The sequence below is a fragment of the Convolutriloba macropyga genome, chromosome 14 (genome assembly GCF_964194025.1).
Source record: "Convolutriloba macropyga chromosome 14, txConMacr16.3, whole genome shotgun sequence".
Taxonomy (NCBI): domain Eukaryota; kingdom Metazoa; phylum Xenacoelomorpha; order Acoela; family Convolutidae; genus Convolutriloba; species Convolutriloba macropyga.
Genome location: NC_134481.1, coordinates 26,618,689 through 26,762,867, shown reverse-complemented (window position 1 = coordinate 26,762,867; position 144,179 = coordinate 26,618,689). Strand labels below are relative to the sequence as shown.

Genomic DNA, 144,179 nt, shown 5'->3' with positions numbered 1-144,179 from the left:
TTAGAGTAACCTCCCTAGGTAACCCTACCTCAGCACACGTCTTACCGATATGCAGGAGTACAAATGAAACTATCTGGTAACACGATCATCAGGTACTTCACGTAACTGATATGAGTCGCGTGTAACACACGGTGAACACGATTAATTTTTGGCTGTAAATTCAACGCATCCCAGGAAGAGGTGCGCGACCCAAGTCAGCTCTGATCAGAGTATTCAGACCACAATCGGTTCTGATCAGGTAGACGTGAGTAGCGCACTGGGGGTGCCAGACCGACTAGAGTCGCACACTGGGGGTGCCAGGCCGACTTGAGTTGCCCAGTGCGGGTTCAAGACCCATTTTATGTATACAGTTTTTTGGTTCTTCAGAACAAATTACCAAAACATAGTCTTTAGCGTAGTCTTTGATGTTCATCAAGTAAAATGTAACCTCAAAAAAAAACAGTCCTCCTTGGTGGTCAACTATATCTTCTTTTTTCGAGGGGCATGCCGTTTTACTTATGGACATCTTGGACTCCGGAAAGGTTTCTGATTATTTCCAGACTCTGGAATTAGCGCTGTTCGCGAATACCCTGACCTTGCCATTTAACTATCTGGACCCTAGGCTAGATAGGTCAGAATATCTAAGACTCTGGGAGGAGCTCTGATTAGACTGTCCAGACATTGGATAGTGTCCTGATCAGACCGTGCAGATTCTAGATGGGGTCCTGATCAGACTGTCGTGTCCATATATAGCGCTGCCAGACTCTGCGGAGCGGTCGCGGTTTACCCCCGTGCACAACAGAACTTGGTCTGATCAGGGCTAGGGTCAAGTAACTCGCAACTTCCCCTGTAAAGTTTTGTAGGAAACAGGCGGTTAATTTTCTAACAAGTCAACGCCTCGGCCCAAGCTCTAAGATTTACTGGCTTTAATTAAACTGGCCCAAGTCTTCTATATAAACCTTGATTCAACCGAGATCATAAGAAAATACTCAAATAGCTGAGCACAAGCAACAATGTTCAAGTTGTTTTAGCTAGTTATTAACGGTCACCCTTGGTGTTCTAGGATAGAGTACTATTTTTCTGGTGTTTTGCATTACAGATACAAAAAGTCTCTTGGAACTAAAATTCAAAACGAACTGAAAAATTTCTTGGTTCGCTTATTGGCTTTTTTCTTAAAAAACTTATTCTTTTGAAGTATAATGGTTAAATCATAATCTTGCCTCCCCCATATTTTAACTGCCCAGTTATTGCTGAGCCAGAACTCGGTTGTCACCCAATGAGTGGAGAGAATCTTCATTTTTTCTTGTTTCATCCTAATTTTGTGGGTTGATGAGGACGACATTTTGAGGACTCGATTGTGTAGGTCCATAGGAACAAACAAAAGGCAAAGACTCAATTGCATGGGAACCATGGTTATTTGTGGGCTCAGACTTGATTGTGATAAAATTTTCTGCAAATCAATTACACTTCATTTCCATGTTTTACTCTGCACATAATTTAAGACTTGATTCAAAAAACGTTATCAGTACTGATTCAGAACCTGATTCAGTTCAGCCTTCATTTTATCTGATTCAGACTCTAAATCAGGCTGTGAATCAAAATCTGATGCAAAATCTGATTCAGACACTGATTTTTTGCTGAAACAGGCTCTGATTAAGACTCTGATTAATATCTGAGTTAGTAAAAATTCATTGCTATGTTTGTGAGCGTAAGCGAAGCTAGGTATTACCATTGCTATTGCTCCCAGGTCCTTAAAAATTATTAATACATGCAACATCTGTAGAAATTGAAGAAATTTGTAGTATAGGTTGTCGGAAATTTTCTCCAGTCAAAATAAAAACTGAAAATTTGAGATTTTACAGTATGCTTTGTGTGCTTTTTTCCTCCTCATTTGTAGCTCCGGGCTGGGGACCAGCAGTGGTGGAGTTACTGAAATAAACTATAGAAAAATTGGTTTGGCATAAAAACCATGCTTTTACAGTTTTCCAAAAGAAAAACAAGACTGAATGAACAACAAAACAAGACAAAACTGGAGAAAACAAACATATTATTGCTCAAAAGTTATGGGTAAAAAACAAAAACCGCGCAAAAAGGCAACTCTTTACAATACCGCTAGCACTTTAATTTTGGAAGCCTTAGAGAACAAATAGCATATTGTTTATATGATGACCACTTTTTTCAAATTAAAATCGTTTGCAGATTCGCAGTTTGCATAATATCAATATGAGGCACTATACCAGATTATATCAGCAAAGATGTTTTTTTGGCTATTTTGTCACTCTATTTCGTTTGGCTATTTCTTTGCTAGCATTTTGTCCCAAAAGATAATAAAAATCCTTAAAAAATTGATAATAAGTTCTTTTTTGTTTCACAATAGGGTTGAGAAAAATTTCGGATTTTCCTTCTGATTTAGAGGCAATTCAGAAAAGCAATCTGAACTTTCCTCTGATTCAAGTAATTTCAGAAAAAAATTGACTCTGAATTTTGCTCTGATTCAGAAAGGTTTCAGAATTGATACAGAAACTATTCTGAAATTATTCTGAATCAGCATTAAAGCAAAACTTCACTGAAATCACTCTGAATCTTTACTGATGTTCTCTGAGTACGGGAAAACATCAACTGTGGGCTAAAAAGACAAAATGTAGATTTAGCACAAACTCTTATTCTGGCTCAAAGGCTCTTTGATATCTGAGTTAGATCAAGTATTTGTTACAAAATCGCTAAATCGGTTGTCGGGTAATTGAGATCGCTACTCTTTGAACCATATTTCAAAAATTAGTTTCTTTGGTTCCAGGTTGACTTAGAAACGTAAGCTAAGTGACGAATTTTGACGAATATCACCACTACATTGTGTTTTGAAGTTTTTTTTAATAAGATACTAAAGATTTAATAGTCTATTTTTGAGGGATCCCAGGCTAAGGTGTGCGCTTGAAATCGTCCTGGTCAAGACCATTTCGAGCGCACACCTGACCTTGGTGCGCTCAAATTTTGAGGGTCTGGGAGGTGGAATTATTTGCACTTGAGTCTGATCATAGGCGGATTCGAGCACACTTCGAGCTTATACAGACTGTCGAGCGCGCTTGAGTCTGATCCTGAACGGCTTCGAGCGCACTTGAGTTTGATCACAAACTTAAGTATTAGCTCAAAATGTACAAAATATAACTAATTCTCTGCGTGGCCTTGGCCTACAGACCTAGTCTTAAAATATGTTTAAAAAGGCTAAAACTTATTTTTTTACTCGCTTAAAACTACTTTGGCACCATGAATTCACAAATATGCAAATAAGCAAAAGTTTCGAAAAATTTGAAATTTGACAAGAAGTCTGAGAAATATGTCAAAATGAAATCGTGCGCAGAGTTTAAATCTCTAATAGCGTTAAAGAAGATTGGTTCATTTAGCAAAAAGCAGAAGTGGTTTTTGCTCAGCCCTAGTCGAGGCAGCATGTTAATCTTGAAGGATCTTGCAAGATTTTTGCAAAATACTGTTAATGTTTGATCTCTCAAGATTAACATCCTCTTGCAAGATTTAATGACTGTGGCTAGTTTGTTAGGCTCTAATGAACGCCATATGAAAGCCTCCAGTGACATCCATCCGACATTTTTTCAAGAAAAATGCTGGTTCTCTGACTCCAAGCACATGGAACCACAACAGTGGTCCATTTACCAGGATCCCGATTTACACATAGTCAGATTAGTTGAATCACAGGCCTAAGGCACGTGAAAAATTTAATCGTAGGATTTTTGTGGTGGTAACATAACGTTTTTCGATGATTTACTAAGTTTATGGCGAAATTCGTAAATGGTCACTTTCTTGGGCTTCCGAATTCGTAAATGGTCACTTTTCTTGGGCTTTCCCAAATCATTCAATAGCAGAGCGGCACTTCTTCTCGGGTTAACCAAAAGCTGGAAAAAAAGGGGTCCATTTTTTTGCCAGAAAACATCTTTTCTCTCGGGCCTAAACAGGAAATTTCATATTGACCTTACCGGTTATAAAGCAGTAACAATACAAATTCTTATAAGAAAACGTTGTTTGACGGGTTTTTGATTAATATAGCAGTTAAAGACTGTGGCTTTTTTGCGCCCTGATGAATGTCATATCAAAAGAGACATCCATCTAAGCTTTTATAATAGGCAGTTCTACTTGGGCATGGAAAAGGCTGGAGTATTAAAATAGGGGTCGAATACTTTTTTGCCATTAAACACTTTATCTTGGGGCTAAACAGGAAAGTTCATATTGACCTTACCGGTGATAAAGCAACAAGAGAACAAAATCTTACAAAAAAACGTTGTTTAATAATTTTTCTGATTGATATAGCAGTTAATGATTTTGGCTAATTTGTTAGGCCCTGACTACAAGCACATGGAACCACTCCAACGGTTCAGTTACCAGTATCGCGATTTACAAATAGTCAGATGAGTTGAATCACAGGCCTAAGGCACATGAAAAAGTTAATCATAGGATTTTTGTGGTGGTAGTATAACGTTTTTCTGTGGTATTTATTGTTTATGACGAAATTCGTCATTGGTCACTTTTCTTGGCTTCCGATCCTTTCCAAAATCATTCTACAGCAGCACGGAACTTCTACTGGGGTTAAAAAAAGCTGTAGTATTAAAATAGGGGTCCAATTTTTTTCGCCATAAAACAATTTTTCTCTCGGGCCGATACAGGAAATTTCACATTGACATTACCGGTTATAAAGCAGTAACAATACAATCTCTTATAAGACAACGTTGTTTGACGGTTTTTTGATTAATATAGAAGTTAAAGATTGTGGCTTTTTTGCGCCCTGATGAATGTCATATCAAAATAGACATCCATCTAAGCTTTTATAATGTTTTATCTGACTTTTTTATCAAGAAAAACGCTGTTTCTCTCAGTACAAGCATATGGAACCACCACAACGGTTCAGTTACCCGGATCTCTATTGATATGTAGTGAGATGAGTTGAATCACAGGCCGAAGGCACGTGAAAAGTTAATCATAGGATTTTTGTGGTTGTAATATTACCTTTTTCGGTGATATATTTTGTTTATGGCGAAATTCGTAAATGGTCACTTTTCTTGGACTTCCGACCTTTTCCAAAATCATTCTATAGCATAACGGCACTTCTACTGGGGCTAACCAAAAGCTGGAATAATAAAAAAGGGGTCCAAAGTTCTGTTGGCAGAAAACAATTTTTTTCACTGGCCTAAACAGGAAATTTCATGTTGACCTTACCGATGATAAAGCAGTAACAATGCAAAATCTTATGAAAAACGTTGTTTGATGGTTTTTCTGATTAATATAGCAGTTAATGACTGTGATTTTTTTGTTAGGTCCTGATAAACGTCATATCAAAGCAGACAACCATCGCAGCTTTTATAATGTTTTATCTGACTTTTTTTTTCAAGAAAAACGATGGTTCTCTGACTCCAAGCTCATCGAAAAACGCCAGGGGTTCATTTACCAGAATCTCTATTTATACAGAGTCAGATGAGTTGAATCACAGACCTATGACACTTGAAAAAATTAATCATAGGATTTTTGTGGTTGTAAAATAACGTTTTTCGGCGAAATTCGTAAATGGGCACTTTTCTTGGGCTTCCGATCCTTTCCATAATCATTCTATAGCAGAACGGGGAACGGCACTTCTACTGGGGCTAACCAAAAGCTGGAAAAATAAAAAAAGGGTCCAAAGTTTTGATGGCAGAAAATAATTTTTTTCACTGGCCTAAATAGGAAATTTCATGTTGACCTTACCGGTGATAAAGCAGTAACAATGCAAAATCTCAGAAAAAACGTTGTTAAAAAACGAGTTAAATCACAGGCCTAAGGCACTTGAAGATGTTAATCATAGGATTTTTGTGTTGGTAATATAACGTTTTTCGGTGATAAGTTTTGCTTATGGCAAAATTGCTAAATCGTCACTTTGCATGGGCTTCCGATCCTTTCCAAAATCATTCTATAGAAGAACGGCGCTTCTACTGGGGTTAAAAAAGTGGAGTAATAAAATAGGGGTCCAAAATTTTTTTGCCATAAATTAATTTTATTCTCGGGCCTAAACAGAAAATTTCATATTGACCTTACCGGTGATAAAGCAATAAGAAAACAAAATCTTATAAGAAGCGTTTTATGATGATTTTTCTGATTAATTTAGCAGTTAATGACTGTGGCAATTTTGTTAGGCCCTGGTAAACATCATATCAAAGCCTCCAGTGACATCCATTCTAGCTTATATATTGTTATATCTGACTTTTTATCAAGAAAAACGCTGTTTCTCTGACTACAAGCACGTGGAACCATCTCAACGGTTCAGTTACACGAATCTCTATTTACGCCTAGTCAGATGAGTTGAATCACAGGCCTAAGGCACTTGAAAAAATTAAGAATAAGATTTTTGGGGTGGTAATATAACGTTTTTCGGTGATATATTAGGTTTATGGCGAAAATCGTAAATGGTCTTTTCTTGGGCTTCCGATCTTTTCAAATTCATTCTATAGATGAACGGCAGTTCTACTTGGGCATGGAAAAGGCTGGAGTATTAAAATAGGGGTCGACTACTTTTTTGCCATTGAACACTTTATCTCGGGGCTAAACAGGAAAGTTCATATTGACCTTACCGGTGATAAAGCAATAAGAGAACAAAATCTTACAAAAAAACGTTGTTTGTTAATTTTTCTGATTGATATAGCAGTTAATGATTGTGGCTAATTTGTTAGGCCCTGACTACAAGCACATGGAACCACCCCAACGGTTCAGTTACCAGTATCGCGATTTACAAATAGTCAGATGAGTTGAATCACAGGCCTAAGGCACATGAAAAAGTTAATCATAGGATTTTTGTGGTGGTAGTATAACGTTTTTCTGTGGTATTTATTGTTTATGACGAAATTCGTCATTGGTCACTTTTCTTGGCTTCCGATCCTTTCCAAAATCATTCTACAGCAGCACGGAACTTCTACTGGGGTTAAAAAAAGCTGTAGTATTAAAATAGGGGTCCAATTTTTCTCGCCATAAAACAATTTTTCTCTCGGGCCGAAACAGGAAATTTCACATTGACCTTAACGGTTATAAAGCAGTAACCATACAAATTCTTATAAAAAAACGTTGTTTGACGGTTTTTTGATTAATATAGCAGTTAAAGACTGTGGCTTTTTTGCGCCCTGATGAATGTCATATCAAAATAGACATCCATCTAAGCTTTTATAATGTTTTATCTGACTTTTTATCAAGAAAAACGCTGTTTCTCTCAGTACAAGCATATGGAACCACCACAACGGTTCAGTTACCAGGATCTCTATTGATATGTAGTCAGATGAGTTGAATCACAGGCCTATGGCACGTGAAAAGTTAATCATAGGATTTTTGTGGTTGTAATATTACCTTTTTCGGTGATATATTTTGTTTATGGCGAAATTCGTAAATGGTCAGTTTTCTTGGACTTCCGATCTTTTCCAAAATCATTCTATAGCAGAACGGCACTTCTACTGGGGCTAACCAAAAGCTGGAATAATAAAAAAGGGGTCCAAAGTTTTGATGGCAGAAAACAATTTTTTTCACTGGCCTAAACAGGAAATTTCATGTTGACCTTACCGGTGATAAAGCAGTAACAATGCAAAATCTTATAAAAAACGTTGTTAAAAAACGAGTTAAATCACAGGCCTAAGGCACTTGAAGATGTTAATCATAGGATTTTTGTGTTGGTATTATAACTTTGCATGGGCTTCCGATCCTTTCCAAAATCGTTCTATAGAAGAACGGCATTTCTACTGGGGTTAGAAAAATGGAGTAATAAAATAGGGGTCCAAATTTTTTTTGCCATAAATCAATTTTATTCTCGGGCCTAAACAGAAAATTTCATATTGACCTTACCGGTGATAAAGCAATAAGAAAACAAAATCTTATAAGAAGCGTTTTATGATGATTTTTCTGATTAATGTAGCAGTTAATGACTGTGGCAATATTGTTAGGCCCTGGTAAACATCATATCAAAGCCTCCAGTGACATCCATTCTAGCTTATATATTGTTATATCTGACTTTTTATCAAGAAAAACGCTGTTTCTCTGACTACAAGCACGTGGAACCATCTCAACGGTTCAGTTACACGAATCTCTATTTACGCCTAGTCAGATGAGTTAAATCAAAGGCCTAAGGCACTTGAAAAAAGTGAAGAATAAGATTTTTGGGGTGGTAATATAACGTTTTTCGGTGATATATTAGGTTTATGGCGAAAATCGTAAATGGTCTTTTCTTGGGCTTCCGATCTTTTCAAATTCATTCTATAGCTGAACGGCAGTTCTACTTGGGCATTGAAAAAGCTGGAGTATTATTATAGGGGTCGAATACTTTTTTGCCATTAAACACTTTATCTCGGGTCTAAACAGGAAAGTTCATATTGACCTTACCGGTGATAAAGCAATAAGAGAACAAAATCTTACAAAAAAACGTTGTTTGATAATTTTTCTGATTGATATAGCAGTTAATGATTGTGGCTAATTTGTTAGGCCCTAATAAGCATGATATCAAAGCCTCGAGTGACATCCATTCAAGATTTTTTATTGTTTTATCTAACTTTTTTTTCAAGAAAATTGCTGCTTCTGTGATTCTCAGCACAGGGAACCATACCAACGGTTCAGCTACCAGGATTTTTAATTATAAGTAAACAGATAAGTTGAGTCACAGGCCTAAGGCACGTGAAAACGTTAAGCGTAGGATTTTTGTGGTGGAGATATAACGCTTTTAGGTCATATAATATGGTTATGGCGAAACTCGTAAATGGTCACTTTTCTTGGGCTTCAGATCCTTTCCAAAACCATTCCATAGCAGAATGGCACTTCTACTGGCGCTAACAAAGAGTTGGATTTAAAAAAACCAGGTCCAGAATGTTCTTGCCGTGAAACAATTTTTCTCTCGGGCCTAAACAAGAAATTTCATATTGACCTTACCCGTGATAGAGCAAAAAGAATTCAAAATCCTATAAAAGAACGTTTTTTGATGATTGTTCTGATTAATATAGCAGTTAATGACGGTGGTTAATTTTTTAGCCCTGATAAACATCATAGCAAAGACTCCAGTGACATCCATTCAAGCCTTTATATTGTTTTATCTGACTTTTCTTCAAGAATAACGTTGTTTCTCTGACTCCAAGCAGATGGAACTAATCCAACGTTTTAGTTACCAGGATCACTATTTATAGGTAAACTGATGAGTTGAATCACAGGCCTACGGCAGATGAAAAAGTTAATCATAGCGGTGGTAATATAACGTTTGTCGGTGATATAGTAAGTTTATGACGAAATTCGTAACTGGGCACTTTTCTTGGGTTTCAGATCTTTTCCAAAGTCATTCTATAGCAGAACGGCACTTCTATTGAGGCTAATAAAAAGGTGGATTAATAAAATAAGGTTTAAATTTTTTTGCCAGAAAACAATTTTTCTCTCGAAGCTAAACAGGAAGTTTCATATTGACCTTACCGGTGACAAAGCAATAAGAATGCAAAATCTTATTAAACAAACGTTTTTTGATGGTTTTTCTGATTGATATAGCAGTTACTGACTGTGGATATTTTGTAAGGCTCTGATAAACATCATATCAAAGCCGCCAGTGACATCCATTCAAGCTTTTATATTAGTTTATCTTACCTTTTTTCAAGAAAAACGCTGGTTCTGTGACTCCAAGAACAGGGAACCAACCCAGCGGTTCAGCTACCAGGATGTTTTTTATAAATAATCAGAGAAGTTCAATCATAGTCCTAAGTCACGTGAAAAATTAAGCGTAGGATTTTTGTGGTGGTAATAATACGTTTTTGGTGATATACTATGTTTATGGCGAAACTCGTAAATGGTCACCTTTCTTGAACTTCCGATCCTTTCCAAAATCATTCAATAGCCGAACGGCACTTCTATTGGGGCTAACAAAAAGGTGGATTTATAAAATAAGGTCCAAAGTTTTTTTGCCATAAAACAATTTTTCGGTCCTAAACAGTAAATTTCATATTGACCTTACAGGTGAAAAAGCATTAAGAAAACAAAGTCTGATAAAAAACGTTGTTTGATGTTTTTGTTCTGATTAATAAAGCAGTTAAAGACTGTGGTTGAATTATTAGGCCCTGATAATTGTCATATCAAAGCCTCCCGTGTCATTCATCAAAGCTTTTATATTGTTTTACTTACACTTTTTTCAAGAAAAACGTTGGTTCTCTGACTCCACGCAGACGGAACAACCACAACGGTTCAGTTACAAAGATCTCTAATTATATATAGTAAGATGAGTTAAATCACAGGCCTACGGCACCCGGAAAAGTTAATCATAGGAATTTTGTGGTGGTAATATAACGTTTTTCGGTGATATACTAATTCTATGGCGAAATTCGTAAATGGTCACTTTTCTTGGGCTTCGATCCATTCCAAAATCATTCTATAGCAGTACGGCACTTCTAATGAGGTTAAAAAAACAGGAGTAAAAAAATAGGCGTCCAAAACTTTATTCCCTTAAAACAATTTCTCTCTCGGTCCTAAAAGAGAAATTTCATATTGACCTTACCGGTGATAATGCAGTAAGAATAAAACATCTTACAAAAAAGTGTTGCTTGATGGTTTTACTGATTGATACAGCAGTTATTGACTGTGGCTATGATGTTATGCCCTGATAAACACCATGTCAAAGCGGCCAGTGACATCCATTCAATTTTTTATATTGTTTTATCTGACGTTTTTTCAAGAAAAACGCTGCTTCTGTGACTCCAAGCACAGAGAACCAACCCAGCGGTTCAGCTACCAGGATCTTTATTTATAAGTAACCAGATAAGTTGAATCACAGGCCTAAGGCAAGTGAAAAAGATAAACGTACGATTTCTGTAGTGGTAATTTTACGCTTTTAGGTGATATACTATGTTTATAGCGAAACTCGTAAATGTTCACTTTTCTTGGGCTTCCGATGTTTTCTAAATCATTCTATATAAGATCGGCACTTCTACTGGGGCAAAGAAAAAGCAGGAGTAATAAAATAGGGTCCAAAACTTTTTTGGACTAAAACAATTTTTCTCTCGGGCCTGAACAGAAAATTTCATAATCTACTTACTGGTGATAAAGCAGTAAGAAAACAAAATCTAATAAAAAACGTTTTCTGATGGTTTTTCTGATTAATATATCAGTTAATCACTGTCGTCTTTTGTTAGGTCCTGATAAATGTCATATCAAAGCTTCCAGTGTCATCCATCTAAGCTTTTACATTGTTTTATCTGACATTTTTTTCAAGAATAACGTTGGTTCTCTGAATCCAAGCAGGTGGAACAACCCCAACAGTTCAGTTACCAGGATGTCTAATTATACGTGGTAAGATGAGTTGAATCACAGGCCTAAGGCACCTGAAAAAGTTAATCATAGGATTTTTGTGGTGGTAATATAACGTTTTTCGGTGATAAACTAAGTTTATGGCGAAATTTGTAAATGGTCGTTTTCTTGGGCTTCCGATGTTTTTCAAATCATTCTATAGCAGATCGGCACTTCTACTGGGGCAAAGAAAAAGCAGGATTATTAAAATAGGGTCCAAAACATTTTTTGGCCTACAACAATTTTTCTCTCGGGCCTGAACAGGAAATTTCATATTCTACTTACTGGTGATAAAGCAGTAAGAAAACAAAATCTGATAAAAAAAGTTGTCTGATGGTTTTTCTGATTAATATATCAGTTAATCACTGTCGTTTTTTGTTAGGCCTTGATAAAAGTCATATCAAAGCTTCCAGTGTCATCCATCTAAGCTTTTATATTGTTTTATCTGACATTTTTTTTTAAGAAGAACGTTGGTTCTCCGACTCCAAGCAGATGGAACAACCCCAACAGTTCAGTTACCAGGATTTCTAATTATACGTAGTAAAATGAGTTGAATCACAGGCCTAAGGCACCTGAAAAAGTTAATCATAGCATTTTTGTGGTGGTAATATAACGTTTTTCGGTGATAAACTAAGTTTATGGCGAAATTTGTAAATGGTCGTTTTCTTGGGCTTCCGATGTTTTCCAAATCATTCTATAGCAGATCGGCACTTCTACTGGGGCAAAGAAAAAGCAGGATTATTAAAATAGGGTCCAAAACATTTTTTGGCCTACAACAATTTTTCTCTCGGGCCTGAACAGGAAATTTCATATTCTACTTACTGGTGATAAAGCAGTAAGAAAACAAAATCTGATAAAAAAGTTGTCTGATGGTTTTTCTGATTAATATATCAGTTAATCACTGTCCTTTTTTGTTAGGCCCTGATAAAAGTCATATCAAAGCTTCCAGTGTCATCCATCTAAGCTTTTATATTGTTTTATCTGACATTTTTTTTAAGAAGAACGTTGGTTCTCCGACTCCAAGCAGATGGAACAACCCCAACAGTTCAGTTACCAGGATTTCTAATTATACGTAGTAAATTGAGTTGAATCACAGGCCTAAGGCACCTGAAAAAGTTAATCATAGCATTTTTGTGGTGGTAATATAACGTTTTTCGGTGATAAACTAAGTTTATGGCGAAATTTGTAAATGGTCCTTTTCTTGGGCTTCCGATGTTTTCCAAATCATTCTATAGCAGATCGGCACTTCTACTCGGGCAAAAAAAGCAGGAGTATTAAATTAGGGTCCAAAACTTTTTTTGGCCTACAACGATTTTTCTCTCGGGCCTGAACAGGAAATTTCATATTCTACTTACTGGTGATAAAGCAGTAAGAAAACAAAATCTGATAAAAAAACGTTGTCTGATGGTTTTTCTGATTAAAATATCAATGAATCACTGTCGTTTTTTGTTAGGCCCTGATAAATGTCATATCAAAGCTTCCAGTGTCATCCATCTAGGGTTTTATATTGTTTTATCTGACATTTTTTTCAAGAAGAACGTTGGTTCTCTGACTCCAAGCAGATGGAACAACCCCAACAGCTCAGTTACCAGGATTTCTAGATATACGTAGTAAGATGAGTTGAATCACAGGCCTAAGGCACCTGAAAAAGTTAATCATAGGATTTTTGTGGTGGTAATATAACTTTTGTCGGTGATAAACTAAGTTTATGGCAAAATTCGTAAATGGCCACTTTTTTGGGCTTAGGCTGCCTTCCAAAATCATTATATAGCAGAAAGGCGCTTCTACTGGTGTTAACCAAAAACTGGAATAAAAAAATAAAGGTTCCATTTTACGGGCCAAAACCGGAAATTTCGTATTGACCTTAGCGGTGATGAAGTAGTAAGAATAAAAAATCTTGAACAAAAGCGTTGTATGGTGGTTTCTCTGCTTGATACAGCAGTTACTGAATGTGGCTGTTTTGTTAGTCCCTGATAAACATCATATCAAAGCCTCCAGTGAGACCCATTCAAGCTTCTTTATTGTTTTCTGACTTTTTTTCAAGAAAAACGCTGCTTCTGTGACTCTAAGCACAGTAAACCACCCCAACATTTCAGTTACCAGGATCTTTATTTATAAGTAGTCAGATAAATTCAATCACAGACCTGAGGCATGTGAAAAAGTCAAGCATAGGATTTTTGTGGTGGTAATATAACGTTTTTCGGGGATATACTATGTTTATTGCGAAATTCATAAATGGTCACTTTTCTGCGGCTACCGATCATTTCCAAAACCATAGTAATAAAATATAGGTCAAAAATTTTTTATCCATAAAACAATCTTCCTCTCGGTCCTAAACAGGAGATTTCAAATTGACTTTATCGGTGTTGAAGCAATAAGAATACTAAATATTATAAAAAAAATGTTGTTTGATGGTTTTTCTGATTAATATAGCAGTTAATGACTGTGGCTATTTTATTAGGCCCTGATAAACACCATGTCAAAGCGGCCAGTGACATCCATTCAATTTTTTATTTTGTTTTATCTGACGTTTTTTCAAGAAAAACGCTGCTTCTGTGACTCCAAGCACAGAGCGGTTCAGCTACCAGGTTCTTTATTTATAAGTAATCAGATAAGTTGAATCACAGGCCTAAGGCAAGTGAAAAAGATAAACGTACGATTTCTGTAGTGGTAATTTTACGCTTTTAGGTGATATACTATGTTTTTAGCAAAACTCGTAAATGTTCACTTTTCTTGGGCTTCCGATGTTTTCTAAATCATTCTATAGCAGATCGGCACTTCTACTGGGGCAAAGAAAAAGCAGGAGTAATAAAAAGCCTCCAGTGTCATCCATCTGAGCTTTTATATTGGTTTATCTGAAATTCTTTTCAAGAAAAACGTTGGTTCTCTGACTCCAAGCAGATGGAACAACCCAACGGCTCAGTTACCAGGATCTCTATTAATACGTAATCAGTTGAGTTGAATCAGAGGCCTAAGGCACGTGAAAAAGTTAAGCATAGAATTTTTGTGGTGGTAATGTAACTTTTTTCGGTGATATACTAAGTTTATGGCGAAATTCGCAGATGGTCAATTTTCATGGGCTTGCGAACCTTTCCAAGACCATTCCACAGCAGAATGGCACTTCTATTGGGGCTAACATAGAGTTGGATTGATAAAACAAGGTCGAATATTTTTTTGCCGTAAAAAAATTTTTCTCTCGGGCCTAAACAGGAAATTTCATATTGATCTTACAGGTGATAAAGCAATAAGAAAAGAAAATTTTTTAAAAAAACTTTCTTTTATAGTTTTTCTGATTCATATAGCAGTTAATGACTGTGGCTATTTTCTTAGACCCTGATAAAAATCATATCAAAGCCTTCAGTGACATCCATTCAAGCGTTTATATTGCTTTATGACTTTTTATCAAGAAAAATGCTGCTTCTGTGGCTCCAAGCACAAGGAAACACCCCAACGGTTCAGCTATCAGGATCTTTAATTATAAGTAATCAAAAAAGTTCAATCATAGGACTGAGGCACGTAAAAAAGTTAAGCATAGAATTTGTTGTGTTAATATAACGTTTTTCGGTGATATACTATTTTTATGGCGATAATCGTAAACCGCCATTTTTTTGGGGCTTCCGATCCTTTCCAAAATCATTCTATAGCAGATCGGCACTTCTACTGGCGTTAAGAAACAGCTGGAGTAATAAAGTAGGCGCCCAAAACTTTTTTGCCATAAAACAATTTTCCTCTCGGTCCTAAACAGAAAATTTCATATTGACCTTACCGGTGATAAAGCAGTTAGAAAAAAAGTCTGATAAAAAAGCGTTGTTTGATGGGTTTTCTGATTGAAATAGCAGTTATTGACTGTGACCATATTGTTAGTCCCTGATAAACATCATATCAAAGCTTCCAGTGACATCCATTCAAATTTTATATTGTTTTATCTGACTTTTAATCAAGAAAAATGCTGCTTCTGTGACTCCAAGCACAGGAAAACACCCCAATGGTTCAGCTATCAGAATCTTTAATTATAAGTGATCAAAAAGGTTGAATCATAGGCCTAAGGCACGTAAATGAATTAAGCGTAGGATTTTTGTTGTGGTAATATAACGTTTTTCGGTGATATACAATTTTTAAGGCGATTTTCGTAAATTAATATTTTTTCTTGGGCTTCCGATTTTTTCCGAAATCATTCTATAGCAGATCGGCCCTTCTACTGGGGCTAACAAAAAATTGGATTAATAAAACAAGGTCCAATATTTTTTTGCCGTAAAACAATTTTTCTGTCGGGCCTAAACAGGAAATTTCATTTTGATCTTACCGGTGAGAAAGCAATAAGAATACAAAATCTTTAAAAAATGACGTTTTTTTTCTTATTTCTGATTGATATAGCAGTCAATTACTGTGGCTATGTTCTTAAGCCCTGATAAACATCATATCAAAGCCTCCAGTGACATCCATTCAAGCTTTTTTATTGTTTATCTGACTTTTATTCAAGAAAAACGCTGCTTCTGTGACTCCAAGCACAGAGAATCACCCCAGCGGTTCAGCTACCAGGATCTTTATTTATAGGTAATCAGAGAAGATGAATCACAGGCCTAAGGCACGTGAAAAAGATAAACGTACGATTTTTGTAGTGGTAATTTTACGTTTTTAGGTGATATACTATGTTTATGGCGAAACTCGTAAATGGTCACTTTTCTTGAGCTTCCGATCCTTTCCAAAATCATTCTATAGCAGAACGGCACCTCTATTGGGGCTAACGAAAACTTGGATTAACAAAATAAGGTCTATATTTTTTGCCATAAAACAATTTTTCTCTCGGGCATAAACAGAAAATTTCATATTGACCTTACCGTTGATAAAGCAATAGGAATATAAAATCTTATAAAAAAAGGTTGTTTGATGGTTTTTCTGATTAATATAGCAGTTAATGACTGTGGTTATTTTGTTAGACCCTGATATATGTCATGTCAAAACCTCGAGTGTCATCCATTTAAGCTTTTGTATTGTTTTATCTAAATTTTTTCAAGAAAAACGTTGGTTCTCTAAATTCAAGCAGATGGAACATCCCCAACGGTTCAGTTACCAGGATCTCTTTTTATGCGTAGTCAGATGAGTTAAATCACAGGCCTACGGGACATGAAAAAGTTTATCATCGGCTTTTTGTGGTGGTAATATAACGTTTTTCGATGATATACTAAGTTTATGGCGAAGTTCGTGAATGGTCACTTTTCTTGGGCTTCCGATCCTTTCCAAAATCATTCTATAGCTGAACGGCACTGTTTCTGGGGTTAAAAAGAGCTGGAGTAAAAAAATAGGGGTCCAAAACTTTTTGCCATAAAACAATTTTTCTCTCGGGCCTAAACAGGAAATTTCATATTGACCTTACCGGTGATAAAGAAATAAGAATGAAAAATCTGAAAAACGTTGTTTGATGGTTTTTTTGATTGAAACAGCAGAATTTTACTGTTGCTATTTTATAAGGCCCTGATAAACATCATATCAAAGCCTCCAGTGACATCCATTTAAGCATTTATATTGTTTTATCTGACTTTTTTTCAAGAAAAACGGTGCTTCTGTGACTCCAAGGACAAGGAACCACCCCCAACGGTTCAGTTACCAGGATCTTTATTTATAAATAATCAGAGAAGATGAATCACAGGCCTAAGGCACGTGAAAAAGTTAAGCATAGGATTTTTGTGGTTGTAATACAACCTTTTTCGGTGATATACTATGTTTATGGCAAAATTCGTAAGTGGTCACTCTTCTTGGGCTTCCGATGCTTTCCAAAACCATGCTATAGCAGAACGGCACCTCTACTGGGTGCAACAAAAAGCTGGACTAATAAAATAGGGGTCCAAAATTTTTATGCTATAAAACAATTTTCTCGGTCCTAAACAGGAAATTTCATATTAACTTTACCGGTGTTAAAGCAATAAGAATAAAAAAAATTATAAAAAAACATTATTTGATGGTTTTCCTGATTAATATAGCAGTTAATGACTGTGGCTATTTTTTTATGCCCTGATAAATGTTATACCAAAGCCTCCAGTGTCATCCATTTAGGCCTTTATAATGTTTTATCTGACCTTTTTTCAAGAAAAACGTTGGTTCTCTGACTGCAAGCAGATGACACAACCCATACAGTTCAGTTACCAGAATCTCTATTTATACGTAATCAGATCAGTTGAATCACAGGCCTACGGCACGTGAAAAAGTTAATCAATTTATTTTTGTGGTGGTAATATAACGCTTTTCGGTAATATACTATGTTTATGGCAAAATTCGTAAGCGGTCACTTTTTTTGGGCTTCCGATCTTTTCCGAAATGAATCTACAGCAGAACGGCGCTTCTACTAAGACTAACAAAAAGCTGGAATAATAAAATTGGGGTCCAAAAATTTTTTGCCGTAAAACAATGTTTCTGTCGGGCCTAAACAGATGATTTCATATTGACCTTAGAGAAGTTGAATCACAGTCCTAAGGCACGTGAAAAATTAAGCGTAGGATTTTTGTGGTGGTAATATTACGTTTTTAGGTGATATACTATGTTTATGGCGAAACTCGTAAATGGTCACCTTTCTTGAACTTCCGATCCTTTCCAAAATCATTCCATAGCGGAACGGCACTTCTATTGGGGCTAACAAAAAGGTGGATTCATGAAATATGGTCCAATTTTTTTTTGCCATAAAACAATTTTCGGTCCTAAACGGTAAATTTCATATTGACCTTACCGGTGATAAAGCAGTAAGAAATCAAAGTCTTATAAAAAACGTTGTTTGATGGTTTTTCTGATTAATATAGCAGTGAATGACTGTGGCTAATTTGTTAGGCTCTGATAAACGTCATATCAAAGCCTCCAGTGACATCCATCTACGCTTATTTATTGTTTTGGCTGATTTTTTTTTTCTAGAAAAGCGCTGATTCTGTGACTCTAAGCACAGTAAACCACCCCAACGTTTCAGTTACCAGGATCTTTATTTATAAGTAGTCAGATAAATTCAACCACAGACCTGAGGCATGTGAAAAAGTCAAGCATAGGATTTTTGTGGTGGTAATATAACGTTTTTCGGTGATATACTATGTTTATAGCGAAATTCATAAATGGTCACTTTTCTGTGGCTACCGATCCTTTCAAAAACCATTCTATTGCAGAACTGCATGCTTCTACTGGGGCTAAAAAAGCTGGAGTAATAAAATATGGGTCAATAAATTTTTATCCATAAAACAATTTTCCTCTTGGTCCTAAACAGGAGATTTCAAATTGACTTTATCGGTGTTGAAGCAATAAGAATACAAAAATCTTATAAAAAAAATGTTGTTTGATGGTTTTTCTGATTAATATAGCAGTTAATGACTGTGGCTATTTTGTTAGGCCCTGATAAATGTCATATTAAAGCCTCCAGTGACATCCATCTAAGCTTTTTATATTGTTTTGTCTGTTTTTTTTCAAGAAAAACGCTGGTTCTGTGACTCCAAGCACATGCAAGCAGCACAACGGCTCAGTTACCAGGTCCTCTATTTATGGTAGTCGGATGAGTTGAATCAAAGGCCTTCGGCACATGAAAAATTTCATCATAGATTTTTTGTGGTGGTAATATAACGTTTTTCGTTGATACACTAATTTTGTGTCAAAATACGTAAATGGTCACTTTTCTTGGGCTTCCGATCTTTTCCAAAACCATTTCATAGCAAAGCGGCACTTCTATTGGGGCTAACAAAAAGCTGCAATAATAAAATAGGAGTCCAAAACTTTTTTGCCATAAAACAAAATTTTTGTCGGGCCTAAACAGGAGATTTCATATTGATCTTACTGGTGATAAAGCAATAAGAATAAAAAATCTTTTTATAAAACGTTATTTTATGGTTTTTCTGATTGATATAGCAGTGTAAGACTGTGATTATTTGGTTATACCCTGATAAACATCATATCAAAGCCTCCAGTGTCATCCATTTAGGATTTCATATCGTTTCACCTGACTTTTTTTCAAGAAAAACGTTGGTTCTCTGACTCCAAGCAGATGGAACAACCCATACGGTTCAGTTGCCAGGATATCTATTTTTATTCAATCAGATTAGTTGAATCACAGGCCTACGGCACGTGAAAAAGTTAATCATAGAGTTTTGGTGGTGGTAATATAACGTTTTTCGGTGATATACTAATTTTGTGTCAAAATTCGTAAGTGGTCACTTTTCTTGGGCTTCCGATCATATCCAAAATGAATCTATAGCAGAACTGCGCTTCTACTAAGGCTAACAAAATGCTGGAATAATAAAATTGGGGTTCAAAATTTTTTCGACGCAAAAACAACATTTTTGTCGGGCCTAAACAAGAGATTTCATATTGACCTTACCGGTGATAAAGCAGTAATAAAACAAAGTCTTACAAAAAACGTTGTAAGATGGTTTTTCTTATTAATATAGCAGTGAATGATTGTGGCTAATTTGTTAAAATCTGATAAACGTCATATTAAAGCCTCCAGTGACATCCATCTAAGCTTTTATATTGTTTTGTCTGATTTTTTTTAAGAAAAACACTGGTTCTGTGACTCCAAGCACATGCAAGCAGCCCAACGACTCAGTTACCAGGTCCTCTTTTTATGGTAGTCGAATGAGTTGAATCAAAGGCCTTCGGCACATGAAAAATTTAATCATAGATTTTTTGTGGTGGTAATATAACGTTTATCGGTGATATACTAATTTTATGTCAAAATACGTAAATGTCACTTTTCTTGGGCTTCCGATCCTTTCCAAAATTATTATATAGCAAAGCGGCACTTCTATTGGGGCTAACAAAAAGCTGCAATAATAAAACAGGAGTCCAAAATTTTGTTGCCATAAAACAATATTTTTGTCGGGCCTAAACAGGAGATTTCATATTGATCTTACTGGTGATAAAGCAATAAGAATACAAAATCATTTTATAAAATGTTGTTTTATGGTTTTTCTGATTGATATAGCAATGAATGACTGTGATTATTTGTTTATACCCTGATGAACATCATATCAAAGCCTCCAGTGACATCCATTCAAGCTTTTATATCGTTTCACCTGACTTTTTTTCAAGAAAAACGTTGGTTCTCTGACTCCAAGCAGATGGAACAACCCATACGGTTCAGTTACCAGGATATCTATTTATATGTAATCAGATTAGTTGAATCACAGGCCTACGGCACGTGAAAAAGTTAATCATAGAATTTTTGTGGTGGTAATATAACGTTTTTCGTTGATATACTAATTTTGTGTTAAAATTTGTGAGTGGTCACTTTTCTTGGGCTTCCGATCATATCCAAAATGAGTCTATAGCAGAACGGCGCTTCTACTAAGGCTAACAAAACGCTGCAATAATAAAATTGGGGTCAAAAATTTTTTCGCCGTAAAACAACATTTTTGTCGGGCCTAAACAGGAGATTTCATATTGATCTTACTGGTGATAAAGCAATAAGAATACAAAATCATTTTATTAAAAGTTGTTTTATGGTTTTTTCTGATTGATATAGCAGTGAATGACTGTGGTTTTTTGTTATACCCTGATGAACATCATATTAAAGCCTCCAGTGACATCCATTCAAGCTTTTATATCGTTTCAACTGACTTTTTTTCAAGAAAAACGCTGGTTCTGTGACTCCAAGCACATGCACACAACCCAAAGGTTCAGTTACCAGGTTCACTATTCATATGTAGTAAGATCACAGGCCTACGGCACATGAAAAAGTTGATCATAGGGTTTTTGTGGTGGTAATATAACGTTTTTCGATGATATACTAAGTTTATGGCGAAGTTCGTGAATGGTCACTTTTCTTGGACTTCCGATTCTTTCTAAAATCGTTTTTTAGCAGAACGACACTTCTACTGGGGCTAACAAAAAGTTGGAATAATAAAATAGGGGTCCAAGAATTATTTGCCTTATAACAATTTTTTTCTCAGGCCTAAACAGGAAACTTCATATTAACCTTACCGGTGATTAAGCAGTAAGAAAACAACATCTTATAAAAAACGTTGTTCGATGTTTTTGTAATCAAAGAAGCAGTTAATGACTGTGGCTATTTTGTTAGGCCGTGATAAACGTCATATCAAAGCCTCCAGTGACATCCATCGAAGCTTATATATTATTTATCTGATTTTTTTTTCCAAAAACGCTGGTTCCCTGACTCCAAGAACATGGATTCATCCCATTGGTTCAGTTATCAGATTATCTTTTTATAGGTAGTCGGATTAGTTGAATTACCGGCCTACGGCACGTGAAAAAGTTAATGATAAGATTTTTGTGGTGGTAATATAATTTTTTTCGGTGATATACTATGTTTATGGAGAATTTCGTAAATGGTCAGTTTTTTTGGGCTTCCCAGTTTTTCCAAAATCATTCTATAGCATAACGGCACTTCTACTGGGGCTAACAAAAAGTTGGAATAAACAAATAGGGGTCCAAGAATTATTTGCCTTAAAATAATTTTTCTCTTGGGCCTAAACAGGAAATTTCATATTTACCTTACCGGTGATAAAGCAGTAAGAAAACAAAGTCTTATAAAAGATTAAACTACATACTTTGATATAATATTGTAATATAATAACCCTGTTTTTTCACAAACAGCAAGTTGAATTTTATTATTGTTGTAAACGTTAAAAAACATGTTAGGTAGTTGATAAGTCGTGGGTAAAATGAAAGCATTCTCAAAAAGTATGCCGCTTTTGGTATCTTCAAAGTCTTCAAGCTGATCTGTTCCGATAAAATTGTTCTGGATCACAACATGTTGAGGAAAAACCAGTTTTTTTGGGCCCAGTTTTGGTGGTTTTTTTTACATAAAAAGGTCAAAATTTGCATTTTGAGAGACAAAACTGAAAAACAGTGAATTCAGCGTTGTAGAGCAAGCTGATGGGGGGGGGGGGGGCAGGGCTTATTTTTTTTGGTCTTGAAACTATTGGGCCAAAATCGGGGAGAAAAAAAACTATTTATAAACTTTACAAAATAAAAATTTTGAAAAACCCTTAAATCTGTGCACAGACAGGGCACTAGTAGTGGGTATAAAGTACCCTGTGCTTCAGACCGAGGGCTTTAACGAAAACCTGATCTACTGTTATGGTTTGACGTTAGCAAGAGTTAAAATGTAAACCAGAACCATAAAGTAGGTAAACGCCATACTGGGTTTTCCCATTCACAACTAGGATCTGTGGAGCTCCTCCCCTGATATAAACAGGGTATTTGATGAGGGTTCTTATTTAAAAAGTGCTCAAGATTGTCCAAAATGAGCATTTTTACAGAAATCAAATTGTGCGCTCTCAAAATGAGCTTTTTTACAAAAACCAAATTTTGAGTGCTGAAATTGAGCATGTTTTTTTAAAAACCAAATTTTAAGTGCTCAAAATGAGCATTTTCAAAAATCAAAATCTGGTCACATAGCACTTTTTTCCCGACTACTATCTGTTGTAATTTTTTGAAAACAGTTCAAATAGTTGCTTGTGTTTTTGTAATCAGATTGTATCACTCAAGACAATTTAGCACTTACTTGCATAAAAATAAGCCTAAAAGATGGTCTCTCTCACATTATCTACAGTATTTGACCATCAAAAGCGTTGTAAAAGTTCGGTTACAAAAAATACTTGTTAGCATTCTTGAAGAAGAAACTTTGAGTTATGAACCAAATTAGATGATTAAGATATGTAAACCAAATTTGTTAATTAGAATAGTTTTTCAGATTCAAATGAAGTACAGAAAAACATAAAGGTTCATTGGAAGAAACTTTTTTTGCATTAGTTTGGACGAGCCTAAATTGCTGTACTACAACCCCACTCTATATGAACGATGCCTTCTAGCGTTTGATTAGCATCAAACTTGAACTGTTGCCTGGAACATTTGGGTACTTGAATGAAAACATTGAGAATGTTTTCCGGTTTTAAAAGCAGTAATTTAACATCAGTTAAAACTGCTATTTTTTTCCTACTCAAGGAGACGAAACTTTAATAGGATTTATAGTTTTTCAGTGAAATCAAATTTTGACGAATTAAAGATTCCCTTGGAGCAACTTTTTTGCTCAAAGTTGACGTTTCCGGAAACCCAACATATAATTTCAGTGCTCTATATTATTTTTTTCTATGCATATTTTTTTTTCTATGCAAACGTACAACGTTGTGACAAAACAAGCATTGTTCCATTTTAAACACTAGCAAACGTAAACATTCCTAAAGCAGACAAAAGTGCTTGTGCATTACAGAAAACAAAAGGAAAGAATTTGTGTACCTGAGGTCGGAATGAAACAGCTTTGATGAATCCTGAAATTACCAAACCAAACGGCCCACAGAACTCAGGTTGCCTTTACCAAACGCTTACAGGAAACATGCTGTAACTTTTGACGAAACGTCTGCGACCCCTCATACGCAATTTCAAGATGTTTGAAGCCGATAACAATCTAATAAATTTGAGTGACCTTAGGCTTATCAAAATCATCAAAGCAAGAACAGGAGAGCGAGAAAGAGACAGACAGATCGAGTGAGAGAGAGGGAGATAGCATTTGTTGAGAAGAAATTGCAAGAAGAGCTCGCAGTGGGAGAAAATTGTAATTGATTAGTGGTCTCTGACTTTAGTGATTTCTGATTAGTGATTCCTTTGTGATAAATCATAGCTGGCAAGATGCAGTGAGTAAAATTGTCGAGTTTAACAAAAATGTTAATTGGGAGAACTAAAGTTTTTTGGCCTACAGTAGACCCACTGTGTGGGAGAATATGTGAAAATCCGTTGGTTTAAAAAGTCAATTGGTTGATTTTTTGATAATGATAGATAGATTGGTCGATTTGGTTTGGATTAAATGTGATTTCGTATGACAAAAAATTCCCCGTGTTTGTTGAATCTCCTTATTTATCTGCTTCTGGTTTTAACTTTACCTATTGCTGGTATTACATTTATTGATTCTAAATTGAATTAAGTTGAGTGCTATTTTGAAACAGCCGAGAGTAATCTTTTTGAAGACAAAACAGTACACATCCAACAACAAAAGGGACCACCAAACAAATCTTTCGGAACTTTGACAGTTTTTTTTGGCGCTAGCAGCATAAAACCATCTAACGAAAAAAAACGAAAATGGTTAGATTTTTATCAACCTCCGTCCCGTGCCAGCCGTCCTGTGTAAACTCATAATTTTGTCTTTGACACCCTCATTCAACCTTTCAAACTCATCTTAACTTTTATTTTAATTTCGTTTTCCACCTAATTCGCTCAATTTGATTAACAGCTCCTGATGTATCGACGCAAAAACAATTAAACATAGCCGAGTCCAGAGCTCGAATTATGAAAGGACATACGCTCGATATATAATGGGTATGAAAAGAATTTGGCTCCACTTTATGATCTCTCAAGATAACCCCCGACTTGGGTAACACAAAAAATGGTGAGCTCGACTTTGTCTCAGCATTGAGCATTGACTTCCAGCAATACAACCAGAGGTTTTCTGTCCATTGCAACACCTTTCACCTTTAGATCGCTTAAAATTTTTGACAGATTTTTCTTGAGAAAAGTCTCTTATATCTCTTTTAGGAAAGTTCTTGCCTTTGTCAATTCACATCTATTATTGCAATCAAGATCTTTCCCTTTCCCTGTAGCTGAAATTGAAACGGTACTGTGTGTTTTAGAGGAGAAGCTCTTAGTTGCTCTTTTCAAAACAAAAGGCACAAGTTGTTTTTGCAATGACTGTTTTCTTTCGAGGGGCGTCACGTGACGACCAATACAGCCAAATATTGAATTTTCTCATTTCGTTTATACAAACATGATAACTTTTGTTTCACATTTAATATTAATATGCCAACAAAAATTTCCTAATTCCTACAGTGTTACGTTGCTTTTCATTTTGTGTTAAATTGAACCTAATTCAAAGTGTCATCCTTTGTTTCTCATATTACACTAACTCGAAATTGTTAAATTTATTTCACGAAACATTTCGCAGACCATTACAACCGCCATATTACGCACCATAATTTCTTAACTATCTCAAACTACAAACAGTTATGCTATTTGCTTTCGCTCCGTATAAATATTCTGAGACCCAGTCTGATAACCATTCTTTATCTAGGGAGAAAATTCTATTCCATTTTCTTGTGGGCTGAATTCTTCTTAGAACTCAATTTCATGAAGAGTTCTTGCAATCATTTTTGCGAGATGATACGAGTGAGAAAGTTGGAAGCCGTTTTCAGTGTTTTTCACAAGAAATATTAAAATTTAATAACATGGGACTGAAAGTCAAAATAAAGAAGTTCAATAAAAATGAGAAAGATTTTTTTCAGTTCACAATTTACTCTGTACTGTGAAATTGAAGTGCAGCAAATCTCAATTAAAAATACCTTTTCAAACTGAGAAGTCATTACTGTCAGGATAGCATTTTTATGTGAACTTATTAACCTTAATGAACTAAGAAAAAAACATGGAAGGTAAACTCATATTGAAATGAAATCAAAGAAAAAAGTTTACTTTTAGATGAAAAACTGAGTTAAAATGATACAGACAACAAATACTTTTGCTAATTGCTGCCAATTTAGTTAGATCAATTAATGGTTTTTTTAAAATTTGAACTGACCAGTTACCTCATTCGTTATTTTTAGAGAATTGTTTTTAACCAAAACGACAGTAGGAATACTAAGAGTCCGGGTCAGTGCTGGTTAAAAATTATTGCCCGAACCATTTTTCTCTGCATCAAAAAGATGTTCTCGAAAAATCATGACTTCAGGCAATTCAGAGCTCTCAAAATAGCAAAAGTCAACTTTGAAATTGTAAAACAAAAGGCAGGAAAACATATTCTTTTCTAAATTTTAAAGCTGTTTTGCAAAACAAACTCTTCGAATTTCATCAGAACCACCATTTGAAAAATTTTAAAAACTTGCAAACGTATAAAAAACTGGTTTCATGAAATGAACATCAAGTCAACCAAACTAATATTGAAGAAAAAGAAGGAAATCCTTTCATATAATTTTTATTTGTGCTCTTTATAATTTCGGAGCAGATGAAGAAAAATAAGGTCTTCTAGCACGAAGAGTAACATAACAATTTGAGTTTTGGAGAGCTAAATGATTGCCTGGTTGAAAAACCTAATACTTATGTTCCTATATTTTTTAAAATATGAGAACAGTATTTTTCTCTGATTTGTATTTTGAAATTGCTCTTCGAACTGATCCTTTCCGGTCTCATGGCGTTTCCATAAATGAAAAAAACTCAATACATTTTTATTGTGAAACTCGTCAAATGAAAAACAGTTTTTTTGAAAGAAGAATAAGAAATTCCTTTCTTTTCCTTTTTCAAATTTTCCTATTTCTTTCACAATACATTGTTCACCAACGCTACTAAATAAGAACCGTTGGGAATTTAAATAATTGGGACAAAACCTAAATTTTGCTGGTACTCAATGTTTGTCAACGCGACTAAATAAGAGTTTCAAAGAACACTTTTCTACGTTCCTATACATGACAGAAACAACTAGAGAAAAATGCAAACATTAGAAAAAATACTTTATTGAGAAATAATTGCCAAAAATTGCGTTTCTAGATATGTTCAAAACCAAAAATGGGTTCATTAAATATAGCTAGCTCTTAATACATTTGCAAGATTTGTTTAGGAAAGCGAATAGGCCGATTATGTTCATGACAGAACAAAAATTACAAAGTTTTTTTAGCGTGAATATCAGATGCCTAAAACAAGATTTTAATTTTTATCTCGGAAAGACCTGTATTTGAGTGTCTGTTTGTGTTTCTGTGTGTGTGCTTGTGTGGGTGTTTATATGTGTGTGCGTATTTGAAAGGTTTTGTGAGAGACATAATTCCTTTAAGGACACAAATAGAGGCAGAAGGCAAACATTTCTAGACATCTTGAAAAATTACTTATCAATTGCTTCAAATTGCGGCTTTGTATATATCTAGCACAGCAATTCTGTTTCTTTAAACCTCGTTAACAACCCTTTAGCAAGCGTTTAAGAAATATTTCTCTCATGTGACTCCGGAAATATCAAAGCAAAAAATATATTTCTAAAAACTTCAAAAAGTTTGGTGCAGCCTTTGTCGTTATTGCCAAATGACGTCCACGCCTAGTTTTCCTGAGGACAAAATCAAGACATCAAAGAACGATGAGATGACGAATTTTGGGCAAATGTGAAAAACCGAAAAAGAAAAATTTTACGTTAGAGAGTGAAAGGGAAAGATAGCGTGAGCGAGATCACTCCTTCAAAAGGTACACCCAAATAAAATCAGTGTGCAATATATGTTAAAAAAAATTTTGAAAAAATGACCTAATATTTGCATAAATTGCCGCCTCAAATGTGTGTTCAGTACCAAAAATGTGTTTTCAAATCTCGCTGATTTTCCCGTGAGATTTTGAAAATATAAATTTCCCATTATGCTCATAAAACATAAAAAAAATTGGAAAACCTTAAAATTTATTTTGCTATGTAGTGTCTATTTTACGATAACCAAAAAAATGCTTCAAAAATCTATCAGCACCAAATTTTCTAGAAAAAGTACCATAAGGTGAGAAATTAGAATAAAAAATAGATACCATAAAGTAAAATTTTAAACAATTGTTTTTTGTGTTGCATTTGTGTTTCTGTTTGTGTCTGCGTTTGTGTTTCTGTGTTTTTGTGCTTGTGTTGTTGTAAGAATAAAGGACTTTTTATCATGTTTGGTAATGTGTGTGTTAGAGAGAAATAGACAGAGAGAGACAGAGAGATAAATAAAGAGGGAGAGAGAGAGAGAGCAAAAGGAGAGTTAGTAATTTATTCCAATAGTAGACACAAATAGATGCAGAGTGCAAAAACTGTCAGAAATCAAGTAAAATTGGACAACTAACTAATTATATTTTTCAAGTTCCGGCTTAAAATGTGAAAGTGTGTACAATACCGAAATTTTGTTCTTAAATCTTGTTGAAAAAGGCTTGCTAGGTTCTGAAAAAAAATTGTACCCTTATGATTAAAAAAAAGTCAAAAAAGATTAAAAAAATTTTTCAAAATATTGCAAAAAATTTCACTTCAGATTTTAGTGTCTATTTTACGATTACCGATGCAATTGCCGCAGAGATTCCACTCCTAGTTTTCCTGAAAAAACACTCAGGACAGAATTGAACAGTTACGATCATTGAGTAAAGGTCAGATACCGAAAAGAAAATTCTTGTTCTTGCGGATTTGATCTGTCTGCTGGTGTGCGCGAGCATTTGTGGGTGCGTAGATAAATATCTTTTTGTTTGTAACTTGCGTGGGTGGTGTATTAGTAGGTGAAATCAAGAGACAACGAGAGGGAGAGAGAGAGAGAGAGAGAAAAGAGCGACAGAAAAAGACTATTGGCTAGTTAGTGGTGAGTTAGTTCCTTTAATAGTTGGACACAAATAGAGGCAGTGTGCAAGGAGTGTCAGAAATCTTCACAAAATTAGCAAAAAAGAACTTTTTGTTTGGTAGTAATTGCAACAAAATAAGTCGAAAAACAAAATTATGTAGTTTCAATTCTGTTTGTTGATGACATATATGCAAGATTTCAAAAAAAAATAAGTGATCGATTACAGTCATGATAAATCAAAATTGAACAAAGTTCCTGGAAACTTAAAAAATTAAATTTCAAACCTTATATGTCAAAATTTTAGTCTGCGATACAATTGCCTCAAACTGTTTACGCGTAGTTATTTAGAACAAAAAGAAGGCCTAAATGAACAGTGACGAACATTTAGCAGTGACCAATCGCCGAAAAAAATTGGAAATTGTTTTTTTTGGTGTGTACTTTGTATTTGTGTGTTGGTGTTTGTTTTTGTAATTTGCAGTGTGTATATGTATAATATTTCCGTGTACGTGCTATTAAGATTATACTACCCTTGTTTTCAACAAAATATTGAAGCGTTTTCCTTTTTGTCTGCGACAAATAAGACGGCATATTTTTTTGTCCAAACAGTACAATGCGTTTTTTTCGAATAGATATAAGATGCGTTCGGATACTCCCAGCGGATTCACTGACACAATTTTAAGTTTGCGCAACCTTGAGAGGTATGTTGGAACTTTATTTGCTACGCGTGAGCCGTCTTGTTTCAATTTATGAAAGTATTTGAAATTTCCATGAACTTGGTTACCAAATTTATACCAAATGATTGTGATGAAAAAGGTTTTAAAAAAGAAAAATCGCTCCAAAATTTTAACTCAATGACTATTAGTTCAGCAAGTAACCACACAGTCAAGTTTGCATTATACACAAAATCAAACTGTGTTGATCTAAGCGCCCATTGATAGAGTCAGTGAGCCGGTGTAGTGAATTAAGTCACTTCTAGTTGGGCAAAAAAAACATTGAGAATGAGAACTATTACAATGATGACAACAGTGAATGGCTCTACTCCTGTTGTGTGAGTGAATAGTGAATCCTGACTGTCCTCACTCATTCTGTTACTATATGCTCCAATGAGAATATATCAATGTTGAAATAATCGCTCCAGGTTCACAAATTGAAGGAACCATTCAAAACTGAAAGATAGCTATTTTGCATCTGGTACCAAAAAACAGTGATTTGACTGTCGCTAACAAAACTGGAATCATGTTTTGACCCAGCTCACGATTGATAAGGTTTTTGACAATTCATTTGTCAAAATTTTCAGTACAATTGCGCTTTCTTGGGGAATCATGCCGTCAACACTAAACACTGAATGAGTGAACTAGATATGTTTTTCATGGCATTCTTCAAAGTTCAAAATATCATCGCCTTTCATCGTCGAAGTTCCCCAAATATCTATTTCTACTGGTTTTTTTTCTTTTAAAGTTTGCTTCTTAGGGTTTATCGACATGGTTATCGAATGAAACTTTTATTGACGCTGCTTATTCCTCTGAACAATTGGCTGGCTATTAGAGCAGGCACATTGAACTTCTTGTAACTTCCTTCACAAATTGGAGATACTTTTTTTTACTTTGGGATTGAAGCGTTGGGCCTTCGAGTTAAAATTTAGTTTTTAGGTGTACGAAAATGTCCTTAACGGGCCGAGGTTTCACCCCTAATCCGCCTTTAATTAGCGTGGATTAGGATGTAATGCGTATTCCACTCCTATTTTTAGGGGAAAAGAGGGTAAGAGTGTAATTTTAAAAAACTACACTGTATTTACACTCTTTTCTCTACTCTTTATACACTCTTAGCAAAGATTGTAATTTAAGGTGGACTGATAAAAAATTACTCATTACAATTACCAATATAACCAAATTGAAACATCTGATCCTAGTGTGAGTTGGCGCAATGGTTAATGCAGACAATGGAAGCAACATATTCGACAGGGGGAAGATGGGGATCAATCCTCATTACCTCCTTCCACCTTTATTTTTTAAAATTACACTCATATAATTACACTCTTCCACCCTTAATTAAGCGGAGAAATATGGGTGTAGTTTTTTTATTTATACACTCTTTACACTGTTTTCCAAGTTATTTTTGGGGAAAGTCCTCGGCCCGGGTTTTTGGAAGCAGTTGCAGTCGCCCCAAATTTCTACTTCCAAAGTTTCTCTCCATCCGTTTTTTCTCAATTCCTGTAACCTGTTCTGCTAATTCTGCTCCTATTTGTCTAATGGTGCTCCGTGGTTTTATGAACGTGTATTTAGTAGGCTTAGCAATCAAATTTGGACAACTCTGAATCGAAGTTCCTATCAAACTGGCTGAGTTTCTAAAAACCGGCTCGATTTCTAGAGTAGTTCCTCAAATTGTTCTTCAGAAAAATTCAGTTTTTTTGGTCTGATTTCTGTAAACCTTACGTCCTTTTCGTCAAGATTGTATTAAATTCTTCAACCTTTACGGCGAATCTTTCAGTGTTTTCATTAAATCATTTTTCAATAAACTTTTTAATTTCTCTTTTGGTTTCAGAAAATGTTTGTATTTCTCATCATTTTTTACTGACAAAGTAGGATTGTATTACTTTGTTTTTAAGTTTTTGAAAATTTCAAACTTATCAAGGTCAGTTTCTTTTATTTCTGCAACAATCTTTATTTCTAGATCTGAGCTGCCTGGTTTTTTGCATCGCATCACACGCAAAAGTTTGAATCACTCGACAGAACCTGTTGTTGCAATGCGTCGCTTACTTTTTGGTTTTTTCTTTCATCCAAACCTTTTAGTAAACTTTTTTCGTTTTTGCTCTTTAGAAAGTGATTTCTCGTCTCAAGCAATATAGTTTGTCAGTTTGTTGTGCTTCTTGTTGTCTTCTTGTTTTCTGTTTTTTCTTTCAGATTAAATTTTTCGTTGTTAATTGAATGGATCTGTTTCGATACAAAGAGTTGCTTTGTTGATTCCTGCAGTTTTTTGATGAGATTCTGTTTTTCTTTGCGTTCACTTTTATTTTCTTCGGATACTTTGGATGGTACAGGCAAGAATTTTTGCATTTTATTGTTCTATATTCTTCGATTTTTTAAAACGATTTCACCTTCGCCTCTGATTCAAATGTAAATGATGTTTTTTCTCAAATGCTGTAACTGTCGCTGAGTGAAAGTTTGCGTTAAGTGACAACTGTTAAAATTTTTGAAAACTGGAAATAAATAAATTAATAAAATAAATAAATAAACTGGATAAAAAAATGGAGATCAAAGTGCTGTGACTTTTGTTTTTAGAAGATTGGTAAGTATATAGCCGTTATTCAATTGTTTAAATCTTCTACCATAGGGAGCTTAGGCTTTTTGTAGAAAAATTATGAGATAACTGATATCGTCACGCTTGAACAGCACACCCTTGCATGGACAACATGCCTGTGCTCAGAGCAGATATTTTCGTCAGAGAATCAGGAAGCCACAATTTTTGTGCTTGAAGAACTAGTTTGCAAAATCTTTACTTTTTTCGAAACAAGTAAAATAGACTATATTCAAAAAATTACTGGCATTTTATACGAAAAAATTATATAGAATTGATGCAAATGTTCCTTGGCATTTCTTTTAGGATTAAATCAAATCAGATTTCAAAAAATCTGTTATAATTTTTGAAAAATCCGAAAACAAAGATTCTTCTTACTTTCCAATCACCTCTCTGTTTTTTTAAGATAATAAAAATATTCAAACACAAATCCAGCTTGATGTAGACAAGGTTTCGTGACAATTGGGAATATACTTGCTATAAATACACTTTTTTGTCCAAATCAATGAGATTTCATATTTTGCTCTAATTGTATTCTTTAGAGGTCTTGGAACCATTGTTACATGCAATTCATTCTAGAGGCATGGGAAGTAAGAACTGTTAATTGAGCATGAGAAATATCAGACAATTAAGACTTGTGATGCATTTTGGTATGGCTTTCCGTAGTTACTTGTTAATTTTATATGACTTGGAGCTTCCGTTCTTGGTTTTTCTCAAGATACCACTGAACTATTCATTTCTTACGGTGATTTTTTCAGTGCTATCATTCAAATCACATTTCATTAATTTTTCATGTTCTCTATCGGTTTCAAAAGACTTGTTGCATTACTCATCCGTTTCGTACTGATGACATTTGATTGTCTCACTTAGAATTTTTTATATAAAAACATGCAAGCATTCATTAGCATTATTCTGAAAGTGAAATGAACAATAAATTCAAACACAAAGATTTTATGCATTTTTCAATCACCTACAATTTGATTTACGATTAAAACAAGGAGGCTCGGTAATATGCTTTCGCACATTAATTTCTAACCCGCTCATCCACACTTTTGGCATAAATATCTACCAAATTAGGAACAGATAGAAAACCCCAAAAATTCACGTATTTTTCAAAAATATGTGTATGATCAAAGATTGCCTCCAACGCAAAAAATCTCAGTGGAGTAAAATATGCCGCTTTAGATTGAAGAGATCAGTCATCACTAAAAAAGCAAGTCAAGACGAACAATGAAGTTAAGCAACAATAACAATAAAAATTAATTAAATCCAAAACTTTATGTCCATTATAAAAAAAATTACTAACAAGCTCAAAAGAGCGTCGGATAAAAGTGACAATAAACAAAATAACTTGTACTTCACTAGAAAAGATATGAGACCACTCTATAGAAAAACTCGGTAACAATTGGACAAAAAAGAACAAAAAAGAAACAGAAAAGATAAAAAAAATTGGCTTATGTTTTTAAGAACAATCAGTTTCAAAGTAGAGAATACCATTCGATGGCAATATGTTAATCCAATATGTTCATGATCGCATACTCCTCTAGAGTAATGAGAATAAGTGACAAGTAGACCAAAAAGAGAAAAATGGTGAAATTAATTAACTTTTGTTTTTTTTTCGAAAACAATTATTTTCAAAGTAAGGAAAATAATTAGCTACAAATTGAAATAAATAAATAGGTTCATTTTTTGTCCAATGGAAGGGCTTGGGACTTGGGACCTGTAATTATTCAAAATATGACTTACGTCTATCAAAAGAACCATAATTAGACAAAAATCAAAAATTAGTTTAATTTTTGTGCCAAAAACAAGCGTCGAAGCCATTAAATTCTTAACAATTTCCTTAAAAAAGTATTTGGTACACTTGCACTTTTAATCAACAAAAAAATGTCATGTGAGACCGGTAATTAATGAGAGTGGGCAATTAATAGACAAAAAAGTACAATTTTTTTAAAACAATTGATTTCAAAGTCATGAAAGCCATCAGCTATCTACTCAAATCAGAATAAAGGCTCATTTGTTTCCTCTTGAACTGCCAATGATACCTGTCATTATCCAGGTATTTTCATACGACTATAAAGACGAAGTAAAATAGACAGTTAAAGACAACTGTAAAAAAATTGATTAAATTCTTCGGGAAAGGCTTGTCGAAGCCGTTAAAACCATAATCTTGCCTTTCAAGACTTTTATATGCTCAATTGTGTCTTATTTTGAACGCCAATTATGTAGTATGTGAATTGTTAATAATGTGAAAATGTGACAGAACGAGAAAAAATGTTAAAAAGGGCCAATACCCAAAAATAAAGAGAAATGTGAAATCAAGAAGTATCAAAGCCAGGAACCATAACTTAACGCGTAAAACCGCAAAAATTATTGACATTTTTTTCAGTAGAAAGAAGAGGAAGCAGAAACTTTCGTTCTTTGCTGACACTAAGCTACAAGTTGACCAAATTAAAAGAAGAACTGTGGCAAAATTCAATAGGCCGTTGTTTATGTAAAAAGAAAACTTTTTCAAAAGTCAAAACGGCCATAATCTTGCGAATTTTGTTTTAAAAAAGACCAACTGATTACAATCCGAATTGTTTTTTCGACTGTAACAGTCCAAGATTGGACCAAAACCAGCCATGCTATTGCTTTGTGTCCATTTAGAACGCCCAATTGTTTCAACTGCTTTATATCTAGATAATTTGTTAGTTAAAAGATCAAAAAATAAATGATGCGTTTTTAATAATCATAGATTAAAGTTAGCAAAACGACACAACTTCGATTCTAGACCACTCTCAATGGATTTGGAATTAAAACTGGCTCTATTTGTAGTTTACAAAGATTGTTTTTGTTGTTTTCGTTGTTTGCACTATCGACAAAATTAATCAAAGTGGACAAAAAAACTAAATTCGGGCAATTTTGGATGAAAAAAGCTGAATTTTTAAAAATTTAGCCAAAATTTTAGCCAGAAAAATTAAATCAAAATAGACAAAAATACTTTTGTTGTTTCTAAAAATAAAATCAGAAGTACTATTGTTATCAGTTTTTGCAACTTTTAGCAAAAATGACGAAAATTTAGTCGAAATTCCGGAAAATGTGGGAAAAAAAAACGGAAATCCGTCTATTTTTTTTAACAAAACTTCAAACCTCAATAACTCCCTGTAAGATACGAACTTCAAAAAAATTGTTTTTGATTCCATATTCTACGCCGGAGGGGCTTTTTAATGATACCACCTACAACTCTGTAGTAGGAGGAATATATCGATGGGTCAAAATTTTCTGAACAAAAAAAACCCATTTGAGTATATAGTTCCCCCCTCAAGAGGGGTCGGAACAATAACCGTTAAAACTCAAAGGCAGCTTTTTGCAAGGGAATGACTTTTCTCTTAACTCTTAAACACTTTGACGTCAGTTGTCCATGCTTTCCAAGTGGTCCATGTTGCCATTAAATATTTTTGGTCTTCTTCTTGCTCTTATATACAAAGTTAGATTTTAAATCTTGAGCAATTTCCGGTTGAGGTCAAAACCATCAGATTTTTTATGGAGGTAACTGTATTATTCTTAAAAACTTCAAGCGCGGCAAACAAAAATTAGTAAATTTTTCCGCCAATTTGTCTCCTCTAAGAAATGTCGGCTTGAATTCAACTCTTTTGTTTGTTTCAGTTTTGCAATTATTTGAGTTCAAAGATGTAGGTGTTGTAAATTTGCACTTTGAAATAATAAAATTGACGCCACCACTTCCTATTCCCAAACAGCCTCAATTAAATGCCTTCTAGTGAGTATAAAGCCATTTCATGTGATTTGTTTAAAACAGATTCACAAAAGCATCGCCAAAGAAACGTTAAGTTTGGTCAAAAAATTCAAGCGTAATAATTGAAAAAAAAATAAATACGATCTACTAACTATTATGGCGTCAAATGGAAATTGTAGTCCTGGTAGTTTTATGGAACCGAAATTTGAAACAGTTGAAAAACTTTTATGACTCCTTAAAAAACCAAATTGCAATGCAAGAATAACTCTGTGGAAAATTAGAAATCAAAGATATCCGAAAACTTTTTTTCGTTGCATAAGAGAAAGCTGCCGTCGTAATATCACACAAAAAATTTTCCATTGGAAACAGCGAAATCAATTTCTCCAATTCTACTGAAAACTTTTTACTCTGAATTAATTTTTGAAGCCTGAGCCGACTGCATCGAATAATAATAATAATAAATTGTTTCCATCAGTCAATAAGTAGCTTTTCACATTTACCTGTACAAATACAATAACATATTTGACTGTGAGAGAGCACTATTGGGCCGATGGCCCGTTCTCAAGTGTCTCGTTCAGTTTATCTGGATGAAAGTGATTAAAAATGAAGAAAGGAAAAAAAGAGGAAGCACTATTTTCAAGGTACCATTAAACCTAGTGAAAAACATTATTCTGGTTATGGAACGCCTTTGAGTTGTGATATTAAAACTCATACAACAGTCTGACTATGTCCTCATTACCCAAAATGTAATTATCTAGAAATTGATGACAGAAATTTTTTGTTTCGGCAGTAGACATGCTTTCAATCTTTTCTATTATTTCATCATGGTAACCTAGAAGCATTCTTAAGACCAGCCTTATCCTAACTATTATTGAAAAACTGTGAAATAGATTTTCACTTTGAGTTGTCTTGTTTTTAATCAACCGCTTGCCTTTTTTAAGGCAATTTTGCATTGAGAAACCCTTTGAAATTGGTGAAATATTACATTGTCCCCTTATGTTTTTTAGTGTTTGCTTAAGTACCTCAGAGGCATGTAACTCTGAGGCTGAATAGATCCTATGTTTTACTCTTTCTTCGTAAGTGCTTTCAAACTTTTTTCGATGAAAAATTAGCCGCACGATACGTTTGACAACTTTGTCTATTTCCCTAGTAGTTGTGATTGTTGTTGACCCGTATATCAGGACTCCGTATTGTACTATTGACTCTATGTATGTTCTAAACGCTTTTATCATGTGTGATTCTCTCAAAACTTTTCTTAGTTTATAAAAGATAGAACAATTCGACAAAAGTTTTGTGACCACATGCTTTTTTAAAGCTTTGAGAAACGTAGATCATTATCTATCGTGATGCCCAGGTATTTGAAACTTTGTTTTTCTTCAATTTTAGTGTTTTTTACGAATGTTCTTGACACATTATTTTTTTGAATTTTCTTTACAAAAAGCATGTTTTTTGTTTTTTCCTTGTTCAGTGTTAGTTTATTTTTTATGAGCCAATCATTGACCTTATCTAGTGCTCTGTCGTGATCATCGTCAATTTTTGATGCTGAACTTCTGCTCTTCACAACAGTGTCATCGGCGTATAAAATAACATTTGATTTTTTCTGGGACAAACTTAAGTCATTCATGTAGATAATAAACAAAAGAAGGCCAAGAATTGATCCTCGTGGCACGCCTAGTTCTATAGGATTCAGTTTGGACTTTTTAATCTCCAATTAAAGTATATTGCATTCGTTTGGACAAATATGATTTTAAAATGTTGTAAATTGGACCACGCAGACCATATCTATAACACTTTTGCAGAAGAATGTTGTGATCGACAGTATCAGAAGCTTTGTTTAAGTCTAGAAAGGTGCATTTGGTTTTTTCACTGTTGTTGTGGAGATTTGATCTTATTTCCTCCATTAAGGTTTCAATGGCCTCAACTGTGCTCTTCCCGTGCCTGAAGCCAAATTGTGAATCTGAGAGAATTTCGAAAACGTTTAGGTAGTTTTGAATTCGATCAAATATAATCCGCTCAACGACTTTCCCTATAATTGGTAGCAACGAGATGGGCCTGAAATTTGATGGGTCATCTTTATTTCCATTTTTGAAGAACGGTAAAACTTTTGCTATTTTCAAACTCTCTGGATATTGTCCAAGTTCTATGCATCTGTTAAACAAGAGTTGTAAAGGAGCTGCTAAACAGTCAGAAACTTTTTTAATGAAAAAATAGTCCAAGTTATAGCACTCAAGGCTAAATTTGTTTTTACAGTTGTTGATAGCGTACATTACGTCATTTTCAGATATCGATTTTAGAAACATACTTTGACTCTGGTTTTCTATCGTAACGGCACTTCTTGTTAAAAATTCTGCATTCAATTTTTTCCCAATGTTTGAGAAGAACTCGTTAAACTCTTCTACTTTATTTTGCGAGCAGAAAACTTTAGAGGACTCTGAATTGCCGGCTAAAGATCTGTGAAGCTCAAAAAAGATTGATTTTTTTTTACTGAATCGGTTTTAAGTAGATTTTGATACAAATTTTATTTTTTAGATCTGATGAGAGATTTAAGGTTTTTACAAGTTTTTTGAAAACTTTCGTGAATTTGTGGAATTCCAGTTGTATCTGCCAGTTTCTTAATACTACGTTTTTTCGTCGCTAAGTTTTTAACCTCATTATCAATCCAATTTTTGATCGTTTTTTGTGTACGATATTTTTCAGGAAGTTGACTGTTTAATGCTTCAGTGAGCAATTCGTGAAATTTTTTGAAGGCTTTGTCAATTGGTAAGAGTTCTAAACTACTTCTGTGGACCTCAAATTGATACCTGAGATCCTTTTCGAGTCTTTCTCTTGTAATTGAATTATCTAGGTTAAGCCAATTGCGGCTTTTTAGAGCTTTAAAATACTTTTCTGGACTGCCATCGAGGTCAAAGGACCCTTCTACCGTGTGATGATCTGTTATACTGGTTGATTTAACTTTTGTTTCTATGAAAAAGTTAGAAAATATTGCGTCAATGAGCGTACCTCTGCCATTTGATACCCTCGTTATTGCTTGATATACTGAGACCGTTTCCGGCTAAAAGGCTTTTTAAGCTTTCGGCTTTTTTGCTGTTTATTAAAAAAATTAACATTAAAATCCCCACAAAGTACGTGTTTTGTTTCTGGGTCAAACATTAGGCTGTCGAGATATCTTTCAACCGTCAATAAATTGGCTTCATTAGTGCAATTTGGTGGCATGTAAATACATGAGAACCAGATTTCTTCTTTTATGGTTTTGATGGCGACTGTTAGTAGTTGAACGAAATTCGTTTCTAATTTTTTAACTATCTGACAATTTATGTTATTTTTCAAGAAGAATGCAACACCACCACCTCATTTTTTACGATTGCTGGATATAATTGTCTGATAACCATTCAAAGAAAAACAGTTATTGTTGTAGCTAGGATTTAACCAAGTCTCAGTAAGGCAAACTACTTCAGGTTTCTGAGACATGCTATTAACGTAAACTTCAAACTCGTCTAGGTTCTTAGACACGGATCGAATGTTTTGAAGAACAAACTGGAACTGTACAGGATTACAGGTTCTTTTAATTTTCATTGTTGACGTAGAGACACTTTTCGTTATCAATTCCCTGCCATTGCAGTCTGGTTTTTTTCTTGTATAAAACTACTAACTATTTTGATATAACAGTGCTTAATTGATTTTTTTTGATTTAATGCTTGCGGAAATCACCAGCAACAAGTCAAAACATTCTGTTTCATTGCTCTCCTGCGCCCTGTCTGCATGGTTGCGTAAATCACAACCGACAGGCCGCCGCCTGCGGAAATCACAGGCAGAGGGCTGAAACAATTTTTAAAGATTTTTAGTTGAATTTGAGGTTATCTTATACATATATAAGCTGACTTTATGAAATTTTAAAAAAATTTAAGAAGTGAGCAAAAAAGGTTTAAAAACATGATCAAAACGTTACGCACCTAGAGCTGGCGATAAGTTTCTACCCTAAATCTTGAGTTGTGCTCATATTATACACATTAAAGAAACCAAACAAAAATAATTGAGTTATGTTTTAGCTTTTTATTACAGTTACTGATTTTGTGAGATGTCGCTTGTTCTATTCCTTTTGAATTTTAAGTCGTTTGCATGCAGGTGAGTTGATAACGTCGTCAGTAGAAGATATTTCGAAACGTTTTTTTTTCGTTTTATAGCATTGATTGAGTCCAAATCTTCTATCTCGTTAATTTTAACGAATTTTGCCTCTTCTCTATCATTTTCAACTAAAACCGAAACTGCACAATTGTGTGTTGCAGTAATCATGTTTCGTTTGTTTGCTTCGTTTTTGATCTGAGCTTCATATTCTGGTAGGGGCTCGTTTAGATAGATGAATTTGTTGTTTATCCTGTTTTTTGTTTTTCTGAGTCGTTTTCTTTTTTCATAGACACTTTGTTTGTCGGCAAAATAAATAAATTTGCAAATTACTGGTGGCAGATGAAAATCGTTTCCGGAATTGGGAATAATTTGACACGCTTTGATACTATCCTCAGTAATTTCGACCCCCAAGAATTTCTCAAAAAATTTTAAAGTTTCGTGCGTTACATTACAAACTTGTCGAGCATCGAAGGGCGGATTAACGATTAGTAACGAGTCCTTGCGCGTGTATCTCTCTTGCGCTCTTAGGTGATCATTAATATTTTTTTGCTTTGCTTTTAGTTCCCTATTTTCTTCGTCCTGTAAGTTATTTTTTGCTTTCAAGAGTTCGATTTCTTTTTTCAATACACTTACTTCTGTGTCTTGAATACTACTCACGACAACCTCTGAAGCTATGGGTTTGGACGTTGATGATGATGTGGCCTCCATCTCCATTGCCGAGTGATAACAATAGAAAAAAATTAATAAAGTAAAAAGCAAATTAAATCAAAGATAACACTCAAATTGGAATCTTGTGCGATAAGACTGCAACAGCAAAGAAAGATTGCTCTTTTCAAGCGAACAATTAGAGTTTTAAAGTTTTCTCACAACGTTTCACTCAAGGTCAACCGACTGCTCTTCGTGAATTCAGCTTCTCTCTCTTCGCAATATTTGCATCATTTTATAGACAAGTCGTAGTCATTAAAGTTTCTTAAAGCAACAATTATTTAATTGGGTGTTAGTCAAAAGTTTTGTTAAAATACGTAAATTTAGTTCTAAAACGAGCCAATTTGCTTGTTGTTTCCCCTCAATTATTGTCATTATACGACCAGGCAAACAAATTCAATTTTTTCACAAATCTTAGATAAATTTAAATGACTCTTAAATCATTAGACATCAGTACAGAACTCTCATTATTTTCAGTTCCTAATAAACAGCTGATATGGCTGCGGTTCAAAATTTATTGTTTTGACAGCACTTTTGTGTCATGGAGAAACTATATACCGAAATGGAATTTTTTGTTCAGTAAGTTTTCGCCGATCGATATTTTCATCGTAGACAGTTGTGAGAAGGTATCACTCGAGAACTCGTCCAGCGTATTATATATACTTTTTTTAAAAGTTTTTTAAAATCTCGTTTTTACCGGGGATTTAGCGAGGTTTAAAATTTGTGAATAGTAGGCCAATTGTTGTTGTTTTTTTCACATTTTCCGTAATTCTAGACCAAATTTTTGATGATTCTGTCAAAATTTGTTAAAATTGTCAACAATAGTGTCATTTAGTTTTCCTCTGAAGACAGAGAAGGGTCATTGAAAGGTTTACCCCCGTTTTATGCCAAACTGTCCTGAATTTTTTGAATTTCAGTATTTCTCATCGAAAACGAAGACAAATATGCCTTTTTAGCAGACTTCTTTGAAGTTTCCCAAATCTAGTGACCTGAAAATTGCTACCACTATTTTTTTGGAAACTCCTTTTCCTAGAAGAGTCTTCTTGAATTAAACATTTTGGCCCATTTTGTTGGATTAATTGCGTGTTTTAGTTGATTGCTCATCTATATCAGGGTTAGTTTTGTTCTCTGCATGGATGCTATCAAAAAATTTTCAGATTTTATTGAATTGGGCGTTCTTTTTAAGTTTTTTTCAAATTTTGGTTTTTTTTTTAATTTTATCTACTGTCACAAACGAATTTAAATCAAGGTTCAGTTAACACAAGTATCATTTACAAGATAACAAGCTCCTATGAAGTTCCAAAAGCAGCTTCCAGGTGTGAGATCATGGTTTTTAAGGCTTTGACAAAGTGCTTTTTAAAAATTGAATTGCATGTTAATAATGTTCGTTTTTTTTGACATCTACAATTGTTTTTTTTCTCGTAGTCTCAATAATTACAGGTTGCATCTGCCCCTTAATGTTTTTCATTTAGTGTATTCAAAAACATAATTTGACCACTTTTGTTTTGCCTGCGCTTTTTATTTTTTTTTCACGTCTCAAGGTCTAGTCTCGTAAATTTAAAAAACCAATTTGCTACTTTAATTGGTACAATTAAGTTCATATCGTGTTTTTTGATATCTAAGGGCTATTATGCCGTTATACATCTTTGCGTTTAGAAAATATTGGTCAAATTTTTATCTATGCTCTTTTTAAGTCACACTTCAGTCGGCCTGTACCACATTCTCAATTAAAAAGACCAGTCTCTTTTCCACTTGAAACCATTTTTAATTTCTATTACAGTTGTATTTTTAACCAATAGCTTCTCGGCTTTGGTTCTACAAGTGTCCAATAAAAACGTTGATCTTTACTTGATTGTCCAATTTTTAGGATCATTTTTGTTTGAAATTGAGGTCCTATTGAAGTCTAAAGAATCCGTAATTTATTGTCCTTGGTGAATATCTTATGCTTTTGATGGCTTCGATATCGTTCAATTGTTTTTATTGTCTTAAAAGTCACTCTAATTTTTTTAGAGTAGAAAGGATCTCAATGGCGCTCTTTGGATGTATAAAGGAACCATTTCACCTTTTTCATATTATAGCTAACGGTTTTATTGATTTTCCCATGAAACACTGTCAAGAAAAAGATTTTTTGAAACTTTATTTTTTGTGAGTTTTCTGTGCTGGCAAAAATTTCATGTGATTTTTCTTTTTCATATAGACTTTTTAAAAAGAAGACCGAATGATGTTTAAACTGGACTTCGTAAGAATTCGAAAATTTTTTGTTTACCATAGTTTCTGAAGGTCTTTTATTTCTCGTAGTTCTAATGGCTTCAATGCTGATTCTTTTTAATTTTGATTTCTGTTCGTAATTGCTGTGTTTGTCATCTTATTACTCTGTCTGAGTAAGGAACCCAATTGGGTTGCTTTAGCATAACAATTTGATCTGTTTATGTTTTATTTAAAAATTCAGACTTTTGAAATTAATTGTTTGAAGAAAATCAGTGAAAATTTGAGCTTTGCCACTTTTTACATACTTTTTGTCTATGGCTAGCTCAACCTGTAAAAAAAACGCCGTATCATCTTTATAGTAAGCCACAATCCAATCTCTATAACTGTTTGGTTTCAAATTAATTGTTTCATGGCTCTGATTTTCGCATTTTCCCTTAAAAAGTTCTATTTGGAAGTGTGCGAACTTCTGATTTTATTCCTTATCACCTTGCTCACCTTGCTCAATGCTCAAAACCAATGTGAAAGTACTATTGGCAAAGCAAGGCTGCCCAATTAAAATTATTCAGTGTTCTCAGTGAATAGATTGTCATTTTTGCTGTGACAACGTTTCTTGCTGAATTATTTGATGTATTTAAGAAGTTGTGCTTGTTTTTTCGTTCTTTTGGAAGGCGTATAACGTAATCTGGATAATCACAGGGCTGAATTGCTTCCTTGAGAGGTATAGATTAATTAAGCTTCGATTGCTCCCTCAATTAAGCATCAAGTTGTAATAATTAACCTTTTTAATGATTTCTGTTGATATCTAATGGTTCAATCACTTAGGAATTAATGGTTTCCTACAATGGAAACTTATCATTGAACTTTGGCCTTTCAGAAAGTTTTTTCCAATTGATACAGAATCTCTTTAAGGACAGGTCTAATATCTTTTTTAGTCCTGTACACGTTATTTTGTATAGTTTAAGTTTTATCCGAGTTCAGTTTGATTTTGTTATTGTGTTTAGTTTTAAATATGTACAAAGAATTTTGCGTGTAATTACTGTTCTTTTTTCTTTGACATCTACGTCTCTGTTGTCTCTTAATCTCAATAGGAACAGGTTGCATCGGCCTTCCAGTGCTGCATTACTTCATTCATTTACTGATTTGTTGAACAATATGTGAATTTTTAAAAGTTTACCTCTTCCTTATTTGATAAACTTTTGAGTCAAAAATGCGGATGAGCGGGATCAGAACATTATGTGCGAACGCCCAATACCGAACCCATTTATTCATTGTGTTGTCAGTACCTTCAAATATTCTCGATGTATTTTTTGCTCGACCAATTAGCGAAAATATTGGTTAGTTGTTTAGATGTATGCGTTGTCTGGTTTTGTGTACGCTATCGATAATTTGATTAAAATCAACTAAAAGTCGATATTGAGACTTTCAAGAAGGTTTCGTTGTCACGAAAACACCTCAACAAGCCTTTTTATTGATTTCTCTTCTACTGAAAAGCTGTCATAGCTTTGTATGAGGATGTGTAAAGAGCAAAAAAACAAACTCTAAGATGCGAAATCAATTCAAAGCTTGCGCAAGTTTGTCTGTATGCGTATGTAATATACGAGAATTGGTACGTATTTAATTTTCTTTATATATTGAATGATCTTAAGCTTCAATAAACAGTTTTTGAGTTTTTTGCGCAGGCACAGAAAAAAGAGTATCCAATATCACATTACAATTGGTTTCGGTGTAGTTTTGAGCTACCTCCATTAATCTTTTAACAATCAGCAAACAGTCAACTGTTTAGTAAGAAATTTTGTAGTTGGTTTAACGTTGAAATTTTCTTCGGTGTTTTATAAAACAATAGGATCTGTAGCTGATCTACTATCCACGGATGTGAAAAATCTTGCAAATGAATTGTTTTTGCAGGTATTCGAATCAGCTAAAACAAAATATATTCTAAGAATGGTGTCATGAATACTTTTGCTTCACTCTCTAAAATTATGAGATCTTGATTTAACTTAGAAACTGCAAGATAAGGATGATCATGATTGCAGTTCTGAGTGACAGCAATAGAGGATTATTTAGATGTAAATATTTCAAATATTATTTCAAATATTTAAAGTTGTAACTTAGTTTCTATGATGCAGCAGAGTGTAGAATAAAATCATATTATGATAAACGAGAAATGGCCTATCGTAGATTCAAAGAATCATCGCCAGAAATATTTCTGTTCAATTTAAAATAGTAATGGTATGACCCAGCGAATAGTTCCAATGAAATTGCTGCTATCTGCCGATGAAAATTTCTCGCAGTTCAACTGGTGTACTTATTTGGGGGACGGCACCAATGGCAACCACGTTTAAGTAGGCAAAGAAAACCCAGAGATCTGTGCCAAATTTTTCATCCTGTTCCAACAGACACCCTCTTCCCGGTCACTTGCTTCCTTTTCCCATTCTTCGAATTAAATCTTGTTTCAAGTTTACTTTTTTTTCATTAACGAAGCAATTCTATCTCAGGTGACAGTTATTGCATAAAAAAGGCCACACCTGTAAAAGTGTCTTTATGTTTGCTTAATCAAATAAACAAATAAAACTGTTTTGTAGCGATTTTGTTGCTTTTGATTTTCCACTATTTTACTACTGATGAATTACGGTACATAAGTTTTATTGCTTATAATTTGCCTGAGTATAGCTGTAATTTTCCTCAAATTTGTCATTATATGTATTTATATATTTGCAGAATGATTAAGCCAAACTTGTTTTTGGTTCATGAAAAAAAAATGCGGCAAGAAAAATTAAAAAGTGATTATATCCTATTTTAAACAGTTAACTTCGGAATACTTTACTGTAATAGATGGGATACAGCACATTGGGAAATAGAGGAAATGTTTTAATAGTAAAATGATGAAAAATTAAATATAGATATACATATGTAGGAAACAGAACTCAATTCAAAGCAATAAAGTCTAATAAAACGAGTATCAGGCTCTTTAAAGAGTCATAAATTTTGTTCGCATGCGCTGTGTCCTTTTAATATAGTATGGTAAAAGTCATATTAAATAGATGTCCAATCAATGAACTCTTAGTTTACGGAAACATGTTAGCTTTTTAGTTCATTTCCCATCAACTTATTTTTTCCTCTGTATATTTCACAAGCTTTACGTGAATAAAAAATAACTTATACTCGAAGAAAAAATCACAAAATACTGTTTAAAAAACCGTTTAATGTCAGAGACTTTTTAATCCCTCAATTTTGATTGGCTAAAAAGGAAAAGCTACCTTTATTATACTCGCTCGTTTTATGAGTCCAACTGAAATAAGGCTTCTCCATTTTGAAGTAAATAGTGACTATACCGTTTTGACGACTGAAGACGCAACAAATTGGAGATAGTTTGTATGTAGATTGCGTTATTATTTCAGTTATTTTTGTTTATTCCAATTATTTACAGGTGATTAGTCCCCCGCAGTACCCCTGTGTTATCCCGCAATTGACGCTGCAGGGGAGGAGAAAATCTTTTTGAATTTGCCCCTTCCCTAATTCTTGTTAATCCTGCTTTACTTTATCTTCATTTTTGCTGGAAATCCGTTCAAATAGTTCCATTCTTTTTTCGGTGCATATGCGTAAAAAATATATTTAAACGCTTAATTTACAATCTCATTCGGGCTGAAATGAGCATAAACTTAATTTCTTTTTCGCGTTTTAAATTGGACAGATTTTACCAATCAAAATTATTCTGAAAATTGCGGTTCAATATTTCATGCGCTAGGAAGCTATTTGCTAAATTGAGAATTCTTAAACTAACTTTGCTGCAGAAATTCAACATCTCATAAAAATTGCTCCAGGTTTTTAAAAATTTACCCCAAAATCGATTATCTTTCACTTCTGTTAATTACAGCACTTGAGATTTATTCACACCCCTTTTTGTATTTTGAACATCCCCCATCTTTATCTTTGTGCAAAAATTTTATTCCTCGATTACCATAATTTAGTGAACAAATGAATACAAATTGCTTCCAGCGCTTTCACTCAATTTTTTTCATCGCTTTTTATAAATTTAATCTTTCTTTTCAAATCTCAGTTTGTTATTTTAACTTGAAACTCAGAAATATTCCGCATTCTATCTCATAAAATCCCACTTTACTTGGAATCTCAGACAGTCTAACTGTTTGATAAGCACTTTTAAAGTCACTCACACAATAAAACCAACTGTCAATCATTCAAAAGCTTTTGTTCAGCTCTGACCCCAATTTTTTAACATTTCTGTATTTTTCCACAGCCTAACCGTGAAATTCGCTATACCGAAATATATAAAATAGTTTCCCCGCAAAGTATTTTTCCTCGTTAAGTTAGAATTATTTGCAGAAAAAATGTGTGAAACGGTAAACGAATCAAGTTCGACCGAGGAGAAACTGAGCGCAGGAGTTCTAAAAGCGGGCGATTACGGTACCATTGCAATTTGTCTCGTTTCGATGATATTCGGGGTTACCGGCTCCGTTTATGTCTCGGTTCGAATAATCCGAGAACCGAGATTAAAGTCGTTTCGCTACTTCTTCGTAGCCAATCAGTGTGTCGTTGATTTTTGTACGACTTTCTTTCTCGCGGGAACTCGATTACTTCATTATTATGAAATAGTGAGTGTTGTTTTTCGTTGCAGAGCACTGTTTATCTTATACGCAATTGCGGAATATGTTTCCCCAATGATTTTGTTGCTTTTAGCCATGGAACGGTTTATCATTACAGTTTACCCGCTGCATAAAGACACATTTCTAAGAAAGAGAAACTACCTTGGTGAGTGCAGGATTTTTTTTATTTATTAATAAAATATTTTTCGTTTCCTCGAAATCGCAATGGGTTAATAATAGGAAAAATGCAATTATGATTTGTGTTTTTTCTCCAAACTGGTTTCTAGGCTATATATTCTGAGCAGCAACGCTCTGCTAGAGACTATTTTTTGCGTTTGAAACAGTTGTGTGCGATTAATAAAACTAAACGTCATTTTCGAAAATTTATAACTTTAATATGTTATTCGGAACTGCTGGTGCTATTTCTTATTAATAACTCCACAAAGATGAACATAAGCGGTCACAGTAAACGTTATGGCCGAGCGATACGTGGCGTGATAGCCGAGAGGTAAGGTGTGTGATTCACACGCCAGTGATTGAGAGTTCAATCCCCTGCCGCCGTGAAGCTGTCTGTGTAAGGATGAGCTCTTACTTGACCATAGCCTGACCAATGTTCGCTACAATGATGGTACCAAGTGAAAGTCTCAGACGCAAAAAAAAGTGGACATAGTCACCATTCATGCTCACCAAATGAACAGTCTGAGATGTGGTGAATAATTGAAACAGGACAGCTGAGAACAGGCTACTGTTTATAAACTGCAGACTGAAAGCCTAATGCTGCTTCGCTGCGATCACGCAGAAACACATTTATTATTATTACTTGGCTCGCTATGTTAATGAATACGATTTATGCAACACCTTAGCAGATCTGTTACATTTGCAAAATATTTAAGGCAACTGAAATCCACTAGAGACTATTACCATTTAGATGTTATTCTGTAGTGTTACAATATCACTCCGTTCCAAAATTTGTTTCAGTTTGAACGCGCAACGACAATGAACAGACATCTCGTTACACAGGTGGAAAGACAATTTGAGAAGTGGCTCAATGCTGTCTTTCAGTTAACAACATTTTCCAAAGAAGAAATCTATAGTTAAGAGGCTTTAATATGCAATATATTTTTGTAATAAACTGCCCAATCGAGCTATCAATCAATTCAAAGATCTTTCCATATAAATTTACCGTAAGCTATGTTTCGGAGTTTTTTTACCCGGGTCACCGACCGCCCTTTGTCACCGACCGGGTCACCGATCATAACTTTTCTTTGATTTCATAGAGGTCATGTATGATTAGTATGATTTCTTAGAGGTCACATTATGATCTCAATTATGATTTCTGGGAAATCATACAAGAATCATTCTAGAAACTTGACAGCTGAAAAACTGTATAGCTTTCATTGTCGTTAGAAATTGAAAAATTTTCTTGAAAATCATACAAAGCCAAATATGATACACGAAACATGGACAGACGATAAAAATTCCCGTAGAAAGTAATCAGATTGCATTTAAATTTATTATGTCGTATGTGCAGCCCATATTTGATTTTTTGGGTGTGCCAAAGCATAACTTTTGCATTGCATTAGGTATTGCATTTCATGGTCTCTTGGTGGAGCTTAAAGTAATGCCGGGGAATCACAAAGTGATGCCATAACGATAAAAATGAAGAATTTAATTGAAGGAAAAAAAGATGCAGGACACTTGGTAATCATACTAAAATCATATATGGTTTGTTGCTAATCATATAAGGATCATACATGATCTCTATGTTTGCATACCTGAATCGTACGAAGAAATCAAGTATGGACAGCGTAAAATCATATACGATCCCTGTATGAAAACAAAGATTTTCCAACTGGGGTTAATTGCTGTAGAAAACGTGGATATTGGCACATTTAAAAAAAATTTGGCGCCTGTAATTTCATCAATATATAATTTAATTTTCACTTACAAGAAATAAATACTGAAAAAATTTTAAAAAATGAACAATGAAACGTTTGAGATGGCACCACAGATCAGAGTTTGTTTTTTACTTTGTGACTTTGGGATATATACATTCTCACAGGGATCAACTCTGTTCTTAAAACGTTTATCGAAAATTAATCAAAACCTTGTGTTTTTAAAAACATAATTGGATTACTTTCTAATTTTCGTGTCTGTTCTTCATGTCTGGGTAGCCCTGGTTCTGATTACCCAAATTAGTTGTTTTTAATTGTAATTATTTATAAATAAACAAATTAATGGACATTACTGCAAAACCGAGCAGTTATCGATTTGATTGAAATACAGCAGTAATGGTTGTAACTGAGAGCTGGAAAAAAAGAAAAAAGAACACTGTATTTTCCCAGTTGCTTTATAAATATACACATGTTAGGCAGCGTATACTGTCTTGAGTTGTCATTAATCAATAGATTACAATTACTTTTTTAATAACAATTATGAACATAATTACTGAATTTAAACGCTCTCCAACTCATTGAGCCATAATTTAATTGTCCAGGGTCTTGAATTGTTCCATGAAAATTTTCTTCTATTTAATTTTTGCTGTCGAGTGCTTTAGATCTAAAAACAGTTTCAAAAAAAATTTAAATTGAATTTCCTTTCCTTAAAATACTATTATCCAGTGACACTGAAGATGATTTTTCTGTTAAGTAAAACGTATTTGTTCTTTTTTATGTAGTAACTAGCGGTTTGTATTTCTAATCCAATTCCGGTCAAGAATGCTCTTTTTTCGTTGCTTATTAAGAGTCTGACATAAGTTGGTAGCCGATAGTATAATAGGAACATAGTTGGGAGGATATGGTCTTGCCTTTTTAATTGCGCTGAGGAATTATATTTAGCACAATGAAAGCTAGCCTTCACCGCTCAGCTTAGTTGCTTTTCTAATGTTATGGTTAAATTACTACTTATTGTTGAAAGTATAATAGCTGAATACTATATATGACTTAGTACTAGTGTGTTCAGGATTGATAGTCTTAAATGCAAAGGTAAAAGATATCTCAAGGTTTATATTGCAGTGCTAGCAACATCATATACACTGCTGGCAAAACAGAACCCCGATAGAACAGAATTCTTGGTTTTCGGCAATCATTGTGTACAGAAGCAACTCATCATTAAGGACCTGAATCAACTCAACCTTGACATGCCTACAAACTCAGAAGAAAAGCTGATATCAGTAGCTCTAGGACTTTCTGAAGGCTGATTCAGGCTAAATGCTTTCTGGTGAAGCTCATAGAATATAATTTTGCAAAGTAAAATGAGCTCAGACAATTTTCAATTTATTTCAAGCTCTAAAAACTTCAATCTACAAACATTAGTTTTTGAAACGTAATTTGAACTTTTAAATAGGACCAAGCATGCTGGCAGTATCACATACACTGGTAGCTTTACTGGCGACATACCCGTGTATGTGATGCTGCCAGCGTACCAGTGTATGTGATGCTGCCAGCACTGTTCTCTACTATTTAAGAATTTGACGTAAAAAATGCATCTCTTACTTGCAAGTCTGTTGTGCTAACAATTAAACCAACTGCTCCCGACGTTGGTAGTCTTTCTGAAAGCATTCTCTAGTTCTTTATTAATCATAGGTTTCATGTCCACTTCCTTAGCAATTTTCGGCTAAAATAACTGAAGCTTCCTGTCAAGCTGTTTCCAGCTTATCTTAATCACAATTTACAATTGATTGTCCCCTCTCAACCTCTTATCAAAAGCATCGCTCTTTATCTCATTGAATCTAAATTTTCAGTCATGTCGGCTTGTAAATACGTTCTATTTGTTCAGAAAACGCTGAAACAATTCTTTTGCAAAGGCTTTTTACCATTAATAGGTTGTTTCTCAATTTTTGTCTCTAATTAGAGATTTTTTGCAAACACTTCGATTGTTGGTTACAAATTTCAAAGTAAAGCTCGTTAACTACCCTAATAAGTCTTTCTCAAGAATTTTTCCACAATTTTGAATTCTTTTCGTGGTCAAATTACCCTGACTTTATCCCATGTGAATTACTTTTGCCCCCTTTTGATGTTGCAAAATGTAGACTTCAATTAAAATAACACCTACAGTTTTTTTTACTATAAATTCAGCGTATCGCATCTTTTAAGAAAAACTACATCACTCGGCTAATAAACTTGGTTCAGCTTTCATCAAGTATTTCACGTGGCTTCACTAACACGTGCATCTAATTAGGGTTATTTCTGCATCAAATTGCAAATACCTCACAATTTTGGGTCTCGTAAAACCAGTTTTTTTAGGGTTACTGCCTTTTGTTCCTCTAGGGAAAAGTTGCTTACATTTCAGCACGCGGCGTGAATAAGTTCTGGTGCAAAATAATTGATTTCTCGTGGGTAATGACTAGTTTGAGAAAGAAAAGAGTCTACTTATAGTACTTGTCAATATTGGACTTCTAGGTCGAATTCTTTTAGAACGCGTATCTTTTATCTGAAATTTTTTGATTTCTTACTTTTGTCGTTTGTCATCGAGACACTCTGATTTGTTGTTACATATTTTTGCTCACATTTTCTGTGAAGAAATACGGCAAGAGATAATTTGCACATTTTCATGACATAAATTCAAGCAAGAAAAACTTTGAAAAAAGATGCTGGGATTTATATCTTGTGTTTCTTAAATCATGCGATTGTGTAAGAGAGCTTATTCAAGCCCACATACCGACAAATGTGACTTATAAAACATGGCTATAGTTGGAAAGAGCTGCGAAAATTGAAGCCCAATGAGGAACAACAACTGGGTTATCAATCTCGGAAGGTGATTGATAATTTACCAGTCCAACTCAGCTAAGTGTCTGTGCATTGTAGGAATAACCAGCCAAACTAATATTTGTTCAATTCCAAATTTATTTAACCAAAAAAATCGTCTTTATAACATGAAATAATAGGTTCAATATATTTTGCTGTCATAACTTTCTTTCCAAAATGGTGTTTGAAAGCAGAATTTAATTTATAAGCTAAAGTGAGTGAAATTGAGCTGCTTTATGCTTCGAAAGCTTGGTTTTCCCAAACACTTAGAGTGCTTTGAAGATAAGTCAATTAAGAGTTCTGAATGCATCAAAGTATTTACTTAGAGAATAATTGTCACCAACAGATCGACTTGTCTGGCTTCCAAGAAACTGATTCGCAATTTAGCACGTAAAACGTTTCAAAGCAAATTTTATAAATCAAACAAATTAACTTTTTGGCTCATAGAACTCTCATTTTTGGTAAGTTCTTAGCTTTTTTTTAATTTTCAAGCTGTCGCGGAAGTACATTCTAACTGTTTTATCGCATCTCTTTCCATCATCATCTTGCACAATTATTTCAATATGTGAAGCGTGCTGCTAGTCTACGATGTTAATTGCCGGTGATTCTCCAGAGTTAATACTAAATGAGATGGTTGAGATTTCTGCTGACATCTCCGGAGTTTTTTCAACTCTCCGAATTGATGGCGAGCAAATTAATAAACTGTATATTAGAGCAATTCTTTGCTGGTTATGTTGATTCTATATCAACACCATTATAGTGAGAGTTAAGTATGGGACTTTGTGGGTTGCGACCCCACAATCTCCTAATTAATTGCCTTCCTGTGCTCTCCACTGAGCCAACTGTTCCACATTGCGAGAGTCTTACTATGCTCTCTTATACTGAGCTATCATTTCAAGCTCCATCTTATGATCACAACTTTACTGTATCCCACAAATTATTTATTCTAATACTATCCCAATAACACTGGGACAATTAGAAAGCTACATTTTTTGTTCGTCCCATTTTATTTTTTGTTTTATAAATAATAAAATGACAGCATTATGCAAAGAAGTTTGAAAGCCTTACGAAGAATTTTAAAAGGCTTAATAGATAAATAAATGGCGCGTATATGTCTAAATTTTACTTGAACTTTTTGCAAACACCTCAGACCAGACCAAAATTTTTCTCCTGTCGCATCTCTTATGTAGCGAAATGTCGGTTCAACAATTGCCAACAAGTTAGCGAAATGTGATCAAGAAATCAATTTTACTTATACATCGAATAAACGAAATGAATCAAAGTTTGACAGCAAAGCGTTTTCATTTCGTTTATTCCATTAATAGGTAAAAATAATTTCTCAATCCAGACGTTGCTAACTTGTTTGGGCAATTGTTAAACCGCCATTTTGATACATGAGAGATGCGATAGGAGAGAAATCTTGGTCTGGTCTGTGGCGTCATTTGCAAAATCGAAGTTCAAGAAAAAATTTAGATATACATGCCTCATTTATTTATCTTCATTAAGCCCTCTAAAATTCTTCGAAAAGATTTCAAACTTCTTTGCATGATACTGTCATTTTTTTAGTTTGAACACTTCGCACCTGGCATGAACAAAAAATAATAAAATAACATTTCCTCATAAGTTTTTTTTACACTTACAAATTATAATATGATATACAACTGACTTTTATCAAAGAGCAAATGAATGTTTAGCCATATGCTTACATTATTTGATTTTACTCGTTTCCAATCCTAACTAACACTCCTTTAAGATGGTACTGTGCTGTCTTTTTCAATTAATTCATGTTTTAAAAAGTGGAAAGCTTTTGTCTCTTGGGAAACGACGCCCTAAATAGATTATATCTATATTCAAATTCAACTGATTTTGAAGGCTAGAGCTTAGGTGAAGCTCCGTCAATTTTAGATCAAATTTTGACAGCAAAGCATCTAAAAACGCATTTCAGTCATTTGGCATTTAAAAGGTCATCTCCTTTTTTTGGAAAACGTGATTTGAACAAAATTTGATCTTTCATATTTTTCAGAGCATTTCGCTAGTTAAGAAGTAAGCAAACATTTTAAAAGGACTCAAATAAGTTAAATGGTCAAAAGATTCCATGTTTATGTTTACTGGATAAATAAAGCAACGCGGAATTAACACTGCAATTCAATTTTGTATATTTAGTACCATAAAATTAGGATCGAAGTTCTAACCTCAAAACATGCACTAAAAACCTGAAATGAAGGTGCAGGAAAGAACGCTGACATGCAAATGACCACTTAGTTGCTCACTTGCATGATTTGACGTTTTTCGAACGTTCAGTTATTTCATCTACATGTATAGCGCGTACCATAAAGTTGAAATAAGCGAACGTTTCAAAAGCCACAGGTTAGAGTTCAAAGGTCAAAGTTCAAATTTAAAACATGTAGAAAAAATTGATAAATGTAAAGTTGATGTTGAAAACGTTGACATTCAAATGAGCAGATTGATGCTCAATTGCATGTTTTTGGTGTTTTTCGAACGTTCGCTTATTTCAACTTTATGGGACAGGCTATAGACTATGCTCTTTCTTAAAATGACGGTTTTTGAAACGTTCATTTGAGTTTCTACTATAAACTGTGATTTAAGCTTCAGTTAAGCCAGAATGGCAGTAACAAGAAAATTGATCGCTAAAAACAAATCTAATTTGACCTGAAATTTCATCAATGGAATATATTATATTGTTCAAAAGAGGCTAAATTGAGAAATATTGAGATCCGTCCCGTATTCACTCTAGTCCAATTTGGGGGGATTTTTGTGATTGTGTTACTATAAATAACATATGGTGCAAATCAAATGAAGGGGATTTAGTATAACTAGATTGTCCACCGTCTGAGAAAAAACAACATAACATCAATTCAATATATTCAATGCTGCGATATACCTTATTCGAATCCGTTCCTGCTACCACAATATATTAATTTCAACTACAATATTTTCCTCAGAATAAGTTCATTTCAGTGTTTTTATTTCAAAATCAGTTCCATTTGAGTTGCTTTATTTTCCGTCCGTAAAGGTCGCGTCTGTGGAGGCGTGATTAAAACAAAATTTTATAATTCTGAGATATTTTCACATGAATGGTTAAAACTCGTCTTTTAATGCATTAATAAGCGAGTTGTATGAATTTTACCATATTTCTTTGACAGATTGCGCACTTGAAGTTCTCTTTGAGCGTTTCTGTGAACAGGAAAAAAGCACTTTGCCTCGGTTGAATAATTTAGTGTCTGCAAAATAGAAAAAACAAAATTGTTTCATTTTCAATTTGACATGGCATGTTCAACGCAAAATAATACATCTCAATTTTTGAAAGGGCTATATGATTTTTGCCTTGCTTCTCTAATTTTGTTCTTTTTTCAGATATTCGTCAAACTATGCACTACAATAACACCAGAAATTATGAGTATGAACAAATGTGAAGACATACCGCTGTCTAGATGGGTAAAAGTATTGTAATTAATTAATTTCTTTTTGTTAAAAATTGATCTGAAATGAAGCTGAAATAGTTCGACGGAAGAAAGAATGCTCTGCAAGAATGAAAGCAATTAACAATTGATTTGAGAAGACAAATGGTTAGTCCATGATTTAATATTATTAATTTTTTTGTTATACTCAATGAAATCTGATATCTCGAGACTGTTGTGTTTGAGAACACAATCTAGCATTTTTGTTTAATTAATGTCCTACCAATTTATTAGTCCAACTGTTGATTGTTAATTCTAAAGTTGAAAAAAAATACATTTTCTCTTCTCTGGCGTCTGTCATTATTTGTCTTAGAATAGTAGTTTGTCCTCGTTTTTTTATTACAGGCAAAATTTAATATTTTGGATATTTTCGAAAACCATTGAAAGACAAAGTGAAATGCACGGTTCTGAAAACGACAAAACAAGCCTCAAAGGTACATGTTATGGGAAATTTTATCAAACTTTAACTGACCAAAAGATAAGGAAATTGGAAAAAAAAAGAATTTAAAGTTACGGAACATATCGAGTTTTGCCATAGGTAGAAATTCTTTTAAGATAGTGGAAAAAATGAATATTAATCTCTAGGGATGAATCGTAGTATACAACTTCATAAACTTTAAAAAATGTGAAACAATGAAAATTAGAAAACTGATTATGGCTTAAAAACATAAAAAATAACAGGTCAAAAAGCCAATTGATTTTTTTATGTTTCTGAGTTTTTTGTGTACGGGAGTGATGAGATGCAAAAATTGGAGTCCAAAGTTTTAAAGCCTCATATCAGTAACACATACAGTTATGCGCTATATTAGCTAGTGATGAGTGTAACTAAGTACTTGTTTCCAATCCAATATCTCATCATCCACGCATATCTTTTACTCTAAAACTAAACAAAGATCCCTTCGATGAATTAACACTGTGAAGGAATGGCAGGCTCAACATTGATTTATAAAAACCAAGCTTGATCAATTTTTTTACTCATTTTTTAACATCGGAAAAATAATTATAGTACGAACTATACTGCCATGTTTGGTAATAATCTAGTCGTTTCAGCTAGTAGAAAGTTAATTATAAGTTCTCAAATAGACAGCTGCCACGAAGTTTATGACCCAATACAAGCAACGGTATTCGGTCATTAACTTGTAGAACAGCTCAATTTTGTTTAGTTGTTGTTGTTCTCATCTAAAAGAACCTTTGACTGCCCAGTTGTCAATTTTGTAGTTGTTTTTGTAATTCCATTTGAATGTCCGTTGCGTGGTATGCTACAGTAGTCTTCGAAATATTTGATATTTAAAGGCAAGTTTTGAGGGACAATTGCATGATTTGTAGAGAAATTTATTCCGTTTTTTGAAAGATTTCATGGTGCTTTAGATCAAAATTAGAAAGCATGGACTTGGGAGGTATGCTGATAAAGTTGCTGATATCCTTAAATTGAATACCTGGAACGTGACGGGAGGCGTATCTTAAGATCACAGAAGATTGTTGCAAAAGATTTTTATCTTAATAGATGTCTAAGATTAATGACTATTTTGCAAGATTCTTGCAATTTCATTCCCGCGCGTAATTTTTTAGCACTTTTTTTAAGAATTTACTTTAAAAACAACAAACTAATTTTTTTTGCTTAAGCACAAAATTTTTATTGACGTTTGGTCTCATGCCAGGAAAACTTAATTTCCAAAGACAAGAGCTAAGTAGTTGCTGTCTTGTTTTTAATATTTTGATTGTAATGTTCTGAGAAAACATTTACTCAATTAATTCTTTTAAATTTAGATTTGTTTTTCATGATGCTCAATCTGGAGGAAGACACGAAAATAATAAGATTTTAACATTTCGATTATCATTGGGTGTTAATGCATTTGGAATAAAAAATGTGTGGATTTTTGGTTTTCAAATGAAAGAAAAAATAACGTTTCTTCTCTCATATGTCACGCATCTCAAACATTGTTCATAACTTGGACAACTTCTGCGAGAAGACTGATAATCATGCACGAATCGTGCAAGACAAAATGCTAATTTTTTAAGATTCTGACAGAAAGTCTTGCAAGACAATCTTGTAAAATTTTGACTGTATCTTACAAGATCTTACAAGGATCTAATTATTTTATTCGGGTATACGTAAACGAAATTATACAGTTCATATTTTCAGGTGCAATCTCTGGTTGGTTCACTAGCTTCACTAGGTTACTTGCTCAAAATGGCTTGACTTTGAATTTGGGAAAATGAATTAGACTTACTGTTTGGGTTGACGAATAAATTTAACACGTTTTTCTTTAAAGTTTGAGACAAAAATTGAATTTACTTAATGTTTCTGTTGAATCTTAAAATAAGAAATTTGGCAATTATTTACGCTACCGGATTAATATCAGTTGTTTACTCGTTGATATGGTTCGGAATTCAGTGTTGCTTTTTTTTATGAAATGAAGGCAAGAATTGTTACAACACACACGGTGTATCTATAACTGTTCAACCCACGGTGTAACTATAACTATAACGTTATAACTGTTCGACCCCATTATTTGTTTACATATAAGGACGTGAAAATTCCGCCTGTTTTATTTGACTATTAAGTATTAAAAACTAGCTTCCATTTCACTTCAATTTTAAAATTCAATCTTTTTTGTGTTCCTTATTTTAATCACGGACAACAAATCAGGATATATAGGATAGCGTTAAAAATATTAGCATGAAAGATATTTACGTCCTTGAAAATAATGAACCCCAAAAGCGCCTGCTTTAGATACTTTTTACCACCTCTCTTTTGTGCAGACAAAGTGTTAATCTAATCACGAACTATTATCACCCCAAAAATCAATACTAACACATGCGTGATTCTTAGATCTAAAAATGAACGTTAATATGCCAAAAAGGAAAGAGCCAAATTGTAAATGAAGTTAACTCTTAACAATAGTTGCCATCCCAATAGACAGGAACAATTTAAGGAGCATGAACAATTTCAGAGTGCTTGTTGCGATTTTAGAGTGTATGTATATCTAATTTTGGTTAGTCTGGCTGTTTTTTTTTTATTTTCAAAGTGCGCATAGTTCAGCATAAGTAATGTAGTTCAGACTAAAAGTTGGGAACTACACTTGTTACAACCTTGAAATAATAAGAAGCAAAAACTGTTTTGAAGACTTGAAATTTGCAGCACCTCATGCTGTTTAAAATTAGAAATTGTGAAAATATGCCAACTTGTAAGTTTGTAAGTTCTTATTGTGTGGGTTTATTGACATCAAACGATGCGTGCGAGGTACTTTCCTCTTCCTCAAAAATTGGCAAAATTGGCATCAATCTCTGGCTCCTCAATTTAATTAATTAGTGCAGCCATATGAAATTCGCATTTTGAAGAGTTACAATCATATTTTGACCTTGACCTTTGTCGACCTGATGACTTTGCTAACCTCTGTTACAATGTCATTGATAGGTTGCAGATGTTTTGAGTAGTATACGTAAAAATGATCGAATTTTAAACTACTAAGAATGTTTTTATTATTATCATTACGTTAATTAAAGGGCAGCTATATCTTTGAACTTCAGACAGTCAATTTATAACAACGATATGGAATTTCAAAGAGAACTAATGCGACTATAACCATCTAAGGTTGTAGCCCAATTTCAAAGAGTTTATTGCCCTCTAGTTTGAATAATTGGACCAAAAGATATGTATAGCTTATTGAGGCTACATAGGAAGCAGTTAGCCGAGGAAGCTGGAGGATGGTGGAGGGGGGGGGGGGGGGGGGGGGGTAGAGTAGAATGAGTAAACCGTGGTTGTGATGTTATAAAAAGAAAGGAAAAGAAACGGGAAAAGATAGGTCACAAATTGAGCCTAATTGGTGTTGCCATTTACATATACCCGTCTAGGAACCCCCGAACGGGAAGAGATCACAGCAGTGAAGAAATAATACACAGGCTGAAGGGGAAGTTAACTGAACCCGAAATTGAATGAGGCTGACTAGTATGAGCTGTTGTTTTGTAGTACAACTGATCTGGTTTATTTCTTCTTTCGAAGTTATACTATCCATTATCATGATCAATCGGTATCAATCAATATCAATTCAGTATCCATCGGTATCAATTCGGTATCAATCGGTATCAATTCAGTATCATGATCAATCGAGAACTGAGTGTTTTAAGAATTTAGGGGTGTGAACGATTATGAAAGCATTGATTAATTAAATATAGCTCCAATTTAGATCATATTCCAGAATTTTTCTAGCTTTTCGAAAAGCATCAGTACACATAAGAAACTTGTGTAGCACCTAAATACAGGTTTGTACTACTCACATCAATTCTGTCAAAAAAAAATGGCATTTTTAAACCAAGTTTTTGTTTGGAGGAACTACACATAAACTTCCGCAGTTATGAATAGATATATTTATCAAATGCAATCAAATGTATCAAGGATTTTCTTGTTCTCCACTGGTTTGGAAGAATTTTTCAGTCTCACTGCGTCAAACTAAAAATAATTGAAAAAAGTTATATAGCTTGTTTGTTCATAATTTTAATAGCTAAAGTTGTTCCATATAGCAAATTTGAGTTTAAAATTCATGAAATCTCTCACAAATAATAATACGGTTTAAAAAACTTTTTTGAGAGTGTTTTGCATTCTATGTTCTTTCAGATTTCATAGAATGCAGATGCAAATCACAAAAATTTGAATCTTAACGCTGTTGTTATCATTTGAATTGACTAGAGGAGTTGCTCTTTTGTCGCATAGTAAGATATCGAATTTGAAAAAAAATTTAAAAAAAAATGGATTTGTAAACCATTTTAAACACAATCAATCGCCCATTTTGCGACAGAGGTTACATGTTTTTGTCTATAAACTTTCTCAAAGCAGATTCTAGGAATTAATAAACGCATCCTTCAATGAATAGGCAATTTTATATATTAAGAAATTATATCAATTTGCAGAACACACAAAAACGCTGGTGGGGCGTCATTTGGTTTTGGTGGTGATTACTACAAAAATTTCATCAAGCACCATTTAACGTTTACAACCCATTTTCTGGCACCTTTTGTAAATTTGCCAATCTTATTTTTGTGATTTTTTTCCTTTTTGATTTTTTTGTAGCAGATGTCCCCAGACACCAGCTATAGAGTCCTGCTTACTTCTTTAAATGTGAATTCCAAAAACTGAAACAATCCGGAACAGTTAAGAAATTGAAAAATTGTTTGGTTAGTGTTTTTTTTGTGTGAGCTGTTTTAGCCTTATCTGTATCAGATTTTGTTGGTAAAGCTGTCATGAATCTTATATTTATTGGTTGTATTGTTTTCCACTGTAATCCAAAACTGAACCAAATACAAGTTGTTCAACTTCATCAAATTAAATCTCATGTTTGTATTTGTCCACAACAACTGGTTATCGTTGTGAATAATGAAAGAAACAGATATAAAAATTTGCTCTCAAAAATTCTGTCTTTCTCAAATTGATCTGAAAGATTATTGCAACGTTGTTATATAAATAGTTGAAAAAGTGAACTTCCGTTGCTGTATTAAACTATCTATCCGCAAACTAATTTGACAAATTGGCGGTACAATTTATATTTTGAAAGAACTTTGTCTTCGAATAGTTTAATACTGCGAATAATAATATCTCTGTGTAAAATAACATCGACATCTTTTTCAGAACAAGTGAAAGTTGTTTAGACCTTTCGACCCAGTAATGAAAAGAATAAAAATCATTTTCATTATTCCAATTCAGCTAAAGCACCGCCGCAGACAGTTCAGAATGAAAATTAAATTCACTCGGAGACGAAGTTTAAGCTTCCTTTTTCTCCCCGCCAACAGATACAGCAAAAAAAACAATAGTTATTTTGTTATACTTCCAATATATTGTTCAAATTTGAATTTTCCTATCTAGTTAATAAGTTGGCTTTTTGACTGCACTTTTTTTACACGCTAACAAGTTAATCAATGTTTAATTCCACAAGTTAGTTCCCTATAGAATGTTAGCTTAAGCAGAGGTAATAAGGTAATAACTACAGACGTTAGTTATACAGTTAAATAGGAAGTATGCCCTAATTTTAGGAATCGCATTAGCAATCTGGCCGTTGTAATCTACCCTGAGCGTGATAAAAGTGATGATCCCTGGGGTAATAACGCGTGAACGAAACGAGAGTACCTTGGCATCTTTGGGGATAGTAAATCCCTAGTTAGAGATGGATTATAAATGGGTATTATGTTTTAATTGGGTTTGTGTCATTCAAAAGACCGCTCAAATGTAACCTTTGTGCTTTTTGACTTCTAAATTCTATAACAATCCTCCGCCGTCTCATCCACCCCCAACCGTCCCTTCCTCCACCTCAATTGACTAGCTACATGGGTTCGATTGATTGATTGGCTCTATGGGGGGGGGGCTTAAGAGATGGCAAATAGGAAAAACCCTCAATTGCGTAGAGGACTTCCCGACTAGACCCTAAATGAAGTTAAGAAGCGTCAAAGTCCATCACTGTTAATAATGGCCATTCTGTTACAAGTAGAACAAAAAGACACCTTAGCAGCGCAAATATACATGTTCAGTGTAATCGAATTGTTCATCATTAATCAGAAGAAATTATTTTCTTGAAAGTTACAAAAAAGCCAAAATGTCAGCTTGGATTTGTAGCGCTCAAATTATTATCAAAATGTAAAGTTTCAGTATAAAAGCAAAACTTTACATCTAAAACAAGTCACTATTGATAATTGTTTTAGGGTCGTTATGAAAGGAAATATTCCCCATAAGAAGAGCGGAACATAAGAAACTTTTCCATGCGGCAAAAATCATGCGAAATGTAAAAAAAACGTATGCATTGCTTCAAGTGTGATGACTGGTTTCACGTCGGTTGTACTGATTTGACGGAAGAAAACTTTAGGGCCCTAGAAAAAGCAATTGGTTTTCTTTGGGTCTGGGAAAATTGCTGAAGCAAAGTTATGACAACGCAAAAGGAAATTGATTTTCACCAAAAAAATGAGCACGTCAAAAACGATTCAAGTTCTCAAATTGATTTGTTCCGATAAGAATTTTCACAGATTATTAAAAATCTGGTCATTAATCTGCAATCGAAAAACAGAGCCCCAAGAGCAAACTAACACATCTCCAGATAGTAACAAAAGTGACCACTCCGAAACAATGCAAGAGGAGAATAAGCTAATAGGATTTGATTTATCGGAAAATCAGACCACAAATGAGGGTTCAAATAGTCACTCAAATAGACAGATAATGAAATTACAAACTAAGAGTTGACAAATCAATATTGTTTTTGAGAAAAGCATTACTAAGCACGAAAATTTTCTTCTTGGCAACAAAAGTAAAGATAATCTAAAAAAAAATCACTGGTTAAAAAAATTGCAATAGCGAACCACTGGAACTATCACTTTTTGTTGATAACGAACAACAAATTGGAGCAGGAAAAATTATTCGGCAAAATAAAATTTTACACAAGAAAGCATGTTTTTAAGAAAAACAACAGCTTGAGAGTCGATTCGAAATTTGGGGATTTTTAAAAATCAGTTGCTAAGAGATAACAATTAGTGAGTGAAAGTTGTATGATAAACAGCAAGCCATTGATCGGATGACAGAGGTGGATACTGTCTGTTCAAAGTTCCAAATTAAACAAACTAGACAGTTTTTTTAAAAAGTTTTTCATCTAGACAAAAAACGTTCTTTTCTCCTCTTGCAGTCTGTGATTCTTTTGCGTGACAATGACACTGCTTTAAGGGTTCTTGGACTATTTCTAAAGCCAAATTTAAGACTGTCCAGTTGTTGCATTCATCGATCTTTCTAGAGACTAAGCTGAAGACGTTCAGTCCCATTGCAGTTAAATTATTCATCTCTTCTGAAGCTCAACAGAAGACGGTCCAGCCCTATTACAGTCAAGTAATTGATCCTCTCCTTCAGTAGGGATTTTACATAAAAATTTAGCCTCTGTCTCGAGAATGTATAATGATCTACATATTTCGGGATTTTTCTGGTCGTGTTTTTAGTGCAGAGTGATCACTATGTCATTTTTGTATTTCTCTGGTACTCATTCTGTTCTTTTCTGAAGAATACGGAACTTTTGGGTCTTTATTTTGAGTATTCTTACACTCCAGAAGCATAATATATCGTTTTTCACGAATGTGTTATTCAGTTAATCGAGTTTCGAACAAACATTATTTTGTCTTATTCATTTGTCGATAAATCTTCAATTTTTCAAAGACTTTCTCTTTAATTTTTCTAAAAAGCGTATCGATTTCTGCTTATTGGAAGTTTTTCTCTGGTTTATATTTTTTTTCTCAATTAACTGTAGGTTTTTTTATTTCAGTGCTTCTGCGCCGACCATTAGAATTGATAAAATGAAACAAAAAAACTGAGCTACAGAAATATAATGAGATTGACTTAAAACCTCCCTTCTTTTGAATATAATGCCTTCAATACAATGTTCTGAAATGTCGATCTTGATTACGTCAATGGCAAGGTAAGTATGATATGAAAAAAAAAGTGTGTTGTTTTTTCTGTGGCTTTGACTGATAATAACTCAAAACGATCCTTCGAGGAGCTATATTATGTGATGGACTAACATTTAAGAAAGACAAATAATATTGTATGAGTTTATGTTTCTCAGAAAAGCTACCAGTACTACTCATAAGCTGATTCGTTCACAATTGAGTCTGAAAATGTCTTTTTACAGAACCGGGTCAACAGTCTGATTCTGGACTGTTCTTGGACTGACCTGATTCGCAGACTGATACATTGTCTTCTAAAGAAACTGATTCATAATCTAATTCATGCTCTTATCAGAGATTTCAAAAGAATTATGCAGATCCTGATTTCTGTCACTTAAGTGCTGATGTCATTTATGACATGTTGAACAAACAATTAATGCAACAAGTGTTGTTAAAAACGGTAGTGTATTGTGTTGAAGGAGTGGTGGCATTTCTGTGGCTCTCAACAGCATTCCTCACTCTGGGTTTCATCATGGGGTCAGAGGCATGTCACTCTGGACAGAGCTACTATTGCCATCTCACCCTCTGGCACGTCAATGAAGTACGTCACAATATCACTCTCAGCTATAGATACAGCACTAATTCTTCATCAACTGTTAATTACCTGAGCCGCAATTGCACAAGAAATCATGGGAGACATTCTTTGAATTTTATTTTCTTCCAAGATAAATTTGTGTCTTAGAAGACTTGTGAAACTTTCTAAATCTCCTTTTTTCTTAAACAAAATGCTTGTATATATCGTCAAAAACATGAACTCAGTTTTTTTAATCATCGCAAATAATAATCATTATTTCGAACATTATAATAATTATGACATTATAATCATTACAGTTCAAACATTATATACATACAGTCAAATTTAACAGTTCAAAGAGAGCCATAAATATTGTAACAATAAGAAAACTTATATTGCCAATTGAAACATAATAGAAGCACCTTTTATTTATTATTCTGTTGAAAATGACGGATGGGATTGATTCTGAGCTCAGTTGAGTTACGAATTTCGAGTTTTTAAGAAATGAAATGTCAAAAAGCTAGTGGTTACAGCTAGTGGTTATATTAGAAGAATTGAAGTAAAAAAAAACTCGATGGAGCTGTAAAATCAGTATTTTGGACATTTTGAATAATTCTACAATAGCGATTTGTTAATTTTATGTTGTCCAGTGTTGCTTTTGAATTTGTCAGTATGCTAAAAAAAATTCTCAAAATAGGATGTTTTGTGTTGTAATTCTTAGCTGTTTGACATTTACAAAAAAATAAATGGGAATTTTAAATTGCTCAAAACTAAATCACAGTTGTAGATTGCTTTTTGTTCCAACCCACTTTAGTGAGGGAGGAACTATATACTCAAATGGTTTTTTTTTGTTCAGACAATTTTGGCCGATCGATATAATCATCGTATAAAGCTGTGAGTGGTGTCATTAAAAAGCCAGTCCAGTGTGGAATATGGTAATAAAAAGATTTCTTTAATTTTGTTTTTTATAGGGAGTTATTGAGATTTAAAAATTTGTGAATATTAGACGTAATTCAGCTGTTTTTATTCACATTATCGGTATCTTTGACCTAAATTTCGTCAATTTTGCTCCAAAATTTGTTCCAATTGTTAACTGTAAAGTTATTGATTTTATCTCTAATAATAAAGGAGGGTTGCTGAATTGTTCGATCTGAGTTTTTTTTGGCTAGAATTTATATTAAATTTTTTCAAAAATCAGACTTTTTCGGGACCAAATTTTAGACCAAAACTGCTTTTTTAGCTCACTTACTTTAAATGTGCTGGAAGTAGATAAACTAAGACTGCGTGCGCAGTCTTTTTAAGCTGACAAACGAGCTAGTTACACTACTGCTGGCTTTGAGAGTCTTCTGGAGTTATAATTTTGCCAGTTTTTTACAAATATAAACTCGATGATTATACAAAGTGCATTTTTATTCTAAACAAACCGAAAAGATTTGTTAAAAAGTTAATCTATATCCCAACTATTTGAGCAAAGGAGTACTTTGATGGACGTGCAGCAAAATCTGGGCTGATCTTTATCTCACCATAGATCCTTACGATAAATAACTTTTCAGTTTTTAATGGGACGCGACCTTTTCAAAAATATTTCCGCTACGTAAATGTTATTTATGTAAACTAACCGAAAAGAATTTCAAATCAGGACTCAATTATTGACAAATTCTAGATACAATAAACAGGTCTCAACGAGATTATTTTACGGCTTCAGAGTTAACCTCATGGTTTTTATGGCCTGAGGCATTGTTTTCGTAAAATTATTATGGACTTCTTGAGCTTTGCTTTCTTTTGTTTTCTTTTTCGTAGCCCAATGACTTATTGTCCCCAATCAAAGCTCCAGTTATCTCGTAGAAGATATAAATGAACCTAGACTATTCATTGAGATGTTATCTAATGTCTGTTATGACTTTGAATATATTTGTTTTGAGAAAAGATCGGTTAATTTTTGTACGTTGCCACTACTTTGTCTTCTTTCTCTCAACTTCGGGCGCAACCTCAGTAAAAACATGCAGAAAAAACTTTACAGTGCGTTATAAATCAATTTCCGGAGCAATTTTACGTTCAACTTTGTTTTGATACTACGCGTTTTCATTTTGTTTTTAATTTTTGAGCATAATTGCACATTTTATGACTTCATTTTGTTTCCTTGTCGCATTATCACATTATTGACAAGTCGAATTGAAGGAAAGTAGTGAAAATACACGGCTTTAGTAAAAGGCGTATCTTGATTTTGTTATTTGTTTTTTTATATAGTTTATGCTTTTTGGGCTGAGACAGTTACCTCGCAAAGGTTAAAGGAATTTTTGTTTTTACGCATGTTTGTCTTTCTTTCTGTTGTTGCGCGCCATATACCCGAAAAGCATAATTCGTAATTGTTTCCCCAGGGCCTATAACTCAGCATGGTTATTAATCTCAGTTTTTAGCTGTTTGTTTTAATGACTTTCAAATTGAATATAAAAAAAAAATTTGCAACTGTATCCGTTTTGCTTTCTTTTTCCTAAACTCAAGAATTGAAGCGTTTTTGTGTAGTCTAAATTAACGTCTTGTATAGTGAAGATCAATTATCAATATATGAGTTCTATCAAGTTCATCAGTTTGAAGTAAATATAAATTTGGGTTTCAGAATCCGTTTTAAAACTTGACTTTATCAAGTTATAATCAGACTAGCTTCACTTCATCTAGATTATTGATCAAAAAACACGATTTATCATTCAAGGCCAATGTGCAGCTTCAATTGATTTTAACTGTTCCATCTCTTTGTTTAAATTCTCGTCAGAAATGTTTTTAACAAAACTGTTTCTCGTCAAGAAATCCCCTTGTTTTAAATAATTTTTACATTCTGTACTTTTTTACTAGTACAGAAGAAATTACTTCATGTTTCATGCAATTGACTAGTTTTTTATGAAACATTGCACAACATATTTTTGATCAAATGGGCTTATCGGGATATGTTATTTGTTTTTGTTACATAGTTTATGCTTTTTGGGCTGAGACATAAATATCTCGTAAAGTCTTATGGTTTTTTTGTTGCCTGTGTTTGTCTTTTTCGTTTTTGTACGCTGTATACCTGATAACAATGGATTGCTTCCCCAGAACGTATATCCCAGCCTAGTTAAAGACTTCAGCTTATAGCTGTTTGTTTTATTGACTTTCAAATTGAATAAAAAAAAGGTTTTCTTCCAACTGTTTTCTTTTTGCTTTCATTCTCGTAACTATGTAACTCAATTTCACTATTTCGAAGTCTAACTTACTTCTGTTGGTTCAAAGTTTTTTTGCACTTGGTCATACGTTGTGACTTAATGCTCCGACTTTTAATTTTATAAAATGATTTCGAGTTTTCTGTAGTCTTCAATTTTTGCGTTTCCTGTTTTTGTCATTTCTACATAGTCATTTCACGAGGAAGACTATTTGATGTTAAGATGAGGAGAAAGTGACAATTTACAGCTCTTTCAGGTAACATCTTATAATTATAGTGCCTTGAACAGTGTGATCTCGAACTCTTCTTTTTTTTTTCTTTATAGTTTTTGTGGGGTCTTGACTTAGTCTCCTTGGTAACCGGCCCAATCAGCTTCCTGAGGAATTGCAACTTAATCAATCGCTAATTGTTGAAATCCTAAAACAGTTATGACTTTTGAAAATATTTGTTTTCAAAAACATATTTATATTTTTGAGCTTCGTCCTTTTTTTAAATAGTTTTCGGTCAATTTTTGGCCCAGTCTCTGTAAACATAGGTCAAAGCCTGATACCAGTGAGCCATTTTTTAATCTCTATAAAACTTTTAGCTTCAGACAATTGTTTCTTGGCTTTGTTACCACTGTTACTATGAGGTTTCATAAAATGTTTGAAATTTTTTAATTTTTGTACATTTTAGAGGTTTTAGTTTTTTTTTAATTTATAACAGTAATCGTAGGTCCCATTGGCTAGGAAATTCTGCGCAGTTGAGCATTAGATAATGACATGTCTCAATTGCTTCCTATTGAGATATAAATGAACATTTTAGGGATTTCAGTTGATATCGATTTACATTAATAACGGTGAAAATATTTGTTTTCAAAATAGAAACGTATTCTCGATTTTCGCACCTGTTTGCTCTTTTTTGTCGACTTGTTAACCAGTCGCATTGAGGACAAACTCTATATTTTTTCTAATGAAGTATAGGATTAACACTTTCGTTTAGGTTTTATCTTATGCGAGTTTGATTTTGTTATGATTTTTCTATTACAGACATCGAGTTTTGATCGTAAATAATGTTTGTTGTTTTGATATTTATTGCTTTTCTTTCTCACATTCCTATCAACAATGTTCATTGGCCTTCTAAAGTGGCATTATTGTATTCCATTGCTTGTTTATTGAACGATATGTATGTTTTTGAAATTTTTCTATCTCTTCATCAGTTGGTAGCCAATTAAGTCAAGAATGTGGATGAGCCGGGTCGGAACCTTATGTGCGTACTCACATTACCGAGCATCCTTGTTTTCCTTATAAAACTAATTTTTGTTATGCAGTTATAAACCGTTTGAAAATGGCATGTATTTGAAAGTTTGTAAGAGTCCAAGAAGTTTTCTTTAATGTCTCCGTTGAAAAACACGTTTTGACTTTACCGCTCAAAATTGCGTAAAAAAATGTGGAAAATGGTGAGCATAATACTATTCTCGTACAATTGATAAATAAGGAGCGCAGCAATGTGCATTCACTCATAATTTTCATCCCCACTAATCTACAATTTTGGCTTATCTGTCTCACGAATCTCATACTGATCAAAAAAACAATGCTCGGTTGAAAAAAATGATGTTACCTCAAATCACTAAATGATATAAACATTTTCAAATTAGCGGCCAATGAGAGCTGCCAGTAATGATACTTCGAGACAAGACAAAGAAAAGCAATGTTCAAAGTCAAAAAATAATACCAGTTTTTCAACCAATAAAATTCAAATGTAACAAGGCGGCTCGTTAATGTGCGTTCGCCCATGATGTTCCGACCCGAGCTCATCTACATTTTTGACTTAATTGTCAACCAAATGAAGAGATAACAAAAATAGATGTTTGAATTTAAAAAAATGCTACATTTTAAGTTAATTAAACACACTAAATTCTGCATCGTTGAAATAGCAATCATAGGTTTCATTCATATGACATCAATAACTCATCACAATAAGTCGTATGGCAAAGAAAAATACATCAAAACCACGAAATTTTTGAGACAACCCATAGTATCAAAGTCAAAAAATTATACAGCTTTCAACGGAAGGCATTTAATACGCTAAATTATGCCTAGATGATGTGACGACTAGGATGTTTGTCATTCAAAATTTATCAATAAGACATTACAACAAGTCATTAACTATGAAAACAACAACAAAATCAGGCAAAATCCAAAAGTTCGGTAGAAAATTGAGAGAAGAAAGTGTCGAAGCTATTTAAACCATAAGTTTTTTTCTCTGAAAACTTCTTCAGCGATCCATTGAACGTCTTCACTAAGCCAATGGGAGCTATCAATATTAGGGTAATGTAATACGATTTCAAAACCAAAATTACTAAAAAAAAAATACAAAAATTATAAAAATTATGAAAACTCGTGAACCGAAGTCAAAAAAACCAATAGTTAGAAGACAAAACCGCTAACTAGAAAAAAAGCGGTTCTGTCATTACCGAGACTGACTTACAGTCCACGAAAATAAGCTTAAGATTGATTTATGTTCAAAAAAAATAAAACGAAATATTTTTAAAGTCTTAACAGCCATTAAACTCAAATGCTTTCACAGGAATTCAATGAATACGCTCAGCTATGCCACGATCTGAATACAAGGATGTTTATGATGCCTTGGTAATCAATAAGACATCACAATATGTCTTATGACTATGAAAAAAAAACAACAAAAACAGGCAAAATCCAAAAGTTCGGTAGAAAATTGAGAGAAGAAAGTGTCGAAGCTATTTAAACCATAAGCTTTTTTCTCTGAAAACTTTTTCAACGATACAAGGAACGTCTTCACTAAGCCAATGGGAGCTATGAATATTAGGATAATGTAATACGATTTCAAAAGGAACCAAAATTACTAAAAAAAAATCCAAAAATTATAAAAATTATGAAAACTCGTGAACCGAAGTCAAAAAAACCAATAATTAGAAGTCAAACAAACCCGCTAACTAGAAAAAAAGCGGTTCTGTCATTGCCGAGACTGACTTATAGTCCGCGAAAATAAGCTTAGGATTGATTTATGTTCAAAAAAAATAAAAAATTAATTTTAAAGTCTTAACAGCCATTAAACTCAAAAGCTTTCACAGGAATTCAATGAATACGCTCAGCTATGCCACAATGTGAATACAAGGATTTTTATGATGCCTAGGTAATCAATAAGACATCACAATATGTCTTATGACTATGAAAAAAAAAACAACAAATACAGGCAAAAACCAAAATTTCTTCAGAAAAATGGGAGAAGAAAGAGTTGAAGCCATTTAAACCATATTTTTTTCTCAGAAATCTTTATCTATGATCCTTTGGACGTCTTAACTAAAAGAAGAAGTAGCCATCAATAATAGGATGACGTGATAAGATTTCAAAATGAACCAATAAAACGAAATGTGCAAAAAAATTTTTAAAAACCTTGAAATCTTGTGGCATTGAAGACGTATAACCAATAGTTATTTGATAAAGCCGCCAATGAGATTAACTTATGTTGCAGTGGTATGAAGGAGTTCAATCCTGTTTTTACTGAGACGAACTTAGAGTTCACAAAAATAAGTTTCTGATTTACTAATTTTAAAAAACTTTCGAAAATTTATTTTCAAAGTCTTAACAGCCGTTAGCTGTCCACTCACAGCACTAGATAGGTTCACTTAAAGCTCATTAGCAAATCTATTGCACCTTTAGTCAACAAGTGTATGCCATAGGATTATAAAACTATAGTAAAACCTCAAAAAATAAATCAAAATTTCATTTGAAATTACGAAATTTGAGATACGAGTCCAAAAAAAACATGAGCGATCCCTTCGAAACAAATTTTTTGTTCATTGGGCTTCATTTGATCGTAAAAGAGGTTTGTCATTAACGGAACTTCGATATTAAAAGTGTCTATTAGTCTCTAGGTGACTTGAAAAAACAAAAAAATTGCAAAATTTTCTAAAAAAAAGAGCTCCCAAACCTAATTCGATTTTTTTTATATATTAAACTTCCCTCTAAGACTAGAACTAGACTTTATTATCTCCTTTCGTCTATTAAAAAACCTAAAATTGATTTAATTTTTGGCGTGAAATCTAGTTTTGAACTAAATTTTTCGTAGAAAAAACGTTAATTCGAACGAAAATTACGGTAAAAGTGAACAAAAGTGAACCAAATATCCAGTGTTCACATGAAACTTTAAACCTCGATAACTCCTCGAAAAAAACGAAATTCAAAAAAATCTTTTTAATTTCGAATTCTACGCTGGACGAGCTTTTTAATGATACCACGCACATTTCTCTACGATGAATATATCGGTCGGCCAAAATTCACGGAACAAAAAAAACCCATTTGAGTATATAGTTCCTCCCCCCCACAAGTGGGGTCGGAACAATAACAACCATCAAGCCAGTCATTAGTCAGACTAAGTGTAAGGACAAGAAAATAACAATTTATACAGGGAAAACGATAAAAACTCGTAAAAAATATAGGAAAACACAGTGTGTTGAAGCCACTAAAACCATAAGCTATCAATTGGAACAATTTTATTAATATTCACAACAGCCAGTATAGATAGAATAAAACTAATAGATAGTTCAATGTTGGCTTTGAAAAAAAATGATGTGAATCCAAAAATTTTTGGAAAAAATTATTTCCAAGTCATTCAAATCATTAGCTATGAAATGAAACCATTAAATGGCGTCACGCATATCTTTATAGGAAGCAATTGAGATGTGTCTTTAATTTCAATATGTCATACGACAACAAAAAAAACGATAAATACAGATAAAAATGTAAAATTTGGGAGACATTACATATTTCGTTTGAGCTTTCATTAGGTTGATAGTTGAACGTGATAGTTTAACGATACACCCTATTAATGTGTAATGCAAATTTTAAACTATTGGAGACAACAACGGTTAACAATTCTTTTGTGCAAATTCACTCACTTCTGAAGCTGGTTGCCTTTATTGTATCTTATTATGCATTATAAAAGTGAACTCTATTTACTTATATTTATTTATTTTTTTATTTAGAGATTAAAAGGTAAAAGCACGTTTTTTGATAAATTTCATTATAGAGAAATTTGAGTCGATTTGTTTAGTTTGTTCTGAATTTACGAGAATTACGTGTAACTTTAGCACCTTGCACCTATTTGTACTGTTTTTTGCTCCTCGTGGCATCATTTACCAAGTTAAGTTTTCCATGCATAGCTAACCTACAGTTTACTTCGAGAAAACTGAACATTTGTGATCTTTCAACTTTCTAATAATTAATATATATTTTCAATAGTTTCTCAGTGGATGATAAATGTGTTATTTAGGTTTTGCATTTGGATTTTCTCCATTTTAGTTTCAAGGTCGAGAGAAAATTATCTCAAGTAAAATGTACTCGAAAGAAGTTCAGAACCGACACTTTTTAAGTGCTTACTTCAGTTGTTTAAAATTGCCGACCTTTAAAGAATTTCTCAGCTCAGTTCCCTTTTTTCATCTCTACAAAGAAAACTGGTATACTTTTTCTCGCTCTCTTCTTTTCCTCATTATACGAGCAAAAGTTCTCCTAATTACGGGAAAAAACGGAGAGAAAAAATATCAAAATATATCCTCTAAAAAGAAACACTATCAGTAATCTTTGTTGTTTACTTTGATATCAATTTCCTCAGTGAAGGAAAAGAAGCTGATGATAATTAAGCTGATAATGAAAGTTTTCACAATTAAGGATAAAACTCCTGCGTGAACAAACAAAACTTTCCTTTAACATCAATGGTTTCACATCCATTCCATTTAGCAAGACTTTTCCTGTAGTTTTCAAGGATATAATAGGTCAAAAAAACCGGTTCTTGTTTTCCACGTGTTTTGTGTTTCATATTGGAGTACTTTGATGGTTCGAAGCAATTTCATCAATCGCCGATATCAAATTCAAGTCTCAAACTTTGATTCGTAAAATTTGATCACAAAATCTTCAAAGCTATGAATTGATGTTTTTAACAATGTATTACGAGCTATTGTATTATTGAGCTAAATTAAATTACTTTTAATGTAGACGGATTGATCTCAGTTTGAAGAAAAATAGATCTACTTAGCAGATGAAAAAGAGATTATATTTGCGCAATTTTAAATTTCAGCTGTTTGTTTTTCATCAGAAAACAACAAAAACACACATTTCAATTCAAAAGCAACTCCTATTAATTGTTTCTCATGCTTAGAATGATCAAAAATTCTTTCAACAAGGTTTCCGAAGGAATTTTTGCAGCGCACGAAATGAAAAATTTTAAGGGCTCCAATATATATTTCATCAATATTTTAACAAGCTGAATACATCAATGTTAACTTGTAAAATGTAAACCTCGAGGGAGAATTTTCATCCAAAATCCAATACAGTTGAGAAAAGAAAGCGGTACGTCATTACGACGCAGAGGTATACCCAAAAATTTCAGCCTTAGTAAAATTGGCTCGAAAATTAGATATATACAATGAACGAAATTAGGAGACATCCTTTGTATCTTACTTTTCGCAAAAGGAGTTCCACCAATTTTGCGAAATAAAAGAACATTCGGTGCGAAAAGTAGGTTACAAATCTTGTAGCACGTTTCCGCTCAATTTAAATATCAACTATTCGCGCGCATTTTGAGCATGCAATAAGCACTTTAATAAAGATTTAATTGAAGCTTTCAAAGCTTTAAACTGCTTCAAATATATGCAACACAAAAATTGATTTTTTTCCGAAAAATCCCTCGCACTTCAAAGGCTTTGTATATCAATGTGGGCTGACCGATTTTAATAAGTAACAATAAATAGCACTAATAAGTAGTAATAAGTAGTAATAAAGTACTATAAGTAGTAATAAAGTAGTAATAAAATACTACTAGTAGTAATAAGCTAGGCTTAATTAAATAAGTAGTAATTAAATTAGGCTTAATTGTGGATTATATGCGAAATCGAGCTACATTGCGTACGAAAAATCGATATATAAATGAAGCAGATGCGTGATACAAGCCGTGCGAGAAATAGGTTATAAAGTTTGTACTTGTATTTCGCGGTTAGGATTAGGACACTTTTGCGAACACGGGATTCTAATTTCCCTTCCATTTTGCCGGTTTCTGCTAAAGTAGCTATTTTCCGCAATTTTGTTCCACTTTCATTGTATGAACATAGTAAAAACGAACACGAGATACACGCATCGGGCATATATGCTCGTGACAATTTGGGTGTACCTCTGCGTCGTAATGGTGGGGTTGGTAGTTTATGCTAACTTTGCAATAGCTTTGAAAAATCCAAATTTGATAATTTTTACACCAAAAGTTTTCATTTTCACTGGCAAGATAATCACGTCAAGCTCCTGAAAACTTTTTAACTTTTAATTGAAACTACTGTGCGCTCTATATAAATTTTCATTATATATCCGCAAGATACACATCGTGAAACAGAGGTCAGATATACAGATTTTGGCTGATTCTGTTTTCCACTTGTCAGCTATGCTGGTTTTGAAACTTATCTTAACATTTATACTCATCCCATTTCCTAAATTCTACGCCCGAAAATATAAATTTTAAATATAGCAGAAATCAACTCATACTATTCAATATTGGGTAATCGCTATAGCTCCTATAGCCCTAAAGTCGGACATAGCTGCAATGAGTCGAGCGTGGTCTTTTCGTAGTTCTACCTGGCCGAGCATTGTCTTTTCATAAGTCTGTACTTAAACCTGGGCTGCTTTTTGTTTCAAAAAAATCTATCTAATATTTGACCACATGTTAACGTGTCCGTGAAAGTTAATGTAATGGGTTGTCATAGAGAACTATTTCACCCTTTTCTCAAAAGAAGCAAAGAAAATCAATGTTGTGTGTTGGCGCATGATGTTCTTACCCTTCAAATAAGAAAAATGTATAAGTTATGAATTAAAACTTTCCTTTTCCTTGAGAGGTGTCATTTTATTTGCAAAATGTTTTTAATTTTTTAATAGTCATCAATTTATTTCAGGTACTTTGAACGTGTCCTCATGTTAACAACTCTACGAAATTGACATAAGAGACAATAAAAGATAACTTGTCAGTCATGCTAGTAACAAACCTACTGAATTTGATTTTTTGTTGGGGGCTTCACATTACCAATTTAAAAATCTCAATTATATTAACTTGTCCATTGTAACACACCCGATCGGTTGCATGAAATTAGACTTCACTGATGTTCATGAAGTTAACTAAAAAAAGGGAGCGCGATTCCATTTGAATTGCTTCGTTTGGCACGCATTTAATTTAAGTTTTTGTGGGTGGCCGCAAGGATTAGTATTAGTCCCAACAGACTTTAGACACAATGACGACAATTAGTTAGAACAAAGTGAACAATCACTGGGCCTCTAAAACTGACGTCTTTGGGTTTCTCCTTCTCTATTTTTTGCTTTGGCTTAAACTTTTTGACTCTCTTCCTCTTGAATAATTTTGCTGGAGGACCGTTGCTATAATGCACGTCGAAAATTAGCAGAACCATCACTTCAACTTTTTTGTGAAATAAAAAACATGAAAACAAAAACCTGAAATGCAATCCAAAGAACCCGATTGAAACAATCAAAGCGTTGACATGCAGTTTTATTGAGCATTAAGGGCCAACAAAATTAAGAGGTTACAAAAATAGTTCTCAAGTTCGAGAAAGATGTTAACATTTAAAAGTTAGGCGCTTTAAAATCAGATTATAAGACACCACACTTTCCGCTCAGAGAGGCACGAGCCAAAAAATTGACATCTACGAAAACACTGGAATAACATATCAGAGAGGCAGAAGTCATGAATATACCCAAAAAACCGCTGTGCGCTCAAAACAAGGTTAAATCACCACTTGAAAGAAAAAAAATTAAAACTGCCGTATAATATTTTCAGAAAACTTGATGAAATTAGCAGAATTAACTACAAAAGTTAGTAAAGGCCGCATAGTAAATGTCCTTTTATGCTTTTATGCAGCTAGTATCTTACGAAAAACAAAACTACAAAGTTTGAAAGAGTTTCAGTGGCCTTTAGAGTGGACAAGGCGGCTCGGTAATGTGCAATGGCACATAAGGTTCCGACCCCGCCCATCCACAATTTTGGCATAATTGTCTACCAAATGAGGAACAGATAGAAAAACCCAAAAATTATTTTTTGCGAATCCCAAAAAAGCCCAAGTCTTTTTCAAAAAATTCTGTATGAACGATAAGATAACCTCCAAAACAAATAACTCAGTGGAGTAAAAATTGATGCATTAGATTGCTGTAATATGTCAATATTAAGAAAGCGAGTCAAAACGAACAGCAAAATCAAACAACAACAACAACAAACATTAATTATATCAAAAAATTTATGTCCCTCTTAAAAACTAAATTTAATAACAAAGTCAACATACCGTCAGATAAACCTGAAACTAAACAAAAATAACTTATAAATCACCAGAAAACATATGCGACGAGTCCATAAAAAGGTTTGGTAACAATTATACAAAAAAGAACAAAAACAGAAAAGTAAAAAAAATTAACTTATTTTTTTGAAACAATTAACTTCAAAGTAATAAATACCATTAGGAATAAATTAATATTACCACAAATTTGCGATTACCACTGCTTCTATAGAAGGGCATTAGGACCTGACCTTATTCATTTTTTAGAGCGGCTAAAAAGAACAACAAAGAACAAACAAAATTTCAATTGAAACTTGCCAGAAAACGCTGTCAAAACCGTCAAGCCAAATTTTGACACTCAAAATATATTTGATTGCGCCTTCTTCAAACAGCTATAATGTAGTACGTGGCCATTCATTAGTAAGACTGGGTAACAAGTAGACAAAAAGCGAAGTGCTAAAGTATGTAATACTTTTAATTTTTTTTCGAAACAAAATTACATTCAATGTCATGAAAGGCATTAATTTTAAAAAGAGCTATTTAAATATCGTCGTTTTTTCATGAAAAAGAAACTCTCGAGACCTGTAATTATCCAGAATATTTCTTGCATCTACAAAAAGAACGTCAAATTTGACAAAAATCAAATTAATTTAATTTTTTTTTGTGAAAAAGCGGTGTCGAAGCCAGTAAGGTCATAACAAAATCTTTAAAAAAAAGATTTTGGGACACCAATCCCTTTTATTCCCTTGACACCCATAATGTCATATTTGACATGTATTCAACTAACGAGATTAGGTAACAAAAAGAAACATAAAAAGAACAAAAATGCGAAGTTAAAAAAGTTTTTTTTTTAATTTTGGAAAACGATGGGTTTGAAAGTCATAAAAGCCATCAGCTATCTGCTAATATCAGAATATCGGTTTTTCTATTCTTCCATGAAAAGCCAATGAAAGCTATCACTATACAGGAAATTTCATACGACCGAAACGACAAAGTATAAATGACAGTTCAGACAAAATTAAAAAATTCAATTGATTTCTTCAAGAAAGAGGCGTCGAGGCCATTAAAACGATGATTTATATCTTTCAGGATTTTAATATGTTCAATTGTGCTTTAATTTGAATGCTAATAAGGTGACATGAGAACTGTCAATAATGTGATATTGTGACAAAATTAAAAAACGTGAAAAACTGGCAAATATCAAAACAAACAAAAATCTAAAATCTTGTAGTATCAAAGCCAGAAAACAATAATTTCAGGCTTAAAACTGCAACCGAGAATAAATTTTAACGCAGTAGAAAGAAGAAGCAGTCTTTTTTGCTGACACTAAGCTGGAAGTTGAACAAATTAAGAAAAAAATAGAGGAAAAGTTAATTAAGCCATTATTTATTGAAAAGTCAATTATTTTTAAAAAAGAAACGACCATAAACTTTCAATTAAAAAACTAAATGCATTAGCTTGGAGCTGTTTAGCAAGCGAATTGGTTGGACCTATCACTCCTGAGCTTTGATTTGATATGTTCTGTTCTTTATTATTAAAAAAAAGTCTTTTTTTTTTAAAAAAAAAAGACCGACTGATTACAACCCGATTTTTTTTGGATTGTAACAGTCCAAGAATGGCCCAAAACTACCCCTGTTAATACTTTTTGTCCGTTAAGAACAATTGATTTTTCGAATGTTGTAGATATAGATAATTTCTGAGTTGAAACTCAAAATAAATTTTGCATTTTTGATAATCAACGAGTAAAGTTAGCAAAAAACGGCAAAGTTTTAAGTACAAGGCACTCTCTGCGGACTCTGAGGTAGAAATAGCCCCCCTCTGAGTCTACAAAGATTGTATGAGTGTTGTTTGGGGGTGTACTGTAGGCAAATTTAATCAGAGTGGACTAAAGTAGCTTATTTCGTGCTGTTGTTGATGAAAAAGGCTAAATTTTGAAACGTTTATCCAGATTTTTTGACCAAAAAATTAAATCAAAACAATCAAAAATGCTTGTTCGTCTTCAAAAATAAAATCAACGACTCTATTCTTAAAAATTATAACAAATTTTAGCAAAATTGACGAAAATTTAGGCAAAAATTCCGGAAAATGTGAATAAAAACAACGTGAATTCACTCTTCTTTTCTCAGAAGTTTAAGCCTCGATAACTCCCTGTAGAAAACGAAAATTAAAAAAATCTTTTTAATTCCATATTCTACGCTGGACGAGCTTTCTAATGATACCAGTCTCAACTCTCTACGATGAATATATCGAGCGGCGAAGATTCACGGAACAAAAAAAAACCCAGTTGAGTATATAGTTCCTCTCCCCTCAAGAGGGTCGGAACAAAAAGAGTAGTTAATTACACATTTCGCTACATTTTTGTGTAAACTTTACACATTACACATTACCAATACATATACCTCAACAATCAGACATGAACAAAACATAAAGTTTTCACAAGACGCCTGCTAATGACTAACATTAGTGTAAGATGCACTTGACAAAAAACTCAAATAACGGCCAGAAAATGGTGGAAAACAGCCTAATTGAAAAATTAATGAAACAGCTGTTCAAAGGGCTCAAAAAATTCAAAAAGTAATTTTCACTCAGAATTTACGACTTCTCTGAAAGTGAACCACACCAAGCACTTGAAACACTATCAGAACCAGGTAAGAGACTGTAATGCAACTATGATCCTCTGGGTGTTACCTGTTTGGATGCTCGAGTTCCAGGATAGAATATCTCAACACATCTTACGAAAAAGAACACAGATACAATGAGTAATCTTAAGATTGAAATAATTAAGAGCGCAATAATAGATATTTTTGAAAACTGATTGCGTGAAAATGAGGAAGAAAAGTGAGTAATTTTACAAACTTTGAACATCGATTTTTCTTCGAGAACTTAAAAATCTCGGAAACAATCGAGCGCCTTCCAATGATACCACTATTTTGTAGCTCTGCAAAAGATACCGGTCGGCAAAAATTGGACTATAAAATAATTAGGGCTAGTATAAATTTCCTAATCCCCATTTCTTATTTACCAGCAAGCACAACTACAACTACCAACAGTTTTTGGTGCAACTTTTTGAACCAAATATTGTTGATGAAAATGGATTGTCATTTGAAACCTCGACAATCAGCTATGCCATGGAGCAGAGCACCAGATACTACTCGGAACTATTTCAATGTTTTATTGAAGTGAGCGAAAACAACATCGAAAAAACTGTTTAAAGTTGCAAGCTTCAGTTTGATTCAGTTATTTGGGTTTAAAGCTGTGTCAGATTCAGAGGACATCTATTTGAGATTTGAGTTAACTCTATTTTGCAAGAGGAATTTTTATAAGAACAAAAATATAATCTTAAAGCAAACGCGTTAAATGATGGAGAAAGCATTTTACATGTGAACGTTTAATGAATGTCAAGTCACCTTTAATCTAGAAGTTTGATGGAATAGAGAAATTGACTGCACCCAATGAACTTATCAAGGCGCCAGCGTGACTGGCAAATATATTTCATGAAGAATTTGCTACTGTTTAGTTGATTAGAGAGACAAAAAATCGGCAAAAATGCTAAGACTGCGCTAATAGTGAAGCGAAAGCTACATTGAAATTTTGACAAAATGTCAAAGTGTTCTTCATTTGCAATTTTAAATAAAAAATACCTATGTGAAGCTAATGAAGGTATTAAATTCATGGCCTTCTGGTTTTCTAAAAGAACAAATAAAAGTGAAATGTTCCGCTTAAACTTTTACCGTCAAAAACATGTACTATCAGATAAAGTGGTTTCTGAGAGAATCGAATTGTTTGGTTATAAAGCAGTTTTGGTAGACTTATAATTAACTCCAACACTATTTTAACTAAACCATCATGCCCTTTAAATGTTCCCGCCATTAAGGCAAAAGTTTCTGTTCAATATATCGCGAAACCGGCGAAGACTCATCGAACGTTTGTATTAGGAATTTTTGTTCCGACCCCACTTGTGGGGGGGGGGGGACTATATACTCAAATGGATTTCTTTGTTCAGTGAATTTTGGCCGATTCATATATTAATCGTACAGAAATGTGAGTGGTATCATTGAAAAGCTCGTCCAGCGTAGAACTCAAAATTAAAGAGATTATTTTCAATTTCGTTTTTCGAGGAGTTATCGAGGTTGAAACTTTTGTGTGAACACGGGATATTTGGCATGACTTTGTTCAGTTTTAGAGTAATTTTTGGTTCAAATTCAGATTTTTTTAAATAAAAACATTAATTAAAAATTATATTTCACGCTTCAAAAGGAAACAATTTTGTGTTGCCAAAAGTCGAAAGGCAGTAAAATGGCTAGTTCTGGTCTCATAGTGAAGTTTATTATCAAAAAAAAAAAATTAATTCAATTTGAGGGCTGGTTTTTATAGGAAACTTTTCAGATTTTATTTTGTTATTTAGTCGCTTAGAGAAGAGTCACTTTTCATATCAAGGTTCCGTTAATGACAAACCTCATTTACAGTAAAATGATGCCGAATGAACAAAAAATTCGTTTTCAAGGAATCGCTCATGTTTTTTTGGCTTCGACTCTGACTTTTCGTAATTTTTATGAAATTTTGATGTTCTTTTTGAGGTTTTACCAAATTTTTGGAGTCCTATCGCATAGATTCTTTGACTAAAAGTGCAATAGTTTTCGTAATGAGCATTAGGTGAACCCATCTAGTGCTTTGTGTGAAAAGCTAATGGCTGTTAAAAATTTAAATATAATTTTTCGAAAACTTTATTTGGACAATAACCAGCTTTAAATTTATTTTCGTGAACTGTAAGTCAACCTCAGTAATGACAGGACCCCAACATTTCTACTGCAATCAGAATAGATCTTGTTAGCGGTTTAATCTGCTAATAATTGGTTTTATGACTTCCATGCCACGAGCTTTCATGTTTTTTTTTTTAATTTTGGATTTTTTTTCGTAATTTTGGTTCCCTTCGAAATCCTATTACACTATGCTAATATTGATAGTTCCTATTGGCTTAAAGAACACGTTTAATGGATCATAGATAAAGTTTTCAGAGAAAAACTTGTTGTTTATATGGCTTCGTCACTTTCATCTCGTACTTTTCTACTGAATTTTTGGTTTTTTCCATTATTTTTTTTTCGTAGTCAAAAGACCTATTTTGATGTGAAATTTTTCATAGTAGTCGATATTTGTGTTTCTTTTTCTCTTCTTTTACCACAGTAACAGATCCCAAAGAATTTCGAATGTGGCCCAAGTCTTTCAATATAATTTAATTTGAATAAGTTTAAAGGGCAAATGAAATCAAAATACATAATATTAAGGAAATGGCTGATAAATTTAACAGCTTCAAAAATTTGTGTCCTCGCAAATAGTTTTTAGCTTTTTTCAACTTTTCTGCATCTTTATTTATTTTCTATGGCTTAGTCTAACCAAAGAACAGGTCCTATTGGTTTTTAATAACACTTTAGAAAAATTATTGGAATTTGTTTCTTTAAAAGCTAATGATTTAGACGACTTCTGAAATTTTTGGTGAAAAACTGTTTATTGATTTTTGAATTTCGCCTCCTTATTTCTTCTTTTTGTCGACTTGTTACCTAGTCTAATTAATGAGAGCTCCCATCTGCCGGCAGTTAGGAAATGTAAATTTGTATAGTTAAGGTTTTATGCCATTGCATTTTGACGTTGTTTCTAACTGCTTTTAAATTTTGATATTAAGATTTTGCCGCAGAATTTTTGCTTTTTTTGTTTTTTTTGTTGTTTGTTTTTTTTTCAAGTAGTCTTTTTAATGGCAGCTCTCGTGAGCGTTGTAATGAGGCCTGGAGTTATGTAATTCAATTAGTAGTTTGGTTGTGTAACGATCTTTTTAAAGGCAAACATCTCCTTGTTTTCTGACAATTTAGTCAAAAATGTAGATGAGCTTGGGTCGAAACATCATGTGCGAGCACACCTTAACGAGCTTCCTTGTTCTAATAATTTTTATATTGATATATTCAATTTTCAAATGGCATGCTTAGTGGATGTTTTTAAATGGCGCTTAGAAACTCCATTTCATATACAGATTGAGAATTGACAGTTACTTGTAAATTCTCAAAACAATTAAATGCTCCTGAAGATGTTTTGAGGCTTTTAATTTTCTTTAAATTTATTTAAGTATTTTCTACAGTTGCTTTGACTTGCCACAATTTTGGAAATCATGTTAACAGTTGACCTTGTGAATAAATTACCCTGTAGCCTTGTGATACATATGGATACCTAAATATATATCGAAACCTTTATGTGTACTAAATTATTTACCCTCTATATATATAATTATATCATGTGTTTTATAAACTAAAAGTTATGACTTCTATTTATTCACCTATACTAATATTCCCGATAGTCTACTAAATTATTTCATATTTTGTTCATATCGATTTATTACTAGTAATCATAATCTCAGTTAGTCAATCTGAATTCAAGTTACTCTGCATTTGCTCTTCATAACCCTAAGTTAATCTTAGCAGTGGATCCGCGTCGCGTTTCCAATAAACATAATTCACAATACACAAGTATTTGTGTATTTGACCAGCACTTGCTACTCAATTCTTAAGACAAAGCATTCGCACCGCGAATCCTAACTTATTCAGTAATAAAAGATATAACATGGCGCAGTCAGCGACAAAGGACAGCGGCAAGTCCCCACTTGGAATTCAACCCTTTTGGGAAAAGGCGACACTAGAACCCCCAATTCGCTGGGAGTTTTGGAGAATACAATTGAAACTCGCAATCCTCGCTAGAGAGGGAATTGAAGTGGACCTTCTCTTGGTAGACCCTCCAGAACATGTACTCCTGCCTCCTGAACCAGCATATGAGGATGCAGTGGACAACCCGACGGCGCAATCAGAATGAGACCGACGTACCCGCAATGAGCAGGCAAAAACAGCGTGGAAAAACCAATGTCAACGTGTCATGACAATCGGCGTACTTTGTGGTGACAAACCATGGAAGTTATGTGATCGAAAAGCATCCTCTCTGATGTATTTGAGCTTAGGCATGGAGGGGCGCCGTGTATTCAACTCAAAAAATTCAACCATTAACCTCGAAACAATCTCAACGAAGGATCTTTGGGACGTTCTAAATACAACCTTCATTCGGATCCATAATATAACCTTCGATAGATACCTCTTCCTCACAAGAAAACAACAAAAGGGAGAACCTATTGAGAAGTTCTATGGACATCTCAAAGAACTTTCGGAAAACTGTGACCTAGGAGATAAAGGGGACACTATCATCCGGGATGTCTTTATCGCGAATATGCAAAATGAAGACATTCAGAAGGAACTTCTTAAAGAAACAGTAGACCCAGAAAAAGCATTGGCAATAGCAATTAATATTGAGATGGGTACACTCAACCAACTAAAAATGAACGCAAGCAAAACTGAATCACAGTCAACGGTTAACCAAGTACAACGGACACGTATCGCAAATGCTACCCCTTTCTCCAATATGAATACAACCGCACGGAAAAAGCCTACAACCTGTCATTTCTGTGGATCTAACTGGACCTCCGACCATCGCAATAAATGTCCCGCTCGGGGAAAAAGATGCAATAACTGTGGTATTGAGAACCACTTCGCAAAGGTCTGTCGCAAACCTAAAGATCCCAATTCGTACCCAAAACCTAGACCGCGAGTCAATAACGTAGAAAAAGACGATCAAAATGAAGATGTCAATCAAATTTCGGCCAATTTTGATCCCGATTTGGAGTCAAACTATTCTTCAGATGAAGATAACTGTGTAGCAGTTATATCTTCAACAGATTCCGCAACTTCGGTGGACGCAACCAACCTTCCTGTAACTCTCGGCAATACACCAACAAAGGTTTTGGTGGATTCGGGCAGCGTATGTACAATAATCAATGAATCCTTGGCGAACTCAATTATTTCCCATGACCCAAAATCAAAGTGGATACGCGAAGCGAATCCTAAACAATTGAAAACATTTTCAAATGAACCTATTCACACGGTGGGCATCCTCCAAACTTCCATTCAAAGCAGCAATTGGTACGCGAATCCAATTGAAATTCAAGTAGTGGCGGACGGACATCGCTCTCTATTGGGTAGAGATTTGTTTCCAGCTCTTGGAATTTCAATACATCAATCAAGTAATCAAGTAACAATCAATCAGGTAGATCAAGAATATTGCCCAATCAAAAAACAGATTGCTATTGATTACCCCGACTTAATCTCCAGAATTTGTAAGTCTAAATTACATACAGTTCGTTCAAAATTCCACAAAAATTATACCCCATCACATCAAAAAGGCCGACGTGTCCCTATAAATTTGTTAGACAAAGTATCCGCCGAACTAAAGAAACTTTCTGAACAAGGACACATTGAAAAATTACAAGAATGTTCGGATAAAAACTTCATTTCTCCCATTGTAATTACGGTCAAAAAGGACAAATCTGTAAAATTAGCTCTTGATTCGAAAATATTAAACAAAGCGATCCACAAAAACAAGTATCAAATGCCAAACATAGATAGCCTCATCGATTCAATTTCACAACATATTAATAACTCAAATCTGGGAGATAATGTATATTTTTCAACAATCGACCTAAAATACGCCTATAGTCAATTAAAGCTACATCTCGATACGGCACGCCACTGTAATTTTAACATCATTTGCGGCGAAGCAACGGGTACGTATCGTTTTAAAACGGGATTTTATGGCCTTACAGATATGCCGGCCGAGTTTCAAAAGGCAATGGATTACACATTGGTTTTCTAACACATACTGTTTTCTCTGACTAACACATACTGTTTTCTGGATGACATAATCGTAGTTAGCAAAGGCACCCAGGAATCGCACCTCAAATACGTATACAAATGTCTCCAAAAACTTGAAGCAGACAATCTTAGAATTAACTTAAGCAAATACCACTTCTCAAAACATCAAATTAATTGGCTTGGTTTTACATTTTCACAAAGTGGTGTTAAACCTATCGAATCTAAAACAGTGGCAATTGCGGAAATTAAAGCCCCAAAAACATTGAAACAATTGCGGTCATTTTTAGGTAGTGTTCATCATCTAAGCAAACTTATACCTAATCTTGCCAAAATATGTCACCCTCTTCGACCCTTATTAAAGAAAAACGAAAAATTTATTTGGAATGAGAATCATCAATCACATTTTGAACATATCAAAACTGTTATTGCAAACGCTACGGAAAATACTCATTTTAATCCAACACTGGAAACGCGCATCAAATGTGATGCATCCCGCCAAGGTTTAGGCGCTGCACTCGAACAATTAGATTGCGAAGGGTGGAAAACAATAGATTTCGCATCTCGTTTTCTTAATAGCAATGAAGAACGTTATAGTGTAAATGAACTCGAATTACTTGGGGTGGTTTGGGCCATTGAATATTTTAAATATTTTCTATTTGGGAAAACCTTCACAGTTTTAACAGATCACAAAGCACTTCTTTCCGTCTTAAAATCACACCGCTCTAATAAATCTTACAACAGTAGATTAACACGATGGATTGACCGTTTGTTACCATTTGATTTTAATATTGAACATATTCCTGGTACCCGAATGGGCTTAGTTGATTATATTTCGCGACAACCAAATCAGAACGCTAAAAGTGTCAATCAATATGATGAGGAATTTATGGTAGCAACAATTTCCCGTATTCGCGACGCGATTACATCTTTATTTAGTAACGCAAATAAAATTCCTTTCCAAAAGCGGCACATAACTAGTAATTATAAGCAACAAGTACATCCGACGCGAGTCCACTCTTGCAAACCTGCTAAAATTAGCGCGCATAATTCGAATGCCTCAATTAATTCACTCATTCCTCGAGCACAAGTAAACAATTACAATTCTGAATTGATTTCTAACTTTAATTGCCGTGCAAATCAACTGCTTCAATCTGATACCACACCCGCATCGCGAATCCAGTCGCAAAATTCTAATTGCAATTTGATAGCTAGCTCCACACAACAAGTACTTCATATCAACATGTCAGCAAAAGAGGCACCACAAAGTAACCCATCAACTTCACCACACACCCCAAGAGTGACATTTCGCACCCAATCCACCCCCATTTCATCTACCAGAGCCGGACCCAGCAACACCCAAGCATCATCATCACCAGAGGACTATGACATTGAGCTTTCACGGGAAGAGGTATTCGAAAACAACCTAAACCAACTCTTCACTAAATCCTTCCTGGCGGTACTCACAAGCAAAGACGCGGTGCTGAAAGAGATCCGCGATTGTGTAATGCAGGATGACGAGGCCCGCTGTCAAGAAATGAGCACATACATCCACTCCTTCTGGAAGGATCTACACGTGAAATCTGGGTGTCTGTGTGTTGACCAACGTGTGGCCATTCCGAATTCTATCAAGGAGGCGGTGCTCGAATCCATTCACATGACGCACCCGGGTAGTTGGGGGATGATATCTCTCTCTCAATATGCATGGTGGCCCTACATGCATAGGGAAACTTTAGCAAAAACATCCGATAGTGGTAAGAATCTGAAACCTATTATACCAAAATCTAAATGGCACCCACACAAAGCTTGTCAAGAACCAAACGAAGAAATACAGATTGATTTTGGGGGTCCGATAATTAATGATAAAGACAAAGATATTTACTTCTTAACATGTATTGACCGTTATTCAAAATATCCAACTGTTAGAATATTCGAAAATGCTAATGGGGTAAACGTAGTAAAATTTCTTCGTGATTATGCATATACTCATGGAATCCCGCGAACGATACGCTTAGACCAAGCAACTTGTCTTGTAGGTAAACAAGTTACAAATTATTGTAACGAAAATAATATCGACATTCTCGACGCTCCGGTCGGTGATCATAGAGCTATTGGATTGGTGGAGCGAATGATCCAAACAATTAAAAGACGTTTAGCCTGCATGAAAGCCGAAAATAAAGATACATTTTCCACAGCTAAAGCAATAAAACAAATATTCTCTGATCTACGATTAACTAAGCAGAAAACAACAAAGATAACACCTTTTGAAGCTCATTTCGGTCGCCCTGCAAATACTCCCTTACGGAATATTAGCACACTTCCATCAAGTCAAAATCTAACTTATGAAAAAATTGTTAATCACTATTTAGATGCTGAGACAGTTTCTGCGGAGGATTTGCTCGAAGAAAATGGATGGATCAGTGCCAACAGAAGTGACATTGAGATAGAGCATAAGATGTGCCAGGCCTCCTTAGACGCAGGACAACGCTATCGGGAGTCCGACATCGAAGAGTCCCGCTTTATAACGCATCCGCAGATCACAGACCCTATCCCCAGGACAGAACAGTCCCTTAACGTCAAACTGGCTCGCAAATTACCGCAAAAGAAAAGAGCAAAACGACAACTGGCGAGCCTGTACGAAGTGGTAAAACCTGGATCCTTCGTCACCAAATCGTCACCAACAACGACGATAATTAACGAGCCTGGCAGAACTCCAGTGAAAGTCCGAGATAGTGATCTCGCAAAATTTGGGACTAAAGCAGAACGATCCACCAACTTGTGGGTATACGCCCATCGACGCCCTGCCCCTTACGAAAAAACCACAGAATTTAAGATCGCGAAGCATAGTAACGATCTTAAGAAACAAAAGAGGGGCGAAATCAAGATCAGACATCGCCAACGTGATACTACATCAGTAGTATCCTCTGTGAATTCAAATGTCTCGCGTGCATTAACAGTCCGCAAGCCGAATAAACCACAATTCAAAAGACGCCTTAATGTCCCACAGCTGATATCCAAGAAGACGTCTCAACTCAAAACCAGCCTCTCATTTCAATTGTACCGGCCCCACCTACACCTACATCACAAGTACCCCCCGCACAGACACAGGACGACCAAACAAAAAGCTGCAAGCGCAATCGACCCCAATTCTACGGCTTCACAGATGCTGACATCTCTCCTACAAGTTCTCTAGCTTCAACAAGTTCTACTCAACCAAAGAAGCGCAAGAATAAAAAAGAGAAGAAACAAACAAAGCAGTCCGATTCGGTGGTAACCCTCATACAAACGGCGGAACAATCTCGAATCCCGTCAGCTCCCAGACCCGACTTACAATTGGGACAAGTTTCACCACCGGATCCCAGAGTTCGATATTTCGAATATGAGCAAGAACGAGAAATGTCGGTGTGGGATGCTGAAAATGAAATTTAAATTCAAAAACTTAGTAAAACTGTCTTAAACTGCATTCATTTATTTAGCCTTGTTCCCGCTCTGCTGATCCAAATATAATGTTAATTTTACTTTGAATTCATTACAGTTCATCTTCATTTGTTAGCTATTAATTTCTTTCAGTAATCGCCCTGCGAATCTATTTATTTCTGTTTGTGCAGTTAAATTATTCAGTACAATGTATTCATTTCACACGCTTAAATTATGACGCGTATTCGCTTCACATTTACACAATTATTTAACAATAGTAGTACCTCTACATTTTGAGTTAAATTATGTTCGTCTCATTCAATTTCATGTTTTATGCAGATACTAAAAAATTGTAAATACATTAAAAATTTTTTTTGTCACGAGGGAAATGTGATACATATGGATACCTAAATATATATCGAAACCTTTATGTGTACTAAATTATTTACCCTCTATATATATAATTATATCATGTGTTTTATAAACTAAAAGTTATGACTTCTATTTATTCACCTATACTAATATTCCCGATAGTCTACTAAATTATTTCATATTTTGTTCATATCGATTTATTACTAGTAATCATAATCTAAGTTAGTCAATCTGAATTCAAGTTACTCTGCATTTGCTCTTCATAACCCTAAGTTAATCTTAGCAGTGGATCCGCGTCGCGTTTCCAATAAACATAATTCACAATACACAAGTAATTGTGTATTTGACCAGCACTTGCTACTCAATTCTTAAGACAAAGCATTCGCACCGCGAATCCTAACTTATTCAGTAATAAAAGATATAACAAGCTTAGAGGTCATGAAGTGTCAACAATTAATCAGCTTTTCTGAAGTACTCTGTGAATCAAAGATGGAATCATTGTTTGAGAGTGTGCACCGCAACCGAAGTAATGTAGGCAAAAATTAATACAATAAACAAAAACTAAATCAAACAAATAAGCCAATGAAAGAAAAGGACTTTAAGAAAAACTTATTTAAACTTAATTAGACTAAATCTCAATCATTAGGGCAACTGTTAACAAAATACTGAACTTACAGCGTCTGGAATACAGGCGGTTATTTAGCACCTCTAAAATATGTCTTCTGACAACTATTCCGTTCGATTCAAATTGAATGAGAAAATCACGTAAACTATAAATTATTGTTTCAAAAAAACTTATTTAATCAAAAAAAAATTTTGGCAAAAAACAACGAGTTGAATTATCGCAGTTCTGTTCAACATTCTACAAATGTGCGTATCACCGATAAATGCGAAATAGGAAGCCTTTTTCTGAATCCAGCATCTTTGTTTAACCTAAAATAACTTTCGTTTACGAGGTCTTCCTGTGTGGCCACTTGATGCAAAGTACATCTCTTTAGTAATCCCTCCAGTCAGTTTTTACCGGATTAAGTTTCTATTTTACAGTTGCTGGTTTCTAGTGATTCAATTCATTTCAATTCAAACTATTCAATTCTCTAAAATCCAAAAACAAACAGGACACACTGATCATTTTAACAGAGTTTAAAGAAATAAAAATTGAAATGACAATTAACTTGGTTATATTGACTTTACTCATGAACAAGACAGATTAGCAGTTTAATTATCCAAATATCAGCAGTCCGGTTCTTTTCCTTAGAAGAAGATGTAGGCCTCCATTACAATTTGCTTTTGTTCTCCCGTCTTAGGTCAGGTAAGGACAAAAATTTGTGACTGGAGGAAATACCATAGCTTGAGGGCTTTCTTATGGATACATAATATTGTTTTGTTGATTTTCAGTTGACAATTTTTTTTGAAATTCAGCCCCTTTTAAATTGCTCGCATAATCACCATCGTCAAATGGATTTTAGTTTGACGCCCCGACTCACTGGGTGACAAAAACATCAGAGCGCTAATAAATTGCGTTACAATCTGTTGTCCCTACTGATTGGGTGACATTCAAAAACAAATTTTTTGAATCCTTGCCAATAAACATCCAGTCTACTACTACGCTGCTCTCCCAAGTTTCGCAACAAAAACTTGATAACTTTTATCCGATTACTAAAGGAACGTCAGAAGATTTTTTTTCAAGGTATGAAAGCTCCATCTTCATGACGAAACGACCTCCCTTTAGACCTTGTTCCTTTTATGTACCGATTTGAGCCTCATACGATTGCAAATTTTAATCACAGTTTGGTCCAGTTTACGATAATGCTGTATGGTTTGTCCCATTTAAAAGCAAACCTCCTGACAAAATTTTTACCTTCTCCTGCCATCGTACCGTTAACACTAAAAATTAACAAATTAAACGCAATATGTTATTCCTAGTAAGCCTCGGGTGTTTTCTCATCTTTTCGTCAGCGCAGCTTTCAACTCATCCTCTGGATTTCTCTTGCTGCAAGATTTTGCCTCAGTTTTTGTGACACAAATATCGAACAAGGCAGTCTCCTGAACGCTCCAGACACCTCTTACGAGAAGGTTGGCTCTTAAATTATTCTGATTCTCTGAATGTGTACGAATTCTCTGCTCTTTTTCAGATTAAGTCAATGCAATGCACGACAAGTCTCCCACTGAACCTCTAATTTCAATGTGTTTTGGGGTAATCAGGCCTCATTTTTTGCAGATCAGTGCATGCTGAACACTGAAATCTTCACCACAACCAATAGTTTTTTCCGAAAGTATTGTTTGTGGTAAACCGTATCTTAGCGCCATGGAATCTTGGAGTTCGTTCTTCGACAAAATTAAATTGTTTCTCTCGCCAACATTTTTGCTGTTAACCAACACGTTTACCGTTTTGAAACTCTGATCCATTTTTTTGCTTCTAATGTGCATGCTTGTTCTATTAAACCAATGTTTGTTTTATTCTGCCAGGACTTTTTTCAAGCTGAAAATTTTGTTTTTTCTTGCGAACGTGAGTTTCGTGTGCGTCGACGTTCAATGTCGTTCCTCTAAAAGAAATTTCCGAAATTCAAAAAGTTGTTTTCTTGGTAATTTCTATTTGTCCACTCGCTTTTACTACTGGGTTTGAAATACCTACTCTTCCTTTCTTAGCTGATAAATCTAACAAGCTTGGTTAACGATTGCTCACATTATAAATGTTGGTTATTATTGATATGAATTTGTTTTTTATTGAATCCTCTAGTGGTTTCAGAACTTTATCTTGGGACAACTCTCATTAGAAAACTCCCTTCGGCTGGAACAGATTTAGTGAGCACCAAGAAACTCCCATGAGGACAGAAATCGGCTGCATCACTCAAAAATTGAATTTTATTTTGCCAATTTTTTCCGTTTTTTGAACAAATTTGTTCAAAATAATTTCATCGCCATTGAAATTTGTAAGATAACGTTTTCCTGTTACGATTTTCGAACTTGTTTGCTCAAAAAAAAGTTTGGATTCATTTACGTAGGCTTGATGAACAATGAGGAAGCTCTGTTTTGGCTCAGGATAGAAGGCATACTTTGGCCCTTAATCGACTATTTGTCGCAGCCATTGTTTCAAGTTGCCGAATTTTGCGCAAGCTGCTGATCATCTGTAACAAAACTTTGTGTATATGTCGTTGGTTTTTGAAAATTTTCTTAAAGTCAATAGAGCAACAGCATAAAAAAGCCTTGAAAGAGAGTCGCCTTGATTTGTTCATTCTTTGTTGCGGATACAGACGTCAGTATTGTTCAGCACAAGATTAGAGTTTTCGTGACAACTGTTGATTGTAGTAACTATTGTCTAGGGAGCTGTTGACCAAAAGGTTCTAGCGTTTTTGTTTATTGTGTTGAATGCAGTTTTTATCTACAAGTAACCTTGTTGAATTTCTGATGTTACTTTCTTGAAACCTCTTAGCACACGCTCATACTTTCTTGTCAGGTTCACTCTTTTGAGATCTCACAGCTTTGCTGGAGAAACAAGTGCATCTCTGATAAAATTGAACAAGAAACTGAAATTTTTCAATCGACCACTCTTTCAAGCTATTTTAAATTGTTTTTTTTTAGATCTTTGGAATGCCTCCCTTTGTGGTCCCTGTGGAGTTTAAGAACCGAACTTTTGCATGAATAATTGTAGACCATAATTCTCTTGCAGTCGGTTTAAACGAAAAAAAGTTGTTCTATTTTTAACTTAGTCTGTTAGTTTAAAAATTGAGGAATAAAATCCTTGCATATGCTCCTGGCTCTTTTTGAGTGTAGGTCTCCCAATAAAATATCTGAATTCAAAATGCTTTTTTTTTTCAAATCTGAGCATCCAGAACATGGAAATCTTCACCACAACCGACTATTTTTTAGAGAGGTTTTTTAGGAGTGAGTCGTATGTTAGCGCCATGCAGTCGTGGAATTCGTTCTTCGACATATCAAAAATGTCTCTCCCTGACACTTTTGCTGTTAACCATTAAATTTCCCGTTTTGAAAGTCCGATCCATTCTCTTCTTCTCTGATATTCATATCTTGTTCCAAGATACCATTGTTTGTGTTACTCTACTGGGACTCTTGCTGAAGCTGAAAATTTAGTTTACTGCTGCGAACGTGAGTTTCGTGGGCGTCGACATTCAATGGTGTTCCACTGAAAGAAGATTCCGAAAGAAAGGAAAGATTTTTTTTGGGCATTACAAATCTCCCACTCGCTTTTACTACGGGTTTTGGAATACCTACTCGTCCATTCTTTGGATATAAATTTAACAAGCTTCGTTGGTGATTGCTCACATAATAAATGTTAGTTATGTTTGATATCAAAATTTTTTGTATTGAATCGCCCAGCGGTTTCAGATATTCATCGCTTCTTGGGACACCTTTCATCAGAAAGTTCCCTTTGGCTGGACCAGGTGTAGTGAAAACCGTGGAACTTTCAAGAGGACAGAAATCGACTGCAGCACTCAAAAATTGAATTTTGTTGTGGTAGCCATACTTCGTTTCCTCACCAATTATTTGTCGCAGCCATTGTATCAAGTCGTTGAATTTTGCGCGAGCTCCAGCGTCATATGCATGCAAATTTTGTAATGTTTTGTCGATTTCTGCAATTTTTTCATTATAGGCAATAAAGAAACACCATAAAAAAGTTTTGAAAGAGAGCCGCCTTAAATTGTCCATTCTTGGCTGCAGATACAGACGTCAGTATTGCTCAGCACGAGTTTACAGTTTTCCTGGTAGCTATTGTACAAAAAATTGGATGCTCTGGACCAAAGGCTTAATGCGTTTTGTAGCGCAGAGCTTCTATTTTCTCAATTGATTGTACATTTGCGTCACGCAATAACTGACCAAAACCACTGGAGATCTTTTCTCAAACAATTTTTGAAGTTCATGAAAATATCCCTCAATTCTCGCATATTTTATATTCAAACGCATGCGCCAAGTCATCATCAGTTGAATCAGCTACTGCTTTCCCTAGTAATCTTTGCAATGTTTCATTAAGGCTGACTGGTCTGACTCCAGGCTGTTTGTCGAATGCAATTAGTCGACATGAGAACACGGCTTCAATTTTACGTCACAAAATGATTCGTTTGCGATCAAATTACAAATCTCAAGGACAACTTCTATCAGTATCGAGCCTTTGATCCCAAACCTAATTAACACTTTGAACCAGTAGCTGGCGTCTGATCCAGAGGGTAGTAAACTTCCAACAAGCTTCCTGGCTTGTTTTTCGATTGTATTACTTGCTATATTCATTTCTCTAGAGGAGGAAGTTCTAATATGTTGAATGGCTCCTCGATGGGGAGGCTTTCGGGTGCTTGCTCCGCAGAATTTTGTTTACCGTTGTACCCTCTATTTCATCAAGAGGCTTAAAAACACTCGTTTTTTTTATCTGCAAGGAAATTTGTTGTTTTTTTGATGTTCCTTTCTTGAACCATCTTAGCACACGCTCGCACTTACTCCTCAGCATAGGTTCACTCTTTTTGGTTCTGACATTTTTGCTTGAGAATTAAGTACAACTCCTATAAGATTGAACAAGCAACCTAAATTTTTCAATCAACCACTCCTTCAATCTATTTTCAATTGTTATTTTTTGTTCTTTGGAGTGTCTCACTTTGTTGCCCTGTGGATTAGGGGAACCGAAGTTTTGCATATCTAATTGTATTCAATGATCCTCTTGCAGTCTGTGTAAACGAAAAAGAATTGTTTTGTTTTTAACTTAGTCTTTTAGCCTGCAAATTGAGGAATATAACCCTTGTATATGCTATCAGATACGAGTGTGGAAACTTTGTGAGCCCTCTTGTTCATTATTGACAATTCCTAGAAAACGAATTTTGATCTGGTCTCAAGCACTAAGATGACGTTGACATGGCGTGTAATAAAAGAGTAGCCTAAATATGAAAAATGGCGCCTCAATTTTTGTTAAAATATTTCTAAGTTCCACTTGTCATTGAAGCATTGGTAAGGAGCAATGCATAACAATTAAAAATTTTCAGTATGCATAACATACTGAAACTTTAAAGCAAAACAATTAAAGTGGAAGCTCTGGACCAAAGGCTTATAGCGTTTTGTAGCGCAGAGCTTCTGTTTTTTTAATTGATGTTACATTTGCGTCACGCAGGAACTGACCAAAACCACTGGAGGTCTTTTCTCAAACGATTTTTGAAGTTCATGAATGGATCCCTCAATTCCCGCATATTTTTTATCCAAACGCATGCGCCAAGTCATCATCAGTTGAATCAGCTACTGCTTTCCCTAGTAATCTTTGCGATGTTTCATTAATTCTGACTGGTCTGACTCCAGGCTGTTTGTCCAATGCAATTAGTCGACATGAGAACAAGGCTGCGATTTTACGTCAGAAAATGATTTCGTTTGCGGTCAAATTACCAATTTCAAGAAATACCTTTATCAGTATGGAGCTTTTGTGCCCAAACCTAATTAACACATTGAACCAGTAGCTGGCGTCTGATCCAGAGGGTAGTAAACTTCCAACAAGCTTCCTGGCTTGTTTTTCGATTGTATTACTTGCTATATTCATTTCTCTAGAGGAGGAAGTTCTAATATGTTGAATGGCTCCTCGATGGGGAGGCTTTCGGGTGCTTGCTCCGCAGAATTTTGTTTACCGTTGTACCCTCTATTTCATCAAGAGGCTTAAAAACACTCGTTTTTTTTATCTGCAAGGAAATTTGTTGTTTTTTTGATGTTCCTTTCTTGAACCATCTTAGCACACGCTCGCACTTACTCCTCAGCATAGGTTCACTCTTTTTGGTTCGGACAGCTTTGCTTGAGAATTAAGTACAACTCCTATAAGATTGAACAAGCAATCTAAATTTTTCAATCAACCACTCCTTCAATCTATTTTCAATTGTTATTTTTTGTTCTTTGGAGTGTCTCACTTTGTTGCCCTGTGGATTAGGGGAACCGAAGTTTTGCATATCTAATTGTAGTCAATGATCCTCTTGCAGTCTGTTTAAACGAAAAAGAATTGTTTTGTTTTTAACTTAGTCTTTTAGCCTGCAAATTGAGGAATATAACCCTTGTATATGCTATCAGATACGAGTGTGGAAACTTTGTGAGCCCTCTTGTTCATTATTGACAATTCCTAGAAAACGAATTTTGATCTGGTCTCAAGCACTAAGATGACGTTGACATGGCGTGTAATAAAAGAGTAGCCTAAATATGAAAAATGGCGCCTCAATTTTTGTTAAAATATTTCTAAGTTCCACTTGTCATTGAAGCATTGGTAAGGAGCAATGCATAACAATTAAAAATTTTCAGTATGTATAACATACTGAAACTTTAAAGCAAAACAATTAAAGTGGAAGCTCTGGACCAAAGGCTTATAGCGTTTTGTAGCGCAGAGCTTCTGTTTTTTTAATTGATGTTACATTTGCGTCACGCAGGAACTGACCAAAACCACTGGAGGTCTTTTCTCAAACGATTTTTGAAGTTCATGAATGGATCCCTCAATTCCCGCATATTATTTATCCAAACGCATGCGCCAAGTCATCATCAGTTGAATCAGCTACTGCTTTCCCTAGTAATCTTTGCAATGTTTCATTAAGGCTGACTGGTCTGACTCCAGGCTGTTTGTCGAATGCAATTAGTCGACATGAGAACACGGCTTCAATTTTACGTCACAAAATGATTTCGTTTGCGGTCAAATTACCAATTTCAAGAAATACCTTTATCAGTATGGAGCTTTTGTGCCCAAACCTAATTAACACATTGAACCAGTAGATGGGGTCTGATCCAGAGGGTACTAAACTTCCAACAAGTTTCCTGTCTTGTTTTTAATTGTATTACTTGCTATATTCATTTCTCTAGAGGAAGAAGTTCGTATTTGTTGAATGGCTCCTCAATGGAGAGGTTTTTGGGTGCTTGTTCCGCAGAATTTTGTTTACCGTTGTTCCCTCTATTTCATCAAGAGGCTGAAAAACACTCGTTGTGTGTTTATCTGCAAGGAAATTTGTTGCATTTTTGATGTTCTTTTCTTGAACCATCTTAGCACTTGCTCGCACTTACTCCTCAGCTTAGCTTCACTCTTTTTGGTTCTGACAGCTTTGCTTGAGAATCGAGAACATCTCCTATAAGATTGAACAAGCAATTTAGATTTTTCAATCAACCACTCCTTCAATCTATTTTCAATTGTTATTTTTTGTTCTTTGGAGTGTCTCACTTTGTTGCCCCTGTGGAGTAGGAGAACCAAACTTTTGCATAACTAATTGTAGTCAATGATCCTCTTGCAGTCTGTTTAAATGAAAAAAAATGTTCTGTTTTTAACTTAGTCTTTTAGCCTGCAAATTGACGAATATAATCCTTGTAAATGCTATCAGATACGAGTGTGGAAACTTTATGAGCCCTCTTGTTCATTATTGACAATTCATAGAAATCGGTTTTTGATCTGGTTTCAGGGCCCAAGATGACGTTGACATGGCGTATAATATAAGAGTAGCCTAAATATAAAAAATGGCGCCTGAATTTTTGTTAATATAATTCTAAATTCCACTTCTGATTGAAGCATTGGTAAGGAGAAATGCATAACATTTAAAAATTTTCAGAATGCATAACATACTGAAAACTTAAAGCATAACAATTAAAATGGAAGCCCTGGACCAAAGGCTTATAGCGTTTTGTAGCGCAGAGCTCCTGTTTTTTCAATTGATTGTACATTTGCGTCACGAAGGAACTGACCAAAACCACTGGAGGTCTTTTCTCAAACGATTTTTGAAGTTCATGAAAGGATCCCTCAATTCGCGCAAATTTTTTTATCCAAACGCATGCGCCAAGTCATCATCAGTTGAATCAGCTACTGCTTTCCCTAGTAATCTTTGCAATGTTTCATTAATGCTGACTGGTCTGAGTCCAGGCTGTTTGTCCAATGCAATCAGTTGATATGAGAACAAGGTTTCGATTTTGCGTCACAAAAAGATTTCGTTTGTTGTCAAATTACCAATCTCAAGAAATACGTCTATCAGTATGGAGCATTTGAGCCCAAACCGAATTAACACATTGAACCAGTAGCTGGCGTCTGATCCAGAGGGTACTAAACTTCAAACAAGTTTCCTGGCTTGTTTTTAATTGTATTACTTGCTATATTCATTTCTCTAGAGGAGGAAGTTCTGATATGTTGAATGGCTCCTCAATGAAGAGGCTTTTGGATGCTTGTTCCGCAGAATTTGGTTTAAAGTTGTTCCCTGTATTTCATCAAGAGGCTTAAAAACACTCGTTGTGTTTTTATCTGCAGGGAAATTTGTAACATGTTTGATGTTCCTTTCTTAAACCATCTTAGCACACGCTCGCACTTACTCCTCAGGTTAGGTTCACTCTTTTCGGTTCTGACAGCTTTGCCTGAGAATCGAATACATCTCCTATAAGATTGAACAAGCAAATTAAATTTTTCAATCGACCACTCCTTCAATCTACTTTCAATTGTTTTTTTTGTCCTTTGGAGTGTCTCTTTTTGTTGCCCCTGTGGAGTAGGAGAACCGAACTTTTGCATAACTAACTGTAGTCAATGATCCTCTTGCAGTCTGTTTAAACGGAAAAAAAATGTTCTGTTTTTTATTTAGTCTTTTAGCCTGCAAAATGAGGAATATAATCCTTGTATATGCTATCAGATACGAGTGTGGAAACCTTGTGAGCCCTCTTGTTCATTATTGACATTTCCTAGAAAACGAATTTTGGTCTGGTTTCAGGCCCCAAGATGACGTTGACATGGCATATAATATAAGAGTAGCCTAAATATGAAAAATGGCGCCTGTATTTTTGTTAATATGTTTCTAAGTTCCTCTTCTGATTGAAGCATTGGTAATTAGAAATGCATAACATTTAAAAATTTAAGCTAATTTTTTTGGATTCAAATGAAGGAACTCAAATAAAATTTTTTTTTTATCTAATAGACAGATGTTTGAGTTTTGACTCTTTCTGTAAACCTTCAAAAACCCTGTTAGGGTTGTATGGGACTATGGTAACAAACACACTATGGATTATTACACAAAACTAAGAAAGCTCTGCTGATTGCGGGGTTAAAGGGTTAAATGAATCGGAGGTAAAAGGAGGAGAAACGTCCTGACGATAAAAACTACTTCGTTTATTAGCACACGCTCGCACCTACTCCTCAGGTTAGGTTCAGTCTTTTCGGTTCTGACAGCTTTGCTTGAGAATCCAGTTCATCTCCTATAAGATTGAACAAGCAACTTAAATTTTTCAATCGACCACTCCTTCAATCTATTTTTAATTGTTATTTTTTGTTCTTTGGAGTGTCTCACTTTGTTGCCCCTGTGGAGTAGGAGAACCGAACTTTTGCATAACTAATTGCAGTCAATGATCCTCTTGCAGTCTGTTTAAACAAAAAAAATGTTCTGTTTTCAACTTAGTCTTTTAGCCTGCAAATTGAGGAATATAATCCTTGTATATGCTATCCGATACGAGTGTGGAAACTTTGTGAGCCCTCTTGTTCATTATTTACACTTCCTAGAAAACAAATTTTGATCTGATTTCAGGCCCCAAGATGACGTTGACATGGCGTATAAGAGTGCGTATAATAAGAGTAGCCTAAATATGAAAAATGGAGCCTGAATTTTTGTTAATGTGTTTCTAAGTTCCACTTCTGATTGAAGCATTGGTAAGGAGAAATGCATAACAATTAAAAATTTAAGCTAATTTTATTGGATTTAAATGAAGGAACTCGAATAAAAAGTTTTTGTATCTAATAGACAGATGTTTGTGTTTTGAGCCTTTCTGTAAACCTTCGAAAACCCTGTTAGGGATGTTTGGGATGTTTGGTAACAAATTTACTATGGATTATTACACAAAACTAAGGATGTGCAGGGTTTCGTGAGAAAGCTCTGCTGATTGCGGGGTTAAAGGGTTAAATGAATCGTAGGTAAAAGAAGTAGAACCGTCCTAACAATGCCCACTCCTTCGTTTGTTAAAAGTGATTGCTGTTTCCATCGACATGTTATGCATTCTAACTGTACATACTTATGTGTTTGTGAAAGTGTTGAGACTAAGCTCAGATATTTACTATGAATTTTACCATGAAATGTCTATAAAGTGTGATGATCAGAACTATGGGCATAGTAAAAATCGTAATAAAAATACTATGATTCAGTACTGAAATACTATGAGACTCAGGTCCGGGGGTGGAATGTTGTAGAATATCACGGAGCTGATCCTGTGTCTGGTGTGTTTCATCTTTCCCTTCTCAGCCATGCTGGTGTTGTATGGAGCAATAGCTGTGAAGAGTGTGATGGACATGAGAGAGGTAGACATGCTCACTCTCCAGGGAAACCAGCAGAAGTCACCCTGCAACGACGGAAACAGAAAGGTACAATCACTTAATTCCCTTAATTGCTATAAAAGTCACTTTCCGCTAAAATTGATTCATTCGCATAAATAAACTTAGACATATGAAAAACAAACCAAATATGGAGCTAACACTGCATTTTGATGGAAATTGACAGCAATAATTTTAAATAACATCGTTGGTTTTAATTTGCGTATTTACTGTCTTCTGTCTGTTTGCAGACTATTAATTTTTTCAAAGTGAATAACCACTCTTTCGTTTGAGAACTTCATTTCATAAACAAAGATCCAGTAAGCAGTAAGCAACGTATAAATTTTGGAAGCAACGTATAAGATATAGTACGTACATAGCAACAAGTGAGGTTTGGACGGCAGGGTTTTTTTGATGCTCCTTTACCGGTTTTTGTCTGATGTCATTGACGTCAAAATCGGTTCATAATCGGTCAAAAATTGTCTAAAGAACTTAACAAAAATAGGAAATGTTTTAATACGTAATTTGGGACAATTTTTGTGCGTATTTCAACACTTGGATCTAATTAGCTGAGAAAATGAAGTTTTTGATATATTTGTCCGTATAAATCTCGCTTATATTTGTTTACTTAGTAACATCCTCAGGCCCAGAAGAAGATGTTGTAAGAATAGGTATGTTTTACTAGCGGACGGACGAACGATCCAGTGGACGTGCGCAAAACGGTAGAGCGTGCAACGCTGCCCGAACCGTAACGAAGTTCAGTGATTCGATCAGTAGGGTAGTAACGCCTTGTGTTGGTCTCATCAAGTACCCAAACCAGGTTACCGGTCTTTAGGTGTTGCTGGGCATGTCATGGTACAATTGTTTATGATTAGAATCTTCACAATTTCCCATGATTTAATATCATAGTATTTAAACTTTCTTTATACAGATAATATGGAAAATAGATTGATCTGATTGGTTACAATTGTAAAATAAAATAGTTTGGTATTAACCAAAAATAGAAGTAGTTGGAAGAGTAGTGGGATAGAAAGTTGAAGAAGCAAGAAGTTGATTGAATTGAATTGAAAGATCAGTAGAAAATTGTTTTATTAAAAGGGAAAGACCACACAAAGAACTCTTAGCATTCGATGGCCTGAAACAAAGGGGAAAGATAACCTCGAAAATCTGATTAAGTCTAAACTATAATGTAAATAAGATGGTGACAGGTAAAAGTGGTCTATGATTCCTTAAAATGTCGTGTTTTTACCTAAATAATATTGAATCGAAAAACCTTTACATTCAAATAGATCTTATACAAGCGAAAATTCTTTCTTATTTCATTGACACTGAAAGTTCAAAAATTTATATACTTTATGAGACAATTATCTCAAACTGCCATGGCCTCTTTATAATTGATAAATCGAACTTCCAACATAGTAAAGTTTTAGCTCTTTTAGATTCTACCGACACAAAAATTTACCTATTATCAGAGAAAACCTTATTTTGTTTAACAAACTGAAATGTTGCCTAGCATTGTCGACGCACTTATTGATTCGGCTCATACGGAAAATTCTTTGGAAATTTTCTATTTATTAGAGACAAAACTTATCTTTCAAAACCGTTCTTTAGAAACCTTGTGTATTATTACTAGCGAAGAAAAAGGAGTAAAATTTCTTGTTGTTACCGAAGATCACGAAAAAGAGGAATTAATTATTCTCACACTCGACAAACACGCTTTCTTATATCTGAAAAACTATATTCTCATTGCAACAACCGTCGAACTTGATATTTTTGAATTTGAACTTCTTCACTTATTTTAAATGTGACAGATGTGGCAGCAGCAGCAAATGCCATTGCAACTGCTATAGCAACAAGCATCGGTACAGCGACAGCAGCTGCATAACCTGCTCCTACAGTTCAGCTTACGCCTTTCTCAGGGGGCCCAACAGAAGACTTTCGTGTGTTCAAAGAAAAAATTCAAAGCTCAATCACACTATCACAAGTTCCTAACGCCGGAAAAGTTGACTATCTTAAATTGCATTTAAGCGGGGGAGCACTTAGTTATTTCTTAGAATTACCAGCAGCAAGTAAAGCAGACCTTACAACTGCTCTCAGATCACTTGAGACTCGATATGCTAGTCAAAATCAACTTGAACTGTATAAACTTAAATTTCAAGAACGCAAATTCAATTCGACGAAGGAAACACCGGAAGATTATTTGACTGACCTGATGAAATTAGCAAACATTGCATTTTCAAGCACAACAGGAGCTGGCGCAGTTGATAGAAGTGGTGAACGAACAAGAAGAATTAGAGACGCATTCATTGCTGGAATGCCAACACAAATAAGGCTCAAACTCTTACTGCGTCCTGACACCGATACAGTTGACAATTTATGTTCGCAGGTGTCTAGACGACTAGTGCTTAAAAGTATTCTTCCAGACGATGAAGCTAATGCTACAGCATTTAACGCCATCACACAACCAGAAACTTCAACGTCATTGGTTACAGCAATCAATTCAGTTATTGAAGCACAAAAGGATCTTGTAAAAAATCAAAAGGAAATGGGAAAACAAATGACAAAACTGGACAACAACTTCAGGAATAGTCGAGGAAACTACTCTCGTGGATATATTCAATACAGAGGTAATTTTCAAAACAGAACACCGAGGTGGACTGGACGACTTCAACAAAATTGGACTCCGAGAAACCAAGGTCAAAGTCGCCGAGGATACGGATACAACAACAATAATTACAACAACAACAACAGTATTTACCGAGGACAACAACGATACAGATCAAGATTTAATCCTATCATCTGCAGAAACTGTGGGCAACCGGGTCACATTGTCCGTGACTGCTTCTACAAAAAACCACCGGAAAGAGGCGGACATTTGCCGTATGATGTTTATACTGGAAAATCAAAAAACTAAGTAAGCCACAGCCTGAAATTTTTTTATCAACACTAGCTCACTCAACTAACAGAAAATTTATACACACGCACGGTGAAAAACTTTTCTACGTATACCTAGAAATCGAGAACTTTTATATCAAAGCTTTGCTTGATACTGGCGCATTTTGTAGTGCAATGTCTCTTCCCAATTTCGAGAAAATCAAAGTACAATGTCCTCACTTAGTGGAATCACAATCTGAAAGTATTACAAAAACAGTAAAAATGGCAGATGGGACTTCCACTTATATAGCTCTCAAATGTTGTCTCATAATATCAATCGGCGGACAAACATTTCAAGAAAATTTCCTAGTCTTGCCACAATTAAACTCGACTCTACTTGGGATGCCTTTTTTCAAAAACCACGAAATTGTATTTCACCCAAGTAAGGGACTTATTTATCTGCCTGACTATACTTTTACAATACCTCAGAAAAATTCGAAGACAATCACAAAAAAATATGTATTAGAAAATGTTTCACGAGTCTCTATTGCAGCAAATCATCAGGAAATCTTAGAGTGCAAATTACAAAAAGAAAACAGACACCTGGAAAATGCAATAGGAATATTAGAACCTTCAACAAAATTTGAGCAAAAGACAGGACTCTGCCTCATGTCATCCATTAGTAAAGTCGATAATAATCTAAACACAAAGGTGGGAGTTATTAATCTTCTCCCCCACAAAGTAACAATACCTCCAAACACAAGAATAGGAAAATTCACAATTCTCACGCCAAAACAAGCATCATTTATAATTCCTATTCATCCTTCTCTCATCAACACAACAGAATCTACACATTCAATCTTCAAACAAATCTACAAACAAATCTACAAACAACAAATCAAATTACTGCCCATACTACAATGATGGATTTTCGTTCGCCACTCCAGAAAACTGCCCGAATGCTACAACGTTTTGTGGCGTGCAAAGAAAAAAATATGACACAATAGTTAATTTCAAAAAATTAGAACTACTTGATCCAACAAAGGACACAAAAAGCAGAAACGAATTTCTTAACAAATTTTATTGGAAAAACACGGACTTCACGAAAATCGAACGCAAAAAATGGAAAACCTTTTAGTAAAACACCACAATATTTTTGCTAGACATCGACTTGATTTAGGGAAAAACACAGATTGCCTAGTTAAACTCACACCAGAACATGAAAGACCGATCTATACTCCGAATCCAACAACAGCTATTCACTTACGAGATGAACTTCTTATCGAACTAGCCCTCATGCAATATTACGACATTATAACAACACTGCCTTTTTCAAAATATTCTTCACCAATTTTTGCTCAGAGAAAATCATCAAGTAAACTTCGAATCCTAATTGACCTCAGACGAATAAATCATTTACTCAGACATGACTACAAAAATAACAACTTTCCTATTCCGACCATGGCAGATGCAACTGCGCATTTAGCAGGCAAGAAAATTTTCGCAAAAATGGACTGCAGTCAAGCATATTTCTCAATGCAAATGGCTGATGAGCTGAGGATACAACTACTTGCATTCAACTTTTGTGGCCGAACTTTTGCATTTAAACGACTAGCACAAGGACTTAGTAGGTCACCAACTGCATTCACTTCATGTGTAAGCAAGCATTTACAATCATGTGTAGCAAACGATCAATGGTTTGTTTATTTTGACGACCTAGGCAGTGGTGCTATTGATGGAGAGTCCTTGATACAAAATATAGATCACATTTTTGCTTGCTTTGAAAAATTGGGATTTAAACTTTCAATGGATAAGTGTGAATTCGGTATTCGAAAAATTAATTTCCTGGGACATACATGAATCGTGGAATCGTCGACATTACTGAACATGAAATCGCTCCAAACAAAGAAAAAATTGAACAGTTTTTGAAAACAATTCGAATGCCTAAAACGTTGAAACAAGTGCGCAGACTAATTGGCTTCATGCAATATTTCGCTAAATTTATTCCCAACTTATCTGTGAAACTCCAACCATTTTTTCAATTGTTAAGGAAAGAAACTGACTTAATAACTACTCAAGAACACCAAAATAGCCTTGACATTTTGAAAAATAGTTTGAAGGAAGCATGTAACTTATCTTTAAAAATGGCTAAACCAGGATGCCAATTCATAATAGTCAGTGATGCAAGTTATTACGCAGCAGACTAAAATTTGCTACCACTCTTTTAATCCAACGAAAAAACCTATGCACCAGTGGCATTCGGATCGCATTTATTCTCGCCGGCTCATCTAAAGCACTCAATTTTTGTGAAAGAATTTTTGAGTGTTTATTTTGCATTCGAAGCTTTCGAACACTATATTTTGGGAGTTACTTCAAAGCCGATATTTGTATTAACCGACAATAAGAGTGTCAGTTGATTCTTCCAAGCAAAAAGATTGCCAACAAATATCCGGGACGCAGTTGACTATGTACTTTCTTTTCAATTTATGTTAGGCCACATACCAGGGAAAGCTAATGCTGCAGCCGATTATTTATCTAGAATTCATGTTAATCCTGGAACAAAATTTAAACTGAAGATTGATACCAAAGTTCCGATGACAAATATTGACATCCAAGTTTTGTCAAACACGCCAGATAATAGTCTAAGTTCCATACAAAACGATTTTTACACGAACAAAAAAATTCAAAACGCTCCTATAATACAAGTTCACGATGACGAAAATACGTTTGATGCTGAGATAACAGGTTTAATTGATGTTCAAAGTGGAACACTAAATGCAATGTCGGAAGAAAACCCTCTGGATAAGTTATATCTGAACGAGTCAACAAACACTTTAAATATTGCTTTTGAACAAAAAAATGATCCTGACATAAAAGAAGTCATTGCTTGGCTTCAAGCAAAGCAGAAACCAGACTCAACTTACAGATCATATGATCAACAAAAGTATTGCAAACAGTTCAGCAGACTAGTTTTAGAAAACCAGACATTGTATCGGAAATATTTTGATCATACAGGGAAAATTATTACCAAACAACTAGTAGTTCCAAAACACCTAAGAAAAGAACTCCTATATCGAATTCACAACTCAAAAGTGAAAGGACATCTGGTCATCAAAAAAACCATTACTGAATTCCGACGAAAATACTATTTCCTAGGGTTTACTGAGTTTCTGATAACCTATATAAACAACTGTCCGTCATGCTTGCAAAGTAAATCAGTAAATCAAGAAACAATAAGACCACCACTAAATCCAGTTAGTTCAAATACTAGCTTCCCTGCAGACCTACTTGAGGTTGATATCGTGGGCCAATTACCTAAATCAGGAGGTTACTCATATATTGTCATGGCAATGGATGTTTTTTCAAAATATTTGTTTGCACAAGTAGTAACTTCCCCATCAGCAGAGGTAGTAGCAAAAACCTTAATGCAATTGTTCATGAGACACTCTTACATACCAATGGGAATTCTTACAGACAAAGGCTCTGCATTCACCTCCTCTCTCATTCGACAACTAGCAGAGATGCTCGAAATTCAATTGAATCATGCTACTGTAAAACACGCACAAACAATTGGATTATTGGAACGATCACATGGACCGTTGAAAAGATACCTCAAAATTTACGAAAATCAAACTAAACATGACTGGCACAAGTATGTTGATTTAGCAGTTTTTCAACATAACACTAGCTATCATAGTGTTTTGAGATGTCCACCATCATTGATATTTCATGGTAGAATTCCGTTTAACCCAATCGACTTAAGGTTTAATAACAAAACGCTACCAAAACTTGAAAGTAAGTTTCACTATATCAGTGATCTTCAATCAAAGATGTCGACGCTATTCGGTGAAACTAAAGAGTCGTTAGTTTTGTCATTCAATAAATACCGAGATTATTATGACAAAAAAGCAAAAGCTTTTCCACTGAAAGTTCACGAATACTGTATGCTTTTGAATCCACAAATTTCTAATCAGCATGAAAAAGTAAGAAAATTAGAATGTAAATGGACTAGGATTTATCGAATTGAAAAGTTTTAACACGGAGTAACTATTTGATTCGAAAAGTCAACACCGACTTTACACAAATAGTTCATAGAGTCCGTTTAAAACCTTTTAAACCACAGTATGAAGTTGAAGATATAAAACTGATAGACGACAAAAACTTTTGCGAAAATCCACTTATCCCCGAAGTTTTAAAAGAACCTCAATTATTTGATTGTCAAGTTGAGCACATAGTCTACAGACCAATTGACAGCCGAAGTACTTTTTCAGTTATAACTACAATAAAAATACAACTACCAAAAACGTCAGAAATTCCTCATCAACCAAGGCCGAAAACACCTCCAAAAGCACCAGAAAATGTATCACAAACCACCACCCCAACGTTACCACCATCACAAAGCCCATCTCCAAGTTTCAAAACTCCATCAGACGATTTGCCTGATAAAAATGATATTCCAAGTAGCCCGACCAGGACAAAATTTAATGAGCCCGGACCAAGCAGCACACCGACTTCAAATTTAGCAAAAATCTTAGCTCGGAAAAAACAGGAGAGAGACCAACAGCGCGAGGCTCCAGACTCAACACAACAACCCTTAATTCCTTCATCACAAAATCAAACTGAACTTCAAACGAAACCCAGTCAAATACCGAAACCCAAAGGCGTAATAACACAAAATCTGGGCCACAAATAGCAAATACAACTTCGAAATACGGACGGCAGCGCAAACAAACTCAATTTTTTGCAACTAATACTTAGCATGTTATCCAATTTGCCCGATTACCACCTTATTTTAATTACCAACTTAATTCAAATACCAAACTTCATGTTAACACCCTAATGAAAAGTTATTTTTATTAGGTTTATTTAAAAATTCAACGTACCTTAATATTAGCCAGCTATTATTTCAAAGACATATAATTTCTTGGATAAACTTCTATCTTAGTGAATGCAAGCTGCAAATTTCAAATAACTTAGAATAAAATGGGTAACCTTGAATGATTCATGACTCTGAGTGCAAATATATACATATCTAACTCGATATAGCATGGTTTCTGCTTTGCTAACAAAAAAGCCATTCCAAAAGCGCCTCAGGGTTTTTTGGAATGGTACGGAATGCATACACATAAACTATTAACAATTCTTATACATATAAAAGATATGTTATTACCTATCTTAATACATTAAAAAATTGGAAAAAACTTAAAATATTCAAAAATGAAGGCAAAATTGAAAAAACTAAACATACAGCTTTGAAGCACTGTATCATACCTATCAACTACTGAAATATCAATTTGATCCAACTGCATGTGTCTACGGGGGGTTCACTTAGGTTCAGTTAAGTAAATACTGCTTACAGCTCAAATTGATCACAATTTGAACATTAAACAGTGTTGCCATTTTGAAATTGCCACTTCTGAGCATGCAGAATTCACCAGGCCACTAGCTTTTTCAGTACAGGACACTTTTAATAACTCCAGCAAGCCCAAGGTCGACACAGGTTCACATTTTCTCCAACTAAATTTCTTGACATGCTTTATCCATGTATCTAAATATATTCCTGTTACATATGGTACAAGTTGTATTTTACATATAATAACATTAACCTTGCTCTCGTTCCTTTCTTGCTGGATATTTCTCCTTTCTACCGGGTAACCTGAAACTACGTTTCATTCGTTTACTGGCAGTGAGCAAGGGCGAATTATTCAAACGTTTGTTACTATTTGGCATGTGAGTAACACCACTCCGAGTAAAGGCATACAAATGCTCTGATAACACGCTGACTTCAGTTTTATGGCTCTTATCAAGCTCCTTACTAATTTGTAGTGCACCCTCCATGCCGGCATAACCAAGCAAAGCTTTATAACCTTCGTGTCTAATTCCAGAACCATAATCCCTCAAAACACGCTCAACCCTATTTAATTCCTTCGTATTACACGCCTCCCAGCCCCACACAAAAGACGCTCCCATAGTAGACGTTAACACAGCATGTGAAGCTAAACTTGGTTGGCACAGAATGTACCCTGGCTGTGGAATGTAACATTTGACATTTTCTTTCATAAACGAATTAACGGGGCCTTTCTTCACAAAATTCATGAAATCATCAGAATTACGAATAGCTTTCTCAAAATAAATGGAATGTTTGCCGGGAGTACAAATGAAATAAAGTTTTTCTCCGAGTAACATTACAGACACTGAATCGTCACCTCCGGTTTCGATGTGCCCGTCGGTGATCCATGAATTGTATTGCAAAATTGCGTCTAATTTCGTTAATTTTAAACACGTTGGAACATCTGTCGAAACAACATTCTTTAATGACATGCTATAACACCAGGAATACTGATTAATTTCATTGTCAGGACAATAAAGTTTGGAATAGATTCGTGATTCACGTCCCAGCTTGTTAACAGTTGAAGGCAAATTGAAATAACAATCGACATCTGATGAAAACTGTTGCTCATTCGAAATGTCATTTAGAAAATTCAGAAAGTTTTTGTCGAAATAGAACAAATTATGGTTACTAATTGCAATTTGCTTGTTTACCCAATCATTCGATATGTAGTTTGCATAGCCCGCTGTTATAATTTTACTTTTTGCTTCCAGCCAAGTAGACGATTGTTCAACATCGATAATTGGTACAACATTCCAGCCGAGACTTTTCAATTTATCGAAATTTCTAAATATACTGTTGAAATAACTATTCATTCATGCAACGATTCTGAATTGCTTTTGAAGCAAGTGAGAGGCATTACATCTGGAATAATTTTACGCCATTTAAAATTATTGCTATTTCATTTGAAGAAAACCACCTAAAATACTTACCTTATTAATCAAAAAGCCAAGAACTAAACTCAAGTTATTTACAGTACATTAGCAGAAAGGCAACACCACAAGGCGAATAACAAATGCAACAAAATACAGTTACTAGAATTATGACAAAGTAATGAAGATGCGTTGTGTTTCCCAGTTGATGCTGAACTTGGCAAGGATAATCAACATTTGTAGAATAATGGACAATTTTACTGTCCTCTACAAATGCCATGTAGTTGTTGCAGCATAGAATATAGGACCTTTCGTCCAACTCAACATTTTCACAACATAAAGTTGAAGAGAACAGAAAGAACAGAAACAGAAGAGCAAACATGACCAAAACTGAAAAATTACCTTACCTGTTAGTGTTTCATTATTCATTTTATACATTACGCTGACCGCAGAACTGAAACTAAAACAAAAAAAATCATCTTTGAACTTATTTTATAATTTGAGCACTGCGCCCCTAAAATACTTCGCACTTGGCAGTAACATCTTTCATTTACGTCAGCAGATTTACCCTTGGGTTTCATAGACAAAAATAAACAAGCAAATTTTACAACTCAAATAAAAATTTAATCATTCGCTACAAACCTCCTTTGGCATGTTTTTACTTTCTCAAGAGTTTCATTATGCCTCGGAGGAAACCACCCACATATGGGATGAACTGACAAAATTTAATTTCACTTCCCCAATCCAAGGCTGCTATTTTAAGCACTTTTATTGATTTTTTTGCAGGTAATGTCTATTTTACTGTCTGGCCAACTGTAGCGTGCAATTAAATCCCGCCTCTATTTTTCCCAATCTTCTGATAAGATTCCTCGAATGATAGCAGCAGACATGTTATCACAGAAAAATTTAATCATTTACAGTGCTTTGATATTTGTATTTTACAAAAAAAGTGATGAAAATCAAATCACAAACAGCGGAATCGAGTTCGTTTTCCAGCAAAAACTTTCATTGGCAGAAAAATTCTCAAACGTGGAATTTTTATTTCCCTTTCCCAGATTGCCCACTGGACTGCATATAACTCTCAAGAACATTTCGGACCAACTAGAAAAATCGTGGTTCTCATACAAGTTTGGTTGTAATCTCACGTATATGAACACTAGCGAATCGATTCTTAACTATGATTACTTCGCTGAATATGTTCAAAACCAATTACAGGCAGCTGATCTTGACATCAAAAATTTGAAAACTGAAATTTCTCAAACCCTTGCCGCTAACAAATCGAATAACAGAGAGAAAAGAGGTGTACCCTTGGTGGCATTTGGAGGGTTAACCGCTTTAACAGCAGGCGCTGGAATCGCGTGCGCAGTCGGTAGCATTTTTGGTAGTTGCGGAGGAGCAAGTCGAAATCGTGAAGACTTCGATTTTGCCTTGGAAAAACTACAAAACAATGACCAGATTTGGACAGAAGTTAAGAATAATCTGGAAGAGAAATTCTTCGTAGTGGCTTCGCAACTGAAGGATATACGATTAAACGAAAAACAAATGATCGCGACGCAGAAAAATCATGCTCGAATTCTCAATAACGCAATCGCAGTTATCGAGTCGAGCTCTCGCAGCTTAATGGCATGTTCTCAGTATTTCTATGCTCAGGATCAAAAACTCACACTCCAAAATAATTTAGCAAGTTCATTATTGGCTCTGAATAACGAAATTAAAAGCTATCGAATTGCGACCTACGCTTATTGGCTAACAATTTTAAATGCCGTAATGACAATGGTCGAAAAATTAATTCCAATGACACTGTTACCGAAAAATGTTTTAGAAAAAATACTTGAAAAAATTGCTAGTCAACAAGTGAAATCAACTGACAGACCTACTCTCGCAATCCCGCCAGCTCAGATTCTAACATATTACGAAACTAAGTTGTTAACAAGTGTTTCCGTGGAAGAATATGGAATGTTATTTCGTTTGGCAATACCATTTGCATCAGGATCAACCGCCTTGAATTTATATCGCGCAATTACTATTCTGATGCCCACTAACGACTCGGATGGCTATGCATCACAGTACGAAACCGAGGCTGACTATATAGCTGTTGCTGAATCTACCCGAAGGATTGCATTGTTATCACAGCACGAAATTGATCTTTGTATCGGTTCCAGTAGCTTTTCAGTTTGCACTAACGGATTTTCTCTGGAAACTGCGGAAGATACGTGTTTGGGAGCACTTTTACTTGGAAACCAGTTTGCTGCTCTTCAAAACTGCAACATCAACACAGTCAAATTGCCCGTGAAGGAGAAAGCGAAAAACTTAGGGAATGGAAAGTGGCTTATCATATCTGCAACAGAGCAGTTTGATATGTTTTTGAGTGAAATGAGGGATACCAATCCTCTCAACAGAAAGAGACTTGATGGTTGTAAGGCATGCGTTATAGAACTGGAATGTGGAACCAAAATCGAGACTCGAGTTATGGAAATTCGTGCAGATATGGTGTCCTGTAGGAATGATTCGGTAATGCGAGTAGACGTTAACTTAACAGAACCACTTCGTTATCTATTTTCAAAAATCCCATCTCTAAATGAGATGCCTCATATAGCAACGGAGTCGCAAGCCAGACAGCAGATTATTGAAAAAGTTCAACTGAAGATGACAACAAACTCTGATTACTATCGCAAATCATTTGACCGGTTGAATGAATTAACAACACCAATAGTGGAGGATTTGAAAATTATCCGTCCTAGTTTGAGCAGCAGGTTTACGGAGAGTTGAACGTGGAAAATGACTATTTACTTTGGTCTCATATCATTTGTGATATCATCGGTGCTGCAAATTTTATTCGGATATTTTTGCAACAAATACAGAAATCGTTACAACTTAACAGATATGCTTATTGGGTATCAGCAAATCAAAGTGAGGCCGCTTGCAGTTGTAAGTGATGCCGAATACAGTTTTCTTCAAACACAATCAAATTCTGAACTCATGAGGAAGTATTTCATTTTAAAGGAAAGTGACATACGAGAGAGAGTAATGCCATTAGTGCCCAGTTATTCAAGCAGTTCACCAATGAACGAACTTTGTGAACAAATTGCAATGCGAATTCAAAATTCATAAATCGCATTCTTACACAAGGCTGTGGTCATTATCGCTTAATAAATTGCTTTCAAATCCTTTGAAAATGCTTTCAAAATTTTCTCCTTAATAGTGATAAAATTTAATTTTAGAGGCGCAGTGTCATGGTACAATTGTTTATGATTAGAATCTTCACAATTTCCCATGATTTAATATCATAGTTTTTAAACTTTCTTTATACAGATAATATGGAAAATAGATTGATCTGATTGGTTACAATTGTAAAATAAAATAGTTTGGTATTAACCAAAAATAGAAGTAGTTGGAAGAGTAGTGGGATAGAAAGTTGAAGAAGCAAGAAGTTGATTGATTTGAATTGAAAGATCAGTAGAAAATTGTTTTATTAAAGGGGAAAGACCACACAAAGAACTCTTAGCATTCGATGGCCTGAAACAAAGGGGAAAGATAACCTCGAAAATCTGATTAAATCTAAACTAGAATGTAAATAAGAGGGCAGGCGTCTACCACTTAGAACTTTGGTTCTGTGCCGGTACGTACTCTTTGATCCAACGTGACCAAATTACGTTAGCGTACGACTATCCGCGTGCCTACCGTTTACGATGATTCAACTCGTCGGGCCAAGGACTGATAGTATTGCTGTTGCTTGGTTACCAAGTACAAAATGGTAAGTGTCTTTGCGCCTAGGTCGGACGTGTCGGCGATTACAAGCGTTAAGGGGCGTGAGTTAAGTGGGTATTCCGCGAGACGAAAAATAGTGTTCAAAACTTTGTCACGGAGATGACAACTGCCAAGGATGCTGTGAAGTCTTCTTTTAAAACTAAGTATTAGTTTCTCCCAGATGCCACTTTGATGTAGTGCACTGGGCTGCTTGAATCTCCACTTTACGCTTTTGTGGGCAAATTCAGCGGCGATGTTGATGGTGTTCCAATTTTCCAATACTCTCCAATAATTTTTTTAAAACGAAGTGGTTTCCCGTCCCAAAGTTCCCGGGGTAGGCTGATTCCTCTGGCAAATTGCCCCAAAAGGCCTTACAAAAACTTTTAATCTCTGTGGGGAGATTGTTTCTGAGCTGATGTTACCTCTTCTTTACTTCTACTTCTTGTTTTTGGATGTAATCTTATTTACTTCTAGTTTTGAGATGTAATATGTTTTGTCCCCTCCCCCTCGCTCTCTTGTTTTTATAACCACCTAGAGCTCTTACACGTCAAGTACTGTAATTTAGCTCGTTATCAAGATAGGAGGAAGAAAAACGAGTTCATGGAAACGCAATGTGAAGCCATTCCGTCCTGCACCTTCAAAGTCCTCCGAAAATATTTTATATCAAATCAAAGCAGGTTTTTAGAAACCTCCAACGCTTGAACGCCCACGCTTGAACTATTTTTAAACGTCCACGCTTGAACGAGAAATTAAACTGAGTTGTTTTGTTTTCTACCACAACAGTGAGAATAGATGCAGTCAACTAATATCACATTCTACGTATGAAAATCAGAGCTGATTTGATATATAAGAGTAGTGCTGAAGTATGCTGAAAAATCTGGGATCTATTCTGTTTTGCCCCCTCCCCCAGGTTTTTTACGCCCCCAGTTACACATATGTTTTTCTACAGTACGTTACTGTGTAAAAAATGGCAAGTGCGCCTGGGGCGTAAAAGATATCGGCCCATTAAGCTTGGGGGGGGGGCAAAACGAATAGATCCAAAGTCTGTTCTAATCGCCAGACCCCTGTTGGATTCATAAGAATGTCAGGCGATTTTTCGTTTTATATACAGTCTAACAAGTAATTAACAAAAAGATTTTGTTGTAAATTCAGATTTATTCCATTTTTTGACGCCACTCTTATGAAATTGTTTTCCCCTTCCTTTCAACAGACTTTTTGTAATATCTCAACATGAGGCCATCATTAGAAAAAACAAACTATGAAAAATGTACCAAGCTGGCCACTCAAAATCAATGAAAAAAAAACAATTTGAAAATACGTAAAAGTCTTGTTTATATCATAAAAGTTGATTCTGTGCATTTTCTTGTCTGAAACCTTTTCTTTGCTATTTTTCAAGTTTGCTTGAATATTAGTTGCTGAGGATACTGGTTTCTTTTTTCACTGCTGAATTTAACGCTTAAACTACGTGCCAAAAATATAAACGTCACAATTAAGACTAGACTAAATCAACATTGCCTTTTGTTTATTCATTAAATATCGCTAATCAGATTACATTGAATTACAAGTGCGTCATTGAAAAAATAAATGGAAAATAAATTCAGACAATGTCAAAGTGTTGCAAAAATGCAAAAATGTGAGGACTAAAATTTGATGGTTTTGATGTTTTTTTCTTTGGGGTATAAGGGGGGGGGGGGGTGTTGAGGAAGGGAGTGAGGGGGTGGTTATTGGTGCTTATTTATGTCAGATAAGTCCTTAATCTGTCGAAAACTATTACCACGCACTATGCGATTTATTTAATCCAAATAATTTCAAGCATCATTGAGCTGAATTCTTATTAGTTTTTAATGCAACTGTTTCAAAAGAAAGTTTCTTATTGCTTTTTAGATTGAAAGTCTTCAATTGAAAATGTTAACGAGATAAGAAAATTGATTTTTTCCTTCATTTTTGTTCATTTTGGCGGCCATCCCAAAAGGTGCGCCCTTCTTGGGAAAATTAAATGGAGGGCATCTGGAGGGGGGGGGGGGGGGTGCGCGGGTTCTATAGTGAGTTATATGGCGTAATGGTATTTGGGGTATCGCAGAATATACCATTTACAACAAAAGGGTAAAATAGGTTTTGAAGACATCCAAGAGGCTTTTAAAGTCCACTCCAATTTTACATAGACGTTTAGACGGATTAAAACTCAATACAATTGGAATGTTTGAATTTCGGTCAACATATTCATTTCTAAAGGAGACATTAAAATAATGAAAATTCAGCTTGAGTCATTATTTTCTTTCTAAATTTTGTGAACCAAACCTCAACTTATGTAAGCAAAATGCCCGCTAGCTGTAAATTATTTTGGGTTATTTAAAGCAATGTGAGATTAATTGAAGATCTTATTTCCTTAACCCTATTTCCCGGGTCTTCAAATCGGATTTTCTCTCTAACGACAAGCAACCGAGTTAATACTGAGCATCTTGTTAAATATGATGTTTTTATTTCGAGAGGAATTAGTAAAAGGGACGCTGGCGTGAACAAATGTTTGTTCACGCGCGTAAATATAATTTACTGATTTTTTTGTTGAGGAGAAAGAGTTCATCCACTTTTCTGAGAAAACTACATAAAGAACAAAGCCGGATGACTCCGAATACGATTAGAAAAAAATGACCAAAACTCAACCAATCTACAGAAAAAAAGAAAAAAAGCACAATTCTTTGGTTCCTTGTTTAAGACTCCTATTTGCATCAAATATTTAAAAAAAACTCTACACCTATTATCTTTGCTCGCAAATTTATACTATAAGCGACTGAGTTGTTCTTATATTTCTGTTGAAAACAATAAATTAAAATCTCCCAAAACAAAACAAAAATGGTCAACACCTCGCCTTCTTCAATCAATGGAATTACAAATGTTACAAAAAAATCAACCAGGTCAAATTGGGGGATAAAACAGGATAAAAACAATGACAATAAAACAGATCACTGATGATGTTGAAGAGAAACAAAGACCGGTAAATACGTACAAAGAAAAAGAGACCTGACTCACTTAAATTTAACTGTAGAAAAATTTTAATAATTAGCATGAAAAACTACTAAATAAAATATCCAGAGGTTGGTGGTAGAGCAAATCAGCAACGTATCAGTCTAGATACATTCTGTTTTTTTCTGGATAGCCCGTTCATGCCACAATTTACTCTAGCTAGTCTTTATTTTTGAGTAAAATTTACGGCATGAAAAAATAGTATTTTCAGCTTAACTACCGCCAAGTAGGTATCTTTTATGTGCGATTCCAACTTCCGCGTGGGTACTTGTAACATTTAATTTACTTTGCAAGACGTAGCCAATCAGCTAAATGGGCCTTTGGTAACTACGTGCAACCTGGAGTAAGAGTAAGATATTAATAGAGTAGTTACCAGAAGGCTGCAAACACAAAAAACAAAAGGGAAATCAGATTTTTATTTTACAAAATCGACCCGCTTTACGGCCTTGAAGAGGGAATTTAATAGTATGTAAGTGTTAGCGCGTGTCTGCGTGTGTGTGCGCTAAATTTAAATGCACGTTCGGGAATGGTTACCCAAGGTATGTAACACGGAAGGCCATATCCAATTAAACATTTTTTCAAAAAAATTAGACTATGTTGAATCATAAAATGCGGCCAAATGAGCTCATAATTTCACAATGTTGGGAGTTTCTCATCTGATCAAGAATTAGTTAGAAGTCTTTTTTGGCACCCCAGCTGCTTGTTGACACAACACCAAATATAGACGCCTCTGATTTGTACAAAGCAGCTGACTCCAGAGTTGATCGGAATATTTGTTGTCTTGAATGTTCATTTTTGAAAAAAAAAGATTTTCGTCTTAATTTAGCGTAAAAACATTAGATTCAAAAGCAAAATAATTGATCAAAATTTTCCCTCGAGCGATTTTTCCTAATCGTAACATATTGAATTTAGTTCATTGCGTCAGTGTTCTTAGATTACAAACAAAGTGATAATTATTTTCTTGTGCTTGAATCCCAAATTGAGGTTATTTTAGAATTCCCCAAGAGCCTGGTTAAGCAGTAAATTAGAACCACATGACAATCATAAATAAGTGATCATTAACCGGTTGGGGAGTTATCAAACAACCTAAAAGAACCCGGGTATTTAAGGAGATTTGAGAACGTTTGCTTATGATTTGACGTTCTAATCACCTTATGAAGGACCTAATGTAATTCCAAATGTTTCCTACTACTCCCTCAATTTGTTCACGTGCCTGCTTAATTTTGTCTACTTTTTTTAGCCCGTTCAAGTACTATACATAAAAATTATATTCAAATTGTACGTTTCACTCATCCCTAATTGTGCCGATTCCACATAGTGGGGGGGGGGGGGGGGGTCGATGCTTGCATAAATTTTTGTGAACAATCGGCAATTTGCCGTAATTGTATTGTAATTTTTTATGAACTTTAGATAGTTCTACCCAATAATGTTTTTAATAGCGAAACTTCGTGTTGTTGGTAACCACCACACCCAATAGCGAGGCTGTCATTAGTGTTAATATTTTACAATCGAAAGGATTTGGTTTATATTACACTAGACGGCGTTTCCTTAAGATCTTGATATCTTTTCGTTTTTCCAACGTCATAGAGAAGTCAAATTCCATCACCGATTTCGGTAAAGCTAGAACAGTAAGAGTAAGAAAAGAATGAGTAAATTTGAAGCGTAAAATTTTTTGAAATTGCTTCTAAAGTGGATAGAGAAATTTTTTTTGCAATTTTTTTCTATTTCAGAGATGCTGTTTTTATGATTTTCAATGACAAATTTTATTGATATGACTCTATTTGCTAGACAATTAAGGATTTTTTCCTGAATTATTTATGACTTTTTTTAGAAACGTAACATAATTTTAAAGTTTTACACCTCTTTGGGATTTTGGTTGTCGTGTTATAAATTCTATAAAAAGGTCCCCGGTCCCATTGACAGTTTTAAGATCATAAGTGAACCTAGAAATGTTTTTTTCAACAGCTTAATTGTTGTTTTGATTTTGACAATAAGGTGTTCTGGTGAAACTTTGGTGAAACTCGATTCGGCCTGTTTTTTGTTCTTCATAAGGTCTGATCACTAAATTCGATTGATGATAAAAAAATTGAGCTCTTGGTGAAGACCAAGTGAATTTTAATGGCAATAGCTACTAAGTTTAGCTTGCATTGTTAGTCATAAGTTTAGTAATATTAAGGACTTGACACTGTTGCTCGTGAAATTTTAGTGTAATTTTCTTTTGGTTTTTTGTTCTTCTTTTTGTTTTCATGTCAATAAATTTGCCTAACGAAAGGTACCATGGGCTGTATAACAAGATATGACAGTGAACTTAGTAAATGTTTTCAGTCAATTAAACAGTTTTTTCAATCTTAACGGTCTTTGTTGTCGTTCGGCATGTTTCTGAGTTTGACTCAGCCTGTGTTGTTGTTGTTTTCTGGCTTCATCACCAGATGGCATCAATGAAGGGACCATTGGGCCTCCAAAGAGGTCATCAGTAGTTTTTATATTGTTTGTGTTCAATTTTTCCAGCATTTAGTGTCTTTGAATTTATTTGTCTTTGAAAAAATTAGTTAACTTTCGAATTTTATTCTTTTTGTCATTTTTCTTTTTGTTTTGTGAACTAGTCTCATTAAATACAACTCGTAGCCGCTTTTTGTGAAATCAAGTGAATATGTTTCACTGTCTTGGTTTTTGAGATCTTGCTGTTTTTTGTTTCCCTTATTCTCAATAATAACGGGTCTAATCAAATTGCTTATGGTGTCTTAGTAGCCTCATGGTTTAATTTTGCAGCCTAAAATAATGGCTAGGAAACCAATTTTGAAATCTCTTGGAAAATTTTGCCTATTTTGACGATGTTTAATTAACTTGCCGTTGATTTTGACCTTTTATCGTTATCTAAAACAATGAAATGCTATTTGTTTGCTATTGCAGTTTTTCATTACAAAATGCTATGAAGATTTAGTCTTTTTAAACCAATTTTACTTGTTCTAATGTGATGCTTCGTGTTTTTTTTTTAACCTTTGCCCTTTGCAGGAAGGCCGTTTATTGTCTTTTTTCAACGTTTCAGTGCTTGTTGTTCGCAAATTCGGTTTTTGGTAATTTGTTTTGTCATTTTTATTAACATGACATGGTTACTTTGCATAAACTGGACATCTTTATAAAAAATCATCTTCATATCTTTTCGAGGAAAAAATGAAAAATTGTCCATACTTTTTTCTGTTTCATAAACTGTCTTAACCATTAAAAAATTTTGAAACTGGGTATATCAACTTCTTTTGTGAATTGAATTTGGAATCTGTGGTTGTATCTTTTTCCTATCAATTATCTGTCTTCTTCGATTTCGATTTGACTATCGGATCACTCATTAAAAACTCAAGGAGCTACCTTTTGCTTAATTTTGACACTCTGCAGCTGAAGTTGTGCATTTGATGCCGCATGTAATCTTTGGTGTTTAGCCAAACGTTTGATAGGTTTTTCGAGCGCTTTAAACCCTTAGTTGAGACTGCAAAATCTCAATGAGATAATTAGAATTGAGTAGCATGATCACAATGCTTTGTTTCTTCAAGGTTCCTTAGACATGGGAGTTTTGTTACTGAAACTGCATAGAACTACAAATTGTGATGTTTGATGCAATTAGGCATTTTTTGTTCACTTGACTAAAAAAATTGATGAGATTAATTTTTCATTCATTCTATTGAAATATCAGATAGCCCGACTGATATTAGGTTCCATGTCACATATGAATATTTCCACTTATTTTTATTTTGATATCATACATCTTTTACTATCTAACAGTATCTGACTAATAGACTCAATGGAAAAAAGTGTCCTTGCTATAATTAAAAGAAAAACAGAGTCTCCTCAGCCAATGATTGTGGAGTATAATTTAAGAGTTTTTTAAGAATTGTAGCTAAAAACATGTTGAGTGTGTTGGTACCTGTCGAGTAAATTAGGTGACTAGCGTCATCATTGAAAGGTCAACATTCTGTCATTTGTGAAGTCAGTAACACGTCAATACCAGGGTATTCTGTTTAGTGACGTCTCGTCCACTGCTGAGCATCCTGCTGTCTCTTAATGTCGTGCAGTGAAAATTTAATCCCGGCAGGTCGGAGAGTTGTAGTCCGTGAGTCGGTGTTGGGGCTACAAAGAGATTTCAGTTCCTCTCTTTTTAGTGCATTTAGTTTCAAAAGGATTTACCAGCTAAAATCGTGCATCGTGCTTAGACTTTTATTTACCCACTGTGAGCTACTTACTCCTATTAAACTTTCCGAGCTAATTTCCTTCAGTGTAAGTTCTGACCAGAGAAAAGAAGAAGAAAAATGTTCTAATTCTTCAATTAAGAGTGAAGGATTGTCTTTTAGAATAATGAACAGAAAAATTTAATAAGATTACACAATTATAATAAATAAACATAAAAATGAAAAAAAAATAAGTTTTGAGGAGGGAAATCTGTATCAAACTTTCCAAGTTGTGAGAGCTAGGTCTCAGTATCCTTAGTGGCCATTAGAATTGTACGAAGTTAACATCTGGAGCGCCGTTCTCAGGGTGGCGGAATAGTTCAAAAACTCTGGATTTCAAGGGGGACACGCTGCCAGAGCTTGATGATAGAGGTCGATGTTGCAATGAGGTTGCATTGCAAGACGGGGGTGAAAGATATCCTTCTCTTCCTGTGGAGGGTTTCTTTCAGCCATTTTATAAGCAATCTAATCGCGAAGAAGGAGGATGAAGGCATGTCTGTAAATTTTATTTGTGTCACCTCCTTTGGTACATCGCAAATACTTGATGGGGACGGCTAATGTGCGATGGAAAGCCTCGAATAGGCGCACAAAGAGGAATTAATTTCGAATAGGGCCAAAATCTTCTCACAGTACTGCGGCTTCACAACACTGAGTGCCTTCACGATTCTGCGGCTGAAAAACAAAAAGGTAATTAAGATATTGGGGAGATATAATTATGGTATTTTCGCACTGAAGACGTGAACTCATGTGAAGGAGAGTTTTGTCTTATCGAAGGGATTTTGAACAAGCTGGTAAGTGTGCATCGATACGATTGATTGTTCAAGATTTTGAGGCTGACTTATGTGGCGTCCTAAATGAGGCACCTCCAATTTGCCGGGGAGCGCATAGTTGTCGAGGCCAAATGGGCTGTCGACAGGGCTAAGTTTCCGTAAGCAGATAGCCATCCGTAAAATACGGCCTTTCATAAGGAGGAGGACGTGGATTTGGGTTTTGTGGTCTTGGTCTAAGTACAGTCAGGCTATTGTATCGAGTGTTACTGTGAGCGAGTACGTTGATTGATTGACGGGATAGGGAGGGGTTATCCTAATACGTCCAACAATTCTGACGTTTAGGATGACTTTTTCGGGCATCCCTTTTTTCGTATGGTTTTACCACTATTCATCTGCCCAAGATCAAATTGACGATTGTCTGCTCTCTTGAGTGAATACTAATGGCTCTTGAGACGAGCTAGTAAATTGTGGCATTTGGACAATCTGAGGTAAATTCGAATCATTGCATGTCAAAAGGGGAAGCTCGTTTGTTGCTCGCGAGGAGCAACAAATTAAGTGGCGGTTGAAGGTCGAGGATTTACCCATGATTAGGACAGAGAGGACATAAAATGAGATTGTGGAGAAATTTGTGCAGTTGTTAATAGCGCAGGTGTTTGTTTTTGTATCTCTCATCCAACGTGCTCCAGTTTTGTGTGATCAAACGGAGCCTCAAATGGCGAAGGACGGGTGCTTTCCACCATGAGCGTCAAGAGATCAAATGGTGTTGATTCGACCTTGAGTGGTGTTAGCCAGCTCTCCATATGTTAAATAGCCATTGGGTTGACAATTGAGGTGTCACTAAAGCCGAAGAAGTTGTATATGAGTGCTTGTTAAATTAATAAAGAGATCTTCAGGAATTTCCTAATAATCTGAATCATCAAAGGGTCTTGTATTATAGAAATAGCTTGTAAAGGTTCAGGTGTCTGGGGTTGAAAAGACTCTATGTGGAGAGAAATAAAGTCAAGTTTAATTTTCGTTTTAAGGGGGTGGGGTTCATAACAATCTCAGGTTGTTGTCGGAAGAGCTGTAGCACGATGATTAAAATTTGAATCTATGTGTACTGGCGATGAAGCTTTCCAACATAAGTTTTCCAAACTTTGTCTATTGAGATCACTCCACTTTGTGACCGTCAGTTAGCGGTAGTTGTAGAGTGTTTTCTTGCTGAAATTTTTGTTGTAACTATCAAAAAAAGCTTCTAATACATGAAAAATTGTCTGAGATAAAATTCCAAAAACTTCGGCTGTAATTGTCAGTGCTAATGTTACATTAATTTCTAGTAATTGTTTTTAAAATATATGCGTTCTGTCAGTTCCCAATTAACCAAAGAGACATTGTAGAAAATTACACACTGTCCATACAAAGACCATTTTTTTACTATGCAAGGGTGTCCAAAAATTCCGATCACTGAGCATTAAGGAATTTTTTTTGAAATTATCACCCCAAGTGAGACGGTCGAGAGTAAATTCTTTACTATTTACGAAGAATTTTTCAAAGTAGGCTGTATATTGTTCTTGTAGTTAAAGGTAGTGTGCTTGTAGCTGAGCTTGTCTTGCAATATCTGCAAGTTTTACGGCTTTGGCTACTTCATGTTTTTCTGCTGCGTCATCTATTAATTGGTAACGTTTCGTTTGTCCAAGCACTATGTATATATATGCCATTCTTTCGAGCATTAGAAATATAGTGTGTGAAGAGCCTTTGCATATTATCAGAGTCTGAATAATTTAACGATGGTTCGCGTCTGAACAGGGAACGGCGTTTGATGTTATGAAGCATCAGCAACGGCCTCAAGTGTTACCTACCGATGAAAAGGCTTTGTGATACCAGGGAAGTGTTTTCAAGTTCTCAAGTACATAGAGAGCTGAAGAAACTGTTCTACTTTACACAAATTAATAAACTTTAGAGCTTTTTAGTATTGCAAAAGTTTTTTCCCCTTTAACTATATTCCTTATTAGAGGGGGTTTTCTCTGTCGGTAAAATAAAAGCAGTATGTTTGAGGTTTTTTTTAAAAATCACATAGTTTCTTTTATGTATAAATATATAGATTTGTGTGATCCCTTTCTAGTACTACACGGCTAATGTCATAATCAATTTTAGCGTCAGTCTGTACACTTGGATGAACAGCGTCGAAGCCAACTTTGTTTTCTAAAGAGTTTGTACTTTTCAGATTTAAGATAGACTAAAGATTCGTGTGGTATAACGTAATCATTTGGAATTCGAGCTTTAGTTTTTGCGTAAGGAGATACTGAGAGTATTATTTTATATATTCTGGGATGAGCTTCTCAAAATTGTTTTGAGTTTTTCCCTCTAGCATAATCAGGGACTTCACGATAAGGGGCGGAAAACCTTAAAATTGTTTTGCATAAAAAGTTCTATCTTCACTACGAACGTAAAAAATTTCAGTGATTGCTTCGAATTGAAACGGAGCTGTTTCCACATATAAGCAGTCTTGAGACACAGTTGTGTACAAGCGGGCATTCTGTTTTTGTCATGTGTTTGATTTTATTGTTTGTGAGTGCTCCGACAAAAAATTTTAGTTTGAAGTTTTATCAGTGGAGCCTGTGAAATCGTTACGTCAAATATTGGACACTGGTCTTTAGAATCTCAATTGAATATAGCTTTAATTGCGCAGCTTAAGGGATAGTACACCAATTCCATATTACATGTAATGCTTGTGTCATAATAGTAAATGTTTTCTAATTATAAGACTAGAGTACGTGTAGTGTTAGTGAGTTGTGAAGACCATCCTATTGTGTGATTGACATCGTTTTCATAGCGGGGATTGTATCCCGGAGAGTTTGTCCACGAAAAATCCGTTGCTTTCGGTATTCAGTGGTGATCCGAGCGGTTGTATACTTTCTGTACTGGAAAGCAAATGGGCTCCAGTGGTCAAATTGAAATCTGCTTTGTCTAGATTCAATGTTAGAATGCTAGCGTGCATCATCTATGAAATCAGGTTGAACAAATTGCGGTTCAAAATGATGTTTTTTTAACAAGTCCCAGTCCAGAAAGTTCTCGACGATGTTCATTTTTGTACGGAAAAAAGTTCTTTCAGTATTAATATCAAACAGATAGCCTCTTTTATGGCAACTTTTTTTTGAAAAAAAAATTTTGTTTGTCGCTAAATTGTTTTTGTGGAAAACGAAAAAGAAAAAACGTATTTAGATAGTTCTGATTTTTGAAAAGACGGCATCTTGCGCGGGCAAATTTTGCTGTGGAGAAAACTCGTTTTACAAGCGCTGTGTTCGAAGAGAACAAACTTGTGAGAGGGATGATTAGATTTGTTGTGGACACGTATGTTATAATCGTGAGCGAGGACTGTTATTTATAAAACGCCTGGCCCGGTTTTTTGTATATTTTCGAAACTACAATCGTTTTGCTGGAAATTTATTGGTGAAGGCTTTGTTTTAACTCTAAAGATAAGTGGAGTTGCTGCTTGAGGATGAAAAATGATTTAGTCTTGTTCTACAACGATTCCAACTAAAAATATTGTTTCAAACTGTTTCAACACTTTGTGTACTAGTTTTTTCTGTAATTGCAAATTTATTGGACTTTTTAATTCTTTGTTTTGCCCATTTTTGTAATTTTTCTCCGTTATCATGGTCTCCAAAAGAGACAGGGGGGGTATTAGAAATTTAGCGTCTAGTTTCAGAGATAAAGTGACGTACTTACCTGTTGTATCCGGATGTTTGCCTAGGCATTGCTTGCAGTTTGAAAACTTGTAGTTGATACTAAATATCCTAGATTAAGTTGATGTGCTTCTTTTTGTGGTTGTTGTTGATAGATCGGTGGTGCCGAAAAAACAATATTGAGTAAAGTGTCCAGAAGAATGCAGGTTTTGATTTAACTACAAGAACTAAAAGATTTAAACGTATTATGCTTACTTCGATTACTGACCAGAGAGATTTTGCTGAGAGGTCAGTGTTAATAGATGAGATCTAGAAAATCAGATAAGAATGAATCCTATCAATTCATCAAGTGTAAAATTTTTTCTATCAAACAAAAAAAATTGTCTTGGGAGAAGATGATTGTTCACTTGTATTGGAGCCCGTCATTCAAATTAAAGCGTCTTTAAAAAATTTGAAATAATAAATTACCGGAATAGCATCTCATTTTAATGCATAAACTAGCTCTACGTACAATAGTTCTGAAATTTTTGGAGTGATCTGATGGGGAAATATCTAAACCAGAAAACTGAACATCTTCGTTTTGAAAGTTTCTGATATCGAAGACCCGAAGATATCGAAGTGTTATCAAAACAAAATTCTGAGAAAAATATGTAATCTACGCTATGAAATTTATTAGAGTTTCTGCGTAGGCATTTTTTTAATAAAGTACTTCTAGAGGCTGTTGTAAGTTCATGTGCATACCTGGTGAACTATCCAATTAGAGTAAACGATTTTCAGTATTGTGAATGAAAAACGTGTGTGAGTGAGGGGTGATGCTGTGAGCTAGATGAAGCAAAATTTTCTTCAAGTTGAGACTGTGCTTAAAAGTTAACGTGTGCCGCTGTGAACTAGTGAGAGAAGTAGAAGTTGGCGAGGCGGTGCTCTGTACCAAGGTTTTTCTTTTGAGTGGAAGGCACGATGAAGTGAGGTTGATATGATGTGTGACTGTATTGTTACAGAGTTTCGAATGCAAAGAGTTGCTATGTTGAATGTGATCTGACAAGATTATGAGGAAAAAAAGGAAGAAGATTGAAATAACTGTTCTGTGGCAGTTCTTAACGTTTAATTCAGGGGATTGAGAGAGTTAGAACTCTTTAGTTGAGAGATTTAAAGGACAACAGAAGTTAGAGTTCTTTAAGTTGGAGCTTACAAGAAAGCAGGGAGAGTTAAAGAGTTAGAGTTAGCTTTTGTAAGATTCAGAAACAGAGAGAGGGAGAGAGCGAGAATTGCAACTGAATGCATTACGAGAAACACTGTAAAGTTATATAAGTCAATTCGTTTTTGGCTGAATTCAACTTTTTCGGGTGCTGACAAAAAATTACTGGGTTGTATCTGAATAAATAAGCTAATTGGGTTGGGGGCGTGGGTTTCCTACACCAATAACAAGACCATTTGATAACTTAACTCTTGGTTATCATAAATGTCATTATTTCATTTCTTAATGAGCAGTTTTCATACTTTTTTCATTTCCTGGTGGAAGGGATGGAATGGTTCCGCTAAAATAGCCATTGAAAAGCATGGGTAAACATAGGCAGTTTTGGAGAAAACTATTTTTGTATTTTTGTTGTAGTATTATTCTATTTTGCGTTCAGCTGAAAACTGCGATAAAGGTCATGCTATTTTAGATTGAACTGTGTCTATGTCTTTACTAATAATTTCTTGTTCGTGAAAGAGGAAAATTAGATTTTTGTATAAATATTTGTAGTCTTTTGGAGGTTGTCTTTGTAAACAAACGTCACTGCTAGGATTTTCAGGCGAATATGTATTAGATTACTTAGACAGCTGTTCTGTAGGCTTCGAATAAAAATGAGCTGTTTTTTTTCAGTGGTGATTTTTGTGTCTAAATTAAACGAGAGACTTCGGTCTTGCAACCGTTGATTTCTCTGTTGGTAGCCTAAAGAGGGAGTTATCCGAGGCGTATTTGTCCATCGGTTCTTACTCAGTCAATTCCTTGGCGAAAAAATGGACAAGGTTATTTCGGTGACAAATAGTCTGTTTACTTGAAAAATCTTCTGTTTTTTAAGTTAAAAGTGTGGGAGTTTCAACTGTCTTGTAGGGTCCCATCATCTGCCGATGTAATTTTTCGGAGATTCCAACTTGGGTAATTTTGCTAACAATGAGTACAGATGAGTTAATTTTGAGGCGTTGGGCTGTGTCAAGCTCTCTGTTTATAAGAGAATGTTATTTTTTAATTTGATTGAAATAATTATGCGATTCCTTATTGACATCAGAGTGTGTCTAATGAAGAAACCATCGTTGACAAAAAACAAGGTGCGAAAGCTCATTTTTGTATTTTTTAACTTTCGGATGGTCACAGAGCTGATCAGTACGTCTGCGTGTTTCGGGAGAGAATTACAAGGTGAGAATTACAAGAAAACTCAAAATTGGTTGTTTCCAAATTTATATTGCGCTGCAATGCTTGTATCTCTTTTGATATTTTTAAAGTAGGTAGGGTTAATTGAAAGAGATTTCATTGCACGACTATTCGACTTGTTTCAGGTATTCTACCGGCTATGTTTATTTTTTTAACAAAGAGGAGGCTCTTTTGTTTTACAGTAGCATCTTGAAATAGGGGCGCCTTGGGAAAAAAGTTATTGTTTTTTTGTTTAAACAAGTAAATTGAAAATATAACCCGGGGGTTAAATATTACAAGTTTAAAATTATATATACAAAATTAGTACAATGTTAAAAATCAAAATTAGTGGTTCCGTTTTTTAAAGGTAAAAATAACTTTTGAAGCCACCAACGTTCCTTTCCAACGGTACAAATTTGAATTTTTGGAGCAGATGCTGTTTTAACATGCGTTTAAACTTTGAGCGTGATCTGATAGTCCGGACTTCCCGCGGAAGTTTATTCCATTTTAGGATGCTTCTTTTTTGTAATGATCGACTGCTCGACCTTAGGAGAATTAGCTGTTCAGTTCTGTTGTTTTTTCTTACTAAGACATTACCACTCAGAGCAAAACTCTCACTGCCATCTGATTTCAATAATGAAATATCATTCCTAAGTTTTGAAACGCTCATCTGGCTTATTAAAAGTTGTGCAGGCAAAGTGTTAGATTTTACTAAGAGATCTGTAGATCTCTCAAACTTTTTTCTCATATAGCAAACTTTAATTCCCCAATTGATTTGTCGATTAATTCCCTGCATTGCAGAGAATTCCAAGTTTTGAAAAAATAGAGCACTGAACGTTAAATGAGAAAGGACTAGGGATTTGAATAGCATCAATCGTGCTTTCAGAGGTAACCGATAAAGTATAAGATATATGGATCTAGTCGCTGTGGCCATATTTGACAGGACTTTGTTGAGTTGTACATGAAAATTTAATTTAGAATCAATCATTATACCCAAGTATCTGCAGTGACTTTGTGGCTTAATTTCTTGTCCCCGATAAACTATTTGATTAAAATTTTCATTTTTTTTCGAGACGCAAAGAATTTCAGTTCTACCGTTATTCATGGTTAATTTGTTTTCCTTTAGATAATTATCTGTTTTCTCCAGTTTTTCAGAAACAGATTTTTCCAGTTCGCTGACATTGTTTCTGCTAAAATGGAAACATGTGTCATCAGCAAATTGAACTATGTCGAAGTTTCCTTGTACCTTTTCTCGAAAATCATTAATGTAGAGAAGAAAAACTAGTGGCCCTAAAACGGTTCCCTGTGGAACACCATGATTTGTTTCCAACCATTCTGAGTAAACATCATTTATCCTAACACACTGTTGTCTGTTTTTAAGAAATGAAGCAAATAAATCAACTGTACTTTCTGAAAAACCGTAAGCATCAATCTTTTTGAGAAAAATTTCGTGCGATATTGAATTAAATGCTTTAGCCAGATCGATAAAAACGGCAACTGAAATTTTAAATTATCATAATTTTCTTGTAATGCTTCGATTAAGTGTAAAACAGCATCTGTAGAAGACTTATGTTTTTGAAATCCAAACTGTGTACCGTTCAAGATTTTTTCTTTTTGCATAAATTCGTTAACCTGATTGAGAAGTATACGCTCAAAGAGTTTTGCAAACATTGGGGTAATTGAGATAGGCCTATAGTTCTCACAAATTTTCACATCCCCTTTTTTGTAGACCGGACTAATGAAAGCAAGTTTTAAATTTTCCGGGAAAATATTTTGACTAATGCATGTGTTAAAAACAAACTGCAAATGGGTTCCAATTGCAAACTTTGCTGCCTTGATTGCCCAAGCATTAAAAACGCCTGGACCCGGAGACTTATTGTTGTCGAGTGAATCAATGGCATCATAGAGTTCCTTTAGTGTAACTGTTCTGAAGCAAAACTTTTCCCTAACTTCTATGCGAGAAATATTTGGAGCGCTCACATATTGTCCATTGTATAAGCCTAGTTTTTTAAAACTTTTATTGAGACAATTTGCAATATCAAGTTCGTTTTCTAATTCTCTTTCACCATCGACTAGTTTGTCTATAACGAGACACTCCCTTTCTTTGCCAATTCTTTTTTTGATGAAACTCCATTGTTCTTTACTTGTTGGTAGATCTTTGAAAAATTGTTTGCAAAACTCGTTTTGGGCTGTTTTTAAACGTCTATTAACCAAATTTCTCTGATATTTGAAAATGGTATGCGCTTGCTCCGATGGGTTCTTTTTCCAGATAATAAGAAGTCTATGTTTTTTCGTGATTTCTTCTCTCAACTCTTTTGTTAGCCAAGGTTTTTCAGCAATTTTTCTTTCTGGTTGAAAGCTTTTTATAAGTGGGGCGTGCAACTCTAGAGTAGTACTGAAAACGTTTATGAAAACATTGTACATGCTATTTCCATTTTCAGATTGATATAAGTTACTCCAGTCCTGATTTGAAAGATCGAGACTAAATTTATTTGCATCGAACTTTCTTTTGTTTCTACTGATAACACTTTGCTTCCTGTTCTTAGGTTCAACAAAAAATTGGTAGTGTACAAAACAATCAAGTGATCCATTTCAACTGATGGGGAAAAAATCTGAACATCTTGAATTTGGTTTTTGCTGGAAAACCCATGATCGATTGGTGTTACGCCTTGGCTGGTGGCTCGTGTTGGTTTTTCTGTGTTTGACCAGGTAAGTCCGGAATTACTGGCAAATTCATCCAATAAAGTTGATTCTCTTTTGTTGAAATAATTGAGATTATAATCGCCAAAAAGCAAAACTTCGTCAGTGTTTGAGTACGCCGAGGAAGTCTCTGATGTTAATTCGTCAATGAAATAGTTTCCCAAGTTTTTATTTGGACAATTTGAAGCATTAATTAGGATTTTGTTCACCGATAGTCCGGATATTTCTACCGATCAGGACTCAAAAAAGCTTTCATTGAGTACATTTAGATCATTTCGCTGTTTGAAGATATGTCTCTAGGAACCCAGATTGCAACACCCCCACCCTTATTTACTCCTGTCTTTGATGACCTTGATTTTGAATAAAATTTGTGCTTCGGACTCAAAAAATTCTCCGGATAAATATCTGTTTCATTCAACCAAGTTTCAGTTGGGATCACTATTGTGTTTTGAGTCAAATTTGTCAAAAAGTTAGTGAAAAAGTCATATTTGTTTTTTAAACTGCGTGCATTGAAGAGACAAATACTTAGATTTTTGCAATCTTTTGTAACTATGTCTATCAGCATGTCCGATTCACGAATCTGAGAAAAGGGACCCGGATTTAGATGAACATCACCACTTTGGAGCAAGCGCATGAAGTGTAAAAGAACTATTTTGCACATATTCAAAAATCAAAAAAAGCGGAACCTAATTTTCATTTTATAATTATCATGATTTTGGTTGTGTGACATAACCGAATATATAAACTTTTCATTTGAGGTGCTTTTCATTTGAAGTAAAAAAGCAAAAACTATTAATTTGGAAATGTTCATTTTTGCTGACAAAAAACATTAAGTCACACAACCAAAGGATTGATTAAAAACGCTGAATTTGTCGCAGTGCAATGTTGTTTTGTGACACAGTAATATTATGCTGTTGATAATAGTTCCGAATACTCTTGACAATTTTTTGTACTCCAGCCAAATTTAAATGAACACCATCATTAGATATTTCGGATGTTGTAATGTTGCATTTCAAAACCTCTACTTTTGTCCATTTAAATGTTCCGTTTAACTCCAAAGCTATATTTCCCAATTGCTTATTGAACTCTACAATATAAATATTATTCGATTCACGCTCATAATGGCCATTTTTAACTTGTGGAATTTCAGAGAGTACAACTCGGTGAGGTTTCAACTTTTTGATTGCTTTTGTAACAGTTTCACATAATTGAGACGCTGCGGCCACCCCCGAAACACCCTTATCTATACTATTATGACCCGCATGAAAAATGAGTGATTGGCATTTTGCTCCTGACGAATACTGTTTGATTGTTTGTCCCAAATCAATAATTGTTGCAGAGGGATAAGAATGAATCCCAGTATCATAAGAAATATCAGATTGTCGTATCCTTTTGTATGTGCTGTCTGAAATTATAAGATGGTTAGTATTTCTGTTAATAAATTTTGGAAAAAACTTTGGTTCCGACGGCTCAAAAAAATTAGTTGAATTTTGAATATTGTGACCCATTAGGTTTTCGAATAGCGAACTGTTCTGATCCCGTAAATATCCGACTTCCGATTGGAATTGATCAATCATTCGACACTGGTACGCGTTTGCATTATCTTTCAATTCTATCTGCTGCTTTTGTTTTTCAATGACATGGTTTTGTTCTGAAATCGTTTGAGCTTGTTTGTCGATTAATGGTTTCTGTTCTTGCACGATTTCGTTTTTTTTTGCTTTAACTGCTTTCGCATGTCCTCGATGGTGTTTGTAAGTCTTGAAAGTTCATTACTCAATTCAGTTTTAGTTTGCTGAGGCATTTTTAATCAAAACTTTGGTTGGATTTCGATTTACGCAGCAAATTGCATTTACCAACTGTTCTGCTCTTTGACTTTTGCTCTTTTTATTGGAGTTCAAAATTTGTTTGGCTTCACCCCTACTTGATCTAGTGTGCAAAAAATTTATATTTCTCCCGCTCTTTATTCCGACTCAAAACGGGTATTCCTGTTCCATGATCATTTTTCGCATGAGGACCACATACTGCTCTACTTTAGTTTATAAGTGGCGGTTTCTTAACGTGCGTTTTGAAAACTGTTAATTTTTTACCCTTGTACCTTTCTTTGTCTGTTGTTTCCTTATTTAGACAGACTGCTTAACTTTTAAGTGATATTTTTCCACTGCCTACGTAAACAGATTTTAATTGTTGATTATTTTTTCAATGCCATATTTACTTTTTCAATGCTTTTATTTGAAGGTTGCACTAATTATTCGGTGTCTTAGAAGAAGGCGTTTGATGTATGCCGTATAAAATTTTTGGGTCGGAAAATTTTGAGGTGATTATAGCCCCGCCTCTATAATATCTAAAATCAAAGCTTGATATTTGCATGGACCCTATGGGCATATATCATAGATGCATAGCGAAAGTTGTGAACTGAAATCAGTGGTTATTTCGCAAACTTATTTTTCAATAAGTTCAGACAATTAATGATATCCTCAATAAATAATAAAAGTAGATCTAACCTCAAGGGTAAAATATCTGTGCAAATGTAAATATCGTTTAATATAAGGATGCTTTGCTACTAAATAAATCTTCATGAAACGGAGAGGATTTCAATTATTAAGAGACATTTATTTAGATATGCAAAACATTTAAAAAAGATATACAAATTTGAAATGTTGCTTGCAACTTTTAAAGTAGTCATTCGTTTGAAAGATTTAATATTGACTTGAAATTATTTGTAGAATTTAAATTACGTTTAAAGTATGGTAGACTCGAGGAACTATCCGAAATCAATATATCTTAATTCATATGCATCATTGACAAATTGTTCTTCCTATGTCATTTATGGTTGAGAGAGGTCTACATTTTTTGCGTTTACAAGTATACTCTTCACTAGTTCTAACGCTATTGATTCGAAAACTACTGATTGACTTTTAAACTGCAAATTCTGGAACAATTTAACTAGGGACATTGGTGGTTTTTACTGTAGTACGTGTAGTACTCTAAGTATTGCTCCTATGATAATTTTTATTTTCACCTAATCCGCCTCGGGATTGGTGATTTTTTCGAACTTTTGGAAGTCACAATAACGTGCTTCTTCGAGCTAGGGCATTGACGTCTGATTCCCCTACACCTTACATTACGGACAGAAATTTCTGCCCTTTATGTCCATACTACTTTCTTTTTTGGAGAAGTAAATTTATGAATAGCAGTTCTGAAGTGTTTAATTGGAGTGTCTAATAGCTTCTCAGGACTCAGTAGGCTCCTAAGTTTAGGAAGTGCATTCAATTCGCACATACTAAGAAAAAGATTCGTTATCTGCAAGTCCACGATTGTACCGTCTGTGTTGGTTTTGTCCTCTTTCTTGTCTGAGCGATATTTCTCCCCAAATGACACCATCCATGCAGTACAGGATTCAACTTTCTGCTTATCCAAGTTATTTCGGTTGCTCGGTGGTCTGGAAACCCTTGTCGAATACCTGACACTTAAAATTATTTTTAAGTTTGTTGATGTCCTTTCAAAGTCATCGAACATATCGTTGAAAAAACTCTAATTTAGCTTAACCAATACTCAAGCAGAGAAGAATTAATTAAATCAAGTGAACGCCTATTTTCTTCTAAACAACAATGATTTTCTGAATTCAAATTCTATCACACTGAAATCAAGTTTCAAACCTTGCCATATAATACATATTGTTTGGGCGAGCTCTATCTATTTTAAATTAATTTTGCTCTCTTATTATAAATTTAATATTGGCTGCAGAAATCGTTTTTTTATAAGCTAGGTAGGCCGTGATTGTTAAAAAAACTTATCACACAAATAAACTAAGAACCACCTTGCATTAAACTACCATGCAGTGAAAATTGACGTCGCGTAGAAGAATTCAGCTGCTGGGTGATAAACGTTTGATTCCCTGACTTATAGAAACATGAACCGAGGAAGGCGATGAATTGAAAAATTTTAAAAACACAGATTCGTTATCACAAAAGAAATGATTCAGAAGATCATACATGATTAAAAAAGACCCAAAACATTTTTAGAATAACAACAATTTTCAGTAGTGAAAAAATTATGACGGTACACACGCGAAATATTAAAGAATGCAGAAAAATTTAAAAAGAGCTCAACTTATCATCTAAACCACTTGCGCTAAAACCACCCAAAATCTATCACAACCCGATTCAAAATATAATCGATGGAAGATCACTGAAACGATTCATTTATGCTTCTACATAGAGCAGATGAGACTTGATGTTGATAAGACTACCTTACAGATAGACAACACGAACAACAAATGTTTCAAAAACTATAAAATCACAAACATTTTAAACAAACATCTCATTTTTTTCTTTTTGACTTCAAAAATTGAGCTTGAATTGGTTTAATGCTTATAATTATCGGCCCTTTTTTTCAAAGTTATAAAACTTTTAGCTGTCAGTCAGTCGATCCAAACAACAGCATTGATTTATCATTATAAAATTTGGCTCATGTAGTTTTCGCAAGTAAAAAGGAGAATCAATAGAAAAACTGAAATTTAATAACCGCATGCTAAAAATGGTCTTGCTTCACTTCCAAGGACCTAGAACAATTGTTTAAGCTTTGAAATTACTCCTATCGTGGCTCCATATAATTTTTCAAAAAACAACAATGAGACCAATAAATCCCCAAATTCACTTTACTTCATAGGTGTGCAAACAAATTCTAAAGTGGACAGAAAAATAGCGCTAAAAGTGAGCGAAATCACCTTAAAACCGTTTAATTTAGATTAAATTCAATTTTTGAACTTTTGTCACTTCCAAAACTGCGATTCAAAATTGGTTGCAGATGCTAGATTTTGAATTAGTTGTCGGTGTAGTTATACCACTCACATTTCTCAACGACAAATATATCGATCGTCCAAGAATGACTGAGCAAAGAAATAAACCCAGTTATATAGTTCTCTACTAGTAGTACTAAGTGGCATCAGAACAAAAAAATACATTAATTCTTGAGACTGATTGAGACTAAGAAAATTAAAACAATAAGGAAAACCATATAGTATTTCCATAGAAAATGTGATTTTAAATCACAATACAATAGCTTTCGTTGAATCGTTATACATGCATTATTAACAAATCCATCGTCGTTTGACTTTTCGTATATTGGGATAATAGTGAAAAAATCCTAGTTTTTCGGATCAACTGTGGATATTTTGCAAATGTGTTATTTGATGTTTTCTAAATCGTCATTTTGTTTGTTTCAGGTGTACAAACTTGCGCGTACCTTTTTCATTGTGTCAACTACTGTGGCCATAATCCGACTGCCCAAGAACGTGATCCAATTGGTCAATGCTTCCCTGAGTGACCCCTCCCCCTTCAACAAGGGCAGTGGATACTACCTCTTCTGGAATTGGGGGGTACTCATGCCCTATCTCGCATCTGCTGTCACTCCTTGGGTACGCTCACATTCACTAACTGATAGACATTTTTTCAACATAACCCGGGTCGAGGTTTTTGGGTAAATTTTTGTAACAAATGCGGTGAATCATTGTAAGAAATGCGGTGACTGCGGTGAAAATAAATAATTCACCGCGATTCACCACATTCACTGCAAAAAGATGTAAGAAACCCCGACCCGGGAAACTTATTGAATTGACAATTATCTTGGTTATCATGACTTTAGTCATCAACACAACAGACTCGCAGTTTAATTAATCTAATATCAGCAGTCCGTTTCTTTTCTTCATAACAAGAAGTAGGCCTCTATTACAATATGCTTCTGTTCTCCCCACTTAGGTCTGGTAAGAATAAAAACTTGTGATTAGAGAAATTAACATAGCTCGAGGGCTAACTGATTGATGTTTTCTCTTAACGTCTCATCTTTTTTCTAACTTGAGAAATCTGAGAAACCGTATAAAATATTGGTATTTAAATTCTGATTTACAATGTTAGGAAATACTATTTGTGAATGTCGTTTTTTTGGAGAGTGGGTGGGTCTTTCCCATTATACCTTTCCCATTATACGTTCAAGCTATCAATGCTCTCAATCAGAAAATAGCAGTCAGAAAACTGGTTTCTTACCTCAAGGATTTGAAGTGTTTGTTTCAACAGGTGTACATCATAATGTCCCCCTTCATGAACAAACCCCTGCGTGATCAGAGAGAGAATGTTCGCAAACTGAGTCGGTCACTTCTTGTCAAAAACCAGAAGATATCACGCTGTCAAGAGTACTTCGACGCCCTCAACGTCAACGGAACTCCGAAACATCTACTTAATGTTCAGAAACGCTCAGACGCCGAAGAAACCAACTTCTGAACAAATCAAAGTTTCCCGGATAAGTGGGCTGTATTTGAAATATATAAATGATCCAATTTTTCTAACATTCCTTCCTTATTTCAACTCAAGGTCATCAACTTTTTCATGTGGATCATGCAGAACTTATTTGTCAAATTAAGAAGTTCAAAGTAACCAAGACAAAATTTTATAAATGAGGAAATTGGCATTAAAAAAGTAGATACTAATTCCCTAATAATATTAATTTAAGGTTTCCTAAAAACGTGGCGCCATATCAGTTATCATCGATATCGCTGTAACCCATAAATCATTTTCATTTTAATATGCATTTCAAATTACCTTAACAAAAGGAAGGAATTTTTATATGATTCATTAAAATGAACGCAACACAATTTATCACCTATAAATCAATCAAATAGTTATTTTTGCTAGAGGTTATATTAAATAATTATATTTTGACAAATTGACGTGCTTTTTGATGTGACTATTACGGCTCTAGAATCGTTGATGTTCGTAGCTGTAAACACATGAATGATACATATATAGACATGATAATGATTTAATTGTGTTATATAGATCATAATAGAACTTTTTAGTTTAATTTATTTTTTGATTAAGAACTTCAAAATTTTTTGTTTGAGTACAAGCTCAAATCCAGGTCTTCTTTTGCCTCTTGTTTCAAGGGAAAATCAGAGGTTTGCCGGACCGAATTTCCGGGATTTGAGGCTCTGGGTGTGAAAATTTGAATACTGGAAGACAAAAAAGTACAAATTTACAGTAAAGGTCAAAACCAATTCCAATTTCCAAGGGAAGAACCTCTTTGGGATTAAAATTTTTGCGCTAGATTAATATTTTACCCTTTTTCCAAGAGATACTACTGTGTGTAGTATAATGTCACGTATCGTAGAGGGCAATATAGTGCAAAATGAACTAAACTCAAACACTTTCAAGTGCCATATATAAGACATTCTTGTGTTAGGATTTGATTAGTCTATACTTGAATGAATTACAGACTTTTGTTTCTTGTCAAGACGTTTGGATAAATAAACAAAATTACTTCCAAGTTGGGTATAGCCCTTGTTGTTTTAGTGTACTGGCCATGAATTGTCCTTCCCGGAGATTCAGAAGGAGTTGAGTGGTATCCCGGGGCACAACTTTTGGATTACTAATCAAAACTAATGCAATCAGCATGCTTTATAGATATTATAATACGATATAATATGTATCATGAGAAATGTAGCTTAAAAACATGTGTATATCAAGCGAAAACTAAGAAACTCAAGGAAAATCAAGGAACAATTAAGAAATTAAGAATTAAATTCATTGTTTAGTGGGAGCAGGACAAAATTTTCATGTAATTTCATTTTTTCACGAAAGCTGGATTAGTATCATAATCGTATCGCTAAACAACCACTTGTATAAATGTGTGAAATTTCATTAATCATTAATTCAATATAAAAATTCGGAAAATTCTAAGTAATTATTTTGTTTTCAAAAGCAGAAATATAGTTTCAACGGATCTATGATTGTTAAGTGTACTGCTTTTCAAACGTACCGTGTATTAATGGATTGAAACAGGGTGGAAGGCTGAGTTAAGCTATTCATAACAAACGCTGAAGGCAGTAGTAAAATGAGCTTTAATTACAATTTTTGCGTGCGTTAATATGACTTTCCTGCCAACAAAATTTGTCACTCATGCTCAAAACTACCTTAAATGTCCTATGATACAATCTATTATGGGAAATTTGACCTAATAGTCAGTATTATTGGATAGTGGACAGGTACATTGTTGAATTGTCGACGCAATTGTTATTATAAATTATAAGCACCAGTTTTGTTCGTAGTACTCCTGTGTTTACGAATTGTTTAAAGAGTTCCTCAACGATAGGTTGTCAGTTGCACCATGTTTACAGACAAACCGGTTACGACAAAATTTGTTTTTGTATAGATGCAGAATACAATACAGAAACAAAAAATACGTACTCCTAAAGAATGTTTAGAGACCCATAAAAGTTCAAGACATCAAAGAATACAAAATTTAGAGTCCAAAAAATGCTCTCTAGTAACAAGTTATGTCATTTTTAAATTTTCTCACACTTCTTTTCTCCAATCTATCCTCAAGAACTGCCTAATTGTTGTCCCAAAATTGTTGCTTCAAAACTGTTGCCTACAATTGCGCAATAACTTTCAATTAGATACAGATCAGGACTATTTGCTGACAATTCCAGTAACTCCAGCTTTTTCTTCGATGAAATCAATGACATTGTTTGATTTTTGCACAGAATCGTTATCCTGCTGAAAAAAAATGTTTTGAAAATGCTGTTTTTCTTTGTCATTTTACAAAAAATCGCTGTTAACTAAAACCTTCTTCCTGTTTGATGATTTAATAAACAGTTTCTGTCCATTTGATTGTATCCTACCCCAAAGCATCGCATGTCCTAACTCTAATTTTTATTGTTTTTTTGGAAAAAAAAACATTGTGCATTTCTTTGAAGAACTTGCGCAATTCTCTTGATGAAGAAACTTTTAGCCTGTTATTTTTTTCTAACGTTTGTATGCATGCTGGAATTCCATGTACTGGCTTTTGATAATTTTGAGTTGCCTTTATTTTTGTTCATGAATATCTTATATTTTGAACCACAACAACGTGGCAGACAGTAAAAGAATAAAGCAGCAGAACCGCTTTTTCTGTTAACGTGGAGACAATGAGATTGCAATCTCGAAAACATTAACGCCGTTTTACTCTGTATACTAACTAAAAGTATTGAACAAAAATAACAATTCAAGAACTCAAATTGCGTTGTGTGTAGATTTTGGTAATGGGCATCATCAGTCTCTATTTGAATGATCTTACGGACTTTAGCTGCGCTTTTGGTTGGCAATAGGCAAATCAGATTATAGTAACGAATTGAATAGGACCTATATAATGCCGTGACGGTTAGACAATGAAACGAAAAACAAATTGAGAGGTACAGCTTCTCCACGCTTAGATTTGTTATTTATTTTCCGACCTAACCTTGGTATCAAAAGAGTTAGTTTGCTGACCAATATAAACTTGCTAAGTTGTCATAAATTGTTGGCTAGTTGTCTATTTTTCGCTCCGTGTTAGTCTGTACTGGTAATCGGTTAATTTCCTTCGACAATAACTCTAACACTATTGAAATGAAGACAAAAACTTGATTTCTCAAGCAATTTATGTTAGAAATTAATGTCGAAAGATTTCATATACAATGAACAAACCTAATGAATCTGGGGATAAAAAAGTTGCAATTTAAAAATTGATAATTCCTTGAAAACCTTTCAATTTATTTGTTCCACTTTAGTAGTCGAAATCTATTTCATAAGTCAAAACTGCTTTTAAAGTTTTTTTAGAAAAGACAAGGGCCATGTGATAAGACCCATTTCTTTCAAAAATTGAATTAAACAATTCAGTCAGTTATTGGGAAGATTTTAAACTAATAGCTAAGAGAAAATGAACCCAGACGTTCTTGACAATATCAGACTAGCTATTCCAAATTAAAATTAGCTACTTAAACGTTAACTTTTTCAAATGAATTGTTTGGAAACCATTAACAGAACTAAATCAACTTTCTATGTTTTTGAAAATTTCAAATACCTAAAGATATTATTGAGAAGAAAAAAAATGCAGCCAAAAACAAGAGTTTTTAGTTCAATGGTTTTTACATATCGGTTTTTTATTTTTATGCGGTCAAAATGGAAGTGAAAACAATGAAAATTTTAAAAAAATAAAAACACCTCATAAATCAAAATTGAACTTCCCCTAAGAGTAGGCAAAGCCAAGATGGTGGAAACCATGTTTGGTTTGAATTCAATTTCATTATTATTATTGTAAATTAATTGATTGTGCGGTTGTATACAAGGTGTACTGGTGTCGCACTGGTGGTGACAGACCATTTTGGGTCGCACACTGGTGATCTGATACTTTTAAGAGTGGAAGTACCAGTAATCATTGGTCTAATGTATTTTTGTTTTGGTTTTTGAGTTCATCAGAAAAAAATTATTATTTCAAAACAAAGAAAAATTTTTTCTTTCACCGCTGACTTGGAGTTTAATTATCTCTTCGGTTTTTTTGGGGGGGATTAGCCCTGTCATTGACCGGACCTCTTGGTTCTGAGTACACTTTCCAGACTCCGGAAATATTTCTGACCAGAAGTTCAGACTAGCCAATTCATACTACCAAGATTTTATCCAGACCACGCTATGATCTTACAATCCAGACTTTGGTCTTCGTGCGCGACTCTAGTTGGTCTTATCAGCGTTGGGAAATAATTATCACAATAATTTGTTACAAGCTGTAATTTGAGATATTTGGAAGTTTTCTCTTCAATGTGATGGATTTATGAATATTTCTCACTATGATTTTTTGTAAGTAAAATTCTGATTATACTGAACTAAATGCAGCTAATCCACACTTCATATTTGACGATTAGAAACTTTACTCGAATGATCTTTACCCAGGTTGAGGTACCAGACTGAAATTCGATATGCGAAGATCGTCCCAGACGAAACGTGCCCATGTTCAGACCGTCCCAGACGGACAGGACCAATGTCAAGACTTACGTACGTTTCAATTGCCTATGTCCAGACTATCGTGAGTTTTTTTTTCTTTCCAGATCGTGTAATTTTCTGTCAATTAAGAGTTTAATCTGTCAATTAAGAAATCTGTTTACTTCTTTTTTCAATGCGCATGATGTTCGATGTCTTTGGGAACCGTTTATCTCTATTCGTGTTTCTTCGGTCATCACGCCAATTTTCAAAGAGTGGTTGGTTATCGTCCGCCTTCCTGTGAGTTGTCTACATAGAAAACCGCTTTCTCTTTGAGGTTTGGAGGCAACGTTCATATTGCAAGGTAATGTGTTGTTTTTGATAGCAAATCGCCCTCATATTTGTACTGCCTCATAACGCTCAAAATATACTATATTTTGAATTCAGCATCGACAATCAGAAATAGAAATCCAAACTTCTCTAACGAATCCTTCTAACTTCTCGAACCCTTCTCTAACGCGGCAATTTTTTTTCCTTTTTTGGCGTTTTGGTCCACTTTGCTGGACTGGAGAGTTGAATGGCAATGTTGGTCTGACACGACAGATTCTCCGTGGATGCATAGAGACCATAGTAGTGGATAAAACAAGGGATTCAACCACCAGTAAAATTTATCCCTTTCTCCTAACGCTAATCGCGCATGTCGAATCGGGCCAAATTTTACTGTTTGTTGAATCCCTTGTTTTATCCACTACTATATATTAGCTCTAAATTCACTTCTTTTATTTTTTAAATCTATCATTTCATGTCTCACTTGCAAACCACTAGTACAGAGTTAAGCTGGTAACTAACTGTTATCAGACGGATAGTTTGGGTTCTATCCCACCGACTCCGGTGGACGTCCCCAGATACTAGTATAAAACTAATCAGTGAAACTGCTTCGCAGATGAGACCGTGTAAAAAGCACGTAAAACCAATTTGCGAATAAACTTGAACAAAAAATGAAAGAATTATTAAAATAATAAAAATTTTCATATATCCCCTAATCAATATTTAATCAATTTAAAACTAAAACTTTCTGTCTCACTTAGCGTAGTGGTTAAATCATCGAGTCTAGTTAAGTTGCTTTAGCAAACGGAAGGTTTGGGGTTCCTTCCTCACTGACTCCAGTGAACGTCCCCCGACTCTGATGAAATACTATAAAACTAAGTGAGATAAAAAACCAAATTCACAGTTCTTAAAAAGGATGATCCCTGCTGTGAGATTGTATATGGGTCACACTGTGATGGGTATACAGTCAAAAACACTGAGACCGGTGGAAACACAGTGATTAGTGTTTTTCTATGTCTTCTTGAATATTATACTTATAAACATGCTCTCTGAATTGATTTCTAGTGTGACCATATCTATATCTATGAAGATAAATACATAGTCTACATTTCCTTTTTCTAAATCTATATAATGATATATGTTTATAAACATTACACATACTACACGTTAGATATTGATAAGGATCAGAATAATGATATCCCAAATGTTCTATATAATTTTTAACCTTAACCATATTTTTACATACATAACAAGAATATTCTAATTCTCCACAATTATTACAACATTCTTTCCAAGGTTTATTTTTACACTTATCGCATTTCATTTTCATTTTTCAAAAATTATTTTTTGATTATTTCCCTAAAAAATACAGCATGTCTCAATCAACTAATACTAGTGTCATCATTTTCTGCGATGTCTGTAATCTATCCTTTGAATCAAAGAAGGCTTTATACAGGCATCAATCATACGATCTCAAACATAAGGAACTATTGGAGAAAATGTTTGAGTCTGAAGAAGAAGAAATCTTGGAGAGGGTGTATAATCCGGATGAAGATGATTATATTATTAAAACTAAACCAGCCACTAAACCTAAAACTAAAACTGAAGAGGATATCTACACCAGAATTAAGTATGAATGTAAAAAATGTCATGAAGAATTTAGAAGTAAAGTAGCTCTAACTACTCATTCATATAGTCACAATCGAACGTATCTAGAAAACACAGAAGACTTTGATATAAACTCAAGTCAGATTATGAGAGAATTTTATATTACTGATAAAGGTGGGAATTACATTGAAGATATAGATGAAGCAACTAATTACTCTTTAGAAGAAATTAAAAACTGTTACCAAATTTGTAAAGTTAAGAGTTTTAAATATAAGATCACGGCTGAATGTGATTATAAGAAGAGAACCAAAGAAGAAGTTAAAACTACTAAAAAACTTTTCAATACTGATTATATTAATAATAATACAATATATGAATATGGTGATTTCAATTGATGGCTAGATTTCGAAAAGGAAATATATGAAGGTTATGGTTATGATTTTGAGTTTCTTGGAATAAGAAGTATTCAGTTAAACATTGAACCAACTAAAGCATCCATTGGTAGTTAAATAGATTTACCTCCTGATCTCAAAAACTCTAAACCGATATTAAATATACGTAGTTATAAATACAATTGCTTACAATTAACTATAACTGCTTGG

The 144,179-nt window shown here is 34.5% G+C and overlaps 1 protein-coding gene across 2 annotated transcripts; it reads left to right on the top strand.

Annotated features, from left to right (window-relative positions):
• The first annotated feature begins 25,344 nt into the window (after positions 1 to 25,344).
• LOC142353727 (trissin receptor-like) lies at positions 25,345 to 137,250 on the top strand. 2 transcript variants are annotated; one of them, XM_075406067.1, is made up of 6 exons: positions 25,345 to 25,433; positions 45,947 to 47,397; positions 64,335 to 64,456; positions 100,615 to 100,785; positions 136,107 to 136,298; positions 136,954 to 137,250. In XM_075406067.1, exons 2-6 carry the CDS (start codon positions 46,977 to 46,979, stop codon positions 137,155 to 137,157), a joined length of 1,110 nt encoding a protein of 369 aa, XP_075262182.1. In that variant the 5' UTR covers positions 25,345 to 25,433; positions 45,947 to 46,976; the 3' UTR covers positions 137,158 to 137,250. The 2 variants fall into 2 exon arrangements, with proteins under 2 accessions (XP_075262182.1, XP_075262183.1); XM_075406068.1 differs by lacking the exon at positions 25,345 to 25,433 and adding an exon at positions 45,285 to 45,330 and having other exon boundaries at positions 45,954 to 47,397.
• Positions 137,251 to 144,179: the final 6,929 nt, after the last annotated feature.

Coding starts and splice junctions, on each gene's coding strand:
- LOC142353727 (XM_075406067.1), top strand. CDS start 46,977: ATGTGTGAAACGGTAAACGAATCAAGTTCGACCGAGGAGAAACTGAGC. Junction 100,786..136,106: donor GCAACGACGGAAACAGAAAG/GTACAATCACTT, acceptor TGTTTGTTTCAG/GTGTACAAACTTGCGCGTAC. Junction 136,299..136,953: donor CATCTGCTGTCACTCCTTGG/GTACGCTCACAT, acceptor TTGTTTCAACAG/GTGTACATCATAATGTCCCC.